This window comes from Mesocricetus auratus, unplaced genomic scaffold, assembly GCF_017639785.1.
Source record: "Mesocricetus auratus isolate SY011 unplaced genomic scaffold, BCM_Maur_2.0 Super-Scaffold_100015, whole genome shotgun sequence".
Classification (NCBI taxonomy): Eukaryota; Metazoa; Chordata; class Mammalia; order Rodentia; family Cricetidae; genus Mesocricetus; species Mesocricetus auratus.
In genome coordinates this window covers 28,461,391-28,605,569 of record NW_024429198.1, presented here as the reverse complement: position 1 = coordinate 28,605,569, position 144,179 = coordinate 28,461,391, and the positions used below count along the sequence as shown (strand labels likewise).

The window sequence follows — 144,179 nt, the reverse complement described above, 5'->3', positions numbered from 1 at the left end:
GAATGCAATGTGAGTTTATGAACTTTCTTTGTTCCAGTTTTCCCTTGCTACCCACCCCCAGTCCCTCTCTTTTGAATAGGAATGTATACTCTCTGCTATTCTATGCTGGAAGCATGAAACTTGGGTTTTATTATTTAGGGGAAGGTGTGGGATCTTTAGAGCTGCTGGAAGAAGTTCACTAAGCGAACACCTCTGAAGGTGACCCAGACCCTGCTTCCAGAATATTCTCTGCTTCCTGAACTGTTGAATTGTGAGAAGTGTCCTCATCAAACTCCACTACTGTCAAAGAAGCTGCTATGGTAATACCTTTCCAATGATGACAAGCCAAAGCAGACCTTTCTTCCCTTCAGTTCAGTCAGCTGTTTGGTGACAGCAACACAAAAGTAACCGTTAATTTATTTAATTATGCCGTGTTTATTTTAAATGCACAACTGCCTGTGTAGATACACCTAAACCTGGGCATATACAGAGGCTGGAGGCTGACTCCAGGTGTCCTGTCTATCTTTCTGTCTTATTGTCTTGAGACAGGGTCTCTCACTGAGCCTGGAGATAGGCTGGTGGCTTGTGAGACCCAGTGATCCTCTCGTCTTCATGCTTTACAACAACGGGGTTATACATGGGCATGGAGCATGCAGGACCTTTCCTGTGTGTTGTGGGGATTTGAACCCAAGTTCTTATACTTGTCCTCAAACCCTCTTAACCACTGAGCCAACACCATGAGCCAACACTCCCCCCGCCCTGCTCCTGACAGTGTGTCTAAGTGATCTGAAGTACTCAATGGAATTTTTGTCTAATGTACTGTAGAACACAATGGTTTCCGAAATAATATGGAAGATGCTTGTGCATCCTTGGATTCATGAAATCTTAAGTAGAGAGAAAGCTAAGATGTTTGAGTATCCCTTCCCATTTACATCTGGAAAGCAGGGAGCCAACTGTTGCCCTCAGCAGGAGAGTGTTCATGACCACAGTGTTCAGAGGAATTCTGTCTGCCAGGGGCTGTTCAAAACTATAGCCCCCACCACCATGAGGAGATGATACTTACTAATGTTTCCGCACGGCTACTCTGGAGCACAGACTGCCATGACAGACCCGGCCCCTGCCACATGCAGTGTGGTAGCCAGGGGTTGAAAGGTTAAAATTTTAGCACTTAATTCTAAATATTTAATCATAGAAAGTAGAAAAGCACAATGTACTATTGACACCATAATGTTTAACTATAATTTTGACACATTAAAACTACTCTTGGGAAAATAGCCCTGAGTTATTACGGAGTGATTCATTTCCCATGAACAAAAATTCCATTTAAATTCTGAACCCGGCTAACTGTTACAGAGAAAAGGCTCCCGATTGTGGGTGAGCCGCGCCAGTGAACAGCATGTCATGGTTTGAGTGAGAAAAACCCCTCATGGGCTCTCATATTTGAACACTTGGTTCCTAGAGGAAGTCTCATTTTGTGTGTATGTGTGGGAGATTATGGAACCTTTGGGAAGTTATGTTAGTTGCTTTTCTTTTGCTGTGATAAAACGCCATTACCAAAGCAATGTATAGAAAGATGATTTATTTAGCCTCATGGTTACAGAGAGATACGAGTCCATCACCATTACGGTGGGGGTGGGGAGAAGGCAGCAGGCACTTGTAGGGGCAGGAGGAGGAAGCTGATGGTTCACACCTTGTACCTCAACAGAAATTAAACTGCAGATGATGAGAGTCTTTAAATGCTCGAAACCTGTCTCTGGCGACGTGCTTCCTTCAGTAAGGCCGTAGCACCCAAATTCTCCCAAGCGGCACCGCCAACTAGGCATTAGGTGTTCAACTATATGAGCCTATGGGAGGCACTCTCATTCAAACCTCCTCAGAAGGAGAGCTTCTCTAGAGGAAGTGTGTCACTGAGAGCGGGCTTAGAGAATCCATAGCTTTCCTTGGCCCACTTGCTGTTCTCTCAATGCTTCCCAAGCATGGAACAAGTTGTGGTCTTGCCAGGCAGTGGTGGCACACTCCTTTAGTCCCAGCACTCTGGAGGCAGAGAGAGGTAGATCTCTGTGAGATCATCCTGGTCTACAAGAGCTAGTTCCAGGACAGCCTCCAAAACCACAGAGAAACCCTGTCTGGAAAACACACACACACACACACACACACACACACACACACAGAAGATGTGGTCTTGCATATTTCTGCCCTGGCCATGCACTCACTACCCAGCCTCCCTCACCATATGGACTTTACTTATGGATATGTAAACCTCCACAACTCTTCCTTCTGGAAATTACTGTTGGTCATAGTGTTTTATCACAGCAACAAAAAGTGGCCAACACACACCTCATCCCTTGTCTGTGTTGCATACCATGTCCCAATGGTCACATATAACTCACACACAAAAAGAAACAAAGCCCATATGGGCGATGCCACGATGCTTGTTAGAAATCGGTAGATAAAGATCACACGTCATGAGGAATTTCACATTGTTCATAAAGCAGGTGTCTGAAGCCCCTGACCTTGACCCTTAGGAGAGGCAAAGGCACTTCTTCCATCTTTGCCTTCAGATGATTTTGGGGACTTGCTCCGTGAAGGCTGCTGGTGCTCCGTCATAGCACCTACTACACACTGCCTTTGGAGTGAAAAGGCAGCCTTACAAAGATTACAAAGGAACAAGTGTGCCCATCTTAGAGTGATCTGTCCATTAAACACATTGACAATGATAATATCAAGTATCTTGTTTGCAAGGGCAGAAAGAAATGGCTCTGGCTACTGCCTAAGGTTTCTGATCTTTCGGTTAGCACCCGTCCCTGAGGATAGGTGCCATCAGTTGTGAAGTGTTCATCACGTGACGCTGTAAATATATCCTGCACACATGGATAAGCGCAGCACACGGATCAGGATATTATCTGTGTCTAGACACCCTGCATTAAGCACTGAGTATGAATGCATAGCTGTCATTCCCTTAAGCCTCATACTTTATGGAATATTTTTCATTTATTTGAGCACCTCCCAGCCCTACTCACCTCAGGAGATTCTCAGTGTCTTAGTTTCCGAGGCAATCTCTTTTGACATTCAGAGGAACTCTCTATGCTGAGCACTTACTGGATATTGCAGGAAGATGTAGGCTAACACCAAACACTGCAGCTATATAAGGAGACAAGAAGCCTGGTACAGAGTTACAGAAAGTGCCCCAGAACCTGACAGTGACTCAGGGAAGTAACACAAAGGAACAAGAGGGACACTGGAATTTCAACACTTCTTAATAAAGGTACCTTAAGGGTGGGTGAAGGGGACAGAGAAGCCTTAGAAGGTCAGCTATACATAAGGATGGGGCAGCTTCTGGAATTCCCTTCATTCCATTCAACAGAATCCATCTTTTGTCTCCCCAGGTGAAGGTCCAGGTGAAAATAGTTCTGTGTCTGAAATGAAACTCATGAGTAAAAACATCACCATATTAAGCACTTTAAAGCACACCAGTGAGTGGGTTTTAATGCATTCATAGTGTCATGTAGACACTGGTTGCAGAAGCCTGCCCTGTAGCTCCTGGTTGTTAGTATTCCGGCATCTGTACTGGCCTGCCCTTAGAGTTCTGACAGGATGTGTCCTCAGCTCCAACCACTAAGAGCACCACCTGTGCTACATTCCCCTTTAAAAGGGCCCTGCCCACCTCTCATCTCTCTCTCCCTCCCTTTACCCCTTCCCCTCCCCCTCCCCCTCCCTCTCCCTCTCATGCACCAGGCATAGATCCTGGTTCCACTGCCAGGGGCCCCAGGGGCCCCACAGATAGACCTAGCTACACAACTGTCTCTCACATGCAGAGGGCCTAGTTCAGTCCCATGGAGGCTCTACGTCTGTTGGTCTGCACGAGTTGGGTTCAGCTGCCTCTGCAGATTGCCCCTTCATGATCTTAATCCATCTTGCTCGTATATTTCCCCCTCCCTCTTTCCCACTGGACTCCCAGAGCTCAGCCTGGTACTTGGGTGTGGATCTTTGAGTCTGGTTCCATCAATTACTGGATGAAGGCTCTATGATGACAGTTGGGATATTTGCCACTCTGATTACAGGGGAAGACCAGTTTAGACACCCTCTCCACTATTGCTAGGAGTTTTAGCTAGGGTCATCCTTGTGAATTCCTGGGAATTTCCCTTGCACCAGGTTTTCCCCTAATGACTCTCCCTATCAAGTTATCTCTTTCATTGCTCTTCCCCTCTGTCCCTCCCCCAACTTGACTTTTTTGATCCCCAATCTCCTCTATTGGTTAGGATTCCTGATTTTCACTCAGGGGGCCTGGTTTGACTCCTGGTGTGGGAATGCCAATGCTTTTCCCTGGTGGTCTAGTGGTTAGGATTTGGCACTCTCACCACCAAGGCTCAGATTTAATTCCCTGGTCAGGGAGGCACTCTCTTCCTCTCTGCACCTTGGCTGCTGCCCCTCTGTCGGTCTTGCTACATGTTTTTTAAAATGCACAGGTCACTGGTGACCCTGTCAGGCCCCAGTGGAAAGTTCTAATCCTGTAGTGATCACACAGATGGCCCTGGTTAAAAGTACATGTATTACAAACAAAACAAAAAGGGAAAGGGATTGCTGGCGAGACATTGTTAGGGATGGGAGAGAGAAGAGTGGATGGGCAAAGAGTAATCAGATTACATTGTATACATGTATGACACTGTCAAATGGCAAGCCTAACTAATAATAAATAATAAATGAAAGGATGTGGGAGGGGATCCAGGAGGAGTTGGAGGAGGATATAATTATACTTATATATTATATAAGTATAATGATTTGTATACATGTATGAAATTCTTAAATAATAAATAAAAATAAAAACCACACAGTCAACTCTTCTAAATGCATACTAACCTATTTTCTGTGTAGTCTCTTGTCCAGATGGCAGAATAGCTTTAATTTTATGGGTGTCTTCTCTAACCAGATCCTATCTCCACAGAAATTAGCCAGGAGGTGACAGGCTTCTACTCAGTCACACAGTAGGCCGGACAGAACCGAATGCGGCTTTCTGGATTCTCACCCTGAAGTTGGCTGGACCACTCTGCTGAGGTTCTCTGCCAGCTCTTCCTCTTGGGGTCTTTCTGCACCATCACTGTAATAATGGGTGACTTATTTAGAGGCGCCATTTTGAATGTTGGAACCCTGTACACCAGAGAAAGAAGACAGACCCCAGCTCTGTGCTGGAAAGTAATTCCTGATCAGTGGTGGCCCAGGCAGTCCCGATTCACTCACTAATCAAGACTTCTCAGTCTCCACTCAGCTGACACTTTGGCCCAGGCAATCATTCCCAGGCTCTCCTGTGTGTGGCAGGGCGGCTGCAGGACCAGCCTTATGTTCTACATACTAATAACACTTCTCTGCTCTTCCCGGGCAGAAAAGAAAATCTCTGCACACATTGTCCATGTCCTCTGGAGAGGCAAACATCACCCCTGCCCAAGGTCCTGGGTCAGACAGAAAGAGGCCAGCTTATTATTCTCCGGCACTCTCTGCCCCGTGCTCCATGAGACTGCGACATTGCAGGTAGGAGACAGTTATCTGCCAGAGTATACACATGTTTGTTTAGGCCCCACACTGTCTTATCTAAGCAGTGAGTGGCTGTTTACAGGCTCAGGGCTCCTCATTCAAAATTGCCCATCTGCCAGTGCTCATTAGACAAACTCTTGTTTGGAGCCTGTTTCTGGTTTTTGTCCTTTTTGAGGAGAGGAGTGGATAAGGTCACGAGGACTAATGGCTACTAAAAGCCACTTTGTCCCAGTGTTTTTTGGAGGAAAACTAATCACCATGCTCTCTGAAGGAGGGGCCCTGAGACAGGAAGGCTAGTGTAGCAGGTAATCTCTAATTGGATAGTCATGATAAACCTTTCCAGTAGCCTTTAAGTCTCCCTTCAAATTATCTGTGGCAAATTAAGGTGTATAAACAGTATTTTAAGGCACATATCATGTTTTATTTGTCTTTAAAACTTGAAATTGTGTGTATGTGTGGGTTTGCACACATGTTAGAGCAGATGTCTGTGGGCTTTAGAAGAAGGGTATCTGTCCTCCTGACCGAGAGTGGCAGTCAGGAGGCACCCTGAGGAGTATGGCAATTGAACTTGCATTTTCTGCAAGCGTGTCATCCTTGTCTGCTGTGCCCTCTCTGGCTTCTGTGTTGGAAGTGGAAGTCAATCCTGTTGGAACTTCCTTCTGTGTTGTGTTTTTCATACTCATCTGACAGGGCATGCCTGTATCCTTTGTGTAAGTTCCCCCAATGACCAGTTTGAAAGTTTCTCTACTACCTGCTAAGTTCTCTGCTTCCTTTAGACTTTTCACTTCTAGGTTTTGAGCCAGCTCATTCTTTATGACATCCCCTTCCTCAGAGCCTGTGTTGTTAACTTGGTAAACATGCCCTGTTCTCCCATCCTAACCATGGCTTCTCTTCATCTCCTCAGAAAGATTTCCTACAGCATGCCTCCTACAGAGATGTCTGAAGTTCATATCTACCCTGAAGCACTCTGCCAGCCTTCACTGTCTCCTTGTGCTCTTGTGTTTTATGCCCCAGCCAGTGAGCAAATAGGAGTTGGTAGATCTGGAACAAGTTCATCTACTAGTGATGAGCAGCTGGCCCTTGCTTGGCCCACTAGCTGCTCGCTTCCTAACTGCCTCATCAGAAGGGAGCCAGTGCCAACTGAAGACCTGTTAGAAGGTTATGGGTTATAGGAAGTTATATGCATTTGCTGCACTTCTCTAAGCTTTGTGAATTGAAGCTTGGCTATATTTCTTGCTATCTATTCACCATAGATTTCTCGGTCAGTCTTGTATATTTTCTTTATCTTGTCCAGTTGCAGAACCTTCTACATTTCCTCTTTTATTTTTTTCCCTGTGTTCTGTTGATCCATAATATGGAATGTATGCAAGTCCCTGATTCTTTCCCTCTAAATACTCCTGGTGCTAATGACTTATTTAGGTCCAATGCCTCTTGGGCAACCATGTCTGTTTGATGAGAAGAATCCAGTCCTTCTGGGGAAAGAAGTCCCTAATAATCCTATCCTATTTCTCTCCCCAAAGGAGTCATCCTGCTGAAAAGGGAAAAAAATACCAGCATGCCCTATCTCTTAGACTCTTCCCTCCCTCCACTCCTCCCCATTCTCCTTCTCTCACCTTTCTGCTTGGAGAAAGCATGAGAAACAAAGAAGGCAAAGAGCTGTTCCTCTCCAACCTGCAGAGGGCAGCAGTGGCCAAGGCAGGCAGGGCCACTCTTGTCACCACTGAGAAAGCAGTGGCTTCATGGGAAGCAGTGTGAAAAACAGAAACCACTGGACTGTTTTGGTAAATAGGCGCATGTCCGCAAATTGGTGACATCTACACAGGGGTTGAGTGGTGGGTTGGGAAGTACGCAGAATCCCAGCGTCCATGCTCAACCTCACTCTAATTGGTTTCTTCTTTGGGATCATGCTGTGAGTCAACTACCTGACCAGTTTCCTGGTACTTTTTATGACTCTGCTTTGACGCTAAGAGAGAAATATTTCAAGTTCTCTTGCCAGTAAACAGAATGTGATAAGGGCCCCTGCTGGAGCCCTGAGCTGCAGCCTGTGTCTCGGACTCAGAGACCCTCAAGGCTGGGGAGTTTTACTGCTTTTTCCCAAGCTGCAACCCTGCTGTCCTTCCTTTACCCTAAGTGCTGCTCATCACCAGTCACTCTGAGTTCCTTGGCAAAGGGAGCTGTCCCCACTGAAACTCTACAGACCTTGCAGTTTGATGATGTGTTACCCACAGTGGAGGCCTTCCAGAATCACTTCCTCTCAGAGATGCTGTTCCTGAGGGCAGCATAATTCCCAGCCAGAGGCCCCAAGAGGGCAGGCTGAGGAGCCTCACTAAGTTTGAAATGGGTAATTTTATTCACAGTAGATCCACCATTCTGTACTCCTGCACAGTGTTTGTTCTTAAGGTAATAATGGATATTTTACCCCCGTAAGGGATGCTCAGTAGAACTAACAGCCAGGAGGCCACATAATCTGCTGTTTTAGTCTTTGATGGATGGTTCCATTGGGATGAGTGTCTTCTGGCCTTTTCAAAAAATCTGACTTTTAAATTTGTAGACAAATGAAGGAAATAAGGAGTATTGCATTTCATAACTTGCGAGGAATTTTAAAACAGTGAAGAACAGATGGTGCCCCCAAAGGTGATTTTTAGATATCCATTTTTTATGTCCTTGGGATCTAATTGCCATGAAGAACATGCAGGCTCTGGGTAGGCTTTCCAGTCAGGAGAGGAAACACTAGTGGATTGTGTGTGGAAAGACACTTGGCAATGGCTACCATAAACAGGAAATTTTACATATTCTAGCACCCAATGATACCAATTCTAGAAAGTTGCCTTGACAGACACTTATAAATCAACTCATTCATCCATCTGTAAATGTGTTTATGACAATACACCTGGCAAGAAACAGTGATAATTTAAACACAAAATTTTTATTTTTTGGTTGAGTCATAAAAATTATTCCATCTATTGTATAAAAGTAAAATTTTAAAAATCAGTTAACAGAGTAAATGAAAGCTATGAAATGCTGGCATAAATGTAGGCATATGGATCAATGGAATAAGATTAACAGTTTAGAAGCAAATCTACACATTACAGTGAAATGTTTTCATTTGTTTATTTATTCTTCTCTCATACAATACATCTTGCCCACAGTTTCCCCTCCACTCTCAGTTCCTTCCCTGTTAACATCCCCTCTCCACTGTATCCAGTCCTCTGTTTCCCTTCAGAAAAGAGCAGGCCTCCCAAGGGTATCAGCCATGGACTAACAACTTACAGTGAGTTTGGGCACAAAGCCATATATCACGGCTGGACAACACAACCCAGTAGGAGGAAAAGGTTCCCAAAAGCAGGCAGAAGAGTTAGAGACACCTCCACCCCCACTGTTAGCTATATAACACCGAGCTGTATAACCATGACACAAACACAGAGAACCTAGCTCACACCCTTGTAGGCTCCGTAATTGTTGCTTCAGTCTCTGTGAGGTCCCATGAGCCCTGCTTAGTTGTTCTGTGGGTCATGTTCTCCTGGTGTCCTTGACTCCTCTGGCTCCTCCAATCCTTGCATCCTGTCTTCCTGGAGGTTTCCCCTGAGCTCTACCTAATGTTGGCTTTGGGTCTCTGTATCTACTCTCTTCAGTTTCTGGATGAAGCCTCTCTGATGATGATCAGGCTAGGTACTGATCTGTGAGTATAGCAGAGTATCATCAGAAATCATTTCATTGACTTTTTTATGCCAACAGTGTTGCTGGCACTATGTGCAAAAGAATGAAACTGGACTTTCATCCCATACAAAAACTAAATAAAAATGGATCAATAGCCTAAGTTAAAAAAGAAAAATAACTAAAAGTATGAAGAACTCTTAGAAGAAAATATAGGTGTCAATCTTCAAGATCAAGGATTTGACACCAGATTCCTTGATATGAAACCAAAAATATGAGTAACAATAGAAAACAAGATAGCTAATATTTACTTAAAATAGGAAACTCTCATTACAGATGGCTATGAGCCACCATGTGGTTGCTGGGAACTGAACTCAGGACCTCTGGAAGAGCAGTCAGTGCTCTTAACCTCTAAGCCATCTCTCTAGCCATACTTCAAAAGTCAGTTAATGGCCTAGGACCCCAAATACATGAAGAAACCTGTAAGCTCAGCAACAGAAAGACAGCCCACTGGAAACCAGCTGGTACACCTGCACAAGTTTATGAGAGACAGTATCTCTAGTTGCCATGGAAATGCAAACTATCCATGGCACAACACTTCCCGTTCTTTGGAGTGATTGTTGTGTTTTATTTTTAAAAGGCAAATAACCACTTTTGGTGCAGTTGTAGAAAATTTGGAACACTTCTATACTGCTCATAAAAATATAAAATGCCTCAGTTTCTGTGGGAATCAATGTGACTGTTCCTCAAAAAGTTACACATAGAAGTACATGTAAGCCAATAGTTCTCCTCCTAGACACATGCTAGGAATTGCAGGATAATTACCTGGAATACTCAGCATATGTGCACTTATAGCTCAGAGCATGTACACCATGTCTAAGAGGTAACATATCCCAAACATACACCTCAGAAGGACAGATAGATGGACATCTGTCTGTCTGTTAATGACATAGTATACAGACTAAAAACAGTACAATTTACTGGTCAGTCCTACAATGTAACTAGGAAGTGCAGTGCTAGGTGAAAGAAATCAAATACAAAAGATTTTATGATGGTCATGATTCTCTGACGTGAGAGACCCAGAGCACAGAAGGCCTTGGAAACACTGTGGAAGATTCAGAGATGAGGACGAAGGAACCGGCAAGAAGGTTAGATGATTTCCTTGGGAACAAAAGTAATAATTTGGAACTATAATGGAAACACGATTCCAGGATACTGTGAATATATTAAATACCACTGGGTTCTTCACCTCAAATGATTACATTTATGCTATGCAAACATCTCCTTAAGCATTATTGGTAGAACAATAGTGAGATGCCAAATGCCTCTATGAGTTGGTATTTAACATGCTCAGATGAGATGCGGCCTCAGAGAGGAAGGGTTCAGTTCGGTACAGATGAGGTATTTTAAGGCTTCTTAAAAGGCCATTGGCATTTGTAGAGTTGAATCCAGTCTCAGTAAACAGACGGTAATGAGTGATGGTTTTCAGCAACAGATTGTAGCAAGCAATAGTTTCAGACCTTCTATTATAGTGTTATAACATCTGTGTGGTGGGCTGTGACAGGCTATAGTGTTGTGCCAATCCACCAGGAGATGGAATTTCTTTGCATGCCTAAGACATCTTGTTTGATGAGTTCCATGTCTTGGGGCCTAGGCAAGTCTTAATTTTTGGTCTTTTGACTGTTGTGTACTTATGTTTCTGATTTGAGCTCAGTAAGATGGGCTTCATGTGCATGGCTCTGCATGTCAGTGGCTCTGTAGAGACGTCTGAGGTGTGCACCATGAAGAAACTATGGGAGTGTTGCAACAGGGTCTTGTGAAATGGCCATGTGGCCTCAGCCACCACCAAACTTACCTGAAGAAAAGAAACTTTCCTAAAGAGGATAGAGAAGGAAGTTGAAGACTCCCCTGACCCCCAAACCCTGATTACTATGCATCAGTCATTAGCATGGACTCAGTGAGCTCAACCCTTGTTTAAAGGTGATGGTAGGATAGATGCCAAGCCCCTCTGAGTCAGTGCCTGCCTGGACCCTATTGGAAGCTGACTTCGCTGTGTTGGTTTTCTTAAGGCACATAAGTTGTTTTAACGAATCTGTGTTGATAGTCATGTCCTACTTCTTCTTTGGTTACAGAAAAGAAACCACCAAATTAAGGATGTATGTTTAAAATTATGCAGGTCTCTGAGGCATTGGATCTTGCAGGTCCCCTTTCTAGAATGTTTATCTTCCCTCATCTCCCAGGTTTTTTTGTCCTGCACAGGGCTTGCCCATGGCTTTATCTATCGCTTCCATGCCTCTATCACTCAGCCGAAGACCCAGGACCCACATCTGCTCGGTCTTTCTTCATCCATAACACCTCCTAGTCAAACATTCCTGTGCTGCTGTCACCTCCCTCATGGCCCTTTGCTCTTTTCATAGTTGTCTCTCCCTGGTGCTGCTCCCTACTTATGTTCTCCTCCTAATCCCCCTTTTATTCCAGAGTCCTTGTCCCCATAGCTGACCTCTGCTTTCCTAGCTTTGGAGTTTGTCATTTCCTTTATGGCTCCTGAGAACACTATTTTCTCAGCACAGAGGTGTTAGATTACAGATAAGGAGCCATGACAGTATGAATATGCAGGTGGGTAACCCTGGATCTTCCCTCCACACGGAATGGAACCCTTTTCCGGCCATCCATGAAAGGCAAAGAAGCACCCTTTCTCTTGACTAACCCTCTAAGTTGAGTTTTGATAGGGAAATAATTAACCCCCTACTTGGTTGAATACAACCAAGTATGCGCTGGGATGAAATCCCTGAAATGCTAAGCTCTGAAAGGTCATTTGTGTTGTAATTTAAAAGAGTGGTGCAGGCAAGAAAGATGCCATACAACAGAGCTTGGATGGAGGGATGGGGGAAGTGAATGGGAAAAGGGGGAGGGGAGGGGGGACACTGGCCTCTAAAGACAAGAGCAGCAGAAGGGGGAGGAGACAGATAGGCAGAGAAGCAGAGAGAGAGAAAGGAACAGACTCACACACACGGGGGGGGGGGGCGCGTAAGCAGAGCCCTTTTAAAATGTGCACAGTGGCTGCAGCTGAGGAAGTATCCTGTCAGAACCCCAAGGGCAGGCCAGTATGGATGCCTGAATTCTAACAATCTGATACCCCATTAGGTACAAATACCACACCTTGAGATGCTTGGTTGGCATTGGTAAAGTCAAGTGGAGAATGTCCATTCTGGGTGGGGCCTGGGTTTTACTTCTTAATAAGCTGCACAAATTCTATAGGAGGTCTCACTGGGTTTTATGGGGAACCAGTACAAAGAAGCTTAGGCGGTCGCCAGCTAGATGATGCCCAGGGACCCATGAATGAGGTCTCTAAGATAGAGTAACAACATGGATGATGAGCTGTTAGACAGAATCTATTCGATCCTCTTCTGAACAACTAGGCCTTTTTAAAGGCTTATGAGATCAGATGTGAGAACAAGACTCACAAATTCCCAGAACAGGTTAGTGGACTGGGGCTCAACCCTTCAATTCAGCCTCCTAACCTGCCCTGTCCCACCCTTCAGCCCAAGTGGCTCACCTGGCACAGCCCTGGAGGCTGTCGTATTTCTCTGGCCCTCCAGCTGTGGTTCTCACTGTGGTGGTGGGATGAACTAGGGTGGTGGAACCCTGGAGGAAAGCTGGGCACAGGGCTTTTGGGATAAGAGACTCTGGGAATGTTCTAGAAGCAGTGTACACTGGTCAGGGTAGGTGCACTCCTTTGACTACATAGAGTATTTGCTGTGGTAAACATTCGTGTACCTGGAAGAGAGTGAGGGTGGGCCTGAGAGTACACCTGAAAGACAAGATGGAGGAAATGGTTCGGTGAGTTGAGAGTGTGGATTAGTACAGGACACTGCCGGAGCATAAGGACATCTGTGATCACTACACATGTCCCTGGTAGGAAAATGCCTGAGGTCCAAAAAGGATTCCGGAGCTCTTATTATGGAGAACAGAGAATCCAGTTTTCCCTCCCAAGATATAAGCCACTGTCTCAGCTGCTGAAGAAGAAACACTGTCCCCTTCAGGACCCTGTTTCATGGAAGTTATAACTTAATTTACTCAGGTGCCAGACTAGTTAGAGAAGCTAAACAAATCCTTGGGTGCAGGGGCTTCACCAAGCTTTTGTGGACCCATCCAGTATAACGCCCCCATTCACCACAGAGGAATACCTAAAATGGTCTCTGTTAAGCCAGACAGATTTATCCATGAAAGCAAAGCAGCATCATGTTCATGAATTCTCCAGGGTCTGAACCTGAAGTCATCAGGAGACTCTAGGGAACAAGAGGAAGACTGTCCCTTGGAGCAAGGCCAGCATCCTAAGGACGGTGACTTAGCTTGAGAGGCCAACTGCCATAGTATCAGTGCACAAGTGTGAGAGAGACTTGCTCACATGCCTTCATCTGTCACAGTCTTGGCAGTGACATCTGGTGTCATGAGGACTCTGCTTTAATGTCCAAGGAGCCCATGGCCAGAAATGGATGGCTTCCATACTGGCTCTGGCTCTTGGTTGGTCAGAGTTCTCTATGAGACTTAGTGCCTCATTGTCTCATGGTCTCTGACTCCAAGGTCACTGGCAGGAGTTAGGACATGTGAAAGTACATCAGCCCACACAGAGTGGAGGAGGGGTTGAGGGCAATCCCTAAAATGAAAACGCACAGACTAAACGTAGCTTCTGATAGCTCTAAGGCCACTGATTCTATGCCAGTCTTTACCACACACAAGCCCATTTTCCCCATGTCTGTTAGCAAATGAAAAAGCATCTACCAAATGCCTTTATGCTACAAAGCCGATTCCTGGGAAAGCATAAACAAATGCTTTTGCACCCAGATAAGAAACCAAAGTTCAACTGGGTAAACAAATGAGTTTTATTAGGGTTGCATACAAGAATATGGATGAGGGGTAACTTATGGGTGCAGAAATGACACAAAAAGCAGCTGCACCACCAAAGCCCACAACAGCTCACAGATGTCAGAATCCTGGAATGGACTGCCCAGGCTACAGATAACACAACGGGTTCAGGAGTTTCCTTTCCTGGTGATGCAGATTGTCTGAGCCGCCTCCAGGTAGCTCTGCCACTTCGTGCTTCTTCCAGGCAGTTAGTTGGGCTTGGCTGGGAGTGTCTCAGCTCACCCAGGGCATGGGGGGGAGGGGCTAGTGACTTACATCAGCTTCGGGAACTTCCTGCAGCTGTTGAGTTGTTTACTTCCTGAATTTAAACTTCTCTTAAAGAGATTGCTGCACAACACCAACGTAGGCAAGGATTTACTTGGCTCTTCCTCTCACTGTCTGCTGCGTACACTGCCTCAGCACCTCACCACCTGCCTCTGTTTTCACCCCTACTTCCGACTTCTCTTTTATCTTGGTTGCCCCTCCAGCATCTGTTTTGGATACCTCGCACATGGCATTTCTCTTAACAGCATAGCATCAAGAGTGTGCTTACTACACACTGGCATTTAATATCCACAGATGGCGGCTGGAGTACATGAGAGGGGAGGGCAGTCAGATGTTCAATTTGCACTGGGCCCCGTTCAGAGCATGAAGTTCAGAGAGAAGCATGAAGGGCAGTGTGTACTCTGAACAAAGAGACAGGCATGTGTCCGATGAGGGGTTGTTTATTGCCTTCAAACTGAGACACATATGCTGTAGTCCATGCCAGTCTCTGTCAGGACCATTTAAGAAGAACCAAGATGGCTGTTGTGCTTGTGAAAATTCCAGTCCCCTACCCTCTTGAGGACAGACCTTAGATAGCAGCCATGAACAGACTTTCCTACTGACACTTTGCATTTCTTGCCTAAATGGGCTTCAATTCAGTTTAGCTGAGTAGAAAAAAAATACCACTTCCCGGCTGGAATTTTAAGCAATGATTCATTTTGGTGAAAGTGCTTATAATTAAAAACAGCCACAACAAAAATGAGGCGCTGGAACATATGAGTCCCGGACAGTTCCAGAGCCCAGGAGGCCCTGAGGTAATGACAGCAGATGCGAGAGCAAATTAAATTTACAGATCGCTTGTGCCCCTTTCCAGGGAGGAGCTCCCCAAATGGGTCGGTTGATGAAAGCGATTATAAAGTGTGGAATGCCTCTCGGAAATGATTATGCATATTTAAAGTCATTAAAATGTTAAGAATTCATAGGTGTAAATACCAGGGAGGAGGAATAAATGCTTCCTCGGAGTGAGTCATCCCCTTCTGTGGGACATAAAGGAGAGTGACTTTCTTGTCTGGGTGCAGTGTCAAGGTCACCTCAGGGTGGGCATGTTGGGATAGCATCACAGTGACATTGGCCCCTATGAAATGGAGGAAGGGAGGTCATTTCTGTGTCTCACAGCTCCTCCTGTTCTAGCTCAGGTCGGGAGGGAAAGATGGGAAGCCCTGCTTGGGCTGGGGCAGCAGAGGGAGCTAGACTGATCCATGGTGAGGGAGGAGGAGTCTCCTTGAAGGTTCCCTCAGATCTCCTGGGCTCCTGATTAGCTGTATTAGGGATCCCTCAGGGCAGGATCCTTGGAGTACCCCTGTGACTACTCATAGGCTACAGGTCTCTGTGCAGTCAACACCTCCATCCCTCTGCAACATTTTTCCTTCCTAAGTTATGCAAGGGTGGCGTTGGTACAGGTCCCAAGGTGTGGCTGTCTCCCAAGGATGTCTTACTATTACACAATATCAGAGGCTCATTTTAGTTGTGACTCTGAGCCAGGAAACCAGGTTAGTCCTAGGCAAGGAGGGGGCTGCAAGGACATCCTTATCTCTCACAATTTAGCTCTCTCTCCCTTACTGTTTCAGCCTGACACTGGAGCCTCTTAATCTATAGAGAGCACAGTCCTACAGCCTCACATGCTGTTCTTCTGGTCCAAGAGGAAGGAGAAGATCCTGAGAGAGGTTGAGCAGGGGATGTTGTTGAGACAGGGGTGGGTAGACAAAAAACTAGCTTGGGTGGGAACAAAGGACCAACTGATAGCCTTCCCTTCTTGCCTGGGTTCTGTCTGAGGCTCTGTGTCTAAAGTTAGTCCTCTACCACACATCCTGCCTAGGACATGTTCCGTAGGAAAAATCCAGCTTAGGAATGTCTCAGGAAAGACCGCAGCAGCTTGCTGGGGTGACTGCCATGGTGCACCGTCTGGTGGTTAAACACAAAATGTTACTCTGTCTCCCAGTAGCAGACACTGATCTCTGATGTCATGGTCCCGTCAAGAATATGGAGGAGCTGGGAGGAGTTGGGGGGAGGGAAACCATGACCAGAATCTGTTTTCAACAAAAAAAATTATAAGACAGAATGCTCCTTCTGAGGTTGGGAGTGTGCCTGCTCCAGACAGAGCTCTCCCAGACCTTTGCACGGCACACCAGCATTGCTTGTGAGTGACAAAGTGCTTCCTGGTCATTGCCATCTCCCTACATCTGTCTGCAGTTCCCCTTCCCTTTGCTGGATTTGCCTCATACTGCTCCAGCATGACCTCATCATAACCTGTCCAGTCACACATGCAAGGGCCCCTTGTGCACACAGAACCAAGGCTAAGGTAGGCCTCCGTATGTGGATCTCCAGAATAAAAACACTCAAGATAAGCAGGCATCTGTGTACCATTCCAGGATGCCCAGAATGTGATGCAGCTGCACGAGGACCTGTGGAGGGGAAGGACTTCATCTCCCTTTTATGACATCAGGGACTCTGACTTGCAGAAGAGCACAGAGGGAGGAACTTGGCTTTTGGACTATCTCTGGAAGGACCCTGGGACCATTGGTTGTTTCCAAATCAGATAACAGCACTTGAGAAGCAGACAAGGGTGTCCAGGCAGCATCACTGGGGAAACTGGACTTCACACAGACTCGCACAGGAAACAAGTTTTTTGTTGTTCTTGTTTTTTACTTTTTGTTTTTCTCAGCCTCATCTCTCCCTGCCCTAGGTGACAGAGGGATGGCTGGTAGTCAAAGGCTTTGGGTACAGATAGGAACCATCCCATCCAATGGCAGGAGGTGAAGGGGACTGGAAAATGAGGTTCTCAATTGCTTTAGTGTTTTTTTTCCATTTTGGGCATTTCCCCCATCAGAAAGCCAAAACCATCAAAATCCTTGATGCATAGGCTCTGCCTATAGTCAGACTTAAATTATACTTTTCAGTAACCCAAACTCAGTTTTCCATGTTCCAGGGTGAGTGAAAGTAAGGTCGCGGGTGTCATTGTGGTGGAATGGCATGTAGCTCCGTCATATCTCCTGGATGCAGAGCAGTGGTTTCCATGGCAGTCACCATGGACTTTTATCTGAGTCACGAGTCCCTTGGTAAACACTGGGTGCCTTTCCTGTGGGTGAGGAAGTCAGTGTTTTTCTCTGTGGCAGTAATAGTGGATGTTGAGAATCTTTAGCAGGAGCAGGTAAACGCTGTCTTGGGGCACTTCACTTGAGCTTGTGACAACTCCTTGGTGAGTGCTCTCTTTTGCCTTCTGGATAGATGGGGGAGGGCTCCAACTATGCAGCTGCCTCATCCTGCCCCCTGCCTCCTGGTGAGGGTGACTTTTCAGGCATCTTGCAGGGATGATTAACCATCAAGGTAATAGGGGCAAGTGCATTTAATCACTTTCTAATTAATGCATTTGTTGCAGCCCCTCGCTGCTTTTCAGGCTGAGAATAATGAGCCAGAAGGAAGTGTCACAGGGATCCCACATTTTTACCCAAAGGTTAATTAATCTGGAGGTAATCTGTGAGATAGTGCCCACCCCTTCCTGGTGAAGAAAAAGCAGAGTAGATACCAAGTGCATGCCGTGCCCGAGCCTGGCACACTGCCATTGGAAGTGAGGACTTGGGAAGGGGCCTCAGCCTTTGAGAGAAGGTTGAGGTGGGTATTGAAGTGACTCAGCACAGCCTGCATTGTTCTTAGACTTTTCCAACAAACTGAAAAGGAAAGAAAGAGGCACTGGCCGGGGCTGTCAGTTGCAAAGATGCCTCTGTGTGGCATTGTGAGGAGAGATAGAATTAGCTGTTTACATATTGACCTGGGTCCCATCTTGCTTCGGTATCTGCACTGAGGCATGATGCTAATCTTGAGGTAAAGCCCTAGACTGTGCAAATGTGTGTTGCACACAGTTTTGGGAAAGGCCCAGCTTTCCCGATTCTGGTGCCAGGGTCACAGTACCCTAGTCCCACAATACACCCTGCACTGCTAGCTGGAAGCTTAGCTCACCCAGAGAAGCTCCAGGAGAGAAATATCTGGGCAGTACATCCAGGCAGGAGCTCCTGTTGTCTGAAAATGACTTACCTCCATGTGTGGTAGAATTTATAAAATAACTGGATGAACAAATGAATGGATAAATGAATGAATGAATTTTTCCAACCCCAATCAATCTGCAAAATGAAAAACTGGGAAGGAGAACAATTTGGAAACTGTACATTGAAAGTCTTCAAAACCCAGTAATTTCAAGCACAAATTGCTGTTTAGATAAATGGGAACAGAAGTTCAGGCACATTTGGTCATGAAGATGTCCAGTGTGTCATTTTTAGCAAAAGCTAGTGGGAGGTAGTCTAACGTCTTTTATCTATGAAACACCAGGCAGGTTGACAATGGGCTTCAGTTTCCCCACATGCAACCCCACCGGATTGGCTAAAGATTTGAATGGCAGTGCGGCTCACATCTCACACTGCGTGCGTCTTGCCACTGCCGAGACTGGGTATAAAGATGGCGGTGTAAGGTGAGTGGGGCTTATGCTGGCTATTAAATAATGCTAGCTACTGGCTGAAGGAAAAGAGTTCACAGGGAGTAGAAATGGAAGTACTTCAGTGTCACTTGATCAGACATGTGCTATCAAACTGCACATAAAATACGGACATCAGAAGACTGAATGATGATGGGGGATGTCCTTCTGTGTAGATGTTTCTCTTATTGGTTGATGAATAAAAGAGTGATTGGCCAATAGCCAGGCAGGTATATAGGCGGGGCTAGGAGACTAGGAGAATGCTGGGGAGAGGATGCAGAGAGAAGCTACTAGTGAGATGCCATGCTGCAGAAGGAATAACATGAAGGATTACGGGTGAGCCACAATCTCGTGGCAATACATAGATTAAGAGAAATGGGTTAATAGTTAAGACAGTTAACCAATAAGAAGCCTGAGCCATTAGCCAAACATTTTATACTTAATATAAGTCTTTGTGTGTTTATTTGGGGCAAAGCAGCTGTGAGATCAGGCAGGACGGAAACCTCCATCTACAGAACAAAGTTAGTGAGGACTTTCTTTGGATTCAGGGATAACATTGGCTTGGAATGCGGTCCTTGCATTTTACCTTATCTCCTAAATTTTCTTCTGTGAAAACATATATTCACTTCTCAGTTGTAAAAACATTTTTAGAAATAATATCTACTGGACTCTTTACCAGACTCTGACTGTGCTTGGGGTTGAAATATGAACATCTTGTGAGACGCAGGAATGTGCACAGCTGATGTGCTAGCCTTACCCCTATCTGAGGATGTCATCATGGTGGAGACAGGAGAAACACATTTAAATGTCAAGCATGCTGGATCCTGTGGTACAAATGAATGTCAGGACTAAGGACACAGAACCTTCCAGTTGTCCTGCAGGCTCAGAGGTCAGCAGAGCAGGTCTAAGGTGAAGTGTCAGCCTGGATAAGAAGGGTCAGAGGTTGCCTGGGCCACATGGTTGTGATATTGGTTTCTGTCAATGACTCCCTGATCTCATGAGGACCAAACAACATAGAAGGACAGGATGAGGATATCAATCTGTTTAGCAACACCTGTGGAATTACTCATTAAGCACCAATGGGATTCTCAAATTCCAGCTGGTGACACCATTTTTCTTAGGCTTCTATCTAAAGTGTCTAAGCTTGTAACTTCATGTCAAAGCCTGGAATGGATACATGACATAGAGCAAGAAGGAGGGACCATTTTGGGGGAATGAGAAGACCACCAGTGAGGTGGCCTGTGTGTGAGGGGGATAGATGGATCCTAGAATTTAGAAACACTAGTTGCTAGTTTGTATTCTCTAAGATGATCACACAGGGCCACATTAATATTCTATTACTTCCACAATTGAGTGATCAGATATGCGAGTGGCCGTGAGCCGAATAAGGAGCAGGGAATAGGAGCACAGATAGGACTTTTGCAAATTCTTCCCCTCTGGTTTAATCTCCATTAGATATGGCCCTTAAAGGAGATAATGAAGTAAGAGTAGATTTTTCTCTTTTTCACTTCTGCTGAATTATTGTGTCCTTCGCTAGTGGTCCCATGAACAAGACAGAAATGCTTACACAGGGAAAAGAATCAGAGTCTGGGGAGACATATTTTATGAGGACTTCTCTGTGCTGGCCATCTTAAAGATAACACCCCACTTCTAGTCTACAGGACAGGTGCACAGGCACCAAGGCCCCGAGTGCCCACCCTGTCCTACTGAACAGGTTCCCTCAGCCTTGTAAGGATCCTATTCTGGCTAGGTTCAGGAATTTCTAGTGTACCAAGCTTTTTGTTTTCTAGACTAATTTGCAGAGATTGGCAATTATATAAATATCTCACATTTCTATGTTGTTACACATGTTTATTTTAATTTTGCTCTTTATAGAAGTGGCAAATACTTCAAGATTCTCCTTTGGGAGAATCCTTTAGGTTAGTCCAAGTGGAGACCTGTGGCTTCCTGTCAGCTAATGTGGGCTGGCACTTTGTGTGACATTTGAGAAGCCACTGCACCTTTTCATGGGGCAGTTCATCATTCTTTTCCTTCTTTTTTTTAAAGCACCTAGATTGTGTTCTTTATTATGTCATGCTTTGTATTTCATTTTTATCATTCTTAAGTTTTTCACACAAGTTTCTCTTCAAGGACTCAAGCCTCTTAAGAGTCACAGTTAGCTGCTTTGTTGTGTGCACTTTAATCTTGCTCTCACACCTTTGTTTTCCTGAACAGATTAGCCAATTTTCTTTCATTCAACTTAACTCTGGGTTTCAGGACATGTACAGAAGAAGGTCAGCTTCTTGGACAAAATCACACAAATGAACCATAGCACATTTCCTGAGAGAGTCCCTCCCTACTGTAGCCTCTGGGAGTTTTTCTGAGCACTACTGTTCCTATTAGAATATACCACTATGTTCAAGGGCTTTTCTATACAAACACTTCAAATTCTTCCAAATCATAGTCCCATTTGGGAACAGTTTCTAAAGCCTTATACCCCCAGTGTTCAAGGTTACCACAGCCACAGGCCAACTTCTCAGAGGTAGTTTCTGTCTCCTTTTCATTTCCTGTCACCGTCATAAAATGCTCTGTCCAAATCAACTTAAAGGAGACAGGCCTATTCTGTCTCATGATTTAAGAGAACAATCCATAATCGTGGAGAAGCCAACATAGCAGGAGTGTGAAGCAACTAGGCATGTCTCCGTCACAATCAGGATACAAAGAATAAACGCACAGTTGCTCTTCTCCCTTTCTTCATGTACACTGTCCAGGACCCCAGCCAGGGCATGGTGCCACCCACGTGGCTGGATCTTCCTATACCAATGAACTCAATCAAGATAGTCTCCCATAGGCATGCCCAGGGGTCTGTCTCCCAGGCAATTATGGGTTCAAGGCTACAATCAACACTGACACAGCATCTTCCCCACCTCAAATTCTTCATCATGACCTTAATTTCTTAACAACTTCTCATAGAGTCCTTCACCAATCATGACAGACGCCTTCTTGTCAATGCAACTACTCTCTAGCCCTCCAGATGGCTACTAACTACAGGGGTCATTGTGGTGCCTTTACTTGAATGCATCCAGTGATGCTAGGCTTGGTGTGAGGTGTTATTGCCTCCAAGGTCTGTGCTCACACATGACATTGTAAGAATTTCTTACTAAGAAGCTTCTCCTACATCAGATTCATGTTTGTTAGTTCATGGTTTAAAGTCTCACTTTTCACTGTTTGCTAATAAACCACAGATACCTTGACATTGGGTGCCGAGTCCTGTATCAGCTCTCCTATTTTTTGCCCCTTTGGTCACTTATAACACCGAGTCTTTGGAAGCCTCAGAAAATGAGTTATCTGTACAGGTCTTAGGAAACTTACCCTCATATACTCAGGAGTAAGTTGCTCAAAGAAAGAGTCTAATTTGACTCCTGTTTGCACCACTGAAGAGAGGCATCACTGACCCAAACATGGCCTCCATGAACAACAGGAAGAAACACTTGGGTCAAGGTGGAATCCATGCCTCCAAGCCTACTAAGGAAGCATAGCTAGGTTCCTGAGATCATATGCTGGACCACACAGAACAGTAACAGCTTAATGTACAATTTGATGGCATGTATTCTACTTGTGAGAGGGATTTTTTTTGTTAAGATGTGGTGTGTGTAGTTGGGATGGGATCTAACATTGATATCTTTTATCCACTCCCTCTTTGGTATCCAAAATTAGAATAAAAAAACCCACTGGCATTATAATCGGTATTGAAGTCTTTTGCTTAGAAGTCAACATCCTCTCAGTGGCCTTGGCATTCTGTCTTGGTATTCTTGGCTGTTCCTAATCTCTGCCCTTGACATTATGTAACAATGCCCAGAGTTGATGGAGACCATGGCCCGAGGACCTTCCTTAGTGCACACCTGATTAACAAGGCAGATAGGAAGCTGCAGATCTCTCATAGGCTGTTATCTGACAGACCCCTTAATGATGAGATGTGAGGGTCTTGAGGGGATTTAGCATTAAAAAGACAAAAATCTTGACCTGGTGATCTAACGGGCTTAGTAAAATTGCTATTCTGACCACAGTTTGAACTGGGGTGCAGAGTCTGTAGCTAACCTGGGTCCATTAAATCCAATGAAACCCAGTGTAGGCACATGGGCAGCTGAGCTGTTGATACATGTGGGCATACGGTAATACATGTTGTAGTTAGAACCACAGCCAAGGAGTCAGATTATGAGACTGGCTGCAGATCTCCTACTTACACTTCATTCTCATCTGAAATTAGAACATTGGCATCAACTTTCGTAGTTGTTCCAAACATAATGAGGTAGCAAATGGCCATCACTTAACCTAGGGCTTAGCACATAAGAAGTACTGTAGAAATGAAAGAAGGAAGGAAGAAAGATAAAAAGAAATAATTAAGAATAGTAGGTTCCCTAGTGTATCACTTTGGTAAGTAGCATCCTTTCCAAACTATGATAGATGTCATCTGTGGATGCCTAGCAGGAGCTACCCCTGCAGAACAGGGTGTCAAGGTGAGTACTTTCATGATGACATAATGAAGTGACCAGCCCCCCCAATTTTAGCAGCCATGGCAGGCTAACATGTGCTTGCACGACCTTGCCACTCTTGTCCTGGTCACTAGGAAGTCAGATGCCCTCTTCGTGGCAAGGAACCAATCAGAAGTTAGCTGATGGGGCTGTGCTTTACTACTCTGGGTGTGCTTTACAGAAAAATGCACAACAGTGATGTGCAGAGCATAGCAACCACCCTGGGAGGGCCTATGGGTCATAATAACCACCTGACAGGTCGTCCAAACCTGGAAGCACACCAATCCTGAGACTGTTGCATACCCGAGACACTCCCCATATGCTGCCCTTAAGGTCCCTGCCTTGCAGTTTCTTGGGGTCTTTCTCCAGCCATCCACCATGGTGAGTGGTTGAAAGGCACAGGCTAATGGGGTTAGCTCATTAAACAACTACAATTAAAGACTCTGCTTTTGCATTGAAATGGGCCTCTTGGTGATTTTGGGGTTCAGAATTTGGGCACAACAATAAACACAAACTTCAACAAAAGGATGAATGCAGTCAGGGAGTAACCACAACCAGATACATGAAATAAATATGATAGTTGAATAGAAACCAGATTTAGTTAGAATAAAAACAGCTGACTGTGGTGGCATGTGCCTGTGATCCCGGCCCTTGGCAGGTGCAGGCCGGATGATCACAGGTTCCTTCCTCCACTACTCACAGATTTTTCAGTAGAAGTAAATAGGACTTTAAGGATAAATTACAGGATGTGTCTTTTCGAGGAATCAGTTGAGTCCACAGAACCTAAGATTCAGTCGGTGATTGAACCTCAGTAAAGGGTTTATTTAGCACATGTGGAACCCCTATACCTGGTCTCTTTTCCCAAGCAGACAAATTCCATCTATCATCATATGCAAGTCTCCTCATCAGCTCTGCTTCCCTCCACTCCCCTTCATGCTTGATGGCCAGTAGGGCTCTCATCATAGTTTCTTCAGGTGTTGGATTTACTAGACCATTTCAACTGTGTCTTTGAAGAATGGCTAAATATCATCCATCCTCATACGATCTATGGAGGTGAGAGAAGCTACAGAACACTGAAGAACCCTCCTCTCCTGATGCATTATGGTACTCTTCTCTACCATATCTGAGGCCTGGTAGGAGAGTGATCCTGGCCAACCTCTGTATGTTGATCAATGATCAAACACAATGTAGTAGTTGAAGTCTATGACATTCAGATCCCACAGGCTGAGAAAACCTGGGAGCAATGAACCATGGGGGCAGCTAGTTTCTTACAGACCAGTTCTGAGATCTCCATCAGGTGTCTTTTGGGGGGTGATGTACTCTTGCCTGTTGAAATTGGTGGGAGAGACCCTGGAAAAGGCACACATCTGAAGGGGTCCTGTGCAGCCTGTTCACTTGCTAAGTGATAGGTTAAGATTCTGTTTTGCTTAGGCTACTTAGAAAAGAAAGACTGTGAAGCTGGTGATGGCACCCATGACATTACAGAAGCCACACATTCAGACATGGGGAGAGAAGACCAAGGGCTAGCAAGTGGAGTCCCTTTGTGTTACTCAGTAGGATCCTGGACATGGGGCCAAAACATTGCCAGCCTTGAGTCATATTATCCAAGACAGGATTTGCTGCTAGCTAAATGGAAATTTCCAAGTGTCTATTTTACTGGCTTGTCACCAAGGGACAAATAGGTCACCAAGCTGTATCTGCATTCATCCCATGCCTATAACATTCTCTTGCCTATCCTTATGTGAGGACTGTGAAAAGACCCAGACAGTGTCTTGGACAGCTGAACTGTGTCCTCTAAACTTCCCTGTGTTGTGCTTTATGCCATGTGCTGAAGGAACACCTTCTATTGCAAGTGACATCATCCCTGAGCACATCTTTTAAAGACCTAAAGGTAGAATGATTGCTTCGCTGAGGACAAGACAGGAGGGTGGCACCATGAGTCGCCCCACATGGAGCATCAGTTTTAGATGGAGGCATAGGGCAGTGTGCAGGTGGTGGCTGGAACATTAGGGATCAGCCAAGTCACATGCAGGTGGCATGTCATGGCCATCAGCCCCGTCTTGGGTGTTGTCTGAAAACTCAACAGTGCTGAAAGCAGGCAATCAGAGCCATCTGTTTGGCACCTGCTTTCAGCAGCCTACAAGGATGGGGGCAGCTTGTGGGACAGGGATGAGTCACCCTCCACACCTGGTAAGAGCAAAAGCATGGATATTCGATTAGATAGATGTTAGGTACAGCTTGGGGAAGACTTGTTATCTAAGCTAGCTTTTCTTGCTAGGGCTTTGCCCCCTGCCTATTCCTTTGTTGAGAGACCCTGGCTTGCAGAAAGACTGAAGGATGCCAGCTGGACACATGTTTGGGCACAGGCTTTCGCCCAGCTTTCCTCACATCCCTGAGCTGGGCAGAAGTACAGTGTCCTCAGCCCAGGGTTTGGAAATTCAGCTTTGCCTCTGTCGTCCCTTCTTATTTGTGATACCATGAACACATTATTTAACCTTTCAAGGTTTCTACTCCCTTGCATGCTTCTACGAGACAAAATTAGCATATCTGTATCATCATGGCAAGGAAGGGTAAATGGGATTGGCCAAGGAGAGGAGTCCACGCATGTGCAACCTGACACTACATCAGTGTTCTATCTTGTCACTCACAATCCAGCCACTGCCATGCAGTGGGAAGTAGGTTTGTTGGTTTATTTTAGCTCCTGTAATGAATCCTCTGCTCTCTGGTGTTTAACCCTACTAAATACTGGTCTTTTCCCTTTCAATGCTTAGCTCCCACATATCATACTTTAACCATTTAGGGCTATCATTGAAATGTAAATGAATCTGCTATTTGTAACTTTTAACTATAAATTGAGTACATTTTCCATCCATTTATTTCAAGGCATATAAAAAATCAACATATATTAAACCATTCAGGATAGCATTCTATGCAATACATGAGGGTAAGAGAGGAGGAGAAGCAGAGAGATAGACAGAAAGAGACAGAGAAATAGAGGGAGATGCCTAACAATCTAAGGAGGACCTCCCGGAGGTCCTGCGCTATGATCTGGTAGCAGTTAGACTCAAAAGTACCTCTGGGCCCTTGTACCCAAGCTGTCCCTGAGAGCTGTAAAATAAGAGTCCTAAAGGCCTGTGCTGCTAGTTGCCCTGTCCTGTGTGAACCAATGTCCTGCTCAGTTATTTTCTCCATCTGGTTGGGCTACGACAGAAACTCTCATGGGCAGGAAGCTTAGAGACAGCAGACAGCCATGCGACACACAAGATCACATGATCAGGCCCTTCAAGGTTGATTAAGTCTTCCTCAGGAGGAAGAGGGACAGTAGGCTCTCTGGCTTCTTTCTATAAAATCATCGATCCTATTCATGAGGGCTCCAACCAGTTAATGGGCTGCCTTCCACAGGCCTGCTTTCAAATGCCTCTACACTAGAACAAAGACTTCCACGTGTGACACTTCTATATAAGACGCACAGCTAGACCATCATAGTAAACTATATACTATCAAGAGACGGGAGGGAGAGGGCTCCAGTCTGGACTCGGAATGAGACACAGAACCTGCCCAGCCCTCAGTCTCACCCTCCTGGCTCCAGCCAATGAGTGCCATGTGAACATGTGTGCCCAGAATTACTAGATAAGTTACGAAGAAAAGATGGGGTTTGTGTATGTGGCTTTAGATATGGTATAATGATTTGAAGATTTAAAGCCCAGGACAACATGACGCACCTGCAGCTATGGTGGCGGCTGGTGATTGCTGAGCTTAAGGCATGGCAGCCCTCTCAGAAGCTGGGCCTGCTGTGGAGGGGAGGCTTTGAGATATGGGGAGGTGGAAGGGGTAGATGCTAGGTGGAAGTAATGCCTCCCCTTTGCTGTACCCTGTTCTTAAAGGGCTCTTGTTAAGGAAAGGCTATTTTAAAGCAAAACAAGTTCTGGCAATAGGCAGAAAAACTGTGCTTGGAGGGCTCAGTTGCCTGACACTGCATGATCGAGTGGAGGGGGTGGGAAGCCAATTTTCTCAAAACATCCTCCCCCAAGAAGAGAGTTGTAGCCTAGTATTTACACCCAAGAGACTACACTGAGAAATTCTGAGCCAGCCTGGAGGCCATGTGGCATCATGCCCTAGGAATGAGAGTTTGAAGGGGCAGTGGGTCAGCCCCGAGAGGTACCTGGTGCTTGGAGTAAAGCTTAGATGTTCAGGTGTGGAGCATGGTCAGGGCCACAGCATGGTCTGTGGGCCTTGCAGTTTCCTCAGTGCCAGCTCTGCTTGGGAAGCCATCACGCAACCACACATCCATCTGTCCACGGTCAGTGCTGGTTCTCACCGACACACATGAGAAGAGTGAATACTGTCACCGGGACTCTGCACAAAAGAGTTATTGAAGGTGGACAGTGTTTGCCACTGTGCTGGCAAAACATGGAGAAAGTCACAGCTGGTCAGGACTGACACTTTCCATCAGCTGCCCTGTCCCTGCAGAGCCTCCCTGCATTGCCAAGCCAATGCAGGGAGGAGCATCCAGGCAGCAGGTAGTTAAAGCTGTCCCACAGAGGCATGCTTGTGGGCCGTACTGACAACACGCTGCACGTGAGTGGGGATGTAGGAGCAAACAGGACAGATGTGTGAAGGACACATCCTTGACAGAGCATGTCCTTCATTATCGGACTGGTCTCCTTGGAAACCCATAGAGAAGGGAAACTAAAACCTGCTTTCTTACTACTCTGGCTGTCAGCCAATAAAAGATATTGGCTAATGCTCTGTCTTAGTGCCTGCCTTCCTACAAATGATGGGCAAACACTGAAGAAGGTATTGATTCTGCAGCAAAGGATTCCATTAGTTGCCTGAGCTTTGTACACAGAATGGAGGGTCTGACCTCTGACAGTTGGAGGAAGGCTGCTGAGGAGTCAACTGCATGGGGAGGGCTATAAAGAGACCAGATGGCAGGGCTCTGGGATGCAGGGGTGTGGACTAGGGTTGCGTGAGTTTTTATGTAGCAGGAATGTCACCTTCCCATTCAGGTCACTAATCAGAGACTACTGTAGATGTAACAGCATTCACATTTAATTGTCAAGAGGGGTCACCCCCAACCCTAGTCTAGTCACCCCCTCTGGGTCCCACTAGTACAGCACAGAGCCTCCTTGTCTTCTTGAGCTGACTTCAGCTCAGCTAAAACAAAGTGGCAGATTAATGTGCCGCTGAGTATGCTGACACTCATAATTCACTAATTCTGTCTCTTCTAATTTAGAGTGAGAGAATCCGCATGTTTCAGAGTTGGGTTATTGTGACTCAGACTTACCAGGTCACTCAAGGACTCTGGCCAGAGCACCCAACTCTTGGCTTCTCTTTTCCAAAGAGTCTATGAACAGACTTCATGCAGTGCTCGCCACCTCCAAGTGCCAGGCAGAAGTCAATTTGCAGAAAGAGTGGAGGCCGTTGTGTGGTCCAAGCGCTGCAAGAGGAGGCAGGCTATACCAGAGCCCAGGTCAATGAAAGGAGCATCTATCCATGTGTGTTTTCTGAAACCCAAGATGTATCTACACGTGGCATCACTCCAGAGGATGGTGGAGAAAGCTCGGGACTCAAGCGTGAATGCTGTCTAGGGTGAGGTGGTACAAGGCACAGTATGGGTAGCAAGGTGTCTTGGTTCCTAATGATCCTCAAACAGATGAACACAGTGGCTTCAGGTAATATTTCCTAAAAGTTCTGGAGCCGGAAGGGCAATATCAAGGCACCAGCAGGCTTATTTCTTTGTGATAGCTCTGAGGGAGAATCTCTCTCCCCACCGTTTCCTACCCTGACTTGGTTGTTGGTGATTTTTTTTTTTGCTTTTGCATTTATTGCCTTCACCATCATCACACAGTTCCCTCTTTGTATCTTCTCACTTTTCTGTCTTTTTGTAATTGATAATGGAATTCGACAGGAATCATATTGTGCCCCGGCCCTCAGGGTCAGTAAATGGGGACCCTAGGGGAGGGAGTGAGAATGGGGAGACAAGAGACGCAAGAGACGGAGACAAGACAGTGTTCTGATCAAGTCTCATTTATTGAAAGTACCAAGAGGGCTTAAGTAAGGCAGGTAGCAGAAGGGTGGGGGAGCAGAAGTTCTCCTTGGCAGGGTATGTTCCAAGGACACAAGTCTGCAGCTGGGGGAGTCTGGACTGCAGGCCAGGTGGCAGAAGGGTGGGAGAGCCTGGACTGCAGGCCTTGAAAATGTGCGGTACAGGAAGATAAGCAGACACAGAGAAATAGAAACTTAACTAAGTGTTAGTCTCTAACATACAGTAGGAATATTAAGATGGCTTCTATTATGCTATCCTTATGTAGGGCCCTCCACAATATTGAATCACGTATTAGTTGCTCTAACTCATGAACATGGGAACACTCCATTTACATGTGTCAGGTATAACTGCCTTGTGAGTGTTTTATAGTATTAAGGATGGCTGTCCATAAAGACAAAAGGTAAGTGTTGGCAAGTGTGCAGAGGAAAAGGAATCATTACTCAGTGTTATGAGAAGGTAGAGTAATGCTGGCATCTGAAATGCAAACTGGAAAAGTATATGGCCAGCCATCCCATCTCCGTGTTATTCACATCCCAAAGAGCTGAAAACAAAAGTCCTACATTAACCATCATTTTAGCCTTATTCATAGGCACTGGATTTGGTAATAACTGCCCACAGATTGAATGGATGGAAAAAGTGGGATGGAGTATTTATTCAGCTTTAACGAAGGAGATACACCCTCTTGAAGTGGCAAGCAAAAAGAACTTGAAGAAATAAATGTTCTGTGTAAAATAAGCCAGGCTCAGAATGATAAATTGCATACTCAAATGGACAGGCAGGTCATAAAAAGGAAAGAATAAGTAAAGTAATTCAGCTACCAGCAGCAGACTACTGGTGACAAGTGGCTGAGATGGAGAATGGAGGGAGCCAGTGGTCCAAGGCTTAAAGTGGTAGTAATGACATGAATTTGTTAAAAAGGTTTGCATTTCATGGTGACTGTAGCAACACTTCATTTGCATGCTGACTGTAGCAACACTTCATTTGCATGATGTTTGTAATAGAAACTCTTCCTCAGCATGGTGACTGTAGTAGCAATAGTACCTAAGCATGGTGACTGTAGTAACAACACTGCTTCTGTATGGTGACTATAGTAATAACAATGTCTCTGCATGGTGACTATAGTAACAACAATGTCTCAGCATGGTGACTGTAGTAACAACACTGCCTCTGTATGGTGACTATAGTAATAACAATGTCTCTGTATGGTGACTATAGTAACAACAATGTCTCAGCATGGTGACTGTAGTAACAACACTGCCTCTGCATTGTGATTATAGTAACAACAATGTCTCAGCATGGTGACTGTAGTAACAACACTGCCTCTGTATGGTGACTGTAGTAACAACACTGCCTCTGTATGGTGACTGTAGTAACAACACTGCCTCTGCATTGTGATTATAGTAACAACAATGTTTCAGCATGGTGACTATAGTAACAACAATGTCTTAGCATGGTGACTGTAGTAACAACACTGCCTCTGTATGGTGACTGTAGTAACAACACTGCCTCTGCATTGTGATTATAGTAACAACAATGTCTCAGCATGGTGACTGTAGTAACAACACTGCCTCTGTATGGTGACTATAGTAATAACAATGTCTCAGCATGGTGACTGTAGTAACAACACTGCCTCTGTATGGTGACTGTAGTAACAACACTGCCTCTGTATGGTGACTATAGTAATAACAATGTCTCTGCATGGTGACTATAGTAACAACAATGTTTCAGCATGGTGACTGTAGTAACAACACTGCCTCTGTATGGTGACTGTAGTAACAACACTGCCTCTGCATTGTGATTATAGTAACAACAATGTCTCAGCATGGTGACTGTAGTAACAACACTGCCTCTGTATGGTGACTATAGTAATAACAATGTCTCTGCATGGTGACTATAGTAACAACAATGTTTCAGCATGGTGACTGTAGTAACAACACTGTCCCAGCATGGTGACTGTCCTAGCAACCTTACAAGAGGATAGCAACTATAGTAGCAATGCTGCTTCATACACTAGGAATGTTCCTAGAGTTTCTCTAGTGGGTTCTTATTGAAAATGGGAATTTGAATATAATAGGTTTTGTTTTTCCCCTAAAGGGAGAACTCTGAGGTTCTGTAGGATGCCACTCTCCTGGCTGTTCCCAGGCCCTTGGTCCTGTGGCTTGTCATCACTGCCATTTGACAACGGTGTTTCTGTGAAAGCTCCACTGACTTGCTAGAAAACTCCAGTGTCATCTGCATAATTCAAGGTCTGTGATAATTAATGTGATTTTTTAGTTGTAATTTTCTAGACTGGGAAGCCACCTAACTGTAGAATGTACATTCTGTAGCTGCCATTGATGTAATAACTAGTTGTCAATAAATAATACCCAGGGAAAATTAGCATGCATTGAAGACTTATTTAAAATGTTTTTGTATGTTTCATAAGACAAAAAGAAAATCATGATGAAACCGAGGAGATTTGGAATCATTTCACAACGGGAATGTTATACACTTAAACCCTTCAGACTCATTTAAAGAAATTTCCATGGGAAACTTTAGTTAGTGCTTCACGAATCAGTCACAGTTCAGCCGTGCTGCCATCTGGGAGCAAATTTCAACACACGAGCCTCTGGGGGGACGCTCAGCATCTAAACCACGAGGAAAAGTTGGATGGAAAGTTAATGAGCCAAGAGCTGAGTTCAAACGAGAATGAAAACAAACCCGTGAAGCCGTGTTAGCAATAACACGAGAAATAAAAACAAGTCAAGAAATTAATGAAACTTGCAGTCAGTGCTCCCCAAAAGACGAACAACTACACAGAGTCTGAGTTTGTAAAAGAGCACTTAAATATTGACTAATCTTGGGAAAAAAATGAATCAAAGGCAGACATGTCAAAACTAAGGGAGAACAAAAGCTCAAAGGGGAAACAAGGCCTCAACTGTAAACCAATGACAAGAGAAAAACGCACAGTGGCTAGTTTTCAAAGAGAATCACCAACACTGACAGAGATGAAAATGGACACTTCCCACTGTGCCTCACTCTGAGAAAAGCCTGCAGAGGTACCTAATACAGAAGATTTACTGCCAACATCGACAAATATTCCCAGATGGGAAGGTGGGCAACTTGTCCTTTTCATTCAAGAAGCTGAAGGAGCAGGAAGACATCTCAACTCCCTGTGAAGACTGTATGAGTCTGAATCAGGTAGGTGAAGGCTGCACAGGTAGGGAAGGTACAGCCAGCTTCACATGAGCCTCAGACTTGCAACCGTTAATATGTGAGCTCGATCAAGAATAAAAGTGATATGAATATATAGGAATACCTGTGTGTGCATGCTCATGCATATGTGTATTACTTGACAAAAATATACAATACGTATATGTGACACAGACTAATATAATAAGCAGGGACACACAAGGAACAAACAGGTATTCCTCACTAGTGCATATAAGTGACAGAAAAAAATGCTGGAAAATGTTAATCACACGTGAAAATTTTGACTCCAAACAAGCCCAGTTTCCATCAGTAGGGGAAGGGTCAATGAAATCTGGATTTGCCCGTGTGATGAAGTTTTGTTGGAGCAGTGGAAACAAAAAAAATCACATCCATGTCTGGACTTAGATGATATAATCAATGAAAAAGTACTTTTCCTATATTAGAATGGGAAAACATTCTAGAAAGCATATAGAATAATTTACCACAGTGTAACTCTAGCACCGCACAAATATCCTCTATTACTTATATACAAGAACATATAAAGTATGACAAGCCAAATGGTAGGAATGGTAGACATATGTTTCAGAGAAGTTGTGACTTTTTTAAATGGACAGAGAGCTGTCATAGAACCTAGTAAAACATACACAGTAATTCTGAAGGCCTGATAAATGTGGTAACTTTCAATATTTCAGTGTCCTATCACAGGGCAATTTATAAACTGTTATTCCCTTGTGTGCTTGGGAAATTTTATAATATCATGAGGGATATTAATAGCTCAAATACACAGCAACTAATTTCCTCTTTTTTTGTAGCCAGATGATAGGCTGCTTGGAATATAGCATATGGTCTTCGGCTATGCTGGTTATTTTCATTGGGGTCTACAGACATCAAAAAGTTCTTGGTTCAGGCTTTGAGCAGAAGTCTCAATTCCACACTGCACACTCTCCCCAGCCATTAGTGGAGAAGAAACACTGTAGTGGACTCTGGGAAGTGGTTCTCATGGCGTGGCTGGCTTGGGTAGAAATGCCTGCAGTTTGGATGGGAAGTGTACGTAGTTCATGCAATATATACCCTTTGTCTTCTTCCTGCACCCTGATGAGCTTGGTGTGGTGTCTGACCAGAGACAAACATATTTAAACACTCAGTCCCCAGTTGGTGGCACTGTTTGGGGAGGTTACAGAACCTGTGGGAGGTGGAGCCTTGCTGGAGCAGGTATGCAGATGAAAATGTAACTAGCCAGCTTCCCACTTCTGCCAACATCCCATGCTTCTCCCTGCCACTGTGGACCCTGGAACCCTAAGATAAACTGACCTTTCTAAAGTTTATTTTGGCCATAGTATTTCTTATCACAGTGACATAAGAGTAGCTAATATGCTTGGGAAAGTCCTATAAGTTTTCTCCAGACCTACATCATTTTTATAACTTGGAATCTCAACCCTACATCTGGGCATGGTCTTCCAGTTATCTATTGGTGGTCTCAGATGAGTGCAAGACTGTACAGGGCTGAGGCTGACACATGCGCTTGGCTGCAGGACTGTCTAAGTGATCCATCTGACAATCATCCCATTTTTTCTTATTTATTTAGGCATGCATATGCATATGTATGTTTGTGGCCACATGTGACCCATGGCACATGTTCGAAGGTCTGGGGTCAACTTTCAGGAGTCTGCTCTCTCTATCTACCATGTGGGATGGAGCTCAGGTTGCCAGGCTTAGGAGTAAATGTCTTTGCCTGCTGAGACACCCACTCCTTTGCTGCCATTCCCCTTGATCATGGCCTGTGTTCCATGGCTTACATGAAAACTGAAAACAGCTCTGTGAATACACATACTCTACAGAGACCTGGCTTTCTGGTAGAATCTTTGCTATGCTTTTTGCATTGCCTGTAATTTACACTACACTACACACACACACACATGCATGTACACACTTGCACATTCAGACACATGAACACACTCCTATGTACACACTCACAGACACATACAATCATAAACACACACACATTTACAGACATACATAAACATATATATATATATATATACACACGATCACATGCACACAGACATATATACACATGCACACAGGCAAACACACACACCTTTTAAAAGATTGGGTCAGGATATGTCAATCCAGAAATGGGAAACTGGGTGGCCACCACCTGATCTACAATAATCTTCCCTGTGTAATTCTCACAGCCAGTAGTTCCTCATGGAAGCATCTCTCCAATCATGATTCCATGATTACAGTTTTGAGAAACTCTCTGATGTATTGTTGGCAGAGTTTCCTCCTCATGGCTGCAGGAGAATCTTAACCGACAATGTTCACTCCTCCTGCCCCACTTGAGTTACCCTCATGGTTAACTTGTTAGCCTGGAAGGATTGCTTAGTGGATCAGTTGACCCAACTCTTATCCTTAATAGGTCTGAAAACTCAGTCACTTAATCCTTTTCTGGCTGGGGTTTACTTAGCTATTATTTTTCACTAAGAGAATTCCTCCTATTGCCTGAAAACCTGGTTCCATATGCATTTTGACCGCATAGTGGCCAAACTAATTTTCTCTCATATATGATGCCCACTTTTGTGTCTGCTGGTTTCCTGGCATGCAGAGCCCAAAGCAATCAGGCACGGGATGTGGCTTCAGGTTTAGATGGATTGTTACTATGTCCTATTAATGGCCTCAACCCTTTTGCTCATAGGACCTCTAGACTCATAGATTGGTAGCAGAGCCAAAAATTGCAGGGTTAGGAAACACAAACTTCCTGATGTTGTCATGGGGCTGGGCAGAGTGGGGCTGACCCTAATTGTCACCCTGCTATACAGACCTAGTCACTGTACCTTTGGGGTACACATGTTGGCCATGATCTTCATGATACCGTCCCACCCTGAAGGGCAGTGTCCTCTCCTCTCAGGGCCTTGTGTCTGACAAGGAACTTCTTCCAAGAAGCCATTCCATTCTTTTCTAGTTTAGCAGTTTCCAGGTTGTGGTCTATGGTGTGTGCTGACAACGCCACAACCATGTTCTCACTACCACATGGGCTGCCGTGGACTTGGGTGATGTTGTTCACGATTCGATGACACCCAGTCCACTCCCTTGAGTCCCCACACATATCTCTTACTGGCATCTTGATTCCAGTCCTTGATCAGTTTTGTCTAGAGGTGCTCAACAGTTAATTAGTTAAGCCATTTGTCTCTGCCCGTGAATTTATGTCTACCTTAATGTGGGCAACTCTTGCCGTCAAACCCTATTCCTCCTCTCAGCCATAGAAGGCTTCAAGCTGCCCCTCCCATTTTCACACAGAGCTTCTCTTTAAGTGACTGGTGATTTTGGTCATTCTCTCTCTTTAAGGTATCTGTGGCACTGAGTAAGAGTGTCTGAATTCTGCAGTTTTCATGATTAAAATCTCTCTATCTCTTCAGTGCCAAAGATGCCACGCAAGTGAGAACTCCCAAGCCCACCTGCTTCCTATCTCACACCACCCCAAAGAAGGTCTTAGTCCTTTGACACATTTCAGTGCTTCTCTATGCTGAAACTCCCTCACCTACTGATGGTGACCGGCTTATTACTCACTACACACTAGGTGAAGAGTGATCACACCACAGAATCTGGCTCTTGAGTCTGTTTCTCGATTCAGCCCTAGCACCAAAGGTTGAGTTTCCAAGAGATAGAGCCTGAGACGGTGTTTTGGGTGTACATGACTACCAAGGCCACTTAGAGGCCTCTGTAAAGGAGGAAGTAACTCAAACCAGGAAGGGGAAAGCTGATCAAGGGTTAGCACAGGGAAGCATTTCCTCGGTTTTAGTTTGTTTGAGTTCTATAGCAAAATGCCATGATCTAGCAGGCTGATGAACAAGGGAAGTTTATTTTCTGGAGACTTGGAATCAAGGTGCTGACAGACTCGGTGTCTGGTGAGGCCCTGCTTCCTGGCTCACCAGCAGTATGTTTTCACTACGTCTTCACATGGAGGGAGAGCTGAGGGAGCTCTCTGGGGTGTCCAATGTGTGAGGGTGCTAGTCCAATGATTTAATAACAGATAGGTCCTGGATCCATTGTGGGTCAGGTCTTTGCCCATGAATTGGGGATATGGAATGAGATTGTCTGCATTGTGGTTCATATAGACAGCAAATGAGTTAATTCTACCCATTTAAGACCTCTTCCATGCCAAGGGCTGCCTCATTGGTTCTCAGTGAGGTAGTACTAACACTCCTTGCTTACAGCAGCTGATGGGAGGACGCCGGAGTTAGAGCTTCTTAGTGACATTCAATAGCACCTACTACCACACCCACACAGCCTGAGTCAAATTCCATTCCCACTATTTTCTGGCTGTGTGAATTGGGCAAATCTGCAAACTGTGACATAAGGAACTCTGTTAAGTTAGCTTCTATTATTTGCTTTCATAGGCATTATTACTACCCATTATTCACTGAGTGGAGATTTCTGAAATTTCAAATACGAACCAATCTTTTGAGATAAAACAAAACATAAACTTTCATTGTGTACTGCCATGCAGTTAAAGACACGATAGCAGCAATGCCAGTGCTCAAATGGCCCATGTCCATCTGCTCTTATAAAATGATGTCACTTCTCAGTACACTGAATAAAGTTACAGTAGGAGGCAGAAGGGTTCACCACCCAGTTAAGAGACCTGGTCCTACACTCATTCCCTGTGGGTTTTCTGAAAGGTTCCAGCAACCTCTACTGTCTGTAAATCTATAAAATACTAGCTGGCACCCGACAGTATTCAATGCAGGAAATGAAGCTGACTCAATAAAAAATAATTATTTTAATTTCACTAAATTCTTCAGATATGAAGAATTGCTTAAAGTAACCCTTGGGAGTTAAGAATTGGGTTGACTTCACCATCAGTAACTTCTATTATTCTTTCTTGGGGATTAAACTCAAGTTCCAGCACTCTCATCCTGTGTCTCTTCCAATCCTCAAGACACAGAATATGATTGGCAGCAGATAAATGTGTGGTTTCCACCATTGAAATGTCAGCAGATGCATCCAGAAGTGTGCTTCCATCTTGCACAGCCTAGTAACTCAATCGGTGTAGAGATGGGAGTCTGAACAGATATAGGATGATAAACTAGAGTATGTTGGATGTGGGGAATCATACCTGGAGTCCCAGAATCTGTGAAGATAGCAGCGGGGGACTTCAAGGGTGATGCCTTCATCTTACAGATGAAGAAATTGAGAGATTAAACTGATACATTTCTGCACACTCTGCGGGCTAGAGTGCTCTTGTCTAGTGCTCTCTAACATGATGTTTTGTTTTGTTTGAAAGGGACAAAAATGATTCATCTCCCTGACTGTGAGAAGTTCTTTTCAGAAGAATATGCTGAGTCAGCACCCTGCACCTTACCTGAGTGCTTGTGTGTTCTGAGATGAACTCTGATGGAGGCAGAGGTTCCCGTGTGTGATGAGCTGGTGAACTGGAGGCAGAGGTCCCCATGTGCTCTGAGATGCTTGGAAGAAGACATTCCGAAAGGCAATGTGCATCCCTGAGATGTGCAGGAACGAACCTGTCTCTTGTGTGGCTGCTCTGTGTGGACTCTCTCCCGTATGTGCTGAATTCCACCTAGGGTTCTGTACATGCTAAGCAAGCTACCGCCAGGCTGCATCAAGAGCCTCAAGGTTCAGTGTGCATTTTAAAGGCCTCTTCCTGGCAGACTGATCCAACTTCCCTCTTACTCTTTATAGTTTATCTGTTGCAGTGCTCAGCTTTTGCATTTGGTCAGCACTTTCCTTAACCCTTACATTCTCTGAAAACTTGCCACAGAATTCTGATGTTTTGCCAGACCAAAACTCGCTATCAGGCAGAATAATGGACCTCCAAAAATGTCCACATCAAAATCCCCAGGCCCCTTGCGTATGTCACCTCCCATGGAAAGGGATTGCACAGATGTGCTTACACATATTAAGGGCCTAGGACTTGCAAGCCTGCTGTGAATTACTCGGATGAACCCAAATGACCACAAGGTCCTTCTGTTGTACCCTAGAGGCAAGAATCAGGGTCAGAGGAGACATGGAGGTGTAAGCAGACGTAAGAGTGTGAGCCAGGTCCTGCAGGAAGCGAGCGGGAGCTGGGAAAGAAAGGAAAAAATCTGTTGCTCAGAATCTTCAAAGAGGCAAGGCGCTTTGCTGCCACCTGTTTGAGTCCCATGTCCATTTCATAGTTCTTTTTTCATTTATACCCCCCTCATGTGTGTGTGTTTTGAGCTTATGTGAGTGTGAGAGTGCGCATGTGTGTGAGTGTATATGTGTATGTGAGTTTGTGCATGCACATATGTGTGAGTGTGTACCAGTGTGAGTGTGCCTGAGCATGTATGTGTGTATGCACATGTGTGTGCATGAGTGTGTATGTGTGTGCGTTTGCATGTGAGTGTGTTTGTGTGAGACAGAGTGCATGTGTGTGTGTGTATGTATGTGTGTGTGCATGTGTGAGTGTGTATGTGTGTATGAGTTGTGCATGCGTGTGTGTGTGTGTGTGTGTGTGTGTACACTCCCAGTTGTTTGTGTGTGGAGATGAGAGGACAGATTGTGGCATCCAGTTCTCTGCTCTACTACTCTACTACATGAGTTCCAGGAATCAGACTCAGGTTGCTGGTCTCTCCAGCATGTGCTTTTGCCTGCTGAGACATCTTGTGGTCCCCATTATTTTAAGATACAGGTTTACAGCAATTTGTTACCACACCAATAAAAGAATCCCCTTTGGGGTCAGAAGTAGGTACTTCTGTTCCTGGCAGGTGTAGAGAGATATCTAGGCTTCAACTGTTGACCGAAACTCTAACCGAGTTCATGGACCTGAATCACTGGGCTCCATAGGCACTGTCTACTCTTCTTCGTTTCTGCACGTTTGATCATAGCTGGTCTGTAAGGAGACACTGTCCTGTATATTCTAATCTTAAGAAGGTGAATGGGTTTCTCAGCCTCTGAAGGTGCCCCAGTCAGGTTTTTCATAGACAGGGCTTATGGGATGTCCAGTCCATTTCAAGCACTGATACACAAGCATTTCCATCCTTGGTCAATAGGAGGCTGTCAGGTTGGCTTTTGTGTCCCTGTAACATGGTCTGCCTGGCATCTCTGATGGCAAAACTGGATTTCCACAGTGATATGAGGTTCCCCTCCATCTAGCGTACTGTGTACCAAAAATGTGGGTTGGGATTTATCTGAGAATTCTTGGTTTCTTATAGCTGTAAATGAGATTTTAAACTAAATTTGAATTCTAAGTGATGACTTTATTTCGGAATCTGTTGTATTTGTCCATGGTTTAACTGATTCCATATAAAAAGTGGGATTTTTTCTTCAAAATTTTAATTCTTACAAAAGTGGTGATTGTAAATTCTTTAACTAGGAACAAAATAGCATCATTTTTTTAACCTGGAGAATGGCATTGATACGTTTATCTTCCTTGAGTTTAATAAAACTTTGAGTTCTAACAGTGCAATTGGCTGCCCAGTGCATAGTTCTGGGTTTTCTGAGAAAGCTGTCATAATCCCAGCTTTGTGCGGGCTCTTCACCAGGATTTCTGTCTCATTAGAGAGCTTTGCCCACAGATGAGCACTATTTATCCATAGAAATCCCCGCTCCAACACCTGAGCTTCCTGGTTTCATGCCAGGGAAGGTCTAAACTCCTTCATCTGCCACAGACAATGCCTGTTCTTCGGATTTTAGTTTTAGACTTTGTTCCCCATCTTTCATACTAAGACACAGTCCAGACCTCAAAGAACCTCCCCTGGCTGTCTTCTATCCCTGTGATGGAGAACCAACAGATGGGAACTTACATGTTATCTTGGTAAATGGTCAGATTTTTATCATGTGTGAACCCCATTATTCTGGGGACAACATTTCTCCTGTAAGGACGAAGCTGGTAATCTGCATCAGACACAGACTTGGAAGTGTCCTCACTAACACCAACACCACTCTTCCCCAAGTGCAGTAGCCCCTTGCTGCTTCAAGAGGTGAACACTGGTCTGCATCTTGACTCTGCACCTTCATCCTGCCCTGTGTCTATTGGTTGGGTGGGAACATGAGCAGTCCTGAAATGAACGGCATTAACCTCAAGTTCCCTGGGTACACCCTGGCTCACATCCTCTCATCTCTCTGCTTCTTACTTCCCTTTAAAGACCACACACACAGCTGCCAAGTCCAACTTAGTCTTGTGTTATACAGCACTCATTTCCCCAGATCCTCCCATCTCTCTGAACAGACATCACCACTCACTTTAGTGACAGCTTATAGGCAAGCTAGGTGGTGCAATTGGAGTGAGAGATAGAAGGATTCCCTGCGAGTAGAGACTGTTCATTGTCCAAGGATAATGTGGGAATCTGTAGGACTGAGGTCCCAATGGATGGGTCTCTCCTTAGGAATTTTCTCCCCACTGCCTCTTCACAGTTGCTGTCTCAGAACCACAGGGAAGACCCACCACCCTCCGTCTTCTAATAAAGAAGAGTTCTGTGTCTTCTAGTAAATCTAGACCCCATGCTCCTATTTGTGCCATTGGCCAAAGGAAGCTTCACAGGTGGAGAGAGAGAGACAGAGAGACAGACAGAGAGAGAGAGACAGACAGACACACACACACACACACACACACACACACACACAGAGAGAGAGAGAGAGAGAGAGAGAGAGAGAGAGAGAGAGAGAGAGAGAGAGAGAGAGCTCCCTCTATTCCAATCCATCCTTTTTTAACGGGAGTTACAAAAATTAACTTTCTTACAGACAAAACTGAGATTAACCAACTTGAAAACTCATTGGATTTAGTGATGTAGGGATGAAGGAGGACAGTGGGATATGCAAAGTTTTCTGTTCATCCACACAACACCCTGCCAATGTTATTCATTCTGTGCTGCAAGTGTGAATGTCTAAAACTGATGTGTGACTATGATCTCTGGGGGAACTGGGCATTTTAATCATGAACTACTCGTTTAATGTGACTTTGCCTGCATTTTGGAGTATTATAAATATTTGTATAATTTACATCTTGTCTCAGGAATGTGACACTTAAATGGCCTCTGGTATGAAATTCTCACGAGAAAACATTAACAGTGACATTTCATTCGCACTCTACAAGTTGCTGTGGAAATAATTAGGATCCCGAAGTGTTGGCTAATCATACACTAGGTGAGAAAATGACTAATTGTTCCAAATAATTAACTTGTATTCTGACGACTGATTTTTTTTCCTCTTCAAGTTAAGTTATGGATACCAGACAGATGGAACTAGCTAGAGGGGTCGTTCACAATGACTAAAGGACATTTCTGCCTATCTGGTCTTCCTTTGGTTCAGGAGTCAGAATAGCTCTGTACCACCCTTTTTCACTATTATTCTACCTATTGTCCTGTTGATTGTGGGAGAATCGGCCATTGTCCCAGGCTGCCTGGGCTCCTCAGTCAACTGTGACTCAATGATGTTCTTGAAGACACCCGGTCTCTGCATTTCTGGCCCCCTGGAGAGCTTGTTTCATGAGAACTGCCTGGACAGATCTTGCCAAGGTATCTCCTCGACTCCTGACCCTCATCATGACTGTGCGAGCACAAAGTTCCACATCCAGTGTCTTTTCTGTGCACATGTGGACTCAGCTTTCCTTGTTACTCCGTGGCCACTTTCCATTGTGTCCTTATCCCTTCACTCCAACTGGCTTTCAGAACGTGGATGGGTCCACAGCTCTGCAGAAAGCCTCCCCTAAGACAGCTGTGGCCTAGTGCCTGGTCAGCCCAGAGGTGACCCTTTGACATACAGCCCCTGGCAATGGACACACTTGAATTTGTTGATGGGAGTCAAGCGTGCTTGTGCCCTCTCTCTCATGAAGATGTTCCTACCTGCTGTTCTCAATCCATACACTTGTAAAGTCTGTGAGGTCACACTATCACTCCCAGGAGAGTAATACTAATGTCTTATATCTGAGTAGCATTTCAGCTTACCTGATGCTCCTGGTTGCCTTGTTTAGTATAAAACACTTCCTTGCTATCCAGTCAATATCTTTCTCTGTGATGACTGGCAATTTTGGTCTGAAAGTACATAGTCCGTGTGTAGAAAGGACCTAGACAATGTTTAATGAAGCAGGATACTTTGAAAATGCAATAGGTTTTGATTGTTTGTGATGGATAAACAGGACCCATATCATTTGTAACCGGGTGTTCTTTTTATTCACATCTAATTGTGCATGAAGAACCAACCTTGTGAAAAGGTGCAGGGAGAGATGCTTTACGGCCAGGGCTGTTTGTGTACTTCTGATGTTTTCCTTTGTGAGGATAATCCATCATTTCTTCTATTCTTCATGTGCACAGAATTTTGTTAAATGTCAATTTGGTAAATTGCTGACCTCAAACAATTGTTCTGAATTGAACAAGACAAATACCTTTTCTTGAACCGAAGGAAGATTTATGATGAAGCAGAAGTTACCACTGACAAAACTATTGCTAATGTAAGTTGCTGGCCATGCCTTGGCTCTGGGCTTAAGATCATCAGGAAGATGGATGGCTTGTTCATCTCCATGCCTTCATACCAATTAAATGTTTGTGAAGACTACAGAGCTAAGGAAGGTAGAGCTCAGAAAGACACAGACAGGCTAAAGACAGTCTTGTCTCCTCAGGGAGTGTCAAGGTCTGGACAGTGATATCCACAGAGTGCTCCCCCCAGTCCATAGAAACCTTTACACACTCTGGGTGCTGTTGGTCTCTCACACACACAAGAGCTCAGTTGTCTGTTGCACTCTTCTGTGGGAACACCAGACCTTGAGCAGAGACCCACTTCCCCTTCTGCCTGGGAGTAGGCAGCTGTAAGACATGTTTCTAAAAACAATACAATGCCTGGGGGCATTAAGTTCCTGGAAAAGGCCTGCCCACAGAAACCACCCTGACCTCGACCTTGTCCAGAGACTAACCGCCCCTTCTGCCACGCCCAGATCAGTTTCTGGGGTCAGAGAGCAGAACCAGCCAGGGGTGAGGAGAGCAGAAGCTTCTCTGGTGGGAGCCTTTCTTGGGAAGTTTTCTTGAACCTTTTTGGGGCCTGCTTAAAGTTTTCTTTACATCGTTGAACGAGTCTCTGTGTTGTCAATCCCCGACACCCTCCCCACGTTCTCGGACATAGGCCGCGCAGCAGACGCGACACTCTTCTGTGTCCAGGATCAATGAAGCATGGTAGCATCTGGGAGAAATATATAGTCATTTGCTTCTTCTGCATTCCCCTTAAACTGAGCACAGTTGAATGATGCAACTAGATGACATTAAGTCCCTGTGTGAATGAGAAATATAGTCTCCTTGAATAGTAGAGCTAAGGTATTTTGCAAGCACAGGGCTACACAATTATAGGCACTAGCTCCAAGGAAGACAGGTAGATGTTGAAATACAGTCACAAAGTTACTTTCTTGTGGGAATTCTTTGTTTTCCTTGTAGGCCGTTGGCTACCAGTCCATGAGGACAAGGGGCAGAAGCAATGGCAGAGAGCTTTGTATGGCCATGAGCACGATGCAGATAGCTCTCCTGGGAAATGACTTCTGTGAGTCAGTTCAGCTCTATTCCAGAGCGATGGGAGATATAAAGGATGAGGACAGTGGCTGGGGCATCACCTAATTTGTATTAAACAGCGTGCTCCTATCACAAAGCTCCTAATACAAGTCTTAGTTATCATATGTGGAAGCATGGTCCTACAGTAATGCTCCTACCACAATGTCTAATTACCATATGGGCAGCAAGGGGGAAGCTTCTAAACGGAACTGAGTCAAGGGTCACACTAGAGGTGTGTCTGGCATCTGGGCCTAAAGACAGTCTCCAAATAAGGTCAGAGAGAGAGCAGAGTGCCTTCCATGAGAATCAGGGGTGTCCATGTTGCTGGAGCGAGCTTTCAGACATGGCAGACTGCAACTTTTGAGCAGCAGCAGGGCCTTCTGGCACTTTCTACCATGAAGGACCTTTTCCACAGATGTTGGGATGCAATGCTCGGAGACATCTTTCAGCGTGAAGGATTTTCTCCCCTTAAACTCTGGGACTGCAGCCAGGGTGATTCCTCATCTGCCAACCTCTGGGAGGATGGCTTCAGCCTGAGGGAATTCTCCTTCTTTTTGTGGTGACCTACCTTCAAGGCCTGGCAGGAGTCCTCACTGGGAGCAACTCTGAGGTATCTCCTAGTGTTATGACTCCCCCACCTCTGGTCTGTGGCTTCTGCAGACACCACCTCAGAGATGCTTGTTTCACTACCCAATCTCTTGGCAGGCAGTGATGGCAGAAGTACTCAGTCAACCCATCTGAACGTATGAATCCTTAGCTTTATCTTAAAGTCACTTCCTGGGACAAATGGGCCGTCCTGGGTTCTCCAACCCAAAGCTGTCTGTGCCCAGGCACATCTGATGTCCTCTTCTTTCAGGTGTCAAGTTTACACAGCGATTGTTCATCCCTGTACATCGTCTCTCTCCTGGAAGACGTCCTCACAGAGTCACCAAGTGGCTTGATAATCTAGTCTGTCACCCAATCCAGGGAAGGAATGGATGAACGAGAAGAAATTAAAAAAATTAAAACCATGATTGCATTTTTAAATGGTTATTTTCTGAATGATAAGTTGATTTCATTGCATTGACAATGCAGTCCTGTAAAATAATTCCATGGAAATCTCCCCACAAGGAGATGGAGAGACGGCTCACCAGTAAAGAGTGAATATACGCTGCTTATCCTGAAAATCTGAGGTCATATTCTCACAGTAGGCAGCTCTCAGTCACCTGGAACTCTGCTCCATGGGAATCTGATGCCTCTGCTTCCCAGGACACAGAGCTCACATAGGTGCATGTTCCCACACCTGCATGTACACATGCACACACTTAAACTTTTTTAACGACCTAAAAATGTTCCTGTCCAAAGCATGAGAATAATATATACACTGAAGCAACATTCTATCATCTTGCTGAACATTAACTTAAGCACAAAAATCATTTTGCCACATTTTTTTTCTTTTGGTTTTTCAAGACAGGGTTTCTCTGTAGCTGTGGAACCTGTCCTGGAACTCACTCTATAGACCAGGCTGGCCTCCAACTCACAGAGAACCATCTACCTCTGCTTCCTGAGTGCTGGGATTAAAGGCAAGGGCCACCACCTCCCCGTTTTGCCAGATATTTATAAGATGGATCATTTAGCTCATTTAGCTAGCATCTTTATCTCCATTATTGGGTAACTCTTGTTTTTCACAGCATTATTTAAAGATAGCTATAATATAACTAAAAAACGTGAAGTTACACATATCTTCAACTGAGTCCTCTCCATAGTGGTAGCATATTTAATTGGGAGAATCTGCCAGGCACAGCATACCCAAGGAATGGGGCAAATGCATCTCAGCAAATGAAAATTCCATTTCTAATTTTTGTATTAAAATGCAAAAGTATTTCAAAAGAAGCATCTAGAGACTTGCCATTTGGTAAATGTTAGATAAATAGCCTCTATTTATGGATTTTTTCAATGTTGCTCTAAGTGCTGATGCTGGGAATCTCAGGCCACACAGTGTTATCTCAGTCAGGTTCTATACAATCTTATGCAGCTGAACGTCAGAATCCCATCAAAACTCTGCCTAAAGGATGAGATGGAAAATTTCACAACAGTCTAGGTACCAAACAAATGCTTGTGCTTTAGATTCTTCAGTCACATAATTGTTCTTTGTGACTAAAGTGGCCATGCACCTTCCTAGCTTTGTTTTTTTTGGGGGGGGGGTGTATTTTTTTATTTAGAAAGTCTTATTTTGCATATCAATTCCTCTGATCCCTCTCCCTCCCATGTCCCCCACCAGCCCCCCCAACCCACCCGCTCCCCAAGGATGGTGAGGCCTTCCATGGGGGATCGTCAAAGTCTGCCACATCATTTGGGGAAGGACCTAAGCCCTCCTCCATGTATCTTGGCTGAAATAGTATCCCTCCATAGGGAATGGGCTCCCAAAGTCCATTTGTGCACTAGGGATAAACACTGGTTCCACTCTTAGAGGTCCCATAGATTGCCCAGGCCTCCTAGCTGGCACCCACATTCAGAGGGCTTGGTTCAGTTCAATGCTAGTTCCCCAGTTTTACCACTAGGGGTCCATGTGCTCTACTAGGACAGGTAGGCTGGTTCTGTAGGTTTCTCCAGCATGGTCTTGGCTCCTTTCCTCATCTCTCCTCCCTCTCTACAACTGGATTCCAAGAGTATAGCTAGTGCTTAGCTATGGGTGCCTGCTTCTCTTCAATCAGCTACTGGATGAAGGCTCTAGGATGGCAATTAAGGTAGTCATTAATCTTGTTATAGGGGAAGGGTATCAAAGGTGGCCTCTCCACTACTGCCTAGATTCTTAGTTGGGGTCTTCCTTGTGGATATCTGAACATTTCCCTAATGGCAGATTTCTCTTTAAACCTATACTGGCTCCCTCTATTAAGGTATCTCTTTTCTTGCTCTCCTCTATTCTTCCCCTGACTCAGTCTTCCTGATACCTCTTGTTCTCCTTCCCCTTCCTCTTCTCCCCTTCTCTTTTTCCTCCCTCCCTCCCCTCTTCCCCCATGCTCACAACTTGCTTAGGAGTTCTTGCCCCTTTCCCCTTCTTCAGGGGACCCTGTATTTCTCTCTTAGGGTTCTCTTTGTTTCTTAGTTTCTCTGGTGGTGTGGATTGTAGGCTGGCAATCCTTTGCTTTATGTCTAAAATCCATGCTTGTCTTTCTGTGACTGGGTTACCTCACTCAGTTTGCCTGTGAATTTCAAGATTTCATTGTTTTGTTTTATTTTCTGCTGAGTAATACTTCATTGGGTAATTAGACAACATTTTTTTCTATCCATTCTTCAATTGAGGGGCATGTAGGCTGCTTCCAGGTTCTGGCTATTACAAACAATGCTGTTATGAACATAGTTGAACATATGTCCTTGTTGTATGAATGTGCATCCTTTGTGTACATTCCCAAGAGTAGAATTGCTGGATCTTGAGGTAGACTGATTCCTATTTTCCTGAGAAACCACCTACTGATTTCCAAAGTGGCCGCACAAGTTTGCACTCTCACCAGCAATGGAGGGAGTGTTTTCCCTGAAATTTACTAAAAGCTTTCAAAGCAGAGGGTTTTTTTTGTTCTATATCCCTGAATGCTTGGTTTAAAAATCCCCACTTTGTGCAGAGAATGTCAGAACATCCACTCTGTTCTTGGAGTGCCTCTGCAAACACAGTGGCAACAAGTGTGAGAACGTTGCAGGCTTAGTACTGACATGGGCTGTACTGACATAGGTTGTAAGCACACTTCATAAAGTTTCATATAGACAGCTTGATCCTGATAGAGATTAACATATGTAAGTAGCCACAGCACAAGTCAATATTTGGAGCGTTTTTATCCTTTCTCCATCTGCCTTTCCCAGCAAAGCAACCCACCAGAGTCCCAGGTTGAACACTACCTTAACTTGTGGCAGAGTAACATCTCCCAAGCATGTCTGGTTCTAATCTCTGTGACTTTCAGTGTTATTGAAAGGACGATGGAGACTGGATGTGACAGGTAGAAATGGGGCTGTTTTTCAGGTATCTTTAAAAGGCTCTGCTAATGTCCTGGTTTAACTGAGCATGGCTCAGGTAGTCACCAAGGCCTTTAGAAACAGGAAGCTAAGGAGAATCATAGATGGGGTGTCACCATATGAGAAATGCTCTGTTGGACACAACTGGCTTGGAAGACAGAAAAAGGACTGCGAACTAAGAAATATAGAAATTTCTTATAATTTTGGAAGGTTTTCTGTGTAAGAAAATACATTATATCCTAGTCCTACAATGGGGAAGACAGACAGTCCTGACTTTTAGCTAAGGACACACATGGTAGACTAGTGACATTCAGCACTGTGCAAGGATGCACCTTTGTTATTCCTCATCACTAAATTTGTGATAATTGGTTAGAGTAATAGTACAAAATGAAGATATATATATGCATTAACTGGTCTGTTTGTACTTTCATGTTGAGAGATAAAGCATACAATATATGTGAATTCATAAGCCTGTTGGTTTTGTTGAGCTTTAGTAAATATATAGACCTCCTGTGACCAACATCCCAATCTGGTATAGACTCACAGCCCAGTCTAAACATGTTGCCTTGAATTGCTTTCCCTGCAATCTAGCTCCTGTCTTCAGAGAGAATCCCCCTTTTTTGCTATCTGTCATCATGAGTTAGTGAGTTTTGCTTGCTATTGAACTTCATATAAATGGAATCATAAATCACAAGGTTGTATTCTTTCATGTCTGGCTTCCTTGGCTTAGCATAATGCTTTATCCAATCTCCTCTTAGTGGGCATTGGCTGGTTTCCAGTTTGAACGTATAACAAACGAGACACCTGTGCATATTACTTTGCAAGCCATTTTCTGGTCACATCTTTTCATTTCTCTTTGATATTTTGCCTCATAGTAGGGTTGCTGCATTGCATGGTAAAGTGAGGCTAAACCTTGTAAGAAACTGTAGTATTGCTTTCAAAGGGCCCGTGCTGTGGCACATTCTCTCCAGCAATGCATGGAAAAACCATGCTCTCTCTCTCTCTCTCTCTCTCTCTCTCTCTCTCTCTCTCTCTCTCTCTCTCTCCTTCCCTCCCTCCCTCTTTCCCTTTCTCTGTCGTGTGTGTGTGTGTGTGTGTGTGTGTGTGTGTGTGTGTGTGTGGTGGCTAGTGCCATTGAGCTCCTCCAATTCGATTAGCCTCCATGTTTCCATTTGTGAGCTGTCTTTGAAACATTTGCCTCCTTGTCATGTTAATTTTTGTTACTGCTCTGTTGGAATTAAATAGTGTGTTCTGCATTGTGTCTTCTGTCAAGTTCTGCATAGGTACTGTGGACATTTGTTCTGTCTGTCCCTTCTCCATTTCTCTTTGTGCCTTCTGCAAAGTGCAAGATAAACTTTGCTGGAGTTTATCTGGTGTTCATTTTGTTTTTTCTTCATCCTCTGGTTAGTGTTTTCATGCCTCACGAGTTGGTGTGAAGATGAAAACTTACATTGTATCCCCCAATCTTCATGGCTTTAGCTTCCCATTCAGCTCTCTAAGCTCCCTTGAACTAATTTATACAATTAAGAGGCCAAGGCTATTTTCTTTTTCAGATGCATTTTACTGTACTCTTTGTTCTGTCAGAGATAATTTTGTATTTATTATCATTTTTAATAAAAATCACATGGTTTAGTTGTCTGTTCTGCACCTGTAAAAACTATGTACATCTAACAACAAAGCTCCTATTTGAAAATCTCAGTTGTTGGGAATGAAATTGCTAGTTATGGTTGCTCCTTCATTGTTGCAAGTCAAACCTGATTCACAGATGGTGATTCAGTAACTGTAACACTTTCACAATGTTTGTTCCATCACCGAAATGTATGTTCATATGAAATACACAATACTTTATTCATTGCTGAACTTTTAGCTGCACAGAGAAGAAAATCAAAAGTGATTTTTGTTGTTGTTGTTGTTTTGCCTTCACCAAAAGAAAACTCTGAGATGACTTTTCTTTAACTTGAGGGGTCACAGCGCCCAGCCATTGTAATTATCTGCTGTCCACCCAAAGCGTCTCAGCTACTGGTCAAAGATTGCGTAATCTGTTAGCTTGTATAGCTTTTTCTGTCACAAAGCCAATTTATGAATAGCTATTTTTCATTTATTTGTATGCATGCAAGAAAACTTGGAATAGAAAGTGAGTGAGATTAGTTTAGAAGGCAGATATTCGATTTAAGGTCAAGCCACTTAGAGTAAAGACTAACTTCCCCTTCCACATAGGCTGGAGTTGCATCATCACCTCAGGACTTCATCTCATTAAAGTCACCCATACTTTCACAGCAACTTGTGTCCCAAGTTCATTGGCTATGAGATACCACCATGGTCCGTGTGGGCACAATGCATTGTAAATATTGACCTATACCTTGCTTATGTTCTACACATTTAACCACCAATTCTTGATAAATACAAATAATTTTCATTAAACTTCCACATATGCTTTATAGCTCATTGCTGTTTGAGCATGTTTAATAGAAAAGATGTCAAATAAAGTAATTTTCACAGTGTAATATGTTAGCAAGATACGGTAGCAAGAGCAGCAGAGGCTCTGGCTCACACAAATCTCCCTGTGAATTCTGTAATCTAACCTATGATTTCCCCTGTTTACCACTAACCTTGCTCGATGTAGCAAGATGTCACGCAGCAGATCAGCACAATGTGAGCTTAGGTGATCTGTGTGACAAATGGGCTGCTCAACAAATGGCAGCAGGGGCGGCAGCAGACTGTGTGCACCTTCTCTTGTGGCTGGGGAGGGGAAGGTCTGAGCTCCTCCTAGCTGCTGCATCTCACCACAGGCTGCCCTTGACAAGAAGGCTGTGCAAACCTCACCGGCTGCTGAGTCTGGTTCCACTGTAGCTGGGACTGAGGAGCAGTACTTACCGAAACTAATTTGTCTTATTCTTGTGCAATATGCAAAAATACTTTATTTAGCATGTGTAAGTATGAAGCAGATAATAAATCACAAAGGAATATAGGTCAGAGGTCATAAGCAGGACCTGCCTTCCCCATTTGGGTATAGATCAGTCAGTGTGTGAGGTTCTCTAGAGTCCGCTGCTTCCTCCTCCAGCCTCACAAGCAAGTGTGTAGGACCTTCATGTAGACATTGGACCCTGGTTTGTCCCCATTCCAGGACTGTGTGGATTTGAGTCACCACAGGCCCCTACCTCACTACAGGCTGCTTGTTGCATGCAGGCCACATAACACACCCTTGTTGAGTACACCAGATCACATGTGAGCATTGACTCTCTAGGACTCAGGGTAAAGAGAACCTTTTTGGGAGCTTGAGTGACACTTGTCTGGGGTGGATTAAGCCAGAAGCTACATGGTGAGCATGGATGGCATGGGCAAGTCTTCCTCATTGTAGGTGTAGTCTGCACAGTGTTAAGACACTGCAGGCAGACAGAAAATCATGAATTTGGAGCAGTTCTGTAACTAAAATTTTGAATATTTACTTGAGAGAAAACATGAGGGGGACCCTAGTAAACTGATGGGGACTTTCCTTTGAGTGTCCAGAGATGTCACCAATAGGAGTATATATGCTAATTCATATTTGAAAGTGAGGGACATTTCTGGCTTAAGAGCCTGGAGGCCAGGGTGATTAGAGCCAGGAAGAGCATGGGAGAAGTGGCCTGTGATGGTTAGCCTTAACTGTCACCTTGACACAAGCTAGAATTGCCTGGGAAGAAAGCCTCAGTGAAAGATTGTCTACAGTGGGTTGGCCTGTGGACATACAGTGTGACCTGTCCTAATTAGGAAGTTGATGGAAATTGGGAGCGTGGGGCAGCTGGGAGGGTGAAAGCAGAGAGGGGAGGAGGGAAGGGAAATGGGGGAAAATGTATAGCTCAATAAAAATATGGCAAAAAAGAAAGAAATTGATGGGGACCATCCAGTCCACTATGGATGGAACCATTCCCTGGGTTTGGGTTCTGAGGATGAATAAGAGGGGAACACTAGCAGGCAAGCTAGCGAATATGCACTCATTTCTCTCTGTTCTTCATTGAAGATGTGATATGACCACCTGCATTAAGTTCTTGCCTCTCTGACTTCCTACTGTGATAGACCGTATCATGGAAGCAGGAGGTAAAACAAACCCTTTGGGTTTGCGATCTCCCTTAAATAGCATGTTTTTATCATAGCAACAGAAATCAAAATAAGACACAGGGGGTCACATACTCCTTGGTATGTGAAAAGGCATATGTATATATGCATATATATAGTGGTGAAATGACAGATATCATTTATTAAAAGTCATTTCTTAACTCATCCCTGTAATTCCAACAGCATGGAAACTGAGGCAAGAGGGCAGTTGTAAGGTCAGAGGCAGCCTGGGCCACAGAGTGAGTTCCAGACCAGCTTGGGCTACAGTGTGAGATCCTATTTCAAAAATGAGAAAAAAATCACGTTGAAGCATCCAAAATATTCTTCACTGAGTGGACAAACTGGGATACCAGACAGTGGGCATTAGTGCTGACACAAAGGAGGCATCAATACATGGAAAGACAAGAAAGAACGTCTGCACACCACCTACCAAAGGGAGCCCATGTGCATGGGGCATGTATGCAGTGCATGATACCAGTAACATGACTCTCTGATGAAAGCAAAGCTATAGGCATGGAAGGAGCAGCAGGTGAAGAGGTCTGGACAGTGAGGGGTGAACAGGTAGACCACAGAGTGTATTCAGGGCTGCAGAACTGCTTTGAGTGACACCGCAATGGAAGGTGCACGTCCTTGCGAATCTGTCCACATGCATGGCATGCCTGACACTGAAGTGAACCCTCATGCAGACTGTGAACTCTGGAGAATGCTGTGCCGGTGCAAGTTCGGTTGTGATAAAGATACCACTGTGCTGGAGGATTTTGACCTTGGGGGAGGCAGGGGCTGTGTGTGGAAAACTGTTGCGCTTCCCTTTCAATTTCCCACTGAACCTAAAACTGCTGTAACGTCTATACAAAAGTAAATGAAAGCAATAAAGAATTTTTGGATGCTTAGTAGAGAGTGCAGAAGTAAAGGAGCTCATGTTGGCTTGTGAGATTTCTGCAGATGGTCCACCAGGGGCTGCTACCTGCAAGGACTTAGTACCTGCTTTGAGTCTACTGTTATCTGGAATTACATTCCCTGTGTCCAAGAGTTCTTTAGACTATACTCTTGAATAGAAGGGGAGAAGGACTTGGAGAGGAGGAAGTATAGATGACTGTATGGACATTCTCAGACCTTTAGAAGACTGCAATGAATGTTGATGCTGGCAGTATTGTGGGAAACTGTCTTTGCGTGGCTGTAGTTGGATCCAGCTGACTTGCCCAGTTCGTACCTGAGAAGGGGAGTGTGGATTGAGAAAGGACAGACGAAGACATTAAGAGAAAGACAGAGTCAGAATGGCAATCCAGTGAACACTGAACTCCCCGACTTCTTAAGTATCCAACCAAAAGTGGGGACTTGGCAGATGACTTCTATTATCATGTATTACTTCCCTTAATCCTCCAGGCATTTAATAGCCACACCTGTTGGCCTGTCTTCAGGGTCAAGAACAAATACACCTGAACCCAAGTCTATTGTTATTTAGATAAGACATCCCCTAACAAGACCAAAACATCCTCCAGTAGCCAAGCCTTAGACCTTTAGGTCTTTTGACTTATTAAAGACAGTTTTGAGCTCACTGACCTTGTGGATGGATGGAGAGCAGCCATCTTTATGGGTCCTGATACAGTATCAAGTACCTTTGTCTCTCCAGAATCAAAAAAGAAAAAAAAGATTCCCCTTCCTTCCTCCCTCCCTCCCTCCCTCCCTCCCTTCGTCCCTCCCTCCCTCCCTCCCTTCGTCCCTCCCTCCCTCCCTCCCTCCCTCCCTCCCTCTCTCTCTCTCTCTCTCTCTCTCTCGCTCTCTCTCTCTCTCTCGCTCTCGCTCTCTCATACAAGTATGAGTGTATGAGTGTAGGTACCCACAGAGACAAGACTAACGTGTCAGACCCCTGAAGCTGAAGTTGCAGGTGATTATTATCCACTAGGAATGGACCTCAGATCCCCTGCATGAACACTATATGCTCTTAACCATGGAGCTGCCTTTCCAACCACCCGATCATATTTTTATTTCTACAAGTCCAAACTGCATCATTTGTGTGATTGCTTTCAAAACAGGACACTGTTGGTAAATGCAGAGACAGGATCTGAGCCCACTCACATCAACCAGGGTGGTCCTAGGAGACCAGGGTTGAGTGACAGCTAGGTCTAAGGTCAGGCCAAACATACTTCCTTCCTGTTGTCTGTCTCACTGGTCACTTGGTACTTTCAGCTTTTCCTTCCTTCTTCTTGCCCTTCCATCCTCCCCTTCCCCCTGATTGGTCCACATGATAAATACGGTGGCTGTTCTACAGGGGTCATGGGAGGACCCGCCTGACCATGTACAGTTTCTGAACTCTTGTAGGATTAGCCAGTGTCCTTGCCTCGTCACCTAGAACAGTGGCAAATACAGGGTGCTGTGCCAGGCTGGGCAGAGGAATGAGAGCCTGGGAGAGAACGTGTCCCTGCCTCTCCATTTTGCCGTGTGCTGGCTCCAAGCTGTCGGATCCAGTGTGTAACTCACTTCAGTTCCTATTGCTACCATCGAATTACCACCACAATTTCCATGCCCCAGGCTTTTCCCTAGATATCAAGTCTGTTCCTTCATCGCTTCATCCATTCATATTTTTTCATGCTCACACACTCAAAGCTAGAGCACTACACAGACCTGAGGCCATTTGGGAATGCCCCTGGGTTTGAGCTTTGGAGTCTAGCAGCAACGAGGCCCAGCCATCTATTGCTAAAATGCACTCACTGCAGCATCTTACCATAAACAGACATACAAATGTGCACAAGAGACCCAGCTCAGAGCTCTTTAGTCTCTTCCTGAATATTTATTGAATGGTACCAGTTTAATGTATTCTTATTATGGGGAAATTTAATCTGGGGCTTGTGATAAGTCTTGGTGATGACAACAACATAGAATATTCTAGTGTTTTTATTTCTAATGAGGTTTTGTCTGTCCCAAGCAGCAGGAATACATTTGCTGAAAGGCTCCTTCCTCCTTCTGTTGTCGGCTCCTAACTAGCCATAGGAAGGACTGGAGGTGGTAGCTATGTCTGCCAAGAGGGATGGATAAAGTAAACATGAAGCCGAGTCAAGCATCCCAAGCGGGAGCTTGGAGGTTGATGTGCCAGGTTGGTGCGGGTGCGGACCAGCAATAGAAGGGTTGTCACTTAGCCCTTGATTAAAAGCAGCTAGGGCCTTGCCAAAGACTTTCTCAAGCCTCCAGGAACACCCAGCAAATGCAAATGTTCCAGCATAGGAAGGGTGGGTGAGATCATTGATTGTCCTTGGCTGACCTCTGCTCTAGTGCAGGCAGGAGTGGGCTTGGATTTCTTTTCCTTTCTTCCTTTATTCAGGGCCAGGGATGATCTGTTTTATTTCAGTTGCATCTCTAAGATCCCATCAGGCATTTGGCATCCTCAGCATCCAAGCAGCCCAGACAAGCTAAATAAATCTGCACTATGGCAGTGCACACTGAGAAATAAACAAGACCATCTAAAGCCACTCGGGGCTGGGAAGGAACCTGCAGTGACTGCACCTGACCTGCCAGCAAGGCTTGGAGGCATTAACTATTAGGCTTCTCCCTGCCTCCCAAATAAAGCGGGATTGCCGTCTAATTGGACCCAGAGAATTGCCCTTTCTAGGCTATAGAAAACACTGAGACCAAGACAGCTCTCTAAGCTCTAGAATCACACAGGCTGCCTTTCAAATTGCTGCATTGTGAGCCCTGAGCAATTGCAGCCTCCTGCTCAGTGCTGCTTGAAGCTGCTGAGTTAATTTTGTATCTGATATGCTGAGAAAGAAGTGGTACCCATGTGGTTAGTGATGCTAACCTCAGAAAGGGGTCCTTAGCATGCAGTAGCTCTACAACCAGGACCTGAACTGGGGGTTCTTGTGCATCATTTTTCCCTGAACCAAGTAGCCACTGTCTTCACGAATTCAGTTAAGCCCACTTGCAAGACCATCATAGCTGGACTTGTTGACACTCCCTTGTAGAAGGGATAGGAGGGCCATGAGATCCTCATCTGAGTAGCTAGCTAGCCACTCTTCCCAACTATTTGTATGTAATTCTGATCCAACTGAAAGTGACCTTTGAGTCTCAGGGTGGGGCTAGTTTATACAGACTAGAGAAGGCATGAAGAAGGGAGTTCCAGCTACATGGCCATGGAGAAGCCATCATCCTTGCTAGATACAGGTCACATTCCTGTCAGTAGAGCCTCAATCATGTACTGTAATTAAACCCAATAAATTCATTTGATTCCCAAGGGGCGCTTTGCAGAAATTGAACATTCATTTGTTATCAGGCCCTTATGAAGAGGGTACTAGATGCTACTACCCCAGAGATAACGTTCCGTAGACAAGGGTGCCAAAGGAAACTTAGCCCCTGCCCTCCAGTGCCAACAGACTTCCCAGGAAGCTGGTCTGCAAGGAGCTGCATACAGACACATGGCAAAGATGGGCGAAGACCTGCAGAGTTGCTCAGGAGCCGGGAACGGAAGTGGAGATGCCTCTGCCTTCCAGACATTTAACCACTGACACCTCAAGTGTGGCTATGCACACGTGAGCACTTGGCATGTGGAATGTGTGTGCGTACATGTTCAATGTGCATGTGTGTGACTGCATATGTGCATTGTGAAAATTTGGGGATGTGTGTCTCTGAGTGTGCATGGAGTTCTGCTTATTTGTTGAGTGGTGAGCATCTCTCTCTCCTCTCTCTCTGAGGACAGATGATGACAGATGTCAGGCATTGGCAGGCCACTCAGAACTGCTCTGATATAATCATTGCATGGTGACATTGATCTCCAAGGGCCTCATATCATAGCAAATTGTCACAGAACTTTCCCTCATTTTCTGAGCCAATCTTGGGTTAATGTGGCATAGTTCGTTATATCTGCCCAAACAGGTTTCAGTTTAAGAAGTCCAGCTTTCTTACCTTGTGGAGCTCTGTGCCGTATCACTCTGCCTTCTCCAAGCCCTGCTTGTTAATGCATGGCTTGCAAGCTGCTGCAGAGCTGAGTCTTAGGCCTAACAACTCCATCAAGTGACTCATTGTAATTTGTTAGAGTGGAAGCAGGAGCTGGAGTTGAGACCAGGCTTGAAGAGGACTGTGAGAGGAACCAGTATGCCACCCCAAGCAAGGATGTCACCCCAAGTCAGGATGTCACCCCAAGAAAGAATGTCATCACCCCAAACAAGGGTGTCACCCCAAGCCAGGCCTTGTTGAAGCTGGGCAGGCTGTGCTTACTGGAATATGGCTGTAGTGTTGGGAGCAAAGATTCCAGTTCCCTAGCTGGTATTCTGCAGCCATGCTGCCAGCATGCTCTCATTCCCAGGTACAATGTCTCTTCCTAATGAGACTGTCCAGCACCAGGAGATTTGGTGGTGGCCTGAGTTGCTTCCAGCAGACAGCCATGCTCATTCTTATGCGAGCTACTCCTATATTTCTCTTCTCAGTACCTCTCAGCACAAGAGTATAGCCCAGCCTTTCTTCTCACACACTGCTGCAGTTGTTGCTTCTGCTATTTGTGTTACTGCTCACTGAATTCCATATCCTCCGTTCTTACTGTTGAAATAATTGGCGTAGTTCTGTGTCCTTAACTGAACCCTGACTTTTACAGTGTCTTTTGTAGCTAAGTGGAAGGATTAAAAGTGACCACACTGTGTCATCTGACTGAGCAACAGCTTCCCAGATAGTGATGCTACTCAGATAAAACTGCAGAACTGCAAAAGGATAGAGACTTGAAGATGAAGCAGACTCCCACACGGAGGTAGCCAATTATAAAGAGGAGAGAGAAAAAATCCCAAAGGTGGAACATAACTGGATTACGTTCTACAGATGAGGCAGAGGAGAGAGGAGGGAGGTAGAGCAGGGAGAATGAGAACCCAATGCACCCACGAGTGCAGGGCAGTGAGAGAATTCCTACCCATGTTTTTATCTATCTCCATGTGCTTGAGACCCAAGGCATGGGTGGGACCCAAGTGGACTAGGAGTGAGGAGACAGCAGAGTATGTTCCTGAAGCTCAGTACTTGAAGGTCCAGGGATGCTGGGCAGCACAGGGACTGCAGTGATCTGTGCATGTGATGAAACGAAAATGAGGGACAGAAAAGCCTGACACTAGGAAGGAAGCATTAGACATCAGAGAGATGATGCTGATGATGCAGGGTTACATCACATTTTCTGCTTAACCTTGTCTTGCATCTAGGATCTCCTTGTGCCATCTTGTCAACAACTTGTCTCCGTGATATTGAAGTTCAAGGCTTGTGTGGTCTTTGCAATTTGCACTGAGTGATGAGTGAGCCAATGGAGCACGTTGAGTGCAGTTTGTTTCCTCACCCAGTGTGGGTCAGGACTGCCTGGGGATTGTGGGAACATCTGCATCTACTGAAGCCTAGGGGACCCAAGGGCTTCACTTCACAGCAGAGAAAATCTAAAATTGGAGGTGCTTCGGTGATGAGTGTACAAATGGAAGTCTTCCTAAATTAAACCATGATGTATTTCCAACTTATAGTCTATTTTTGTCACTTTGTTTTTAAATTCCCTTTCTGTTTCATCACAGTCCGCCTCTGCCACCCTGGCTTTTGTATTACTCATAAGTGAACTAGCAATGTAAGCAAGAACTTACCTTTGTTCTTTAGTGTATAATTAGAAAATTATAGGCGCAAGCATCCCAAAATCCTCATTTGAACCTTAGAATTAGGGTCAAGGTGATTCTTATCAAGATGCTTATAGACCTGATCTTTGATCCTTGCATCTGTTGTTTATGCTGGTATTTAAATAATCAGAGGGTTTTTATTTGTTTTCTTTTGATGAGCTCTTAGAAGAATCAGTGAGGGTGAGTCCAAATGCATACTTACTACAGAGTATTTCTTCTTCCCTGGGGTTCATCATCTCCCTCCCAGTGGAGGCTGAGGTCCTGGATTGTCTTATGGTTTTTAAAATCCTGTATGTCTCTTTGGTTCTTGACTCTTGATTTTCCCAGTACTGTATATCTTGGTATATGACATCTATGCCTATTTTGTTCTATAGTCATTCTGACTCAAAGTTCCATGTATATGTGTGCCTGGGGGAGAGGAGAATAGTCACCTTGAATAATATTAAAGTGGAAAGTTATGGGTGAATCTAAATCATCAAAGGGCTCTGCTGCCATCCAATTGAGGGTGACCACAGTTGTGGTCACCCAGCTCTTTGACAGTATCCTCTGGGCTCCTAGACCATTGATCTCCCCTCTCAGCAAATGGTCAAAGAAAGCTCATCAGCCCTTCCCAGAATGAAAAATGTGCACCCACACACAGTCATTTTTCTCTGTGCACAGAGGTGAGAGCTGCCTCCCTCCATTGTTTATGTTTTTGTTTTGTTTTTAAATGTTGGGAAAATAACATGGCTGGAATGAGACCAAGGCTACAAGATTAATGATTGCCAACCTGCAGGAAAACACTTCTCGGGTTCATGGAGGCTACTGTGTCCAGCTGGCACTGAGTCTTGCCCTCAGAGGTGCCCAAGAATGGGGTGTATTTGTCAAATTACTGCAGAGAGTGATGGGCTCATGCCATGGGTTCCCAGAGTCAGACATGGGATTGCTGCACAGAATTACATGCATACATAGTTTAGCAACTAGGAAAACGTGTGTTGAGGAGAGATGGGGCAGGACCAAGCAGATCCTAAAGCCAAGCCAGTCTGCTCATGGGCAACAGAAGTCAAAGTCCCAGAGAGGCCATGGAGACTCAAGGAGGTCATGGAGTCCCAGGGAGCCTCAGGGAGGTCATGGAGACCCAACAATGTGAGCTGTAAACCCCGTGGGGGGGAGTAACTTGCTAAAGCTCTGTGCTGTTTGCACCCTCCCTAATGGCCACAGTAATAGGGCTATGACCAGTTAGTAGTCATGAACACTATGTTGCTGAATTAAACAGAAATCAGTGACCTGGCACTCTGGTTCTCACTGTCGTCCTGTTCCGGGCAAGAGTGATCCTTGCTGGATCCTCTCTACATTGTCTTCCTGGGAGGAGAAAGCACGCATGACTGCTGAAGCACAAATGAACATAACACTCACCAACGTGTGTGAGTCTCCAGGCCGGAGCACAAAACCACAGTAGCGTGTGCTTAGTAATTGACAGTGTTTCCCTCAGGAACTCAGATATGCTGTTTCATCCATTTCTACCTTCTTCTTGTAGAACAAAGTGTTAAATCTTTGCTTTTGAGCTTGGAAAGGGAGAGAAAACAAGTAGGAAACCAGCCCCTACTTGTTTGTTGTAATTCAAAAAGCGGTGCAAGAGAGAAAGATACCATGTGACAGAGCTCACATGGAGGAGTTTTTTATTAATGGAAAGGGAATGGGAAAAGGAGGGAGGGGAGAGGGAGACTGGCCTCTGGGTACTGGGCAAGAAAAAAGAGAGGCAGAGGGAGGTGAGACAGAAAGACAGACAGAGAGTGGGGGACACAGGGGGAGAGAGAGGGGAACTGAGAGAGAGCAGGAAATGGAGAGAGAAGGATGGGAGATGGGCAGGGTCCTTTAAAAGAGAAACAGTGAATGTGCACAGGTGGTACTCTTAGTCGCTGCAGCTGAGGGTGTGTCCTGTCAGAACCCCAAGGCCAGGCCGGTACAGATGACTGAATACTGACATGAGTTATTCTGTGTAACACAGCAATAAGTTCAGAAGCCTGAATGGAGTGTTATCGCCCTCCCATCATCTGGGGACATGAGAAAAGGAGCTGGACTCCCCATTTCCATCACCTTCCAGAATCAGAATAAAAGTAAACCATCACTTTCTATGAACACTGGTTTAAGAAAATTGCTTCAAAATCAGGGGTTATTTAACAACAGCAAAAAAAAGTTTATTTGCCACGTCAGGGGTTGCTACTGGCCTCTGGAAGGTAGAGATGAGAGGTGTGATAAACATCCCACAGTTATGCGCCCCCCTGATAACTTAGTATTGTCAGTACAGGTGAGTCAATGAAATGTGTGTGTGTGTGTGTGTGTGTGTGTGTGTTTATTCAGCTTCATACTGCTGCAGTGACATATCTCATGCAATTAACTTTTACAGCACAAAGGCTGACTAAGCTCATGGCTTCAGCTACTGAAGACATGGTTCATAATACTCTGGGGAGGGTGGCAGATATAAGCATGCATGGCAAGAGAGAGTGTAGAAGCAACACTCTCATTGGTAGGGGAGGGACTGAGATCCAACAATCCCTTTGGAGTCGTGCCCCAGTGACATAAGAAACTCCCATTGGGCGGTGGTGGCGCACGCCTTTAATCCCAGCACTCGGGAGGCAGAAGCAGGCGGATCTCCGAGAGTTCGAGGCTGGGCTGGACTGACAGCCTCCAAAACAATACAGAGAAACCCTGCCCCCCCAAAAAAAAGAAAAGAAAAGAAAGAAAAAGAAACTCCCATAAAGCCCTGGTTCCCACAACCTACAGTATTTAATAGAAACTGTTATCCTGGGAACCTCATATATTATGATATGCAACTAGTAGCCAAACCATAGTCATATGTTAAAGCCACATGTCCGAGACTAGAACAGAAACATCTTTAAAAAGTTTAGAGACTTATTCGTGGTTCCTGGTGACCCTGCTCAGACACCCTTGGGGGAGGGGGTGAGAAGATACAGCACCAATGACTCAGGCACTCTGAGTCAGTGAGTAGCAGAGCGTGCTGCAGGCTCGCTTATTAAGGAAGTAAGACCTGCCTTTATACCCCCTCCCAAGGTCCCATTGGCTCAGGTGACTGACTCTGTTGTGTTGTCCTTTCCTCATTGGTGTCTCTGGGTCAGGTGTCTCTCTCAGCATCTCTGGGCATAGAGGCAGACTTGGCAGCTTGGCTCAGGGAGGAAGTGCCTGCTGCGCACGTGCATGCTCATGTGGGCTGGCCTGGGCACTGGGGGCAGGGTGACTGGCCACAGTTTCTCCTACAATTCTTGACTTGTGTAAAAAAAAAAAACAAGAAGATAGACCTTTCTCCAGATACAAAACACATTTCCTTTATTAGATTTTTATGCAAAGTATGAAAAATGGTCATGTGTGACAGATGATAGAATCTCAACCAACTGTGTCATTTGTTTCAAAGACAAAATGATTTTGCAAAAAGAAATAATCTTATATTTAGTTTAAAGATTCCCCCACTTAAGCCTCTGTTTTCTAAGAATAAATGTTGTTCTTTGACAATTTCATACAGGTATATAATGCATTGGGTAATTCCCCCCCCCCCACACACACACTCTTATCTTCTTCTTCTTGTCCCTCTCAGCCCCATTTCTTACCTACACATCTTTTTCCCAGATAATGTTGTTTTGTAATCCACTGAATTTAACCTGGACCATCTCTGTGCCCATGGGTTTGGAATGGTTTGCATTCAAACAACTACACACTATATCTCCCATCTTCTAACTCCTACATTCTCTGAGCCCTCTCTCCTGCAACATTATTTGAGCCTTAAGGTGGTGGTAATGAATGTCTCTTTTGGGCTAGGCCCTTAGCTTTCATTTATTCTCAACAACTTGTACAGCCATGGGTCTCTGAATTCACCTTTTTGCTTTACAAGGTGAGGTATCTCTGATTAAAGCTGAGAGAAGCCTCTGTCTGTGAGCATAAATGTAGATATTTAGAGGGAAATCTGATGTTATGCCTCAGTAGTAAGTTCCTCTGTAGGTCCCAAAACCTCCTCAGACAGGATTGTTGGCCAGTAAACTCTCAGCTTTAATCTGATTTTATTTTCTACCTCACTATATACTTATTTTTTTATTAAAATTAAAAGATGTTAGTTAGATGTACTCTATGCTATCTTCCCTCTTCTCTTGTCTTGAGACTTAGTAATAATTAAGCTTTATCCAGATGGAAGGATAGCTATCTGCTAACAGAAGTGCCCACAGGTGCCACATAAAGTCCATCTGGCCAGGGAAGCAGGGCGCATAGCTGTTCTGTAGGTAAAACACAGTTTGCCATGGATACAAAAGAAATCTGAGAAGTGCTCAGGTTAATAAATCAGAATGCCTGGGTTCCTCATTTCCCCCACCCATTCCAGTATATTCCATACTTAGTAAATATTTAGGTCACTTAAGAAAGACAGCCAGGCATATCAACAGCCTATATGCTGCTGGCCACTTAGTGTTGATTTTTAACATTCAGAGGATGAAGAATTTGAACTGGCAAGAATTCAAGGATACAGGGATCTTAAACCGAACAGACTTGTGTTGTGTCTAGACATACCCTCTGTCAAAAGCAGGTGGACTCGCTGGGATCCAGAGAACATATTAGAGCCTGCCCACCCCCAGGAGAGGACCACCTGATATATTCCAGAGAGTACAGAGGTCTGTTCTCTGCGTGGTTACCGTATTCCAGTGTCATTCTCATCTTGTCCCTCTCATCTTTGTCACTTTCCTACATGCACGACTTTGAATAATTCATCTAACCTCTCGGGCTTCTATCTCTCTCACCTAAGGGGGTGAAACCAGATGGTAAATAACCAGTAATTATTTCCATATCCCTGTTTATGACGTACTGCATGTCTTCTGGTGATGGTGACCTCAAGGAGATACTTACCTTGAGGGTCCCTGAATACAGCACGCCTGGTGAACAGGCATAGTCCAACCTCTGGTGTCCTGGGCTATTTAGTCAGTGCTTGGTTTGACTGGACCATGTCCCTGCCATTGGCTTTAGAGACAGATCACACCCTAAGGACTGACAACCTGAGCACACAGTGATATGATGAGCTGGACTGATATTGTACATTTTATGTAATTATGCTGAAATTTAATTAAAGATTTCTTGGTAGTCTATAAATAGTCTAACATTCATTATTTTTATCCTCCTAATATGGCAGCCAAGGTTTGGCTTGGTGTTAAAACTAGTATACCTGAGTGGGATTAATTATAGTACCGAGTAGTGACAAAAAGCCGCACTGCTAACATTGCTAGTTAATTACGTACAGACAGTGCTTGCTGCCAGATTTTTACAGCTAAAATTGGGACCAAGTTGAACTGTAGAACAGTAAAATGTTCAGCGCTGCTGTATCCACCAGGAATGCACCTACAGTGCAAGTAGGTTCACACAAAGTCTGGGAGAAGACAGGCTGCCCTTGCAGCTCCCTGAGGTGGAGCCAAGTGTCCCTTTCCTTCAGAGGGTGTCGTGACCTCATCTGTATTGGGATGTGTATTGGGACATCTAGAAGAAGGTCTGACCATTGATTCCACTCACTGATGTTTAATAAAACAGTGTAGGTAGTTAGGTATGGATTTTGTTTGAATCCCAGAAGGAAATTATGATGTTTTGTCAGAGACGAAGGAGCGATCCAAGTTGACACTGTGATTTAATGGAAGGTAATTTGAGCTTTGAACACAGGTGTTAAGATGACTAACCTAAGAAGTGTGTACAGTTGAAGCCATGGGCAAAATGAGTGAATTCACAGATGTTTGTGATCTGCTGCACAAACTCATTGAAGCAACTTGAGTGTGAGCTCCTGTCATCTTTCTGAAGGGTCCTGGATGAATGACAAGTGGACTTTTCATTAAGTATTAAAGGAAGAAGCTCCCCGAGTTGATGAAGACAACGTTCCTGTCTTTCCCCATCACAACATAGTGGCCTTATCTCTAAAGACAACTGGTTTTAGGAGCCATTACAGTATTACTAAGATATCCCACCTAGCTTACAATGCATGTGTGTGTGGGAAAGTTAATTGATCAAGTCTTATGCTAAAAGTGATTGAAGGCAGGGTGGGTTATGAGTGTGCAGGCCTCATAAAGGACTTAAGCTGTTAATATATTAGTAGATTAGTGAGTCATTTAGGATCAACTTCATCATAAATGTTGGCTGCGTCGGACGGACGAGTCCCTCTGTCTCCATGTGCAATGATGCCCTTAGTGTTGCAGCAAGGACCTCCTCATCAAGTGCTCCACATACACAATCCATGGTCTCAGAGTTTCTAGTACAAGAACTCTAAGGCACTGACTTCTTTTTTAAAAAATTGGTCATATACATTCTGTTACAGCAACAGGAAATGCAACCATTGTCTTCCAGTCCCAGTGATTAAACAAATGCTTAGCATTTAAATGTACCTGCAGGGAAATGTGAATTTGGAGTACAACACCCTAACCTCACACATCTATCTGCATTTCCCTATTGATCATCTAGGAACAGTAAAACATTGATTTTCATTTGAAAACAACTGAGGAAATAAGGGAAAGGTGATGGGGGATGTCCTTCAGTATATATGCTTATCTAATTGGTTAGTGAATAAAACAGTTAGGCCAAAGAGGCAGGAAGATAGGCGGGACTAGGAGACAAGGAGAATTCTGGAAAGGTAGGCCAGAGAGGGCCAGCCAGAACGGTAACCATGCAAGGACCGGGAAGAAAGTAAGCACCAGGTGTTCTCTGGTAAGATAAGAACACGTGGAAATACATAGCTAAATAGAAATGGGTTAATAATTAAGATAGAACTAGCCAATAAGAAGCCCTAGCCACCGGTCAACAGTTTTTATAACTAATATAGCATCTGTATGCTCATTTGGGGCTAAGCGGCAGTGGGACCAGCTGAGACAAAGAACCTCTCACAATGGAAAGGGGCATAGAAAATACAGAAAAAGCCACAAAAGAGCTGCAATCAAAATAAAAATGCTACCAACGTCATAGTTGAGATCTCCACAAAGATCAGAGATTATAAACAGGGCAGAAAGCTTGTTTGAAAAGACCCTTGCCAGAAGTCTGCAAAAATGAATGAACTACAGCAAGAGGTCTGTCCAGGAGTCTCTCAAAATGCAAACAAGAGAAGAAAAGGCTTGAGATATATTGCAGATGACCTCAAGATCTAACCATCCCAAGAGAAAACCCAAAGCAAATACCCAGGCACGCCAACGTGCGGTAAACAAAGGACAGGTAGGTTTTGCCAAGCAGCCAATGGGAAAGCAAAGAGTCCTCTGAGGTGGGACTAACTGAAACAGAAAGACAGGAGAACTAAGCCAGTCTTATCCACCAATCCATTATATTTTAAAAGTGAGACAAAACAAATGTACGTTCAGAGAAGAAAAGTGAAGAGACATAATTACATACAGATGTCCCATGAAATAAATCCCCAGGCAGGGCGTCAATGGGTGAATACTCACTAATAAGGGGTTCCCTGGAGCATAGAAAGTCATGCAGGGAGAAGAGGGCGAGTTCTGAGTCAACACATATGAATGTTAGGTTCCACACAATAACGATAATCACATGTTGGATTTTAAGTATCTGTAGAGTCAACTGCAGAGCAACAACACTACTATGCGGGTGGGGTGGAGGGAGCACTGATTGAATAGCATTAGTTATCAGACAAACTGTACTTGAGTGGCTGGTGTCAAATTGTAGCATCAAGCACACATATTCTAGTCTTTGGGTTACTGGCAAAACCGTGTAGGTATGAAACAATGGAGAAAAACAAAATGTGTTATCTTTAGAAGGAGGAAAACACAGAAGGGAAATAAGTTAGCTACTGCCTACCGTCAATTAATATTGACTTCAACATTACACAGCCAAGGGCATTACACAGTGAGACAGAGAAACTTGCCTATCATAGCTAGACTTCATAACAAAGCTAATCCTAAAATGACTCACTAATCCACGAATCTACAAATGGCCTAAGTCCTTTAAGAGGATTGCACAGACCATGTTTCTTATTTTCTTTCCAAGATCTTATACTACTGGGCTGTTACATGTTTTTCTTGTGCATATGTGACAAAGACCACCATATATTGCACTTACTTTCACTTAATCAGTAATATTTTTTAAATACTCTATTATTTTTTGAGAATTTCATACAGTGGTATTTTGATTATATTCACTCAAAGCCCTGCTCTTAACTCCTCCAGATCCATTAGGAGAATCAGCAGTTTTTTCTGTTTGCTTGTTGTTTTCATTTTGTTTGGTCTTTTTGGTTGTTGTTGTTTTTGAGAAATGTAGATAATAGACAAGGACAAGGAAGCCTCCATTTCCCCGCATAACTACTGTTCTGCTGCTCTTCACTCCTCGGCGAAGTCTCGGGGTTCCCTCTGGAGTCGGTTTTGCTTCACTTCAAGGACATCTCTCATGTGTGCTGTGTGTTTGCTGGTGATGGATTCTGTCAGTTCTTGCAGTCTGAAAGCATCTTCCTTGCTTTCTTTCCTTTAAATGATTTTTTTGGGGGGGGGGAGTGAAGAATTCCAAGTCGGTGATTTTTCTATCAGTACTTCAAATTTCTTCTTCTTGAAAAGATTTAACTTATATCCCTGTCTCTCACTCTGTCTCCACCCTCTCTTTCTGTGTGTTTCTGAGTACATGTGTCCCTGGAGTCCAGAAAAGGGGGGGCAGATCCCCTGGAGCTGGAATTATACGTGGTTCTGAGTGACTTTACACATGTGCTGGGAAACGGAACAGATCCTCTGCAAGAACAAGTGCTCTTAATCATTCACACATCTCTCCAGTCACCTGGAAGTATCCTCCTGTCCTTAGAAAGGCCATCACTACCTTCTTCTTTGTGTTACTAAGTGTAATGCTTCTTTTTGACTACAGCTTAGATTTTTATCAGGGGAGTTAAAAAATTTGATGTGATATTTCTTGTCATTATTTTCTGATTCTTGCCCTTGATAACTATTGATTTATAGCTCTCATCGGGAAAATATTTGCCCTTCGGTTATTTAAATAATGATTCTCCTGACACTTTCTGTTCTACCTGGCTGTCTTCCCTGGGGATTCTAGTTAGATCTTTGCTGTTTCACACTGACACAGCATCTGTTTCAGGATTTCCTTTTTCTCTTTGGGTTTTGGTTTTACAACACTCTGTTTTTATATTTTCTATGTACTTCTGCAACATTTAATCTTTTATTAAAGCTGGGTATTCCATTTCAAGGCTATACAGTACAATTTTTAAAGGCAGGAGCCATAGGCTTGATAACCAATTTTTTTTGTTTTGTTTTGTTTTGTTTTTTAGATTCACAGAACCCAGAACATCCTGTGACCCACCCGCAGAAGCACAGCACTTCTGGTGTGTGAGGTCTCACTTAGGTGATCTTCACACCTTCCACATCTCTGTATAACTTGTCAGTCACTTCTTCAGATTCTCAAGCAAACAGAAGTCAGCCATTCTCAACTGTGCCCAAAGCTGCGGACTCTTTTCTTTGCATCCCTTTCCATGTGTGGCCTTTTCTCTTTGCCGTTGTTTGGGTTTTCCTTTCTGCAGATGCCCATGTGCTCTGAGTATCTCCTCTTCCATGGATTCTAAGATCTAGGAACTGGAGTCACCTCTGTATCCATTTGCTTTGTGTTGCTGTGGCAAGATGCTCTGACCAAAAGCAACTTGGAGAGGAGAGGGTTCATTTGGCTTTCACTTCTAGGAAAAGTCAGGGCAGGAATTTGAGACAGGAACCTGGAGACGGGAACTGAAGCAGAGACAGAGAAGAAGCCCTGCTACCAGCTTGCCTACCATGTCTTGCTCAGCTTACGTTTTCATGTAACCCAGGACCACCTGTCCAGAGGCAGCTGTGTCCACAGTGGGACAGGCCCTCTTACAACAGTCGTTAATCAAGAAAATGTCTTGCAGACATTCCCACAGGCCAGTCTGGTGGAGGAACTTCTCGGATTAGGTTCCCTCTTCCCAGAGTGACTCCAGTTTGTGAAAAGTTGACAACAACTCACCAGAACACTGTAATTTTTGTGTCTTGGCTTTTCTCCCTAACTCGGGCCCCTAAGCCTTCCTGCCCGCTGGTACAGCCCAGGGGCTGCTCCGATCCACAGGCAGGACTTACCTTGTGTGTTTGCAGTCTCCCTGCAGTCCTTTGTGTCCCGATGTCCAATGTTTTGAAAACTATTGTTTAATGTGTTCTGTCAGCTTTAAAAATGTCTCTGTTATTGATGTCAACTGCAAGCAGAAGGAAATAATGTGGGGGAAAAAACGAAAATCCCAGGCAGCATTTGTAATGTTCCAACCTAGGTTTTGGAACTGGCTTCGTTCTCATCAAATACTTAATATTAAAATCAATTTCCACAAAAAAGAACCTATTTAGACGAAGAACACAGGCAAAACTTGTAAGTGGTCATTTGAGGAAGTTAAAATTCAAATGGCCAAAGGGCATAGAAAAATGTTCCACCCTCAATCACAGCCAAGTAGATACTCAAGATGTTCCTTTTGCTCCACCTCAGACAGGCACTTACTTAGAGCATTGTAATGCCATACGTACATGTGCTCAGCATGAGATACACTCCTGTGCTGAGCATGAGGAAAGATGTGACCACACATGTAGGGCAGGGTGACCTACAGATGCACATGAGTTGTTTAAAGTTTTAGGATGTGCTTTCTCATCTGATTATTCCTGGCAGAATTTCTCCTGATGAAAAAGCCAAGATTTCAGAGAAGATGTATGGTGCACATTAAAATTTTATTTATCAAAATCAACTCTGAATAGAGTCCCATATCAGAAGCAGATGATTGCATACAAAGTTGTTGCACCACAGACACATGTAAGAGACACTGTTGTTACAAAGAAGGATATCTAAATATGCTTCAAAAATGAAATAACTGTGTATATAATAACTTATAGAAGACCAGTATCCAAACAGGATTATGATATCATATATAAGTAGTTATCAGTGTGTGAGGATATGTATGGGTATGTAGCAGAGTGTTTGTATACATCACTGTTTGAGGAGATAGACAATGTGGGCACTTACCTGTTGGTCATCTGTCACCTATATATTCTATAATCTATCTATTCTATAATTTATCATCTATCCATCTATCACCTATCTATCTATTCTATAATCTATTCTCTATCCATCTATACCTATCTATTCTATAATCTATCTCATCTATCAATCTTCTGTCAATCTTCTATCTATCATCTATCTACGTATTTATCATCTATCTATGAAGCTATCTATTTCTATTATAGGTCATTGTGTTTATATATAAATTTATATATGAATGTATATGTGTCTCAGTATGTAGTGTAGGTGTATATACATACTGTATGTAATGTGTTTATGAGTGTGACCGTGTGATACAATATATAGTGTGCTTGTGAGTGTGACTGTGTGATACTGTGATGTTTATTGCCTGTAATTTGAGTGTGTTAGGCATGTGTCTGCTTTATTTTATTTGTGCATTACCTGTATTTTCTACAATGTTTTTTATAATAAGCATTTATTAATTTCTCCTTGTCAGAAACAGCCATAAAGTTTTATTCCTGAGAGAAAATATAATATTCACAAACCCCTAAGCATTCATAAAGATTTCTACTCCATAATTTAGTAGGAATATAACCTTGGAGAGGGACAGAACAGTCTTGAGACCTAATTATATGAACAGGCTGTCAAGTTGAGAGTTAGAAATGTAAAATGTAAACAAAGCCCAGGAAGACAGTTAGACTGAAAATAAAAATTCAGGAAACAACCATAGCTCTTGACCTATTAGGTAGGGGGCAAGCCCATACCTACCTCATCAAACTGGAGGCACCCAGAAAGGGCACATATTTCCTAACCACAAAGACCTAACTCAAAACTTTTACTTAAGAATATCAGTGCACATATTCCCACTTGTCTGGATCTCAGTGAGGCAAGCAAGAGACAGTGTGATTTGCACACTCAGTGTAGCACTCAACCTTGAAAAGGTACCCAGTAATTACATATCATCATGATTAGATGCCACTAGACATGAGTAAATGCTCGAACTAGCTGGCTTCTTGTACCAGGGTTTTGTATGTTTTGTAAGGTGGGAGTGTGCTGACTTTTAATTTCAGTGAGTAAGGCCTTATACAGTTGTAAACAGGGCATGCTGTTTATACACACCTGCCCAGTTCCTGATTTTCCAAAGGTGACAGAGCTTGTGACACACTGAGCACAAGACAGACTCTTCCTAGGGAGAGCTGGTTTACTTTTGGGAACTTCCTGTGAGATGAGGGTACCTTAATTCCCACTGCGCCTTCCTATATTCCTGTCCCTTGCAGTCATACTTTAAGGGATCTGTGGCAAATTTTAACTTCCACATTTCTGGATACTCCAAAAGTACAGGATGCTCTTTGTCCACTGAGAACTCCAACACATCTATACAGTGGAGGTTTCCACAGCCTCTCAGATCCCTCAGAGTCTTCATTCTCAGACACAGATCCTGACCTACCGTGCTGCCCTAGAGTGCACCATCCTTGCAGTTTGCCCTCATATTCTAGAGACTTCATAGACATTGAATCATTATGTCTCTTTCTCCTCTCTAGCTTCCATAGTTATTCTGACCACCGTCTCTGCATCCTCATCTGTTCCCTTTGTTCTATGCTTTTATGTGAAGGTCTTGCTTGATGAACAGACACTTTCCCTTCTTTTCCTCTGGCAAATTCTTCTGTAACATCTAAGATGGAGCAAAGGATGGTGTTTCTCTAGAAACTTTTCTTGATCCCTGGTAGCCTTAACATTCTATCATGTGCTCAGTAGCCACCCACAGGACTCCTGATGCCCACATGCTTAACCATGACAGAGAAAATCCAGTCTTCATCCTACATCAGCCTCCTCACTGCTCAAGACAAGGTTGTGTGGGCATTAAACTCCTAGTGTTGGCTCTGTCACAGCCCTGGACAGGTGTTCCATGCCCAGTGTGCGAAATTAAAAGCCAATCCCGGATGCCCACAACTGCAGATGCATGGGACCCGGTATTCTCAGCTTACAAACCTAGGTCATTATTTCTTCTTCTTTCCTATGTAATTGAGTGGGCTCTAAAGATCCTCAAGTGTAGACAGAAAGCCCCAGGACATTAAGTTCTTATCGAGACACTGAAAGACTTTAGGTGAATGGACCATGTTCCTTACCCATGTAAGGAGCAGCTGACATGGTGGTCCAGGTTGCAGATTCCGAAGCTTTCCTTGGAGGGTTCACTCTCTGTCTTGCCTACTATTGTTCTGTTCCTCAGACAGGATAACTTTTCTGTGGATGTGTCTATTTCTAGTGCTATAGTGAGAGGACTTATCTTTCAAGCCCGTGGTGCTTGCAGCCACAGAAGGCAGTACGCAGGAAAGTGGCTGATGTACAAAGCACTAAGAAGGTGTTTGCTGTCGCTGTTTGCGTTACTGTTGCTGCTACTTGGCTGTTAAGGGTGCACACAGCGAACCCCCAACCCTGCTGTTTTATTCTATCATGCCTGGGTCAAGTTACCCTTTGTGCTTCCTTCTCTGTGAGCTATGAATGACACCTCCATCTAAGGTGACATTCATGTTTGTGTTGACGTTCTTTCTCACGATGCCAGAAATGATGCTGGAGGGTGGCTCATGCTGAGCAACCTCTCTCTAGGGTTCTTGATCTAACAAAGCTCCCAGGGTGTGAGTCACTGCGGAAGCAGATTCAGGAGGCAGAGTGGAAGCTGAGCCCCAGCACAGATGCTGAACAGTATCCAGACAAAGAAGCCTGTTTACTTATGTTATCATTCACCATTCCAGTACAAAAGGCCCCCACGGTCCTCCTGACCTTCTCCAGGCAGGGCCAATGGAATCATTGTCCTCTCATTACCGCTTCATTCCATTATAAGCGTCTGATGTCTCATTACAGTCATTCTATTGCAAGTCCAGTCAATGGGGCTTTGGGGAGTGGAAAACGCAGAGGTCAGCAGTGCCTAGGACCTTTATCTCCACTTAATTACATCTCCTGTCTTCATGGCTGTACTTAATCTCATTTACAAATGAATGTTTTCTCCACTATTATGTTCCTCTTCTCGGGATGTCGCTGACCAAAGCAGTTTATTCAGAGTGTGTTAGCTTTCATTTCTCCTCCCTGACCTTGACATCCCATCTTTCTTCCTAGAGATAACCTCGCATGCCCATGTTTCCTCCTATCATGGATTGGGTAGGGCTGGGTCAGCACGTAGTAAATCACATAATTGCTTAAACAGGAAGCAATGAAGATGGATCATAAAATTTACAAAGAGCTAGAAGGACTCAGTAAATTGGAATTTATAACAATGCATCTTTCATCTCACTGGAACTAGCACTGTGGAGCAGAAGGAGAGTCTGAGAGCCCAGGGTCCCAGGAGTGGGATCCGATTCCATGGACTCTGACTACTTATTGGGCAAATGATTAGGGCAAGTCACATGACCTTTTCTGGGCTGAAACTCATCTATAAATGACAAATGAGGTACCCTCTGATACACTATAAGGATGTGGTTGGTGTTTGCTGAGTGTGGCACTAGAATGCTGCCACCAGCTAGCCACTCCTGGTGATTTCAGCGAAAACCACGTGTTTCCTCGTTCACTGACTCGTTATTGGATATAAGTGAAATGTTTCATTGTGGTCTGACAAATGCTTTGGGGAAATCAAATTAACTGTGACACCTTTGCTAATGCTTAGGAGGGCCACACTGGTTCTGTAGCATCAAAAGACTGGGATAGCTAGAGTGAATGGAGCTAATCACATGTGGCTCTTTTTAGAAGACTTGATGGTAGACAGTCACAGCCTTGAAGGTTTGAGTTGCAGGGTGCTTCCCTGGCTCCTCGCAGGCAGCTGATTGGTTGGTTGCTCAGCCACTCATGCACTGCTAAGTGTTTATTTACCGACAGCTCATTTGTGTCCAACTTCAAGGATGAAATGCCTCTTGGGAGCAGCCTGGGATGTCAACTCCAGGCTCCTTTAATTATGGTTTAAGAGGCTGTCCTGCAGAAACAAGTCAGGGCAGGTGCTTGCCGTCACTGACTATAACAAGCAACCTGACCCTTAGAAAGTCATGTTTCATAGCACGAGTGTTTACTCAGCTTAGAAGAAACTTAGAAGTGGGTTTGTCATCTTTAAAAATGTAGTAAACCAGACGTCCACCTTGTCAACTCTGGTGCTACCACCGACTTCCTCAAACGTTTGTCACTTTTGCATTCAGCCACTCAGTTCCTGTCCTGTATGTCACTGCACATGTGATGCATACAAATCACTGTACTAACTCTGAAAACATAAACGTGAATAAGGAATGGAATGGCATTCAAGTTCTGAAAGTCTGAGTTGGAGTAACACACAGTCCCAGAGCACAAGGTCTGTATATATGAAGCGGGGCTGTTTACAGTGTTGGGAGTTGGGTCTGTTTGCTATGACAACTAAAGAGGAGTAGGAGAATTAGACTCATTCAGTGTGGTGGTTTGATAGCAATGGTCCCCATTGACTCATTTTTAAATGCTTGGCCCATAGGGAGTAGCACTATTAGGAAGTGTAGTCTTGTTGGAGTAGGTGTGGTTTTATTGGATGAAGTGGGCTACTGGGGTCTTACTTTGAGGTCTCAGAAGCTCAAGCCCACCTAGTGTGACATGGTCTCATTCTGTTGTCAGTGGATCAAGGTGTAGAACTCTCAGCTCCTTCTCTAGCACCATGTCTGCCGGCATGCTGTCGTGCTTCCAGCCATGATGATAATGGACTAAGCGTCTGAAACTGTAAAGCAGCCTCAACTAAATGTTTTCCTTCATGAGAGTTGCTGTGGTCATGGTGTCTCTTCACAGCGATAAAACCCTAAGACACTCAGCATAATAAATAATATTATAAAACACATGTGCATATATAAATATGCACAAAACAGATGTAGACACACAGAGGCAAACATATACATACACAGACTTACACATGTACATACGTGCTGCCACACAATGTGAATGCTATGGTTAAATATGGCTTGTCCCATTTAAACTCACAGTTTGATCACATACAGCAATGTGTCTCTAAGAGTTGAGTACGTCTTTAGGGTGGGGTAGTGTCTTTAACCACAAAAGTGGGTGAATTCTGCATATTATCCAGTTGGAGTGAGTTTGTTCTGGCTACAGGGTATCATTATAACACAGGGTCCCCTCTTTGCCCCCCTTCTTCCACACACACACTCTGTTGAGCCTTTTCATCTTGTACCATGAAATGAGGTGTCACAAGTCTTTTATAGACACCATTGGGAGTCTAGTAAATTTTCTAGTCTTTCGTACCATGGGCTAAAATCGATATTTTTCTTTTTTAAAAATTTGTATTTTTATTTATTTTTAAGATTTCTAGATTTTTTCTTTGTTTATATAATATAGTCTTTTCCCTTCCCCAATTTCTCTCACATCCTAAATTTCATATTTACTCCCCCCTAAAATACCTAAAAATGAAAATCAAAACAAAGTGAAAGAACCAAGACAAAAAACACAAAAATTTTACACACACACACACACACACACACAGAGCAATAAAACCCATGAAGTCCATTTTGTGTTAGATATGATAGGAATTCTAGTTTCAAGCAAAATTCAAGTGATGTTTGGGACAATTGCAGTGTTGGGAATTGCATCTCTCCCTGAGCTCAAAGCAATTTTCTCAATAGGCAAACCTAAAGCTTGCTAATTAATTTGTCTCCATCCATCTGTTGCATGCTCTGTTGGTTTATCTGTGCCCAGTATTTCATGTAAACTGAATCATACTAGCTTTAGGCTTTTGTGTCTAGCTTGCTTCACTTAACTCAATATTCTGGAGGTCTCCTCCTGTAAAATGTGTCATTACTTCCTGACTTTCTGGGGTGGGGGTTTTCATTGTATTCCATATGCATCTGTTTCAAAGTATGCTACTGTAACAAAGGAGCTTACTCTAACATGTTAACTGACAGAATTGTGTTGTCATATGCTCCTGGGTTCCAGAATTTCATTATGGAAATGCTGCAGGGCTAGCTTCTAAGAGCAGCATTTCAGGTTTTTTTTCCCTTGGCTTCCGGGGAGCTGGAATGACTTGACATGTTGTAGCATAACTGCAGGTTCATACAACATTTTCCCCTGTGTTGGCCTCCATGTTGCCCTGTGTGTAAGACACCAGCCATATGATATCAGCAGTGCACTCTGCTCTAGTATACATGATAGGGAACAAGGACAGTAGAGAAAGTAAAATAAAAAAGCATGGTCTCTTTAGTGACCAAATCTACCTTAGAGAAAGAATTCTGACAGTTTGGGATCCTAGAAATGAAAGAACAGGTACAACATCTGGAAAAAGCCAAGCCCTTTCTTTTTCAGCCATTTTTTGTTGTTGTTGTTCATCTTAATTTCTGATGGGTCCATGATCCACAGTGGTCTGTGATGGTCGGCTTTTAACTCGCCCCTCTTGTTGATGTTCTGGACATACACTTGAGAGACTGACGGACAGATGACTGCCTTCTCATGATGTAAGCACTCCTTTCTAGTAGGGCAGCTTAAACCGTGTGCTGCAGTTGGGATCCGCAGCTGCCGATGTCAAGTCTGTCTCTCAGTGTCCACCATTCTTTTGTCCCCCCAGTGCCATGAACAATACTACCCAAAAGATCCCTACTCCACTCTCCCATTGCTGACCTGGATGCTGGCAGCACACCGGCTGAGGGTACTCCTAATAGAGGTGACACAAATCACTTGTGCTCCTTCAGATAACCTGAAACCTTAACTGAGAAGCTTCTAGAATGTTAGAGAAGAGGCCAGGCAGGAGCAGAGAGTCCCGTAAATGTAGCCAGATAAAAACACAGGAGTGGGCCTGGCCTTGGTGGCGCACACCTTTAATCCCAGCACTCGGGAGGCAGAGGCAGGTGGATCTCTGTGAGTTTGAGACTAGCTTGGTCTACAAGAGCTAGTTCTAGGACAGCCTCCAAAGCCACAGAGAAACCCTGTCTCAAAAAAACAAAACAAAAACAAACAAACAAACACGGGAGTGGATACAAAGATATGTCAAAGGACAACAGATCAATCCCTTTGACAAGACTCCAGGGGGCTTCAGAAACCCCAGCGACCTGAGATCCTGCAGCAGTGTGTCTGGGAGGCACCTCTTCTATGTGGAGGATAGTTCCTCCAGTAATGGCTAGACTGTGTCCTAAACATCCTATAGTGTTAGTCACTGTGAATTCAATTTCTCTATTGCCCTTTGTAATTGGCTCCTAGTTGTGAAAATGGGAGTGTGATTGATTTTTGTATGTTTTCATTTGCTATGCCCATCTTCCTAACATGATCAGACAAGAGCCACTGGGTCTGAAGGCGCTCTAAATGGGACCTTCTGTTTTTTCAGTGACTAACTGGCATTGATTTTTAAGCCACAGATATGTCTAACAATAGCTAGATGCTCATTATCGCACCCTGGATTTTGTCTTACCTGATAAACCACACAGTCAGATATGTGTGGCAATGTCCCCAGTGACTTTTCAGCAGTAAAACTAATTCTGTCACCCAGGAGAGTAAGGGGCCTGTCCTGAGTGATGTCCTAGTGTAGGAGAGTCCCTTCAGAGAAGTCTGTAGTTCCATGGTGACCGTCCTCACATGGCTAGAGTGAAGCAGAAACAGCCTCAGAGGGAGCTGTCATCTCTTGCATTCCAGCTGCTGCCAGGAGCTGAGGGTCAGGCAGAGAAGCTGAATGCAGATATGCAGGAATGGGAGAGCAATGGTGACAGAGATGCCACAAGCTCTACGCCTGGGCCGTTGCATCAGTCAGGATGTGGGTACAGGGGTGCAAGACTGCACGGAGCAGTTCAGACTTGGTCTTGACCCTCCAGCATTCATTCACAGAGCACTCGTGTCTCAAAAACAAAGAATCAACTAGGCTCTTTTCATAGCAGTCACTGTGATGTGAAAGCCTTTCAAATTAATAACACACAAGCATCTCAGTACTGTTAATCTTCTTGGCCACAGCTCTTGCAATACTTATTTATATTTTAAATCTACTAAAATCTGACAAACGGGTCATTATAAAGGTGGGCTGCTGTGTATTATTATCTTACAAACTGGCTTGTAGGATAGCACTCAGAGTAAGAAGTTCTATCACCCCTTCTTATACTCAATCCTTTAAGCTCTGTTCTCATTTGTGCTGTGGATTATCTGTATGGGAAAAGGAGCTGGTTTTCCCAGTGTGTTGAGAAAATCAGTTTGAGTTTATACTTTAATTGGTTAAAGTTGAGAATAACATTAATGATTTTTAAAAATATTCAACCTTCCTTCAATCCCTGCAATTAATACAATGCAGGCACACTAATTACACATCTAAATAAACTTAAGTTCAGTTTTCTAATATTTCAGTTTTCAGTATTTTCTAATTATTTATTTTAATACTTTAAAGTGTCTCTAATTTTTATTTAATATTTGAAAAGTTCACTCACAGATGCAGCGTATCTTGGCCAAATCCATCCCTGTGTTATTCAGGGTTCTGCAGAGTAACAGAAGTTATACAAAGATTATCTCTCTATATATAGAAAAGGGATTTATTAGAATGACTTACAGGCTGTAGTCCAGCTAATCAGACAACGAGTGTCTTTAAATGGAAAGTCCAAGAATCCAGTAGTTGCTCAGTTTACACGGCTGGACATCTTATCTGACCTTCAGTATACACAGGATTCCCAAAGAAGCAGGCTCTAATGCCAGTGAAGGAATGGACTTGCTAGCAGATTGAGAGCAAAAAAAAGTTTCCATTCTTCTGTATTCTAATATAGACTTCCAGCAGAAGATATGGCCCAAATCGGAACTGGATTAAGTACCTGGATTGTATGTCTTCCTATCTCAAAGGTTCAGATTACTAGTAGATCTTCCCACTTCAAAATAAGCAGAAATCCCTCAGAGGTATAATTTCCATTTTTAGGTAGTAGTTAATTCCAGATGTAGTCAAGTTTACAACCAAGTATAGCCATCACAAACACTTATCCCCCATTCCAGCTGTCCCTAGGAACCCAATCACATCCACCTCCCAGTTTCATTTATGTATATATGTATTTAATTATTTATATTCATTTATTCCTCTGAGGTGTTTTCCATATACTCCTGGGATCACCCACTGGGGATTGGGAAACCTACCAATGAAGAATAATGACTCCTCCTCCCTTAGCCAATAGCTACTCAGCAAGGGGTGGGGGCTTGGGAGTCCCTCCCCACTCCACGCTGGGGTTTTAAATTGGTTTGATCTTGTGAAGACCTTGTGTAGGTAACCAGAGCTACTGTGGGTTCATGTGTGCAATAGCCATATCATGTCCAGAGGATAGCATTTTTCTGACCCTTACATTTTACCATTCCTTTGTCCCTGATGTCCCGAGCTTTGGGTGTGGAGGTATTGATATCCCAGCTGTGACTGAACACCCACAGTTTCTTATTTTCATCTCTTAGAATGGTTCTGTGCCTCTGAATCATTCACTGAAATAAGAAGGCTCTCTAACAGCACAGATTGACATCCCACTTAAAGGAGTTTGCACTGAGGCTTTGCATGTTTGATATTTTCATTTTTCTTTTCCTATGGACTAATTTTGCTATGTATATCGCCCTATAGAAACTGGAGGAATAGCTGGGCGTGGAGATACAAGGTCTCAAAATAAAAAGGACTGGGATGAAGCTCAGACAAGACCTTGCCTAGCATGTGTGCGACTTTACGTATAATCTTCTTCACTAGTACAAAAGAGAGAGAGAAAGGAAGGGAGGCAGAGAGGGAGAGAGGGAGGAAGGGAGGGAGGGAGGGAGGGGGAGAAAAAGCAGAAAGGGAGGAAAAGGGAAGGGAGGAAGCAGAAACAGAAGAGGAGAAAGAGAGGGGAGAAAGATGAAGCAGAGGAGAGGAGAACGTTTGTAACTATGTCTCACCCACATTCCAGGGAACTTGGACAAGGTCGAGAAGGACTTATATAATCATGTTTTCATGATGTCTCTCTGTGAAGACTTTAATCATGTTTCCATTTGTTTGTTCTACTAGTAACCCCGCCCTTTCTCTCCGAGGTTCAGTTTCAGTGAGGTTTTTTTTTTCTGGAATTTCTCCATTTCCTTCCAGGATTGGAAATAGTTAGAAGGGCTTGCCCCCACTGCTTGGTCTGTAATGTTGACAGTTTCCTTGTCAGTGCTTCTTATTGTTGCCATGTTTTCTTGACCAGGTTGGTTCCCTTTTGTCTATCTCTCGAAACTCAGACTCTACCTTCCAGTGAGCCATCACTCCCACACCCTAACCAGAAATCCTCCCTCCACCCTTTACAACTGAAGCCCATCACTACCATTCAGAATCCTTTTACTATAAATCACCTAGGTCTCTTTCCTTGGATTGTAAATTTATTTGCAGCTTAAAAGTTTAATGAGGAATTCTGATTATCATTTATTTCTAAATCCCCATTTAGCTTCTTCCTTGACATTTGAGTGAATTTTAAGCAGGCCTTCTGCTTTTCAAGTCAAGCGAAGCCTATTTCATTTTCCCTCCATCTCCAGCATAGGTGCTTCCCACTTGGGCTAGACTGCCTTGACAAGTTATCTGAAGTGCGTTCACAGGGCTTATGTCTTCCCAGTCAGCCTTCTGTAACTGGCAAAGGACCCGGGATGAATAACGGTTAGAGAGGAAGGGTTTATTTTTTCTTCCCAGTTTTGGAGGACTCTCTCCACAATCATTGTTCAGAGCCCTGCACGTTGTGAGAGCATGTGGCAGAGGACATCCTGCCTGGTGGTATTGTCAAGTAAAGAGAGATAGAAGAGGGGCCCAGGGGCCCACTATCCATTCAAGTCATTCCTTCAAAGACCTAACTTCCTCCCTCCTGTACAACACCCCACCTCCCAATAGCGCCAACAGCAGGACACAGAGCCTTCCATATTTGTGTTGTGGAGAACATGTAAAAATGTTTAGAGGATATTTTGTGTGTGTGTGTGTGTGTGTGTATGTGTGTGTGTATGTGTTGTATGCGTGTGTGTACATACACAGGAAAGTTTGAGGACAACTTATATTTGTCAGTTCCTTTCTACCAAGTTGGTTCTGAGATCAAATTCAGGTCATTCAGGTCATCAGTTTTTGATCTTCTTACAAAGCGTCTTTGCCTACTGAGTCATCTCACCAGCCCTGGGGAGCATTTTACACCCTTCTGTTAGCATTTCCTATGGCTGATGCTTGTAGCTTTCCCATACATGCTTGAGATCAGTATAGTCTTTAAATTGCTAGACAAGAATTCTATGCTCACCTGTCCTTTATGCTGGGTGTTGTCCAAGCCATCTATGTCTTCAACAACTTTCCTATTTGATTGTGTTGTTATAGCACCAATTTCACCCCCAATAGGGCAACTCTCTTTAAATCAAATACGTAGCATCAGTTTAATAACGTCAAGGAGGTTTGCAGTCATTGTATAGAAGTGATTTAAAGAAATTGCATTGTAGGGATATTGTACTGAAAACTTTGTGCCTTGAGGGTTTTGTTTTGGTTTCATGTTTGTTTGTTTGTTTTGCTGATGACAACACAGTGGCCTTGGCTTTCCTTTGACTGGAACCTCCCTTGCCCATTTTCACATTTCTATCTTTTCATGTCTGTGCCTTCAGTGCATATATTTGCACTCAAATGCAGACATTTGCCTCGTGCAGCATCATTCGATTTTGAAAGTCAAATCGGACACTCGATAATTTTCGCTTTTTAGTTTTCTGTTGTTGCACCTCCATTTAGTCATTTGCACTTGTTCCTTTCCCGAATCTGATAAGGGGCCTCTGTGTCTTCATTTTGTGTTAGTCCCAGAGAATGTTTTAAATGGTTTATTTTAAAGTTTGTATTTGTTTGCATGTGTGCATGCCCTCCAGAATGTCAGCAGTCTCTGCATTGCTGCAAAGGGAGATCATCCCATGTGGAATTAGCACATGGATCCGAGGGTGTCATACCTTTCTTTCTATACATGTTCCTGTGAACTGCTAGGCCATGCATGGACATTTCGTCAACTCTTACTGTCCATAATGTGGACCTACCCATAAGTTATCGCTCTACTCAGCATCTGTGAGAATAAAAGTAATTGGTTTTTTTTTATTTTATTTTCCAGTTTAAATTTAGATAAGAAACAAGGTTGCTTCACAAGTCAGTTCCAGGACCCTCTCCCTTTCCTTCCCCTCCTCCCGTGTCCTCCCCCCAACCCCCCCCCCCGTTATTCCCTCATTCCCCCAGGGAGGGTGAGGCCCTCCATGGGGGTGTCCATAGTCTGTCATTTCATATAGGGCAGGGCCTAGACCCTTCCCCAAGAGTTCAGGGTGAGAGTGCACCTCACATTGTTCTATGGGAGTCCAAAGTCCGTGTGTATACTTGGGATGGGTACTGATCTGCTGCCCAAGGCTCAATAGATTCCCTAGGCCTCCTCACTGACACCCAGATTCAGGGGGTCTTGATCAGTCCCATGCTGGATTCCCAGGCTGATGCCTGGGATTCAAGAGTAACCTTTGTCTGGTCAGCTGTTTCTGGGGGTTAAACCAGCCCAGTCTTAATCCCTTTGATCATCAGTCCTCCCTCTCTGTTACTGGCTTTCTTGAGTTCAGCTCAGTACTTAACCGAGGGAGTCTGCCTCTTCTTCGATCAGCCACTAAATGAAGTTTCTGTTTCCCAGACCCTCTGGCCATAGGATTGTAGGCTGGCACTCCCCAGATCTATGTCTAAAATCCATATATGAGAGAGTACATGCCATGTTTCTCTTTTTGTGACTGGGTTACCTCACTCAGGATGGTTTCTTCTAGTGTCATCCATTTGCCTACGAATTTCATGATTCCATTGTTTTTTTCTGCTGAATAGTACTCCATTGTGTAAATGTACCACATTTTCTCTATCCACTCTTCGGTTGAGGGACATCTAGGTTGCTTCCAGGTTCTGGCTATTACAAATAAAGCTGCTATGAACATAGTGGAACAGACATCTTTGTTGTATGAATGGGCATCTTTTGGATATATGCCTAAGAGTGGAGTTGCTGGGTCTTGTGGTAGGTTTATTCCCATTTTTCTGAGGAATCTCCATACTGATTTCCAAAGTGGCTGAACCAGTTGGCACTCCCACCAGCAATGGAGGAGTGTCCCCCTTTTACCACATCCTCTCCAGCATAAATTGTCATTGGTGTTTTTGATTTTAGCCATTCTGGCAGGAGTGAGATGGTATCTCAGAGTTGTTTTGATTTGCATTTCCCGGATGGCTAAGGATGTTGAGCACTTTCTCAAGTGCCTCTCAGCCATTTTAGACTCCTCTATTGAAAACTCTCTATTTAGTTCTGCAGCCCACTTTTTAATTGGGTCCTGTGATGTTTTGGAGACTTGCTTCTTGAGTTCTTTGTAAATTTTGGAGATCAATCCTCTGTCAGATGTGGGATTAGTGAATATTTTTTCCCATTCTGTGGGCTGCCTTTTTGTCTTGCTGACTGTGTCCTTTGCCTTACAGAAGCTTCTCAGTTTCAGTAGGTCCCATTTATTAATTGTTGATCTCACTCTCTGTGCTACTGGTGTTATGTTCAGGAAGCTGTCTCCTGTACCAATTCGTTCAAGGGTACCACCCACTTTCTCTTCTAAGAGGTTCAGTGTGGCTAGATTTATGTTGAGGTCTTTGATCCATTTGGACTTAAGTTTTGTGCATGGCGATAAACATGGATCGATCCGCATTCTTCTACATGCAAGCCTCCAGTTATGCCAGCACCATTTGTTGAAGATGCTTTCTTTATTCCATTGTATATTTTTAGCTTCTTTGTCAAAGATCAGATGTTCGTACGTGTGTGGGTTAATACCCGGGTTTTCAATTCGATTCCATTGGTCTACCTGTCTATTTTTTGTGCCAATACCAAGCTGTTTTCAGGACTATAGCTCTGTAATAGAGCTTGAGGTCAGGGATGGTGATGCCTCCGGGCGTTGCCTTGTTGAACAGGGTTGTTTTGGCTATCCTGGGTCTTTTGTTTTTCCATACAAAATTGATTATTGTTCTTTCAAGGTCTGTGAAGAATTGTGCTGGGATTTTAATGGGGATTGCATTGAATCTGTAGATTGCTTTTGGCAGGATTGCTATTTTTACTACATTGATCCTACATAAAATTAATTGTTGAGTGTGGTTTCCTCTGCTTCTTTGTGAACCAGTGCTTTCTCAGTCTGCTTGAGTAGAGACTTAATTCTCTTGTGTTTTGAAGTTCTTTAGCATCCCCTACATTGGAATTCACCTGCCAATCCATCCAGGTCTGGTCTCTCACACTTTATCACCCTTGTTTCCCTGGGTTATCTCCGAATTTTTCCTTTTTCTTATTTTACAACCATGTTGCATTTGTACCTGCCAGAGACCCTGTGAGTAAGAATTCCTACTGATCCACCATGCCAGGACTGGTTAGATAACTCAGTGATATTCATGACTATGTTTCTTTTTAATCTCATTTTTTCATTTGCACCTTTTAACTATTTTTGATGGCTGTCTACACGCAGAGATATCGACCCACCTGGGAAGTGAGACCAAGTTCACACAACATTTGCTGAAGGGAACATTTGTTCTCTCCATGAATATGCAATGTGATTTAAGCATAAATTATAGACACCTTTAAAATATAGCATTATTTTAAATTGTAGTGGCTGATTTAGGTAGCTTTCTTTCAGATATTTAGAATCCTGTTGCTTTCTGTAGTATCCAACACAACTTTATAGTTTACTTACTTTGCGATTGCTTATTCTTTTTTATAGATGGACACTTTTATCTGAAGACTCTAGAATTGACATAGGGTTTGTTTGGCAAGGTCAAAATATTATTTGTATAGGCAGATGATGATTTTCTTTTATTTTGAAAATTAAATTCATCTGTGTGTATGGGTGTACACATGTGTTATGCTCATGATACAGTATGCATCTAGAGCACAGAAAATAAACTTAAACTAAAGCTAGTGATTCACACGACCTACATTAACAACCATAAAAAGTCACTTGGAGTTCAAATACAAACTGAGTTACTCAATATCATTCCCTCATCTCACTAAGACATACAAACGCCAATTATGAATGAGGGGCATAAATTTCTATCCTATGTGTGAGGTAGCACAGATCATGTCCTGCCGGAAGAGGGAGTGGCCCAAGCTAGCTGTTGCCATTACCAGATGGTGCTTGAAGGCGATGCTTCAAGTGTTTACTAAGAAAAACTATTGGCTGCCCAAACTCACACCAGATGAGGTCATCACACCAGCAGACCATGCCCAAGAGGGGATAGGACACTAGATACATAATAGGAATACCTTTAAAATTACTGGGTGATACTTGTCTTGCCCCTCAGTTTTTTTACTTTAAGAGGATTCTGCTGTTAAACAATAAGCGAGATCCTGCTTGACTCCACTCCCTGTTGCATCTGATTGTCTCTGGGTTCCAGAGAGGTTGCAGGATGAGAGACCAGCTCAGTCTACCTGCTCCTACCTCAACCCAGGGACCCCCAGAGACCCCAATAGCAATGAGAATGTATTTCACTTTTCACTTCCTGAGAAAGTGATAAACCTTCCTGAGTAAGGAGACTCAAGGAAGAAAAAGGTTATCTTGAGTTACAGTTCCAGAGCATACAAGACCATCTTGACAGGGAGGCATGGCAGCCAAGCAGCAAGCTGCATGCAGGCAGAGGACTAGAAGTTGTGTCAGGCTTTTCATCTCAAAGCCCATCCACTGGGATGTACTTCCTCCAGCAAGGCTAAAGCACCTGAACTCTTATCCCCCCCAAAGCACTACCAACTGGGGACCAAGTATTCAAATGCCCAAAAGCATGGGGGAAATTCTCATTCAAATCACCACAGTGAAGGGTAATTAAACCTTTTGTGTCAGTTTCGCAGACTAGCCAGGAAAAAGCAAAGCTTATAACAAAGGGAAAGACTTGAAGAAATAGCAGAGGGAGCAAGGCACTCTAGGCTGGCAGGCCTGATGTAGGGCTCTGTGGTAGGCATGTCCTTCTGCATATATATATTTCTCTTATTGGTTGATGGGGGATATCCTTCTGCATATGTGTTTCTCTTATTGGTTGATGAATAAAACACTCTTTAGCCAATAGAGGCAGGAAGATAGGCTGGGAACACTAAGAAGAGAGAGAGAGACTATGAAGAGATGCCATGCAGCCCTGGAAGAAGTAACAGGTCTGAACCCTTCTCTAAAGATAAGACCACATGGAATTACCTAGATTAATAGGAATGGGTTCATAATTAAGACAGAGCTAGCCAATACGAAGCCCTAGCCATCAGCTGACAGTTTATAAATTTATATATGTCTCTGTGTGTTTATTTGGGGCTGAAGCAGTAGTGGGACCTGGCAGGACAAGAAACTCCAGCAATAGCTCTGACTCCAAAGAGAAGGAGATATGGATTTGGAAAGGAGAATAACCCCCACCCCCCTTGCCCAAAGGAAGAAACAGACCCAAAGAGTAGCTACCCTTTTTTCTTCATGGATTATCCTTCAGGGAAGGGCAGTAGGTGCTGAGAAGACAACTGGAGCCTAACAGTAGTGAAGACAACCTTTATTCTGACCCTGTGATAGGGAGAAGGGCTTCAGAAAGCCAAGCTCAACTTCAGGTAATGTAAAGGCATCTGCAGCTTTGTGATCAAAGTGGGGGGTGGTCAGTAGACAGAAAGTCACTACAAGGAGGCTGGTATGTATGGTGCATTCTTACCAAGGGCACCTAGCATGTAGAGAACCAGGTCCATTGTGTTGGTCTGAATGAGAATGGCCCTCATAGGCTCATCCATTTGGATGTTTGGTCCCTAGTTGATAGAACTGTTTAGGAAGGATTAGGAGGTGTGGCCTTGTTGCAGAAGATGTGTCACTAAGGGCAGGCTTTGAGGTTTCAGAAGCCCTTGCCTTTCCCACTTAATGTTCTCTCTGCTTTGTGGTTGTGGCTCAGATGTGAGCTCTCAGCTGTTATTCCAATACTATGCCTGCTGTAATGTTCCCTTCCATGATGGTCCTGGACTCATTCTCTGCAATTCTTAGCTCCTCTTAAGTGCTTTCTTCTACCAGTTGACTTGGTCATGGTGCCTCTTTACATCAGTAGAAAAGTAACTGGGTGGTGATCACCAAGAATGGAAGAGCCATTCAAACTGGCTTAACAGCATCAATACTCAAACTGGATGAGGAAGCTCAAACTGGGAATATAGCTCAGAACAACCTGGCTTCTGACTGGTCAAGGATGGAGACCTTTGATTTCTTGCTGTGGTGACAGGTTTGAACAGAATCTGTGAGAGATGTGGGGCTTGGCTTGGCGCCTCTTCCTTGGTATACCCCATTGATGATGTAAATAAAACTCTGTCTTTCTTCCAGTAATTCTAGAACTATGTGTTCATTGCATGTTCTATAAGGTGTACCACATACCTTTCAGATGTCCCCAGTAGTGGATCTGTTTGTAATGCGCTCTTCCAGTAGTGGATCTGTTTGCATTGCACTGTCCCCAGTGATGTTGAGACAGAGTTAAAACTATTGATATATGTTTTATTTTTTAATTGAGATCAAGTACATCATTCCTGTTTTGTTCACAGATGGCTCGCAAGGACCCTCGAAGGGTTAATTGGCACTGGCTTCTCCCTCCACAACTCCATACTTCATCCTGTTTTCTATGGAGTCTCCCTGTCCTGAGCCCTTTCTTGCTGGGAAGCAGAGGGTGAATGGTCCCAATGTGCTTCATTAAGGTCCACGTGGGCCTGGGCTATACCTGTCCGTCCACTCCTTCACTGTCCTTCCTGGTTTCTCCCTCGCCTCTAACTGATCCCTCTGCAGAGCCTGTGCCTTGGAGGCTGTGCTTGCTTGCTCTTTGCTTTTCGTGGTTGGTAGAGGAATCCCAACATGAAGCTATGGGAACAGACTGGGCAACTTGGAATGTGATGATACATTTAAAAACCGAATAATCACTATCTTTCCTAATTGCCAAGTCCTGGGCCCTCAGCAACCAAACTCATGCTCTGCCTAGTGCAGAGAGAATATCTGGTCCAGATGTAGGGCATTGCACAGATGGCGTCCACATGAGAGGGACTTGGTGTATGCTGAGTCAGCATAATGAACACATTTGTGCCGCTGTAAGCTGCTAAACTGCGCCAATTTATTACCCGAGCAATACAAAAGTAGAACAGAATTAAATTCTTCATTTTATTCCATCCCTGAGTTCAAATGGGCAGAAGTACAACTCAGAAAGTGCAGTTTCCGTTCAATTACTTTGAGATATGAGTATCTGCAGCTCAGACTTGAACTGAAAAGGATAAAGTTGCGATCAAAGGTGCAGGCACAGAAATGCAGATGCAGTGTAAATTAGTATTTTTAAAGTTTGCCATCTTGTTTGAATGGACATGGGTAAGCTTCAGATACTCCTCCCGGATCCTCACTTTAACTGGGTGAGCTTCCTGGTTTTGCTTTGGTGGCATTTGAGTGGCTGTATCCTCAGTGCTGAGTTGGAGTTTCACGAGGAGGTTAACACTGGAGATCCTCCATGTGAGGGAGTCTAATGGAGCGATGGAGTGAATGGGGGTGAGGGAATGGGGCTTTGGAGGACAACTTCACATCTTTAAAGAGTTGTGGAGAGTCTGAAGAAGTACATGGATGCAGAAGCCACCTTTGCCTGAGGTCTGACCTTCTATGTCAGAGGCAAGACTCAGGTGTAAGCAGTAGGCCACTCTCTGGGGTGGTCTGTACCCACAACAAGGCACACTTCCATCTCTCTTAGCACAGAGTCCGTCTGATCACAGTTAGCCTCACATGTGACTTACACATACAAAGGGCGGTGCTACGTGAAATTCCAAGTATAGGTTCTGCTAAGGTAGAGCCATGAGCATGTCAATCAAAACGGAGCCAAGAGGCCGTGAAGGAAGGAGGGACTTTATGCCTATGCACTTGCAATCAGAACTGGACGAGGATCCCTGGTGACACAGAGCATTCCAGATGAGTTACTTCTATGACAAAACCTCAACAGTCATCACTGCTATCAAGAAGTAATCTCAGTATATTCCTGTGATATGGACTAGTGGATGGTGGGGTATAGGAAACAGATGCCAGAGTGGTTGGTTGTAGGGTAGGGGTGTAGACCCTAGTCTGATGGGCCATAGGGTAGGCGTGGACTGAGGCTGATGGACTGTAGGGGTGGGTTTGGACCCTAGGCTGGTAGACCATATAGCTCTGTGTAGACCCTCAGCTTGTGAGCAGTGAGAGAGATGCAGCAGTGCAGAGAAAGCGACACAACCCCAAGAGCCAGTTGACTTGTTAAATGTTTGGCAAGAAGGATGCAGAGGCATCCACACTGTCATACTATCACTAATGCTGTTACACACCCCTGGGTGGGTGGCATTTTTCAGTTGTTGACTCTTCTCTAAGAAGACTCCCATGAGTGTTATTGCTGAGGTTGGGTCCAAGAGATCCTACACATTCTTCCACTGGAATTCAGACTTACAAGAGTGACAAAGCCCAGGGAACAAGTAAGCAAGAGACACCAGTGCTACCTACTTGTTTCCAGGGAATCTCTGGTCTGTGTACACAGCAAGATGGATTTTTGCAGAGTTGCCCATGGAGTTAGAGGGCCCTACCTGATCACGGAGATGATCTTCATCAAGGCAATCTAGATCTAGAGGACTATGGCATCACACAAGATTTCCTGTGCAGTCTTGCTTCAACTGTATCTGGAGAAGGACCACACTGTAGTGACCCCACAGTAGCTGGAGAAGGATCATACTGTAGTGGTCCCCACAGTAGCTGAAGAAGGATTATACTGTAGTGACTCCACAGTAGCTGGAGAAGCACCACACTGTAGTGACTCCACAGTAGCTGAAGAAGGATCACACTGTAGTGGTCCCCACAGTATCTGAAGAAAGACCCCACTGTAGTGACCCAACAGTTGCTACATCACACTTGCCATGGGGAAGGGGAAGGAATGGATAGTAGAGTTTAAGTTCTTCGTAAAAGCCAGAACAGAGGTAGGAAGAAAGGCTTCAGTTTGTCAGGTTTTAAGGCAATTAAATGCTTTCTTTGCACCGCAGACTAAACAAAATATGTCCAATAAATTCCAAAAAGACATGAGCAAAGTAGTAGTAATTCGACAGTGGGAACAATACCTGCCTCACATCTACTGACCAAGTGGAAAAGGTAAAGAGGGCCGGTAGTGTCATGAAGACATCACCTACTCTCAGCATACCATAATGGCAAGGATATCTCACAGTACCAAACCCTTTCAGGGAATTCATTCCCTCAAAGTACTCATGCCAAACACTAGGCACTCCATGATGTACCCAGCCAGTACCGTCAAGACTTCCAGATCATGAGAGGCAAGGAAAGGTTAAGAAAAACTCTGAGACAAGAGAAGGTTTAGTCACCATGATGGGTTAAAGTAGTGTACACAGAATATAGTAGTGATGGGAAAACTGGCCCTGTCCACACAACATGAAGTTTACTCAACAGTAACACATGGCATTTGGTTTAGACAAATGTGCCTTGGTGATATATGGAACAAATGGCTGGGATTGCTGGCAGTGGGGAACACACCAACGCTGCACTCTATAGCCTTTCATTAATCTAAAATTACTCCAAACTAAAAGGCTTGGTTTTTAAGATGCATGAGATGTTTAAAGCACTCAGCATCAGCTCCACACAGTAAGTCTTGCTTTAAAGCACTTAGGTCTGTGCCTCCACAATGAATCTCATTTTAAAGCACTTACAATCACATCTACACAATAAATCTCAGTTGTCATTAGGAGAAAAATGAGAACAAATATAAGAAGTCTACTTGGCTGTGGTGACAACTTGCTCTGATTTTTGAGTTAGAGGCATGTTTGGACCCTGTGTTGGAGGAGTTCCAGGTCATGCTCCGGTGTGGAGAAAAGAATGGTATGAAATAGTTCCCCCTTTGAACAGCAGGTCCCATGTCTGTTTGTAAATAAGATCAGAGGTTGGGATCTGCTCAAGGACAGTGTAGTACTCAAAGCAGCATGCTCCGAGTACATTGTCATTAGATTACAGTAGTGATCACTCTACCAGCAGGATGCAAAGGGGAAGTTGGTGAGGACAGGAAATAGAGGAAAACTTTTGAAGGCCAGACACAGGAGAAAGAGGCACCTCATGCACTGGAGTAGACTGAGTCAGAACTTGGAGGAAGAGAAGAAATGGTACCTTGTGGGGGCCAGAATAGGATTCTGTGTTGATGGGATTGGAGTGCCTTTAGGGGAAGCTCTTGTCTGTAGGAATGGAGGTTCCTTGTTACAGGTTGGCAGGGAGCTTAGGCAAGACTCAAGAGAGAAAGATCCCTGAAAGAGGGATGGAGAGGAACTGGTGGGAAGAAGTGACAACTGGAGGAAGCAGGATGGCAGAAAGAGCAAGGACTGCAAGAGGGAAGGGTCTCTCCCTAGTCACACTGCTGGCTGCCGAAGTTCTCCAGCTGTCATGCAAGGGCATTCACCAGCCCTTGGCTATGTTTACAGTCAGTTCCCAGAGGGGCCTAGAAAAGTGAGCTGGGGCATACCCTTTCCATGGTATTGTTTATTTTAGTGTGTTTACCTTAACCTGACACCAAAGACACCAAATTCACTTGCTCTTCCCAAGGCTGTATTTCTTCAGGCTCCCTGACACCCTGGAGTTAAATACCGTCTTCTGAGTTTAACAACAATGATACTCACCAGTGTTTACATGGGGAGAGAGGAAAGAGCCAGGGATGACAGCAAAGAAGCTAGAGCCTCTTGGTTGACTAGCCTGTAGAAGGCAGGAGAGTCGTTGTCATGGAGATGATAGAAACAATGGCTCCAGGCAGTCCTATCCTATAGTGAGACCTGGATTAAGGGGCTGGAAGTAGGGTGAGGCTGGAAAGACATGGCATCTGCTAGTGGATGGGGCTCAGGGGAGAGTTGTGAGCCCTGGGGCTCCACATGGCCAGGAGAACAACACTATAAAGCATCAAGATATAGAACCTATGTGACTGCTGGGCCAGGGGAGCAATGAGCACTCTGGTGGATTTCAGTGTCATTCCTGAGATAAATTCTATCAGAAGACAATCCAGTTGAAAGCCTAGATACAGGGGCTGAGCCTGCTGATTTATTTATCATCTCATAGTGACTGGCTAGTGGGAGAGGAGACATTAGGGTTATGGTTAAGCCCCAGCTGTTAGGAGCTGAGGAAGAGGTATGGGGGAGTCACAGCAGTTTCCAAGGCAATGGTGATAATCACTACTTCAATTTCACTATTGGTCTTGCATCTGCAGCTAACATTGTAGTTAATGAGTGTTCAACTGTGGTGATGGGAAGTCATCTAGGTCAAGTGTGGGAATCTGGGCTCCAGCTCTTCCAGAGTGCACAAGGTCAGCTCGTATTTCTCTTAGTAACACAAGCGGGGTTTCTAGGAAGTCAACGGCAGCTGATGGAGCTTACACACCCAAGGGCAGCCTCTGACCTACTTTCTTCCACTTGACTGTGGCTATGCTTTCATTGCGTTGTATAAATAAGGAGCTGGGCAGTTTCCCACATCCAAGTTGTGGAATGCATCTTTGTTCCTTGTCTTTGCAGACATGAGGTCGCTCTCTGCTGCTGTGTTTGGAGTTTGTCTGAAGTTATCCCCTGTTGTCATCTCAGAGCTTATACCCTGGTGATAGTCCCCAGGCCCAGGGATGAATTTCTACATGGCTTTTCAAGTGTAAATTTAGAAAACCCTGATTCAGGACTACGGCAGTTGCATAAGTATCCTGTCTAATTCGCCTTCAGGTGGAACAGTTAAATGAGCTCATCCAGAAAAAAAAATTGTGAAGCGAAAGAGCCCATGGTTCTTTCTGAGCTCCCAACATAAAGCTAAACCCACAGCTTGAAGGCACCAGCTAACAGGGTTGTTTTCTTCTGTTGAATTGCACAGGGCATCCTGCATTTGCAGTCACTGTCTACACCGATTGCGGCTATGAGGTGAAACTATGTCTATGCTACAAACCTGATGTCTGTCTCTAGAGGCTGTCATATCTGAGTCCAGCCAGAGAGAATGCAGAAACTCTGCTGTACCTTCTTCTTTGATGGCAAAGTGCAAAAAGGATGCTGCTACCTGCTCTAAATACACTCAATGGACCAGTGATGCCATCTTCCTGTCAGGCAGGTTGACCCTGCTGATGAAACTTGATGGTGTACTGGAGGCTGGGACACTTGCAGAATCCTACCAGCTCCAAAACTGATCTTCACATTCACTCTCTATATCCCAAAGATAAAGCAGGGTGAGCCCATCTTATTCCCCTAGGGTGGGTTTGGAGTTTTCCTTCTGCTGCAGAAGCCCTGAGTGTATCCTCCTCCCCTACCCTGTTGCCTCCTGCTGTGACTCAGCTGCAGACAATCTGTTGGAGAGCAGAAAGAATGTGTGCATTCTGCATGAAGGGACTGTGCTGTGATTTCTGATTGTGCGTGATGAAATACCACAATTCCTGCTCAGATGTTCTCATACTGGTGATGGCTCTTAGAGGTGAGGAACTCATGGGGGACAAAACCTAGCTAGAATGGGGATGGGAAGCTCCAGGAGGATGCCAGGTAGTAAACAGAGCCATTGTGCAAGCCTCCGCCAAGACCCTGCTGGGCAGGTATTCCTGGATGGTCCTCTCTCCCCTGAGGACTCTTTCACACAGGCGATGAGCAAAGGCAAGATGGAGCAGGTGCCTGTGCTGGGTCCACTCACTCTCAGCCTCTCCCTCTGTCTATCAGAGTAGACCCTCGTAATTACAGCTAAGTGCATCTACTTAGGACTGTAGGGCCACCTCCTTCCTGGTGGCAGGTACATTGCTAGAGCAATCGTAAAAAGCCCCCATAAGGTAGGGTCGGGTCTAAGTGGTGAAGTTTTGAAGGAACGGTCAGAGTTAGTTAGCAGCTTTGCAGGTATTTCTGACATTGATTTATGTGTATGCTCCCTCACTGTCTCTTTGTACAGCCTGAAGAATTAGTTACCACCTTGGCCTGGTCTGAGGACAGTCACAGAATGAAGCCAATGAAGAATGAAGTGACTGTCCCCACACACTGGTCAGCAGACATCTTTAACAAAAGCCACACAAACAAAACAGTAATCTTAGTATTTTTTACAGGCTTCAGGAGAAAAGCCATAGGAAAAAAACTACAGTTGAAAATTCTTTTGATTTGTATGAAAAGCAATGTAAAATGGTGGATGATATCAAAGTGCCACCTTGATGTCCATTAAATAGGAAAGAAATCCCAGTTGAGCCTTTCCTGGTTTATAAAGTGAATTTCTGATTTTCCTTGGATGTGTCTGTCGCTAAATATGTATAAAAGGGTGGAAATATGTCGATGTCTAATCATGAAAACTCAATTTCGTTAAAATAACTCAACCAGAAATTTGTAACCAATTTAAAAAGACTTAAAACATACACACACACACACACATGTTTAGATCAAAAACTTGTTTCCTCCAGAACATAAAATAAATGTAATAATTTAATCTAGAAGGTAACCACACATATTCTGAATTGTATACACACAAGTTTTGGTTATAGCATTCTTGAAAAAGTGAAACAAGAAGCAATGTCCAGATCTAACAAGATGGCAGAATACACAGTGACACACCGTTTCTAAGTTGCCCTGTGGAAAACAACATGGTACAAGGCTCAGCTTAGTTCACTATCATAATAAAGTGTTCCTCATCTAAAGGTGATGTAACTTTAACCACCTTCTGGTCTATAACCTTCAGGAAAAAAATGTGTATACAATCAAAGAAAAGATAACATTGCATATGCATTTAAAACACAATTATTTGGAGTGATTAATGATCATATTTGACTTTCCTTTCTTGTGCTTTCTTAATTTTCCCAGGTTTATAGTATGCATGCATTGTGGATCAGTAATCCATGTGTCAAAAACCAAGCTTTATGTGTCATGTTTACCTAGTATTTGCTGATGTTTGGCAGCTTTCCAAGTGATTGTGGAGTTAAATTATATCAGACACTTAGAGGCTACAATTATTATTCTTTTTTAACAGAGGCATTTACCTTACAACTATCAAGATAGCAGAGCAGCTGTCACTGCAGGAAGTGTCATCCTGTCCCTGGTAGGCTCCTCCTCACCACCACCCCACAGCTCTGCCATCACCACCCCCCAGGTATGCCACACCTCCGTATCTAAGCAACCACTGATCTTTCATCACTCTTCCACCGCAACTGAGTGTGCATTTTCTACAGCTTTATATAAATAGAATCACTTCTATTGACTGGCATCTACCATGCAGTCCAAATGATTTTTAGATTATTCTACCATCTGAAACGATCCAAGAGACCACTGCCTTTTGTCACTCATAGTACTTCATGGTATAGATGAGGGAGTTTGCCCCTCTATCCTCCTGTGGATGGTATTTGGACTGCTTCTAGTTTTTTTTTTAATCTAGGCCAATAACAACATATGACGATGTATAGTTGTAACTCTTTCAGAAAATAATGTCTAAGAGTGGAATGATGGGATCCTATGGAAATTTCTTTATCCTTTACAGAACATTGCAACTTTGGCTCTAAAGGTCCCAAACTATATTGTGCTGCTAACAGAACTCGAATTTCACCATAGATAGTACAAGAAATCCCCAGGCTTCAAATTTCAGTCATTCTAATGTAAGTGTCATGATCCTGGCCCCTTTCTCTATCAGAATTGGACCCTAGGCCTTGAAAACCACATGCCAGATCTCTCACACTGGTTTGAATTTGAATTTAACTAATGGCTAAATTAAGTGGAAAAACGATTTACCATCCATATATATTTCCGAAGTGCCTTCTAGATAGAAAGCAGGCACTTCTTAAAAATATGTTAAATTGAACTAGAATTCCCTCACGTTTCCCCTTACCTTTCCTTAATCCGGTCTTTTCTAGCTACCCTTCCCACAAACTCCTTCTGTGTCAACCCGCACACACTCTCAGGTTGATAGCTTATTTTCTGATTATTATTATCACATACATTACATACATACATACATACATACATGTGCATGCTTGTGTGTGCACACACGCACACACACCACATACATACACACACAAACTGGTGAGTCTGTTTTGTTGTACGGTTTCAGGACTCTGCCTGAGAACACCCCTAAGGGGGTTCACCCATGAGCTAGGCAAATTCTCCTTCTCCCCACAGTCATTATCTGCCTGTTCAGGGCTAGGAACTTGTGAAATTTTCCCCTTCGAGTCTAACCTATCCACTATCAATATTGCTATGGTTCTGGTCTTGTTTATGTAGCTACTTCTAGGAGAGACTGTTTTACAGCTAACATACAGGTACTCTGGCTTTTACGATCATTCTTCGTGGCTTTTGAAATGTTTCCTGAGCCATAAAAATCCAATGTTTATTTAAAACCAGTGTTGTTATGCAACTGAGAAACAAAGACTATGTGACAGAAAAGATCACTAGGAAAACCCCGCCATTTATTTATCTCAAAAGCCCTCGGGGAATAATGGGTAAACTAAGGTTGATAAAGCTGATTCTGCCAAGTCACCTACTAAGGCACCCTGTTTCCTAGAGGGCTCTTCTGCGTCCTCACATGGAGGGGAGAGGCTGGTGTACTCTGCTGCTACTCAGCGCTGTGCTGGAGGCTGTAGACCTTGCAACAAGGCAAGAATAGGAAATAAAGTGTGACAAGAGGAAGTACAACCCCCTTCATCTGTGAGTGTCCGGTATTTGTAGAAAAGGGAAAGCTGGAAAATGTACCAGAAAACTTGTAAAATGATCAAATTTAATGAAAACCTGTACACAAAAGCTTCATGATAGCCCACGTAGTTTCTCTAGAGTAACCAAAAGCAGTCATGATTTAGGATAAAAACACTTATTTGTAAATAACAGTGCCAAAATGAAAAAGAAAATAAGATGCATAAGTCCCTACAAGATGGAAACTATGGACCTCTGATGAAGTTTTGAAGTTTTAATATCTAGATAAATGATAGATAGCTGAATCATACTTTTAGATCAAAATTCTTGAGTTATTAATTCTTCCTATACTGTTCAACAGATTTTATTTAATTCTAAGTCACCTTCCAATTGGTAGACATTGACATGATGATTCTAAATATCTGGAACTCACAACGATCCAGAAGTACAAACACACCTCGTTTTAAAAATCAAAACTGACTAGGTGTGGTGGCACACAGCTTTTGTAATGATCAGTCCCCCATTTTAGCAGCCATGACAGGCTAACATGTGCTTGCATGACCTTGCCGCTCCTGTCCTGGTCACTAGGAGGTCAGATGCCCTCCTCGTGGCAAGGAACCAATCAGAAGTTAGCTGGCAGGGCTGTGCCTTATGGCTCTGGGTGTGCTTTAAGGACAGTGCACAACAGTGATGTGCAGAGCATAGCAACTGCCCTGGGAGGGCCTATGGGCCATAACAACCAGTTGACCAATCAGCACAGGGCGGGTCACCCAAACCTAGAAGCACACCAATCCTGAGACTGTCTCATACCCCTAGACACTCCCCTTACACTGCCCTTTAAGATTCCCTGCCTCGAGGTTGCTTGGGGTCTTTTCTCCAGCCATCCTCCATGGTGGTGGGGTGAAGGGCCCAAGCTAATAGGGTTAGCTCATTAAATATCTTCAATAAAAGACTCTGCTTTTGCATCGAAATGAGCCTCTTGGTGATTTTGGGGTTCAGAATTTGGGCACAACACTTTGATTCCAGCACTCAGGATGGAGAAGTAGAACATTTCTGAGTTTAAGGCTAACCTTGCCTGCACAGTGAGTGGCAGGACAGCAAAGGCTATCCAGTGAGACCGTCTCAAAAATCCAAAAGAACAAAGTTGGAGGAGTAAAGCTAGGTTATGACAAATCAGGACACAACCTTGTCGTGAAGTTACATTTATAGATCAATGGAACAGGATACAACCCAGAAGTGAACACACGTGTATGTGGATGCCCTGATCCCAACACAGGTACAGTGCTGCCTCAGCAGAGAATGGGTAGGGTGCTCTCAAACATTTTGAGACAGTGTCATGTAAAATGAACATAAGTTATTTCATATGTTGCACCAAGCCAAAAACTGAACCCGAGTGAATCATCCCCTTATCCCCAACCTCTTATCCTTCCCCACTTTCTGCTTGTTGCTCCAGGTAACACTAATAATATTGTCTATATTATGCATTTAAATATAGGCAGATTTTCTTAGCTATGACCTCAGCAGCTTAACTCACAAGGACAAATTCATAGACTGAATTTCATAAAATCAAACCATCATGGTTTGAAAGGCGAGAGAAGGAAAAGTCATGACCCAGCCTGGGAGAAACTGTTTACCAACATCATATCAAATTAAGTTCTCACACACAGACAGGTAAAGTTCAGCAACAAAGTTATCCAATTCTTGAAAAGCGGGGCATTTATATTTTAAATCAACAATTTAACAAGTATAAAGGATTACTTTCTCACTTTCTTGATAGTCTACTATATAGTTTGGGATCTGAAGAGCCTGCATGTATCCTTAATGCTTGAGAAGTTAGATATAGGACATTTGCTAAAAATTCTCTCCTTAAATCTTGTGAAAATGTCAGAATGTAAACCAGACATCCTGTGCTTCAGCTCTGACTCACTGATAGGTTTCCTTAGTTTAAGAATGTATACCTGATCCAAACAAAATATAATTTAATTCCTAAAGGCAGTCCTTCTGCACCACACACTCATAAACAAAGATTACAGAGGAGAGTAAGGCCATAGTAGAGGGATGTGACCAATGACCTCATCATGAGGTGATTAAGATGATGGCAACCCTGAAGGACCGTAAAGGGTTCTGAGGTCAATGCAGGGGAGAGGTAAGCTGAGGGGCCTTCTACTTGACTATAGCATTGTCTCCATTAACTAGATAACATTGATTTCTACTGACTGATGTAACAGCTTGGAGAAGGCCAGAGGGGGCAGTGGGGATGCAGGGCTCTGTGTGAGGACAGTGGGGGTGCAGGGCAGTGTGAGAGGGGGCAGTGGGGATACAGGGCAGTGTGAGAGGGGCAGTGGGATGCAGGACAGTGGGGGTGCAGGGCAGTGTGAGAGGGGGCAGTGAGGATGCAGGGCAGTGTGAGAGGGGTCAGTGGGGATGCAGGGCAGTGTGAGAGGGGTCAGTGGGGATGCAGAGCAGTGTGAGAGGGGCAGTGGGGATGCAGGGCAGTGTGAGAGGGGCAACGGGGATGCAGGGCAGTGTGAGAGGGGTCAGTGGGGATGCAGGGCAGTGTGAGGGGGGCAGTGGGGATGCAGGGCAGTGTGAGAGGGGCAGTGGGGATGCAGGGCAGTGTGAGAGGGGCAGTGGGGATGCAGGGGAGTGTGAGAGGGGGCAGTGGGGATGCAGGGCAGTGTGAGAGGAGCAGTGGGAATGCAGGGCAGTGTGAGAGGGGCAGTGGGGATGCAGGGCAGTGTGAGAGGGGTCAGTGGGGATGCAGGGCAGTGTGAGAAGGGCAGTGGGGATGCAGGGCACTGTGAGAGGGGTCAGTGGGGATGCAGGGCAGTGTGAGAGGGCAGTAGGGATGCAGGGCAGTGTGAGGGGGGCAGTGGGGATGCAGGGCAGTGTGAGAGGGTAGTAGGGATGCAGGACACTGTGAGAAGGGACACCATGGATGCCAGGTTCCATATGTATCCTTCAGAAGAGCAACAGAGCTTTAATTCCGTATGTTCTTGCTTAGCCCTGCCCAGTGCATGTCCTTGCATAGGGTACTGTGTATTTTCATATAGTAATTCTGTGTCTATAATAAAATGCAATAGATGAAATCTGTAAGTATGAATATATAGGAGATACAAATACCGGTGTATAAAATGCAATGCAAGCAATATATCCACATATATCTGTACATATGTATATATTATATGTGTATATGCATATATGCATATGTTATGTGTAAGTACAAACAGGTAAAACTTATGGCACAGGCATTTCATGCCATATCCTCACTGGGTGGCATGTATGGAAGGCAGAGCGTCGTGCCGTGCCTGAATGGCCCATTTGACGTCTCATGGCTGCATGCTGCACTCCACGCTTACTTCAGGATCCTGCACCATGTTTTGGGATTTTTATTAGCACATGTTGGGTTGAGTGGCATCTGAGACTAATGCTGGCAGGAGCTAGTATTCATCATGTTCCCTCTTCCTGGCATGGGGATATCCTGGAAAACAAGCAGGCTTGACCTCTAAAGACATCAGATTAGTTGCTACAGAGACAATTCTTAATTCTAGTGTGTAGGAGATGTAGATGCAGGAGCCAGACAGAATCGGGAGGGGGTGCTTGCTGAAGGATAAGGGAGCAAAGAAAGCTGGGGAGAAGGTGCTGGCTTCTTCTACACAGTAAGCTCACATAGAAGACCGTACCAAAGTAAAGAAACTTAATGTGACCAATCCTGAAAGCATGTGTGCCGACAGGTAAGTATCCTAAAGGATTAGTCCAGTTTCACACCACACCACACCATACACACACACACACACACACACACACACACACACACACACACACACACACAGAGGAAACAGAAAGGGACCATTTCCCACAGGCTCTCAGTCATGCTAAGGAGTTTGATGTGTATATGTTTTTCCTGTGTTGCTTAAAGTTCATTCTCCTTACTTCATGTTTATGCTAAAGATTTGCTCTTTCCGTATTCTGTTCCTGATGTCATGCCTGCCACTGTGTCTTCCCTTGCCATGATGGAACCCTAAGCCAAAATAAACTCTCACACTTCCTTCAATGCCTTTGGTCATGGGGTTTTTGTCACACTAAGTGAAAGGTAACTAATACACCCTCCTCCCTGTCGTTTATCATGGAAGACACTTCCGTTCCCTTTCCATATTTCCTTTAGTTTGTTTAACACCTGAGAAGCCTCTGGAGCCCCGCCCCCTTTCATTCCCTCTCCCCCACCTGATTGAGATCTTGTATGAGGTTTGTTTGGGTCCCTTAAATTACACACTGATGTATCCAAGTGGTCCACTCCCACGTTGAAGGAGTGTTGCTATATGTGACGGCTAATCTTGACTGTCAACTTGATCGGCTTGACAGCTATCAGGGAGATGAGCAAGCACACCTCGGGGTGCTTGCTTCCTAAGTGTGTTTTCAGAGAAGATTGACATAGAAGATAAAACATGATGGGGAGAACCTGTGTGTGGGTGGAAATATCCTGTAGGCGGAGTGTCTCCACAGAATAACAGCAAGTAAAGGAGGAAGTCCAGAGTGTAGATGCTTCCTCATTCCACTTCCTGGATGCCGTGTGAGCTGCTTGTTCTTGCATAGTCTACCCAATATGATGGATGAAAACCTTTGAAACTGTGAGGTCATATCTTCTTTCTTTCTTCCTTCCTTCCTTTCTTTCTTTCCTTCCTTCCTTCCTTCCTTCCTTCCTTCCTTCCTTCCTTCCTTCTTTCTTTCTTTCTTTCTTTCTTTCTTTTCGAGACAGAGTCTCTCTGTGGCTTTGGAGGCTGTCCTGGAACTAACTCTTGTAGACCAGGCTGGTCTCGAACTCATAGAGATCCGCCTGCCTCTGCCTCTCAAGTGCTGGGATTAAAGGCTTGTGCCACCACCGCCAGGCATCATATCTTCTTTCTTAAATTGTCTCACTCAAACATCCTGTCACAGCGATGAAGGTTTTGTTGACACATTGCGTGACTGAGGGCAGCCGGTATTTTGTGATCAAGGTTGATGACACAGGTGTCTGCTTGGTGAGTCCTTACTGGCACTTGCCTCTTAGAGCTCTCCTTGAGTTCAGAGGCTGTGCTGGAGGAAGCCGGAGCAGCAATGGGGAAGAGTACCAATACCTCTCTTGACAGAACTGAGACTAACATCAGGTAAGTGTGCCAGCTTGAGTGAAGTTTGCAAATTCCTGCAATGCAGCTAATGTTACACAAGACAGAACTTCCAAGCTAGGATTCCTTAATTACACAGTATGAGAAAGGTTTCTGTGTGTTAAGTCATTCATTTGCAGTAGTTTGTGACATGGTGTTGATAATAGAAATATCTGACTTCCTACACTTATGATCCTTCTGTTTTCCTGGGTTCCCAGTCTTGGCAATCAGCGTTCAAGTGTCTTCTGCACTCCTGCCCTTGCCCTCTGCTTCCCTCTCACCGAGATGATCACTGTTCTCCAAACTTTTATTTATAAGCTTGCAGCGGCTTCTCCATGAATCTTCAGTTACCACCCTAGGCCTGTCCATCCTCCAAATATCCCCAAATGCTAGGTATCCTGCTCCCCATGGACTCCTTCATGACTACATTCGTTGTTTGTGCTTGGCTGTCTTTTAACCTGTTTCTCTGTAGGTTAGATCGACAACCCCAGTGTTCCCCTTCATGTCCTACACTAAGCCCTCCATATGTCCTAGGCATGTGCTTCCTGATGTGAGATCTCTGCAGCTGGGATCGCAGCATTCTCATAAGTACAAGCATCATATCAAGGACAAATGAGCAGTGTGACACACAGAAAATCACAGGGCTGAATTAGATATATCTAACTAGAACACAGTGAGCAAAGGAACGAGGCAGAAGTAACCTCTGTGTATTGTAGAAACCTAAAAACACGATTGGCAACCAACTTAAGGGGCAATAAGCTTTGTTTTCTGTAGTAATATTGTGCACGTGTCTGTTATTGTGAAGACAGGATCCAGTTCGGCAAAGTGTGTCCAAAGGACAAGGGGAAATGTTTAGGCAGATAGGAAGAGATGATTGGAAAATGGGTAGATTTAGACAGATGTTAAATAGGTATATATTGATAGATAAATAGATAATAATACATAGATGGGTAGATGATATGTAGATATAGATAAATAATAGATGATAGAAGATGATAGATGATAGATAAATTATAGAAAGATAAATGATAGATAGATGCTAGATAGATGTTATATAGGTAAATAGACAGATGCTATATATATGTGCATGTATATACATATGTATATATATTTCTATTATATATATATATATATACTTTTAAATATATTATATATACTTGTTGGGCCCCAGCCCCACGGGGTCTCTGTGAGTTGCTGGTCAGCCTAAAAGTGCAACTTGTTTTCCAGTCCAAGTGCTTCCTGTTTTCTAGTCCTGGCTTATTGCCCTGGCCTTGACCCTTTGACATCAACATTCAGCAGTAGGAAAACACACTCTCTTCTACCTGGGGTTTTTCCACTGTGCTGTAAGCCTGCATAAAAAGCTCCTCCCTCCTACAAGAGAGAGACCTCTTAGCACTTGCAATGAAGACACACACACACACACACACACACACACACACATTCTCCTGGCAATAAAGGCAGCACATGCATTCTCTTAGTACAAACAAGTGGACATCTTGTCTTTCTTTTCCTGATACCTTGGAGTTGCTTGTGGCGCGGGCACATTATATTTAGTGTAATGAACTGAATGCTATTTAGAGAAATACACTTTAAGGTTAAATGGAAAGCAAATTAATCCTCATATATTATCACATTGGGATGGGGCCAGGAAGGTCAGAACTTGATTTTCCTATGAAGTACGTTGATATGGGATGTCCTTATGTATGCTGCAAATATGAGTTGGCATGCCAACGTGTGGAATTCTCAAGTTTCCACATAAGACCTGAGAGAACTTATTTTTAAAAAGGGGGTGGTGGTTCTGAGACACATATACAGAGCTGAGGACAGCTTCCTGGTTTTATCTCTCATGCAGGCCTCAGTGCAACAACGCCATGACACTCAGGCTTGAGCACAGCATGGCAGATTCCTGCTGTGGTACACAAAGGTGTTTCCAGGCCACACAGTGCATGGCAGATTTAGCTTTTACTCCTACTGACAAAGAAGGTTTACGGGCCTTGTGCTCCACAATGCTTCTCCGAGTTGAGGTGGTGAGTACGGCTGTGCCCTTCCGTTCTTCTGTGTCCAGCTTGTACTGTGGCATACTGGCCGCCTATGTTCATGCCCCTCTTCTCACTCCTGCAGTAGTAATTCGAGCTTTTTTTTTCTGTCCTTACTCCTGAATAGGATTTCAGTTTCACCTGGGTCTTCAGTTTCGTTAGAAAATAAAATTCGGAAATGCCAACTGCTCTTAAAACTAATTATATTCATATGGATTTTAAACTCAGACTTTAGCTGCTGCCTTTTGTCAGTATGATTTAACGAGACCATGTGACCCAGAAATACGCCGAGTGGCTTTGAGTTCTATTCAGAATCATAATGAAATGAATAGATGTTCTCCTGATGGCAATGGTAATTCTTTTGCATCATTTAAGAGATAAAGTACACTTCAGTGATTTAAAAAAGTGGCAGGGATTCATGAGTAGGTGGTGGAGATTTTGTCAATAGGATTTTGAAGTCAAATTTTATCACAACCATCAAGAGAAAGCTACCATGCCCCCCTGCCGTGATGAACTCTTATCTTATGAAACTGTAAAGCAAACAAATTCTTCCATAAGTTGCTTTTGGACCTGGTATTTTATCACAGCGCAAAAAGAAACTAATATTGACCCAAAGTGGGTTGCTTCTCTTTTACTCCCTGCCTTGCTCCATAGTGTACACGGGATGCTTTCCACTTTTCTTAGTTGGCATATACTTTTGATATATGTTAAAATCAGCAGACCTCAATGGCCTTGGAAACTGCTCACAAGGCCTTCCCCATTTTGGAGGCTGAAGAGCCGTTTATACTTCATTTTGAATGATCATTGATGAAATTATAACTAAATATCTCTGGGACAGTCATGTTACAATGCAGTGTGTGTTAATGTTCACTGTGCTCTCAGGGACAGCTGGCATTATAAACAACATCTTCAAGCAGAGAAAATTATTGTTGTACAGAACTAGTTATCCACTACTTTGGAGGAGTCATTTTTAAGATATCTGTTAGGGCAGGCAAGGAGACTCAGCTGGTGAAGGTGTCTCCCCCCAAGTCTGATGGTCAGAGTTCAATCATTCAATCTCTGGTGGAATAACTGAGTCCTACAAATTGTCTCCTCACCTCTACATGCAGTCCCCCCCCCACTCTTGTATACACACAAGCATATAGATACATACAGACCTACACACAAGCACATAGACATATACAGATACACACACAGATATGCACACACTGAGACACATTCACACATAGGCACACACGAAATAAATGAATGGCATTTGTTAAGGTAACTAGAAGTGCATTAGAAATTTCTGATTATGATTCTGGACGCCGTGTGGCCATGTTCAGCATCTGCCACTTTCTAACCTGACTTCTGAGTAGCTGGTTCAGAGACCCCAGCTCAGATTTTCTTCCTGGGACAGACTCTAGGATTTGACAATATTTGTCCAAGGCCTTGAGCTCTGCAATGTTGATGTTAGAGTTGACATGGTAGTCCACTAGGCTTAGTCATCAGTGCTCGTAGACTTGTGTGAGGTGTGGAATAACTGTTTGAAGATCACACACCTGTCTGATCTCTCTTGCATCTTCCCCTCTGCCTGCCCATTTGTTATTCCACGGCAGTCTTCAGGGAAGCTCATCACAAATCTCCATGAACTTGACCAGACTCCTGCCTATGTCTGCCCTGTCGTCAGTAATCATTGTACTCTTCAGGTCAGTAGCTTCTCCTCCCGTTATGGCAATCACAAGAGAGCCTTGCTAGTGGATAACAAGTTTCCCATCGAGAATTGTGTCTTCCTACTTTCCTAATATGCTATAGCAATCACAGGAGAACCTTGTGATTCCCAATTGTGAAGGTTAGTTTTACGTCACAACTGGGAAGAGGGAACCTCAATTGAAAAACTGTCCCGACTGTATTGACCTGTGGGAAAGGCTTTGTGCATTCTTTTTTGATTGGCAATTGATTTGGGAGAGCCCAGCTCAGTGAAGATGGTGCCAACCCTGGGCAGGTGGCCCTGAGCTGTATAGATCAGGCTGAGCAAGCCATGACAAGCAAGCCCTGAATCACACCCCCTGTGTTCTCTACATCAGCCTCCAAATTCCTGCCCTGACTTCCCTCAGTGCTGAGTGTGAGCTGAGAGTTGTAAGATAAGATAAATCTTCCTCTCCAAGTTGCTTTGGGTATAGTGTTTTATCAGTGCAGCAGAAACCCCAAGACAGCAGTGGACCTCTAGTTACATATGGCCATGGTGACCTTGAGACAGGATTGTTCATCAAATATGTCCATTTTCTACTGAATTAAAACATGCCTGACAAACTAAATATGAGATCTGGAAGCCCCAAAATAGAAATAAGTATACACAATATGGATAATATATTTATCATGCGGCAAAATGATATTTTTAGATATATAATGTTAAATAAAACATGTTATTGTAAATAATTTCACTTGTTTTTACTTTGAACTTTTATAATGTGACTACCAAAATGTTTAGAATTACATATGTGGTTGGCATTGGCATTGTATTTATCTGTATACACTAATTTAGCAGATGCAAAACACTTCAAAAATACCAGACACATGATTAGCTTGCTGGGTTGTTTTTGTTTGTTTGTTTGTTTTTCATACCTGGTCCTGTAAACCCAATCAAAATCCCATGTTGGGGAAGGTCACAGGCCTTGGGGAGCAATTTAATTCCATTGCTAGCTAAATTGACATACCATTAAGCTGTCTTCTAAATATTTGATGTATATCCACATAAATAATTGCCACAGTCAGGCTTAGCAGAAAAATCCCATTCCAGTAAGTGGCAGTGAATGTAGAGAATCATGACTGCAAGGCTCAGCCTGAAATAGGATGGGGTTCACATGCCCTCCACAGCTTGGGGAACACGTTGCGGAAAGGGAATGGAAGCAGTAAGAAATGGAAGACAGAGGAAGAGCTGTGAAATGCTGTCTTTTGTACAGGTTGTAGCCATTGCAGTCATGAGAACTCAGATCTGTCCATCAGCAGCCAAGAGTAGACAGATGGGGAACTCAGGGAGCTGTGCCTGCCTGTGCCAAAACACTTTCTATTGATTTTCAGGGAGGAAGAGTCATCACCTTCAGTTGTGTAACTATTGGTGACTCCATTTAGCTCCAAAGAGCAGCTGGTGGTCACGCAGATGACCCTGATAGAGCTAAGTGGGCCACAAAGCAAAACTGGTGGTCATGGATCTGGGAAAGGATTGATGGACAGGGGTGGGAGGGCTGAGAGAGATGGGGGAGACAGTAACCACATGTGTGACACATGTAAAATTGCCAAGCAGCTACTTAATCACACACACACACACACACACACACACACACACACACACACACACACACACACGAACAAAATAACAAACGGGAATTGGGCCAGGTGGTGGTGGTACACACCTTTAATCCCAGCATTTGGGATGCAGAGGCAGGCAGATCTCTGTGAGTTTGAGACCAGCCTGGTCTAAAAAGTGAGTTCCAGGACAGGCTCCAAAGCTACACTGAGAAAACCTGTCTCAAGACAAACAAAAAAGAGAAGAAGAAGAAGAAGAAGAAGAGGAGGAGGAGGAGGAGGAGGAGGAGGAGGAGGAAGGAGGAAAGGAAGGAAGGAAAGGAAGGAAGGAAGGAAGGAAGGAAGGAAGAGTTGGAGGAGATATGGTAGCTAAACCCTCCTGTGGAGACCTCCTCCCTCCTGTCTCTAGCATGCCTAAAGAAGGAGACTTCAATAGATTGAGAATGTGCATTGTATTCTTAAGTGCTTAGATTACACTGAAGACAAAGACATATCCCCAGGGCATTCATGCCAGGGATCCTGGCAGGAAGGAAGAGGCAATTTTTTAATTGCTCTGGTTCTCTCTGGGAATAAAAGACTGCCCCAAGGCTTTTAGGAACCCCATTGCTTGGCAACACTGGATATAAAGTTTCAGTGAGGTGCTACCTGGAAGTGTTTCCAGGCTGGGAAGGTGGCCCAGGTGATAAAAAGCTATGCAGTACGCCAGGGGCCATACCACCAGATTTATGTGCTGGTTATGTGTTTTGTCAACTTGACACAGGCTATGGTACCCAGGGAAGAGGAAACCTCAACTGAGAAATACCCTCAACAGACTGACCTGTTGGCAAGTTTCTAGGGATATTTTCCTGATTGATTGTTGATTATTTTCTTGATTCATGGCCAGCTCACTGTGGGCTGTGCCATCCTTGGGCAAGAAAGAGGTCCTGCCTGGTTGTATGAAAAAGCAAATGAGCAGCCATGGGGAGCAAACCAGTAAGTGGTCCTCCACCATGGTGTGTACTTCGGTTCCTCCCTGAGTTCCTGCCCTGCCTCCCTCACTGCTGGAGCTTGAGTGGCATGTAAGCAAACAAACCTTTTCCTCCTCAAGTTACTTTTGTTCACGGGTTTTTATCACAACATGGTAGAAGCAAACTAGAATACCTCATAAAGCCAGCTGCGGTGGCACACCCTTGAATTCCACACTCCTTCTGGTGGCAAAGGCATAAGGGTTATTGATTCATTGAAGAAAATTAATTATGATATGGAGTTGAACAGAAATATGTGGCTTACTCCTGGTGAAACTGCCTCTAATCCTTGAGGGGAGCAGGGTGCTATGTTTTGGTACTTTGATGAGAGACACAGTCTGTGCTGTTCCCATTGTTGTGAATAAGGAGGCAAGTGCTTCCTCTGTAGGGCCCCATGTGATTTTAAAGCCTCCTTTCTCATGAGATTCGGTGGACACCAGGATCAGGACAGGTGGGGGTCATGGGCTTCTTCACGGTTAGACCTTCCCCACTGAAACTCAGACTCCCCAACTCACAACAACATCAGCGGGTGACATTATCCCCTGTCCACAACTGCATTTTCTAGGGTTTTCTCCAGGCAGCATAGTGTCTTTTCTGGTTTCCAATGTGAAACTCAGTGCAGGTGGCCCTTCCTGGAAGGGCACTTGCTCTTACAGCCTTCTTTACCAGGGCAGCTGACCAGTTGGCATTGCCTCCAAGCAGGACTCATCGTACAATCACTTCCTTCTAGTCCTTTATCCTCCTGCTTTGCTAAGGTTCATTTTCTGCTCAGCTCACACACTCAGGGCTTACACATGAACTACGCTGCCCCCAGGAATGCAGGAAGAACTTTCAGAGGCTTTGGTCATTGGGCCCAACTGATTGGATCATAAAAAGGGAGTGGCTTGGACATGTCTTCCTCCTATACCTCATTGTTGTCATCAGCCCTCATTAGGTAGCTACTTCCTTCTGTCAATTCCTGGGGTCACCAGGAGGACCCTCTGGGAATCTCCAGGGAAAGTTCATTTTCCCACAAGTCTTTCGAGTCTTGGAGTGGACATCATTTCTTGTTGCCAGGTTATGAGATCCTCACACCTCCTGTTAGTTTGTTTATCCCGTCACTGTTTTGTAAGGAGTATTTTCACTGAAGTCTCCTCAATGCAGGCAGAGTCCAGACTTTCTGTCCAGACTGAGTTCCATAGACTCAGTAGTCAGGGAAAAACTGAGTGACTAAAAATCCTAGGTGGTTTAGATTGTGTCAAGCTGACAATAAAAACCAACAAGGACATGAGGTAATAAAGACGTATAAAAACGCAAAGTAGCTCCATCATGCCATTCACCATTGCAATTTGGGAAAGTACTGTTATTTTAAGAGAAATGTGTCATTTATATTGATTCTCATTGTTTTACATTGTAATTTTTGAAGAGTATTAGTGTGTGTAAGTGAAATAAATTTCAAGTGCCATGGTTTTGATTATTGGTCATTAAATACGTACTAAATATGAATTATTAGCAGTAGCAGTGAAAACCCAAGTCAGTTCTGGGCATGAGCATTTTACTGCAAAGGTTAGCTCAGTTTTATACACATACCCGGGATTCTGTCAGCACATTGGAGAAACAGGTTCTTAAAGCTGATGTCTGTAACTCTCCACACTCATGGTTTGTCACACAGGGCATGAAAACTGCCTGCAGCACTGTCCAACTCCTGCCAGCATTGGCAGTGTGATTTCTGGGAGGAAACCAGGCTGCACTCATTTGCTTATGATTGGCTGGAGATATGGGTATTTGTGTCCCCTGGTTCATGAAAGATGGTGAGAGTTGTAGGTAAGTTGTACTGAGCACTGGAGGAAAAAAATTGCAAAAACTAAAGTAAATGCCTGGTGCTCATTGACTAAACAATAAATCAGTCTAGAAGCCTGACAGGAGGTGAGTACACATGACAGAATATTATCCAGCCACAAAGAAGGAAGAGATACCATCATTCCCAGCAAAATGGATAGAACTGGAAGACACTTGTTAAGTGGGAAAAGCCAGATGTTGAAAGACAAATGCTTCATGTAGGGTCTAAAATGTGGCAGCCAAATAAGTTCAGCTGGCCATAGAATATGCATTACAAAAGGCTGAGTGCGGGTGGTGGTGGAAGTATAAAGACACAATTTTGAAAACAGGTGAAAGATTATATGATCTGAAGAGAATGGGCTGGAGAGACGGCTCAGAGGTTAAGCGTACTGATTGCTATTCCAGAGGACTGGGGTTCAATTCCCAGTAACCACATAGTGACTCACAACCATCTACAATGAGACTTGGTGTTTTCTTCTGGTGTGCAGAACATTTTATACAAAATAAATAAATATTAAAAAGAAAAAGAAAACAGGAACTAAAAAACAGAAGGAAGATATAGTGATGGACTACAGTTTGCAACAACCTGTGTTGGATCATGGAGATCTTGTACAGTTATCAGATATATACGAAACTGTTAAATATTTAGGGAAATACATATATCAACTGCTTTGGCTTGAACATAATACATTGTATACACCCACTGAAGGACACTACAGCACACAGTGCCACACAAACGCCTACCCTTAAAATATTACTTAATTTAAAATTCTAAAATAGTGAAGCTTGTCTGCTAATCCTATGTGTATGCAGATTTCTCTCCCCTCACAGATCGTTGCTTTCCTCAGGGAATTAGATACTGCTACATTTTCAAACTGGAGTGTGTTCCGAAGGCTCATGTTCCTGAAGTCTGGGCCTTGACGGGTGGCACTCTTGGGAGGAAATGAGGTTGCTAGGAGTTTGGCCCAGTTGGAGGAAGTCAGTCAGTAGCAACTTTGTCCAGGGGTCACCTGTTTCTTGCCTCTCCCTGTCTCCTCCCTGCCTCCCCTCCTCATCTTTCCTCAGCTTTCTGGTCACCCCCCCCTGTGCAGCTTTGCACTGCCGCATGTATCCTACACTCACACCCTGCTTGTTCACAGGCCTACGGTAGGACAGCCAGGAGTGTGACCCCCCAACCTTGGACTGTTGTCTTTCCTCCCGTTTCCTCCCTGGGTGGTTTATCTCCACAACGCTGCGCTTGGGAACACAGTTTCTCTTTTCTTCTCTGCACAACATCTGCAGCCTTTACAAGCAACAGATGTAGTCCCTAGGTGTTTGTGAATCCACTGTCACCATGCCCCAAGTGCCCACAGCAGTCCCTTGCACACAACAGATTATAGAACTTGCCTGGGGGGATGAATTGGAATGTAGTTATATGTCAGTCCCAGCATTACCCAGTTGGAAGCCATATTATAGAAGATTTCCAAGGATGCCTATCTCAACACTTTCTGATATTCAGTATTAAACAGGGACACACTTGAAACGATTTACCTAAAAGGGTTTCATGAGGAAACCTCCTTAATAAAGAGACAAGAGTAATTTTCAATTAGCATGTCAAGTGTTTACAAGGAAATAGAGGCCTCTAGACACTTGAAGGTACTTGAAAACAGTGTGTTCATATAAGTAGTTTTAGTATTTGCCTAAAATATTATTTCTCAAACAAATTGATTTAATATACTCTCCTCACGTGAAGTGTGAGACTAGATACAAGTTTTAGCTGTGACCCTCACAAGAAGTTCCTAAAAATACTGAGACTCACACAGAAGAAACATGACACAAACACCACTCTATACTACTTACACGCCATGCACAGACATCAATTTATAAGCAGCACAGAACATTCCCAGAGAGCTCTTAGTTGCTAACACTTATTTCATACTGAACGAAGAGCCCTGTTTCTCATTCTACTCAGAATAAGACCTTCTGTTGCCCTTCACAAGGAACTAACAGACAGAACCACGGGCTACCGTTTCCATTCATTTATTCAGCTCTGCAAATAACACAGGCTAGACTGCCCAGAAAAGGTTGGATATTGAAATATATTTGGTTTCCAAGGACAACAATTTGGGATGGCTTATGAATATGCTCCTGCTATCATAGCAAATTTGCTGAGACTCTTTAATGCTAGAAAGAGCCGACAAAAATAAATCGTGGCCTGAACATGCATTAATACAAATTGCTTTCATTTACCACACATTAACTCCTAAATGAAAAGATATCTAAGAAAGCAAAAATATTTTCAAGACTATCTATGAATGCAATTATCTGGCCCGCTTTGATGGCACTGTAGTAATGAATGCCTAGCTACCACAGATACGGTCCCATTAAAGAGCCGGCTGGCATGCTTGTACACGATGCTGGCGCCAACTGATTTTCAGAGACATCCTGCCTATTTTCTTCAAAAGCAATTTCGGACCCTTCAGATCTGTTTTTACCACACTTGTTTAGTGCTTTCTCCTCTGTTTGTTGGAATGTCATGCCTAAATGTTTCCTCACAGAAGGATATTTGTTTTTAAGTCTGGCTGTCTCACATGCTTTCTGTGTCGATGCACGGTCTGACTGAGGCCGATGTTGCAGGATCTTGCCACAGTAGATGGTACTATGGCTACTGAAGTCGTGATTGTCCTAAGCGTCCCTGCTTCCTGGTGCAGGCTGCCCTTCTGAGCTCATTACCATGAAGAGCTTTGCAAGGTGCTTTCCACACAGTTGCTCCAGCCCCCCCATTGCTCAAGGATGCTAAATCTTCCACAAAGACACCTGTCTCTCCTCTGATGTTTGTCACCACAACCTGCTATTCTGAGATAGACACCTGCTCATATCCTTTTTCAGAGCTGAGGTTATTCTTGCACACAGGGCAAGGGTATACAGTCACCGAGGCTTGTGCATGGCTGCTCTTGCCCACAAACTGCCCAGCCCCACTTTCTCCAGGCATTCTAGTCATGCCTGATGGTGCTATGCTGTGAGCGAAGTTCTCTTGTTTCCTACAGTTGTTAACCGAAGGCAACTCTGAGCATCTTGCCTAATTACAACTTCTGATTTTTGTTAGTTTGCTTCCAAGGCTCCACTCAATATTTTCGACCTCCACCAGATTGTTTGTCGTCTCTTTTTGCTTCATCTTGGTCCTTTGGAATAACATTCCACAAGCCCTGTAGCTGTTTTCTTTTAATGCCAAGCTTCCCTAGACTAAAGTGATGGGGGATTGAGACTCTTAATCTCAGTATTGTGGGTTCAAGCCCTGTCATGACCACCTCAACCAGCAAGGAAGACGCGACTCAGGAATCCTTCTCACAAGCAGTTTATTCAGGACCTTGAACAAATCTTCTGACCCCAGGGAGTGCCTGCCCACAGCTTAAAAAGGCCCTTGGGCGGCCAACCCTGATAAGCCATGTGGCGACAGCAGATAGGTCCACATACGAGGAAGCAAGCCTGATATCCAGCCTTGACCAAATAAGGAGTTGTTTATCACAGAGAGCACTTGCTATCGGGCTAGCAGAGGCAAAAGCCAGCACCATTTTAAGGGTGCGGCACTTCGCAGCTCTCTACAGTTCCCCCTTTTTTGTTTAAAATGCAACAGGCAAGAGTAGAGGTCTGATCTCTGACAATGACAGGGACATTGTACTGATTTTTGTTTGGCATCATCCACCCAACAAACATCAGACCTGTCCGATACCCTTTTTTCCAGAGGCGGGACTCTTGGGTACCAACCCGCATGCAATCAGACATGCTCTTCTCTGGGTCATTATTAGCTGACTCAGAGTGCAGTGCTCTGCCTCGCATCCTGAGCGTATTTAATTAGTTTTTAAGGCTAACCATGCCTGTGGGGGACTGTCCTGCTTCAATAGCGGTAAAGGCCTGAATGATTATGGCTGCATTGTGTCTTTTGTGTGACTCTAATCTTACATAGAAACCACAAGCAAACCAGGGAGACCAACACCAAGAGACCTGTTAATGCTCCTACACCCGCCCACTCCTTAAGATGGTTCATTGTAGAAGTCAGCCAGGACAATAATCCCGATGCAAAGGAAAGGTCCACTCTGGTGGAATTCACATGGACCACTGCCAGCCTCAACTCCTTCAAAGTATCTTCAAATTTAAGTGACCAATTCTGTAAAAGAAAACTGGACAAATACTTGGACAAATTTGTAGCTTTTGTAAAATTGGCATAATCCTTGCATTTTTCACTCAGAGCCTCCAGGTGCCAAGATTGCCACTCACTTCTCCTTAATTTGGCAGTGATTTTCTAAGCCTTAATGGCTATCTGATCCACCTGTTCAAACACCTGTCCTGGATATCCTGTCTACATGTATGCAAATCTACCTTTTCATTGCTGTCTACATGTTTGCAAATCTACCTTTTCATTGCTGGAAGGGGGCATTGTTCATACCATGGGGATCATGACAATAGTTTGGAGTTCCTCCTCATTCTCCTTGGAGTCCATAGACTCTGAGTCTTTTAGAGCTGAGTACATCTTTTTTTTTGTTTTCCTCCCTTTTCACCGTTTGTCTGTTCTGATCTCTCCTCTTGTAATTGTTCTAAAGCATTTCTCCCCTTTTTAACTGCTTCACTACATTTCTGATCCTCAAGGGAACTTTTTACTAGTCTCCAGACAGGCCGAACACCACCTCTGAGCGTTTGAAATAATTCAGCAGCATTTATCATCAAGTGTACTTTAGCAGTTGTTCCTTCCTGAGCAATCAAAAAAAAAAAAACTGAAAAACACAATAGTATACAGTATCCAGAATTTCTGTGTATTTTCCATATTGTTTCTCAGTCCCATGTAAAATCAAGATCTCTCCCTAACTTCCAAAAATCTTAGATTCTTAGAACGAAGCAGCTCATTCAGAGCCAAAAAATTGGGTGCAACTGAGAAGCGCCCATAGCCAAACTAACAATGTTTTTACTTTCGGTTCCTGCTAGCCAAACTAACAATGTTTCTTTTAAGCTTCTAATGTTTCTTTTAGCTTTTACTTTGGGTTCCCTGCTAGCCAAGCTAACAATGTTTTTACTTTTGGTTCGCTGCTCCACGAACCATTTGTCCTGCTCTCTCTTTACCTACAGAGAGGAGCAAACCAACTGCTCTTATCCCAGTCCTTTTTTTGCCCCGCTCTTGTCGTGGTCCCTTTTTTAGTCTAAGATTTTTTGATTGCAGCAACTCGTTGAGTGCCAGAAAAATTGGGCGGGATGTGCAATTACCCATGTTTTAATAACAAACAGTGAAAAGAAAACCCAAAAAATAAAATTGAATACCACCCAAAGGGCCAAGAAAAAAATAATAATACCCTTTGTTTCACTTTTACTCCGTCCGCTTTGACGCGGCTCTGCTGCTTTGCTTTCCCGTCTGCTTTGACGCGGCTCTGCTGACCGTTCTCCCCTTCTCTATGGGTGAGAACAATAATCCCGCTCTTTTCACGGATCCCCGCCTTACCTGGGGACTTACCGGTGCACCCCCTGACCGCTGTGAGTTCTGAATTCCTTTCTTCGTACGAGCGTCCCCGTACGGGCCACCAACTGCCACGACCACCTCGACCAGCAAGGAAGACTCGACTCAGGAATCCTACTCACAAGCAGTTTATTCAGGATCTTGAACAAATCTTCTGACCCCAGGGAGTGCCTGCCCACAGCTTAAAAAGGCCCTTGGGCGGCCAACCCCGGTAAGCCATGTGGCGACAGCAGATAGGTCCACATACGAGGAAGCAAGCCTGATATCCAGCCTTGACCAAATAAGGAGTTGTTTATCACAGAGAGCACTTGCTATCGGGCTAGCAGAGGCGAAAGCCAGCACCATTTTAAGGGTGCGGCACTTCGCAGCTCTCTACAAAGCCCCAAGTTGGGTGCCAATATGTAAAAGAGTTCTTAATTGGTCTGTATAAGAAAAAGCAGGAGTTAGCTATAGAGGGAAATGCTGAGAGATCAGAGAGAAGGAGCAAACCACAGCACACCTTACCTCCTAAGTGTCTCAGCAGAGAAGAGAGCGATTTCCTGTTTCCTACTGCTCAGTTCCTGTTTCTGCCCAGCTACATCACTTCCTGACTGTCTGTACAGATTTCCAGACCTCTATGGTTAGCTAGTGACAAGCTTCACTCTCTGACCCCAGACAGACTTTATTGTGTAAGATATCAGCATAATAAAGTAAGAATAAGTTTCCTCAAACACCTGCCACATCTGCATTATATGACATATTCTGTATATTCATAAGCAATATACATTGAGGGTATGTATCTCAGCCTGTGTGGGTGCTATCACAAAATGTGACAGGCTGGGTGGCTTATAAATGACATAGGTTATCCCTTACTTGCTTAAGACTGAGACATTCAACAAGCTAGAGGGGCCGGTAGCCTCACTGTTTGGGGAGGAACACTTGCTTCACTAGTTTATTGACAGAGAATTCTAGCTGGGTATCTACAGGATGGGTAGGGCAAAGCCTTTTTATTTGACCACTGTCCTCCACTGGCACTAGCCATTAGTCTGTGCCCTTGAAAGACCCCTGGCCCAGTCTAAACAGGCAGCTGAGACTTATGGAAAATTCCGTTTCCCCCATAGCTGAATAGTCATTGTTATCAGAAGGGAGCTCAGCTCAAGGTCCTCATGGCTGAATAGTCATTGCTATCAGAAGGGAACTCTGCCCAGGGACACAGGTGTCTGCATAGCCAGCCCAGCAGGGCTGAGCAAGGACAGAGACCAATTGTTCTTCAGATAGGGCCAAGGCCGAAACTTGAGTTCCAAGAAAAATCTCTATTTGCCCGCGCTCTGAGCCCTAGCCTCATTTAAATCGCCCAATCAGGGTCCTGTTACTAGGCTTCTCGCTTCTGTACTGCGCTTTTTGCTATAAAAGGACCCCTGAGTCCCCAGCTCGGGGCGCTCAGCCCCCCGAGACTGAGACGCCCGGGTACCCGTGTGTAAATAAAGCCTCTTGCTGTTGCATCCAAGCTCGTGGTCTCGTTGTTCCTTGGGTTCGGGTCTCCCTCCCGTGAAAGTACCCCGCCTGGGGTCTTTCACCCTGACCTCATGTCCAATTCACTCTCCAAGTGTTTCACACTGTAATACCTTCAGCATGGATGTCTTGTAATTCCAGGACTGAGGAGAGAGAAGCAGAAACATGAGGACTGCAAGTTCAAGACCAACCTAGGACACCCAGAGAGTTTGAGCTCAGCCTGGGTTATAAAACCAACCAACTAAACCAAAACCCAAAGCTCTTCTTTTAGAAAACACCATGTATATGAATTTCTCCCTCTATATTCTCCAAAATCCATGAATATTTTAATGTAGTATTTTCAAATTATAATTCAGATTATAGTGGAGAGAAGAGATGGAGACCGAGCTGGACAGGGACTGGAAAGCGGCGAGCATGTGGCAGAGTGTTTGCTGGGAATCCTGTGAGAAATGAAAAGAGATAATGAATACCACTCTCTGGCTGTTTGCTCTTTCAAAGTGGACCTGCAGCTCATCTTCCTTTTATTTGCTTTGTGCAGGTATTACTTATCATAGCAGACACAAAGCAATTTTTTTTCTGGGAGGTCTTCAATTCCTCAGTCCACTCCTTGCCTCTTAATTAAATTCACTGCAACCAATACTTATCGATTATCTGCTCTGTAGCTCTCACTGCAGTCAAAGCCCAATGCTGAATAAGACATGGTGTCTATTCCTCGGCGATTTAGAGACCAGAGGGGACTTGGAATACTGGGGAGTCGGGACTCACAGAAATGAGGTGCTGTGATGAGGCTGCTAATGCTTGTGTCCCGTCAAGGAGCCACTCATTATAAACCCGGCCCCCATGCGAGAGGTCCTAGGACAGAAGGGTGTGGGAAGCAGTTATTACAGCATCCGATCACTAAGCCATCATAAGCGAGAGTAGCGCCTTTATCATTGTATTTTTACATTTTATTGGTTCTTGGAGAGTTCCATACAATGTGTTTTGGTCATATTCACTCCCTCTGCCAGCTCTTCCCAAACCCACATACTCCTTCCTTCCCACCCGACTTTGTGTCATTTCCTCCTCATTAAGACCAGTTTGTGCTATCTAAATATTCCTAGATGTATGATCTTGGTGTAGCTGGTTTATAAGGGGGCTACATTAAGAGAAAAACCAACCCTTCCTCTGCAAGCAGCTAACAGTTGCCAATACCTTGAGGCCCCAGAGGGCTCCACTATCCTCTCCCTCATGTGAGGACACAATTGGAAGGCACCCTCTTGGCATGGGAATGTCTCTTACCAAAGAGTGAATCTGACAGCTTCTTGACATCCAGCCTCAAGAAGACTGAGAAATGCCTGTTGTTTGCATGCCTCTTGGTCTCAGCTGCATTAACAAGCTAACATGGCTTGGATGGGTGCCCTTCAAATCACTGTGATAAAAGTTCCTCCTCGTTGTGGCCATCTTGGGACATGGCAGAAACTGTGGTAGGCAGAGCCTAGTGTGAAGTATCGGTGTCACTGGGCCTCTCAAGGGATGTTTTAGGCTCTAGCCAATTTGGTTGCTTTGATTTGCTCTCTGGTTCACAAGGTGAGTGATTTGTCCCACCAGTCACTCACATTTCGAAATGTGATTTTCACCAGAGAACAGTGCACAGGGGTTTGCAGACCAAAATCATGAGCCATATGATCATGAGCCATATGAACCCTTTTGATAAGTCAGTTGTCTCAGGTTTGGTTATAATGATGAGATCTAGAAGCTGTAGGACTTTGACAATCTGCCACTGGGTCATATGTAGAAGGAAAAGTAGTGTCTGGGCTAACGTGTAAAGCAGTGGCCTTAGCTCTTTAGGGGGTACTACTTCTTATTGTCTTACAGTTTGGGAGGTCAAAAGTTTCACTGAGCTAAGACAAAAATATTGATGGGCTGGCTTCCTTCTGGAGGCCAATGGGACACCTGGCTCTGGCATTTTGAAGCCTCTGGATGCTATCTGCCTTCCTTGGCTGGAGGTCTTCTTTCCTTTGAAGCCGATAGTGCCACATCACGTCTGTAACCACCCTTCTGGCTCTGAGTTCTTTCCGGTCTCCTCTCCCACTCACGAAGACATTTAGATTTCAGTGTACCCACTGAATAATGCACAAGAAACTCACATTGTAATGTCAGCTCAAAGCAAGCTCCAAGTCCATCTTTAATCTTAACTCTACTTGGCATTACACACACAAGTGGTGGGGTTTAGGGTGTGGGCAGCTTGAGATGAAGTGTAAGTTTGCCTCCCATTACGCTTAACACCCTTCTGTACTTGCACATACAAATCTCAAATGCATGTACCGTATAAAAACTTAATAGGTTCTGCTTCTGGGTGTAGCAGATCCTTACTCCCTGATACCAAGAGAAATTCTTGAAAAAAATCCCTTCAGATATGCACAAGTGCTCCCGAAGAACTGCCCAAGCTGACAGCATCCCTGAGGACCTCATTCATGTCAGATCGACATTCTGTGCCATGCTAGTCTTCTGATTCCATTGTTTCACAGACGCTGCAGGATTTGAAGGAGCAGGGTGGCTGGCGGGAAACATCCACTAAGCTTCAGAAGCCCGAGCCAAGCTCTGATGCTTACACAAAAGGGCCAGGGAGAAGGTGTTGCTTGGAGGTGAGCCTGTATCCCTCAGCCATCTTGACTTTAATCATCTCTGGGCAGAGGCATGGTGGGGGTGGCATGAGGGAACTAAACGAAGCTCCAGGTTCAGTAAAGGAAGGTTCTTTGCAATCTCTGGCTGTAGAAAGAGCCTTGGAACCTGACACAGCACTGTCCTTAGTGCAGACGAGAGCCCAGGGTCCATTTTTAACCCCAATCTGTACCCATGTGACTGCACATAACCCAGGTGCCTCCTGGATAAAGGGGAAGAATCTTGCTGTCTTGAGCTAAAATTTATACATAGTGAGAAGAATGAAGGACTACTTCCTTAGGGTGAAGACTTGATTTAGCCATTACATTATTTGAAACTATGCATATACAAACACACAAAATGCATACACATACATACAAACATACAGAAAACGTACAAACACACACAAAACATACAAGCACACACATACAAGCACAAAACACACAAATGCACACATACACATGCTGCACAGTTTAAGCATAAAAAGTTTCCATTGCTGTTGTTGGATGTAAGTTGTTCCATGAAGGCTCATGTGTTGAAGGTTTAGTTCTCAGATGAGGTATTGAGAAGTGACTGGACCGCGAGGATGTCAGTCACTGTGGGTTAGTCCACTGATGATGGACTAGTCTATTAGACCTTGTGGGACAGAGCAGGCCAATGTGGTATGCCCTTGGGGTACATCATGCCTCTGCTCTTTCTTTGTGCCTTTGTCTCTGCCTCTCAGTTCCCCATCTGTCATCAGCTGAACCTCTTTGGTTTTCCACATGTTCTGTATGACACCCAGCTTCACCATACACATTCCCAAATGAGGTGCAAGCAAGTGACCGTGAACTGACACTTGTGAAACAATGAGCCCAAGTCAGCCCTTCATTCCCTATGCTGTTCATGTGAGATATTTTAACACTTGGACAGGAGCTGACACACGCCTGTCAACCTAAAAGATAAACCAGACTTTAAAAAATAGGAAGGGTATAGCTGAGTGAGAGAGAACTCTGATCTCTAGGTTCTATCTCCAGCACCACAAAAATACCAATTAGAGGAAAGTGAGACTCTGGCTATCCCTGGACCTCAATCACTCTCAGCATCCAGCACTTGATGCACAGGACTTCGTGATGCACGGTGACCAGGCATGGTGGGCAGCTGAAACAAGGCACTAAAACCGAGACACAGAATTGAGAGCAGAAACGTATGCTCAAGAAATTCTGGCGGTGAACTCTGTGCTCTGCAGAGGCAGCTCTCAGGATGCTTGGGCGGCTTCGGGCAGAGCCCAGTGTCCAGTCCACAAAAGGAGAAGTTCTACAGACATGAGAGCTATAACATCAGTCCTGGTTATTTCTGACCAAGGTCACAGGAGGGAACACAAGCACAACTGACTCCTGGGTGCTTTGAGAACTGCAGGCCAACTGGGACCTTGAAAGAACAAGAGGTGATAACTTCTGGTTGTGTAAAACATATTTGCAAGATGTTTGGGGTTCTTAAAAAATACATATAGCCTTAGATAATTAATACTACACTCAGCAAGCACCTGTGTGGGGACACTGAAGGACACATACCACAATGTTAACAGCTGTGATAGAGCTTGTGGTGTAGCTCAGTAGCATAGCAATATTTAGGAGACATAAGACCCTGACTTTAATCACCAGCATTGAGAAAGGATGATGACATAATAACACCACATAAAACTGTTGATTTCATTACCTGTAAGCCATAAAAAGAAAACAACCAATGAACTATGATATATAGATATGAGTGAATACTGCAAATAAATTAAAATTGATAAGATATTTGCTGTGTTTGAAATTGTACCATAAGAGAGAAACATACCCCAGAAAGCTGTTTTTATGACTTAGCTGTAGACCCTCATGTCCTGACCCCAAATGTCCATGAGAGCCACAAGTTTCCCAGGAGCCTAAAGATTAACATTGGTTATTGGAGCCTTAGATTAGAAACTAGGATTGCTGTTATAGGACAGACCAGAACAAAGAGGAGATTGGACACTTCCAATTACAACCAACCACAAGCTACATCCCCCCTTCTGCAGGACAGCTGAGTTCTGCATCTATTGCTAATTAGAAAGAGATCTGAGTACACGACTCATTATAGTCAAACAAACTTAGAGTAAAGCTTTTCCTTTTCCCAAATGAGGATTGTGTGTGAGCACTGACTCCTATGTGCTTCGGGAAGCAATAATGATATGCATGGATTTCAGCACAAACAACATTGATCAGAGAGGCCATATTGAACTCAATTTACATACTAGATGATTCTATTTCTAGAATGCTCAAAACCAAGCAAAGGTCTAGTTTGCCAATAAATGTGAAGGTAGTAGGCTTCTTCGGGGGGGGGGGGGCGGGGAAGAGCTCCAAAAGAGGGAAGAGAAGCATTTTGAGAAGTTAAGACAACCTTGTCCTCTCACTATCGTGGTGCCTTGAAGTAACTCTGTTACTAGGCCAACTTACCACACTCAACACTTTATTCTTAGATATACTGTCAGTGTTTCTCTGTATTCATGTAAAGCTATCACAATCCACATGAGCAAACACCTCAGAATATTCCGGAATGTTCTAGGGACACCTGACTTTTAAACCAGTACACGTTACCTTGAAGACGCAAACCTGTCTTGATCAGAGAGATTGAGTAATGAATGAGAACAACAAACCTGTATGTAGTGGGCTTACAGACAGCTGGAGACTGCACTAGAGGACAACGGAGAAGTTGTTCCCTTCACGTTCTGTGTGGCACAGTGCAGCATAGCAATGTCCCATTGGTGGCACACTTTTTTTAACTGCTCTAGTGTGATTCTGTTTATATGCAGTGTGGCTGAAAAGCAAAGCCAGCTGGTGATGAGGAGTCAGCTGTGAGGTTAGCGGACATCACAGCGGCTAGTGTGGTGGCTGTGGAAATGAACCATGTCCTGATAATCTGTCTTTGGAAAAGTGTTTTCAGACTGGACCTTGAGAGACATCAAGCAAGTTCAATTTGTACTGCATGGGAACCAAAATTGCGTCAGACCCTGGCAAGCACCGTCAAATCCCTGGCCTTGACTTTGAAAACCACAGGATGACAACTCTAACATTTGGCTAATGGCAGAAACACCTCAAGATCACTGTGTCGGTTTTAGGGATAAATTCATTGTTTGAGGTTCATTATACACTGTTTTCACAAATTAAATAGTTCTTCGTCTCCTTTTTGCTCTTGAAAATTGTGCAACAACAGCTTTTGTCCTCTGAGAGGCTAATGTGATGGCTAATCAAGCAATGGTCCCTTTAGGAACACACACAGCCCTGTAAGCTGCAGTAAACTATATGGCCATTAACTAATGGCTGTTTCTTCCAACAAAACCAATGCAATACACAATTCTTGGGGAAATTGATTTTATCAATTACAATGTGTTTCCTTTTATCACAGCTAAGAAGAGCAATTAGAGCCTTTGTGGACTTGGGGATTGGGGTGGTGAGGGTAGCAAGGGGTTACAGAAGTTTCTATCAGCACCGATGGTCTTTGGGATGGGAAGACTGATGCTTTGGGTGTCTTTTTAAATCCCCTATTTTACGGACTTGCACTGGGAATATAATTCTCACCTGTCTCAGATGTGTCCCCTTTAAAGGCAGTCACAGTTATTCAGGAAGGTTTTTTTCTTCAAACCAGAGAGGCAGGGAAGATGAACCCTCTCCCTCGAATAATGCAAACAGTGAGGGTTTTTACAGTTCTGCAAAGTCATTCTAGGGTTTTCTGTGTGCCAAGTAGGCCCTCTATCTCAGCCTCTCTTGTCTTTTTATTTTGAGACAGGATTTGGACTCCCAATGCTCTTACCTCCCTTTCCCAAGGTACTTGAATCACAGGCCTCTGTCTCCAGCCCAAGGCTGACCTCAAACTGGGATATTTTCTTCAACCATCAGAGTAGGGTTTCACAGGTGTTCCATCATGTCAACAGAAAAACACTTCTGAAAAAGTTTATTGACTTTTGCTGTCTGTGAAAGTGAATTCTTAAAACAGACAGCCATCCTCCTAAGGGAAAAAAACAGGTTGGAAGTAAGAAATGAAGGAAGGAAAAAATGGGAGGAAGGAGGAAGGAGGAAACAGATAGACATACAGACACACACAGCAAACACCTTCCTTCCAGCTAGAACAAAAGAGTGACAGTGCAGTTCTTAAGAGCAGTGACTGTGGACACAAGAGAGCGGGAGAGATGCTGAATCCAATGGGATAAAGAGAGTCTCCACCGAGGCTCTAGTATTGAAACGCCATTTAAACCATCAGTTCTCAACCTGGGGGTCCTGACCCCTTGGAGGGGGTTCAAATATCAGATATTTACATAATGGCTCATAACAGCAAAATCACAGTCGGTGGGGGTCACTACAGCATGAGGAACTGTATTAAAGGGTCACAGTATTAGGAAGGCTGAGAAACACTGATTTAAGAGAAGGTATAGGAATTAAGAATGGACATGCTTTCTTTAAGTGAAGCTCTCTTTCTGTCTCTGTCAATGTATCTCTGCCTGTCTGCCTGTATGTCTCCCATATATGTGTGTGTGTGTGTGTGTGTGTGCGCGTGCGCGCGCGTGCATGCATGTGTTTGTCCCTCTGTCAGGCAAAAACACTGTAAATTTTTTTACAATGTAAATTAAAAGCTAATTTAATTTTCTTTGCTCTTTAAAGGGGGAATAGAATAATCTATCTATTTGCTTTTCAAGTTAGTAATGGGAAATTAGTTCTAGTTCAATTAACTCAATAGCTGGCACAAGCATATTTCCATTGCATATTGTCTAAGTGAAGGAGACTCCCAAGAAGGCTATCTGTCTGGATGGGAAGAAGACAAACACTGGAAGTCAGGGGCAATGTCAGTGCAGGGGACAATGGTTTCTCCTTCTCTGAGACTACTTGTCAGTGTGGAGCTTGTATCATGCTAGGCACTGCTGGACTCCATCAGGGTAGAGCAATGTAGCTTTTGACATGTTACCATGAAAGAGATCCTCGGACTGTTTTAGATCTGACTTAGTCAGAACTCAATTCTCACCTCCCTTTCTCTGCAGCTTACCAGCAAAAGCCAGCACTGCACCAGAGGCATTGTGAGTGAAACTCACCCACACTGGTGTTGGTGTGCCACTGTCTAGTGCAGCATTGGTTGTAATGCTGTTCTGGGCATATGTGTTGACGATGACCATCTGGTATCCAAGATCTAAGAGTATATGAACCAGTCCAAGGAACACGAGGGACAGATCCAGTTTAGTGAACTTTCTATAATCTCTTTGCTGGGTCCCAAATCCTATAACCTTCCAGGAGAGCTAAGAACTTGAAACCCTGAGATGAGTCAACATGACATCTAAGTATTACTCATGGTGTGTGGACAAGTTATCTAGTGACTTGCTCCAGTCTAAGTAGCATCGTTGTTAATACAAGAACAAATTCTTTATGCTTTCTCATATGAAGTCATCATATCATTGCTACGTAGACTTTCTCAAACTTATACATACCTACACATACATGTGTATCCATACTCAGGAGCACACATGAGTATGTGAATACCTTTTGTCTTGGTTTGCTGTTTATTGCTGTGATAAACACCATGACCAAAGACAACTTGTGAAGGAATGCATTTATTTGGATGATACTTCCACATCACAGTCTACCATGAAGGAAGTTGGGGCGGGAACTCAAGGCAGGAACTCGGAGCCAGTAAGAGATGCAAATACAGAGGAGCGCACTGCTGACTGCCTTGTTCTTCATGGCTTGTTCAACCCAAGAACACCTGCCCAGGGGTAGCACCACCTAGAGTGAGTTGTTCTCTCTAGCATCAATCATCAGTCATAAAAATGACCTGTTATGGGCAGCTTTTTCTTTGCTAGCTGCTTTGGTTTATCCCCCGCCAGCCGCCTGGGCTCAGCTGCATTGTAGTCCCCAAATAAACACACAAGATGCTGTATTAATTATGAAGCTGTTGGCCTTGCTTGTTTCTTACTGGCTAGCTCTGACTTAAGTAATTACCCCATAATTGTTAATCTAAGTATGTCTCTTACCGGAGAGGTTTCCGGGCTTCCTACCCCAATGGCGTTACATCTCGAACTCTTGTGTTTCTCCTTCCCAGAATCCTCCTGGACTCCTAGCCCCACCTATCTAGATTCCTCTTGGCCAGCAGTAACTTATTGACATATACACAGGACTTCCCCAACAATGACCCCAGTTGGTTTTTGGCTTAGCTAATGGAGTCACTTTCTCAATTGAGGTTCCCTCTTTCCAGATGACTCTAGCATCTTTCATAGTCATAAACAAACAAAGCAGAGATAGAAACCTTCCTAATCAGCGCACAAGCTTATACCACTAATAAAGAATCAGAATCCATGCAGATAATGGTTAAGGATTCTGTTAAGATTGAAAGTGACACTTAGGTGTAACACGAGGCCTCTAATACTACCCTCTTCCATCCAAGCAGGGCATCCTCGGAGACAATGAAGTGAGTGGGAAAAGGTTTGTGCAACAAAACTGAGACCCTGCATTCACATCTGTGCAAATACGTTTCCAGGAAGGAAAACAAGCCTTCGGGATTTTTATCCCTAGTTCTAAAATACTGTAGGATCTGTAAAGCCTCATTAGCATCAGAAAGTAAGTTGCTTCACAGTCACCCTGAGCAGACATTCAAGTTGGCTCTATTGTGATAGAACAGCTTGGAGTACCTTACCACAGAGAGAAACATCCTGGCTCCCACTTCTGATAGTTGGGAAGTCCAGGGCTGAGGTATTGATGTCTCATGAGGCCATCTCGAAGTGTCATCACATGGTGGATACAGAAAAGAAGGTGACTCTGAGTAAAGGAGGTGAACTTATTCAGTAATGAGAACACTCCTAATATCACAAGCCGATTCCCACAGTAACACCATGAAGTCAATCTCTCTGCTATTAAAACCTGATTTGCTCTCTTCAGACTCAACCTTCCACCTCCAAGAGCTCTGGCCCCTCAGCCTTCACTCTTTAAGCCCCCGTTCACACATCCTCTTGGAGATGCTCCAGGCTGACTGATGTTCACTGTGTGAGCTACTGCGAAAAAGGCCACAAGCTTAGTGAGAAGATGGGCAAGGACAGGGACCAGCAACTCACAGAAAAGGAAATTGTAACCATCAGTTAATATCTTCCTCTCAGCAAGATTTAATAAGCACGACAAACCCCCCTGTGAGCTAGGACAAGAAACAAGACTATATTCCTGAAAATGCTGAGTGTTCAAACTTTTGCTCCTGTAGTCACAGCTATTTTTATTATAATTATGAGACTGGGGCACATGGCACAGCCTGTGTGTAGAAGTCAGAGTACTGTGAAGACCATTTTCTCCATGCAACTTCATGTGGATGCTGGGAACAGAACTGCCTTTACCTGCTGGATCTCACCAGCTCTGTGTTTTTAGAGAACCTCTGTACCACAGTAAAACCATCCCAGATTTAAAATATTAGCAAAGTGATATTTTAAAAGGGAATCTAAGATTCATAAGTATTCCAATCCCCTCTCTCTTTTTCTCTTCTCTCATATAAGCATTCATTATTTGTTCATCAGGTAACCAAGTATGGGCATCTATCTTGTTTCCACATCTTGGTTTTGCGAACAATGTTTCGGTGAGCATGGGTATATGTTAACACACTCCAAGGTGCATGCTCATTTGCATGTCTTGCTTAAGATTATTCCCTCTGATGGACATGGGAACCAAAGTGAGCAATCATGTAGCATTGTTTTTAAAGAAACATTAAAATGAGGGAAATGAGCCCCACTGGCAATCATTTCATAATTTTAAGTATTTGAACCGTCTTACTGTATATCCCACATACATAAAGTTTGCTACTTTAAATAATATGTGAGGCTATCAAGGGGCCTAGTAATGAATTTCTTACTGAGTGGGGTCTCCATCCAGGACTTGAGATATGTAGAAGGAATTAGGCCTTGGACAGACAGACCGACACATGTGCCCTTGGCCAGGCTTCTCTGGGGGGGTCACAGAGAGGAGACTGTTAGATTGCCACCTGTGATGGAAGTGACAGTGGCGGGAAGACACACAGGATGTCTGTCTCTGGCTCTTCTGACTACTTTTGGGACCCTTTTCCTTGTACTGGGCAGCCTCGTCAAGCCTTGATATGTGGGGTTGAGCCTGGTCTTACTGCATCTTGTTATGCCATGTTTGGTCTGTACCCCTGGGTGGCCTGCTCTTTTCTGAAGGGAAATGGAGAAGTAGTGATCTGAGAGAGAGGGGAGGTGGAGGAGGGCTGGAAGGAGGGGCGGGAGGGGGGTTGTGGTTGGGATGTAATGAATGAGAGAAGAATGAAGGAAAAATGAAACTGGAATTTGCCTTCCTTTTGTTGTTTTTTCCAGATAAGCTCAAATATTATATTTAAATTAAAAACAAATAACACAGACATTTGTATGAAGTACTCCCATCCACGTTTTCAAAACTAGGACTCAGTGTATTTTGAAAATTTATTTGTGTTTGGGAAAAAAAATAAAAGACTTGGAAAGAGTAAAGAACATTCCAGAGAAACCAAGAATAAGTGTAAATGTACGACCCAAGAAAAGAAAATAGATAGGGAAAAAAAATCTAAGAAACTTGTGTTGCTGTGAAACGATGTTGAATTTATCATGTTTATTTTTGAGAGACTGAATACAAATTCTTTTCACTAATCCTGCCTCTTAAGGCTTCAGATGAACATCTGAATATGCAATCAGGGACTAATTTATATAAACATAAGACTCTTTATTAAAAAGTATTCAGACCAAAAAGATCAGATGATTTTGAATGCGTATGACAGGAGCCCAGGAGCTGGACAGCATTTCCAGAGAGCTGGTGCACAGGGCAGGGCGCTACCCAAATGAGAAGGGAACAAGTATGCTGTAGCAACTGCAAACAGGCTCTGTTTCAGAGGGACATGCTTGGGTGCCCAGCAATTGTTCTGCTTTTGTAAATGTTGTGAAAAGGCGACTCCACAGAGAAAGACACTGTTTGACAGGGTTCAAGTCGAGGTGGTCTTTATTAAGGGAAAAACATTGTAAAAAGTGAATGAGGAGGGAAGACCGACCTCTGGGAACATGAGCAGAGGGAGAGAGGAAAGAGAGGCAGAGAGACAGACAGACAGAGACAGAGAGACAGAGAGAGAAATGGGAGGGGGCAGGGCCCTTGTAAAAGGGATCATGGTGAATATGCACAGGTGGTGCTGTTAGTGGCTGCAGCTGAGGGCATATCCTGTCAGAACCTCAAGGACAGGACAGTACAGATGCCAGAATAATGACAGTAAATATAATTTTAACATTTTGTATTATTATCTCAAAATTTCTTAAGAAAACAAGCACACTATGTGTAAGCCAGTGGCACGCAAATAGGGTACACTGAATGTCTTGCAGAATTAATTTTAACCACCATTCCAACTCTATTCTTTTCTCTAACTGCTTATTCCAGCGATCAGGCACAATCTCATTTGCATGTCTGTCAGTTCTTGGCATGAATTTCTTTATTTCCTAATTGGGACTCTGTAGTCACAGGTTTAAGATTATTTTCTTTTGATGCATGTGGAAACGAAACCCAGCAATCATGAAGCCTTGTTCCTATGCTCCCCTTTATACTTTTTAAGAAGCATTAAAATGAGGGAAATGGGGGACAAGGGTTAAATATATTCCAAGAGGATAAGAGCAGATCACACTGTTCAGGGTGTGGGTGTTCTCCCCAGCAGGGCGTCAGGGCTTCGTGTTCCTGTCAGGTCTGTTTCGGCTTTGGAGAAAATAAAAACAAAAGCAGAAACAACTTCTCTCTCGGGTTCTTCCCACCTCCCCCTTCTCCCCTCCTGACTTATCTCCTTTCATTTTCATCTTCCTTGTCCTTAGCTGGCACACTGCGATGTGTCCACAAGTCAAAAAAAATCCTTCTTCCAACTCTGTCCCTTCTGGTGTCAATGGCCCCTTCAGATTGCCGTCACACATCATTTGCTGGTAAACCCGCCTTTTCCTTAGACAGGGCTCATTTTGGAATACTGTTTGTTATTGAAAGTCTAATCACAGGGTTTGGCTTTTGGAAGTCTCCTAAAATGATCTTGCACGTTTATGAACCTTCCACCACAATACCTACTGTGTGAGACTTGGGAATTCTCAGTAAGACATGAATGTAAGCACAGGAGCCCTTAGGAACTCATGGGAGAGGTGGTGATGGCCAATAAGGTAGCTAGGCAACAAGAAATGCAGGTGGTATCTGGAGCTTGAAGAGGCCAAGACTGACTGTCCTTGTGCATCTCCAAAAGGAAGCTTAATTTTGGCCTCTTGAGGGTTAGTGTTAGCTTTTGACATCTGAAAGTCAAAGATAAAAAGTTGGTGTTGTTTTGAGCCACCAAATGTAGGGTGATTTGGCTTTAGGAAACTTGTCAGGAAGTAGAAGTTGCTGGTTCAAAGATGCCCAGGTTTGCACTATTGGATGTGCCCTGAGCAGGCACTTGTGGCTTCATAACGTGGATTCTGCTGCAAGGCCTGATCTCCACTCTGTGAGACCCTCGTGTTTCATTGCTTAGATTGCTTGTCTTCCACTCAATACCACCTTTCTAGTTGAGTTCTTCCTTCATAGGCCTTTTATATACCCAACATTTTCTACCCCATAGTCCTGATCAACCCACTAAATATAAAACCTCCTCATCTTTCTTTCAGCCACCTGTCAGTCATCTCTATGACATTAACCAAACAATCAACTACAGTGCCACCTTGTTTCACAGCCCAAGTTGTCTGATCATTTCCTCAAAGCCAGGCTTGTATGCTGGGAATAAAAACGTAGTGGAACAGGGAAGATGGCTCAGAAAGCAAAGTGCTTGCCTTGCAAGCAAAACAACTGGAGTTTGATCCCTAGAAACCATGTAGAAAGCAGGATTTAACTTTATGTGCCAGCAATCTTTGAGCTGAGGAGGGTAAGATAGAAGGAAGCCTGGGGACCACTGATCAGTCACCTTAGTGGTATTGGCAAACCACAGCGCAAGGAGAGACCCTTTCAAAAATGAGGTTAAGGATGTTCCTGAAGATGAATCAGGACAAGACTTATGTGCATGAGTATGCACGCACGCACACACGCACACACACACGTGTTCATGCATATGTTTATACTCTTGCACGTATGCATCCATACACACTCATTACAACTAAGCACAGTGGCAGTAATCATGGAGGTAGCAATGCCCAAAAACCTATTCTGCAGGGAAGCCACACTGTCTTCTCTCTTCTCCTGGCTTGTCTTCAGTGATGTCTCCAGTCAGGCTTGTGGAACCTGTCCATGTGGCAAGCATGTCACATGGGTGATGTGAGGCTGGACCTTGTCCATCCTGAGGAGACTCAGGTGTGCATATGTGTGGTGCAGGGAAGGTGTTTGCTCATGTGTTCTGATGTATCGTCTATAGTGGATGAGAAGGAAAAAGAGGCCTAGGGTAGAGGAATGGTCAGGGCTCACATAGTTTGTTCAATTATCCAGCTCAGGAGAACCTGCAATGAGGTCTCATTTTCTGGTCTCACAAAAGCAAACTCCAAAACATCCTCATCAAAAGAAAGACATACAAATGCAGGTTTCTCTTGAAACCCTGGTTCTTAGCATCTTTCTTTGTTGAGGATTCGTGATTCTTCTGTAATACATTTGAAAGTCTTCTTTGCATTTCCTATTCCATATTCTTATCTAGATGACATGGGGAAGTCATGAGTTCCTCTTAGGTTTGGCTGTAACCTTTACTGGTATAGCTATGCTTCCTATAAGCTAGAAGCGCACAGGCAATCAGCAACAGTTTTATTCTTGCCCTCTCTGATGTTGACAAAACATTTCAGAACACAATAATCCTTGTTCTTGATTTTTTTGGTCATTGTTGTTGTCCTGAGCCAGCTGTAATTGAGAATAAAAAACATGTTGAAGATCTGTGATCTAAATAGTAACACCAGGTTTTCCTCCATCCTATAAATGGTGCATTTATGAGTGGTCTGTAGTTGGGAAGTGGGAATTTGATCATCCCTTTTATTTCTGTTGATTTAAATAATAGAATTGGAAATGGGCATCAACTCATAGCATCTGGGGTTACCCGAAAAAGATCAAACCAGTATAAGATCAAACCAGTCAAATTCCTCCATGAATGGGGGAGGGGCTTTGGAAGTTCCACCTCCACTTGAAGGCTGCTGAAGAACATCTCCTTTGGAGATGTGTCTGAATAGATTCCTCATGCCCGAGGGTCTGGCCACACACCCATGTGCATATGGGCAACACTCATTGGATCAAGGGGGACACATTATTAACAAAAAGCAAAAAAAAAAAAAAACACAAGACATGAAGTTGGGAGGGACATAGTATGATGGGCATTTCAGGGAATTGGAGGGAGGAAGTGGTGGATAGATATGATCAATATACATGAGTAAATGAATTAAACTTTCAAAAACTACAAAGTCTACTTTTCAACCCTCTAGACCTGCTAGCCAGAATTCTGAATACTACAACGGTTTAACAGTTTCCTAGCCTGGTCTATGGAGAAATCCTTGGAGTGGCAATAAAAGAGCATTGAGGATGGACTTGTTTCGGGAAGTTTGTAGTTTTTGAAAGGTTGGGTTGAGAAAAAGGATGCTGTCACTGGTTAAAGAATGATGTGTTGGCAAGAGAGTTGAGACTCCAGCCTTTGTGAGTGGAAAGCAAGGGCAGGGGAGATGGCTCAGTGGTCACAGAGAGTGGAACACAGGTATAAGAATTTTGACAAAGCTGTATATCTGTAGCACATGTTCATCACACTTCATTGGGAGGAGTGACAGGTACAACAGTGAGTCCTAGAGAATGTCTGTGTGGGGGTCTGTGGAGCCAATACTTCTCTGTGTCTTAAATGGGGAAAGAATTACAATGATCAACCTTAAGGTGCAGAAGTTGTATTGAATAATCTGGTGGGATCAATACAATCAATTGGACCATTAAAAGTGGAGTCAGGACAAGTAATTGTTACACAGATGTCACAGAGACAGGAGAGGGGTAAGACCCTGAAGGATGAAAAAAGACTATGTCTTTGGCTTTGAAGATAGACAAAATGTTGACAGTCAATAAATGCCAATTGCCTCCGGGACCCAGGGTTAGCTCTCATCTCGCAGTCACTAAGGACATGGAGAGCTCAACTATAACCCAGGGAATGGGATTCTGTTAAACATCCTGCTAAGGTGGAGATGAATGGAACACCCTTCCCTAGAGCTTCTAGGATTCTGACACCACGCATGACCTTGTGAAACCCACACCAGACTCCTGACCTGAAATGCTACTATAACTAGAATCACAATATCCTACATCACTGAATGATTTAGTCGTACAAGGTGTGTCCAGCACTCTGTGTCTTACAGTAAGGCACCTTGTTTGTGATGACTGCATGCAGGTGATGAAGGTAGAAGAAAAGGACTACATGCATGTACAATTTTATGGTCCAGGGTGTTCTAACAGTTAGGATTCATGGACTTTGTCACAGCTGTTTGCTAACACTAAATTGAAGTTGCTGGAAATCGAATCTTTGGGTAAACAAAGCATTGCCACAGCTAAGTGACCATACAGTGAGGAATAATATCCACTTGGGCTCAGAATTAATAGCGTGTTGGTGTTATCGCTTTCCTTTGTTATTTTGCTATCTGTTACTTTTGTCCAATAACATGGCGTTTAGAATAACAACACAGCAATTGTTCCTAGCTTGACCTTTATTTTGCAGCAAAGGATACGAATCTCAAAACCACTTTCCTCTGTTTTGCAGCGACAGGTCTCTGAATTGGTGAGCTGGTTCCGCTTTTCACAACCACTATGATTCCGCATCTTACTGAGTGAAGCCACAGATCCTGATTCCCTGTGTCTCCAACCTGAGTGCTTGTTTCTCCCCCTTTACCTCGTGTCTGACATGTGGCCTGATAACTTATTCCATAGAGACTGACATTTCTCTGTCCATAGACAGCCATTATTTCCTGAGGTAACTAGGAAGAGTCCCACAGAGTCCCTTAAGGAAGCGCTAGGGAAAGATTTTGATCTCCAAGACCAGAGCCTGGCAGAATTTGTTGCTTGTCATTATATTCCGATTCCCTCTTTTCCTTCTATGTTTGGACACCCAGCCCTTTCTTTTGGACCTTACCTTTGTGATCCTCACCTTGTGTTTTTGGGAAGGTCATGAACCTTTGAACCCAGACTTTGCCTATGCAATTGCTATGATGTATTAAAAACTGTTGATGTCAACAATTTACAAATATAAATTTCTTACTGAAAGATGATCAGAGAGAGGCATTTTGGCCCTATTCATTTCTTTCCATATTAACCCATATGAAACATGTATCTTTTTATTCTTGGTGGTTTTTCCTTATACTGAGCATTGTTTATTTAGAGTCACACAGCTTATAACCTTGAGCTACAGTCTTTCACTCAGAAATACACATCAAAAACTTTTCCATACATTTTTTTGCTAAACAATATTGAATTTATGTTATTTTTATGTCATTGGTAGACAAAATACAGTTTTTAATAATTATATTTTAGTTTTATGTTGATTTTTTATTTCATAATTTTAATCATTCTGATTTTACACTATGGTTTGCTTAAAATTTTTTATAAAACTTTAAAATATAATTTTAAATTGATTTAATACAAATTTAAAATTTTAAATTTCATAAAATGTCATTTAAAAGACCTAGACTTTGGTTTCTCTCAAGGAGAGGGGAAGTGAACATACACAAGTGTGTGTGTGTGTGTGTGTGTGTGTGTGTGTGCGCGCGAGCGCGCGCGAGATAACAGCATATATGTGTTGATCAAAGGACAAATTTTGGGGCTCAGTTATCTCCTCCTACCACTTAGGCCCCAAAGATTGAACTTACGCTGTCATGTTGGAGGCAGTCCATTTTACCCCTTGAGCCACCTCAATATTCCTAAAGTACTTTTAGAAGTAAGACTTATAGTTATTTTTATGGTATCAGGTAGTTGGCAATGTTTGTTTCATCTGGGGAGGGGTTGTATATGAAAGCTTAAATGCAGGTGTTATTAACTCTTAGGAATTCCAAGGAGTAATGCTGTTCTGAGTTAGAAGTTAGAATCTTTGTATCTTTGAACAATGTCGATTACCCTCATAGCTGTAAACTTCGATGACTTCAAGGATTTCATAAGGTTCTGAAGAGCTTGATGCAACGAAATGTGCACACCATAAAGACAGCGGTGGGTCACATAGCCCCATCCAGCACTGAGCTGTGTGTAAGGCTGAAGGTTTCCATGATGCACCCACTGCGATGAATCTGTTCCCTTTATCCCACAAACTGAATTGCGTACAGAAATGGGAAGAGTGTGTCCCCAGGACCAAATCTGGTTGGCAATGCATCCACGTCGGGACTTGTAGGGCCAGGACCAGACAACAGAACAATTAGAGGCAGCAGATGGTGTCGGAGAGTCTCCAGGATCAGGCTAGTCATGCTGTATGGGCTTCTGGGGAGTCTCGCACCAGCCTTGTGGTCCTGGACGAAGAGAAACCTGGCACTCAGAAACCCTGACCCTCAGCTCCATTTTCCAGACCTTGAGAGTTGCTGAGACCCGGGACTGTCCAGCAGCGATCTCATTTTTCTGCAGTGGAAGCTGAGTCTGGTTTTGCTGACACAACTCCCTGTCATTTCCTAGACAGACACCAGAATTGCACATGACACCTGGTGGGAGGCTGTTACAATTTACCTGTACAATTCTGTCACGACCTATAACATTATTTTCTCTTCTGTCCTTGTGTGGGTAGACATGTCACATGCTTTCCGATCCTTGGGAACATCTCCCTCCTCGGAAGGAGGAAGGACTACCTGTATTTGGATAAGTTTCTTTTTTTTTTTAAGCAATTTTTTCCCAAGGATACTTGTCAGGCAGTTTGCTCAGATTTGTTTTTCTGTGGAAGAAATGTCACTTGAACTAGAACCTCAGGTCACAGAGTCTGAATTAACTCACTGGCCATCGTCATTAGGTGCATCAAGTTGAGAAGGGTCCTTGGGTTCAGGAGCCTTGATGTAGGAATCTAATTTGTGGTAGGTCCCGGGAGCTTGAGCTCCACTTGGCTCCTTAAATGTGTAGGGCTATTCACTATGTTGAGTCTCTGTCTGTCTGTCTGTCTGTCTGTCTGTCTGTCTGTCTGTGTCTCTCTGTCTCTGTCTCTCTCTCTTTATATATTTTTTTCCAAGGCCCACCAGCGGGGGCATCTTCCCTGCAAGCTGATATCTTTTCTTCAGAAGTGCGAACCTTTGTTGCCCCGGTTTGCTCATAAATTCTGTGGTTTTCTGTCACCCTTGGCTCATCCTGCTCAGGTGTTATTAATTGCCCCCCCTCATCATTAGCCATGGGGTTCTTGTACTTCTCAGCAGCCAAGGACGATGCTTCAGGGTGAATATACTTCTATTTAGGGCTGGCGAAGAGCACTGCACTCCAAGCAGCCTGCAAATCCTTGCTTTCCCACACAGGGGAGGTGATACTTTTCCTTCACCCGCTGAACTCATTGAGCCCAGACCAGAAAAGAGTAACCACAAAAGCACTGACAGTGACGCACTGTGGGACATTGGGACATTATTAAGCACACCTTGAACTCTCATAAGACAAAGGGGGGCTACCTGGATGCTAGCAAATCTTGGAGACACCAGACCTCCAGAGCTCAGGCAGCAGCCCCAGAACTTAGTCCTGGAAGTTACCTGGCCAGAGCCCAGATCTGTAGCTGTCCTCTGCATTTCCCTCAGCCTAGTGTTTCAAGAAGCTGGGCTCAGGACTGAAGCGTGTTTTCCACCCTTTTGCCTTCTGATCTTCTGGTTTCGCCATTAATGCACCCTAACAGGAACTGAGTGAGAACGTATACGTGGGCTCGGGGCCAGAGCCCAGCCTCATGCTGTCCAGGAGCTGCAAAACAACAGCAAACAAACAGGCCAACAGTCTGAAAACGACAGCAAACAGGCCAACAGCCTATCTGCCTCCACACTGCCCTGCTCCCACTTTTGCCCTTCCATCCTTCCTGTCTTAGCAACTACAGGCTTTGGGCTTAGGAGATGCGGTTATCCCTTATGCAAATGAGGGTCTCCTATGAAGAGGGCTGACCCCCAAGTCCAGAAATCACTGATGCACTTTTGAATGGTGCTGGTTCCCTGCTTACTCACGGCACTGGGTGAACTTCCTTCCCAAAGACCACCACCAGCTCTTACTCTAGAAAACAGGAGAAAAAGGGGCACTAGTAATCTGTGGATGCAAGGGCATGCTGGGGCAGCCACCTGGGGATGCTGCAACCCCACTGCTTCAACGCTGATCTGTGCTTTTACCCCAAATGTTTTCCCATCGTGCACCCTCATGTGCTCCCTGTGTGTGCTTATGTGGTTCAGAATTCTTCTGGTGAGACAGGATGACTTAAATTCTCTGTCTCTATCTCTCTCTCTTTCTCTACCCACCCCCACAACACATATACACTCAGAGGGGGCATGAGAGAGGTGTGCACACACACACACACACTATTGGTTCAGTTTTCTTTGTGAAGCTGGGATCATGCAGACACTAAGGCAGAAGATTGGATTTATGGCTCATAAATGAAGCAGTAGCCTAAGGCACAAAATCTGAGAGGCATCAGAAAACTCTAATCAAGATAAATAACACCCTAGTGATAGATCGTAAAAGTGGAAAAAAAATCAATGCAAAAATTCATTTTGAAGGAATACTAAATTGCAAGTGAAGGGGAAATCTAACATAAGCCACACCACATTCCAGCCAGAAGAGAAAAGGCGTGCTTCCTTCTACACATCTCATGAGCTTAATTTTCATCGCTATTTCACCCACAATGTCAAAAGCAGTTGAAAAAGATATTGAGACATTGAAAGCAGGTGTATTGAAGCCTACAACATTTTAAAATGTTATCCTTTCAAAAATGTTGTGAGTGGGCTGGGGAGATGGCTCACTGGATAAGAACTTGCCACGTAATCGCTAGGACCAGAGCTCAGCTTTCCAACTCAATGTGAAATAGCAAGACAGGCATGGTACCTGCCTGTAATCCCAGCACTTAGGAGGCAGAGACTTGAGGCAAGCTGCCTACTTAGACTAGCCAATCAGTGAGCTCCAGGTTCAACTGAGAATGCCTGACCCATTAAGTTAAGTAGAGAATGAACAGGAAAGACATGTGTACACATGGACCTGTGTGTAACCCCATATATATAGATCCAGATACATGTGAACATACACATGCATAAACACTACACAAGAACATGTCTCATATACATGCTTTTCTCTTCTCTCTCTCTCTCTGTCTCTCTCTGTCTCTCTCTCTCTCTCACACACACACACACACATATCACGTCAATAGTGACATCCATTAACCATATAGCTTGGTGTCAACTTGACACAATCTTGAGTCACTTGGGAAGACAGCCTCAGTGGGGCCTCAGCCACATTGGGCTGGCCTGTGTGCACCTGTGGATGATTATCTTAATTGAGTTTCTTGATGTGGGAAGACCCAGCCTCCTGTGGTCTGCACCATTCTCTGGACAGAACCTTGAAGGGTTTGGGGATGGGAAAATAGAACTGAGCCCGAGAAAGCAAGGAAGCATGCATGCATTCATGTCCTTTGCTCTTGAATTTGATGTGATGAGCCAATATATGACCAGCTTCTTCAATCTCTTACCACTGTGACTTCCCTGCTACAATGTGCTGTAGCCTAGAACTGTGAGCTGAAACAAGCCACATTCTCGCTTTTAAGTTGCTTTTTTTTGAGGCAGGGTTTCTCTGTATTGTTTTGGGGCTGTCCTGGAACTCGCTCGGTAGACCAGGCTTGGTCTCGAACTCACAGAGATCCACCTGACTCTGATTTCCGAGTGCTGGGATTAAAGGCATGCACCACCAACACATGACTTAAGTTGCTTTTTGTTGGACATTTTATCACAGCAGTTACAAGGCAAGGACTTGGTGAATTCATATCTCCCCACCACAGTGAAGACTCAGGATCCTGTCTGCTGCTGTGGGCTCTGATGTTTTATTTATGCCAAAGGCAGATGCATGGCCATGCTACTTTGTCTCATGAAGGCAAACTCATCGATCACATTTCACAATTGAATGTCTTCCTCATTTCCTTTTCAAGTTAGAGAATTGCCATTTGACAGCGACTCTCCTCCAGTGTCAACCTGAGATAGTCTCATCAGCTTCAGTTTTACTTAATCTGACTTCATTAGAACTTTTGTTCCTTAGATATGTTTTGTCTTACTTCTGATATTTTCAAAAGAATTGAGTTAAATATTATCATGGAGAGTGAGTTTTGATGTTCTTTTCATTTTAAATTCAAAGCTAGGTCTTCTCTTACCTCTTTGCAAACCTGTTAAAACCCCTTAAGTGGAACTTAAATCAGGGAGAGAGGAAAACATTCAAAAGACAGGTCTTCAGTGCAGGGGAGTGTGCAATGAGCACACCGATGTTCGCCCATGTGCACACTCATGGAGGCGGGACAGTGGTATCTCCCTTGTATATAAAGGGAAGATAGTGGTGTCTGCTGTGTGCATATGGGCCAGGGACAGTGGTCTCTCATGTGTGTATATGGGGCAGGGACAGTGGTGTTTCCCATGTGTGTATGAGTCGGGGCAGTGGCCTCTCCTCTGTGTATGAGGTGTGTCGGCGTGGAAAAGTGTGAAGTGGGACAAAGGAAAAGGAAAAGCAACAAAGGAAGAGAAAGAGCAAGAGGAAGGAGAGAAGAGTCACGGTCATGCTGTATTCTCCCTAGACATGAATGAGAGTTCCTTTTGCTCACACCGTTGGCAATGCTCACACTGAGGCTAGTGCTGGAAGCATTGCTATTGCAGCTGCTCTCACAGATGTGGGGAAATACCACCGAGTTCCAAATGCAAGGGTTTTATTTCAATATGCAATGAAGAATTAATCCCATGTTGCAGTCAAAACTCCTTCATTGGTTCACTCCCCCCAAACTTGTGTGCATCTAGCTTGGTCCCCTGAATGATAGTACAGGCAGAAGGTGGATCTTTAATAAGGGATCTTTAAGAGGGAAGTCCAGTGGAAGCCAACTGGTTCTCAGGATATGTTATCCTCAGAAGAGATCAATGATATCCTCTTGTGAGAGTGAATCTAATCTCATGGTACTGGATTAGCTCTCACAAGAGTGAGTTGTGAAGGGGTTAACCTATCCTAACTTGCTCTCTGACTTCCTCAGCCATGCATCAGTGGCATACTCCTAGTCACCTTCCATGTTATGATGCATCTAGAGGTTCCCAGTGATGCACTCTGACTACATTGGTCGGATTTTCCAGCCATTAGTATCCAGAGCCAAATGATTGTTTTCTTTATGAAGTACTCAGCCTCATGTTGTGTTGTTGTTACAACCACACAAAATGCACCAGGACAGGAGATTTTTTTATTAACCACATTTGACATTTTTACAATGTCTTCACTCCATGGTCATGCAGAAAACCAGCTAAGTCTTTGCAAAATAAAAACACAAAATAATAAAACAGCAACGGGAGAGGACTTAGAGCATTGCATGACTAGACATAGAGAATTAAGTGATCTGTAGTCAGGAGGGCTAACTGTCCAGGACTCCCTCTCATGAGCCCTTGCTGGGAGCTGCATTGTCAGAATTGCGGTGAGGGCATACCACATTAGCTCAGTATACTGCACCACTTACCCGAGTGAGGTAATTACTGAGACTATGTATAGAGAATACTAACACATTAGCAATCTGGGGGAAGACTCCGGGTCACTGCTTTGGAATATATCCAAGCCTCCGATGCTCTGTTATCTGTGCTAGATTACGTAGCTGAGGTAAGGAGGCATGCTGCACCTGCACAGCAAATATTCATCAAAAGGCAAGCCTCCATGCTCTGTTCCTTTCACTCTGTTTACATGCGAAACTAGTCAATTCTTTCCTGAATCCTACCTTTCTTGTGGGATGGTGTCAAGTAGAAAAATGACAGTGAGTTTTCATCACAGCCATTCGCCTGGCACCCTCTTTATCCAGCATCACACTCTCAGTTCTTTGGAAAATTTCCTGCCTTGAGATGATGAGAGATAACAGTGTCACCAAATGTTTGCTACCACATAACACAGATAAGCGGTGGTCTAGACTCTGGTATCATCCAATGCTTGTCATCGGCCCTGAAGCTAGTGCTATGTAATTTTTGTATTTTCTGGGTAGTAAAGCTTTCTGTGGTAATGATCTCAGTGAATTTCCCCAGTTCTTCTGGTTTCTCCATTGGTTTGTGTGTTTCAAGTCCATAACACTGATTCTCTTTGGATTTGTAATATCATGTATAGCCCTGTAGCAGAAGAATATGCTAGCTTTGGTTTTTCAGGAGACCCTAAGCACATAATGGACCTGGTCTGCTGTGTCTTGTTGCCTCAAGGATAGGCCTGGGGTCAAAGATGGCATGAAAATTTTCTCTCATTTTAATCATAGTCATTTCCATTAAAAGCCAGTTTTTTTTTGCCTCCTAAGCACTTTTCCATGCGTGGTCTCACTGCACATAAAAATGCAATAAAGGAAAGAGTTTGGCCTCATGGAAGACCAGACTGATGAGCACTGTGGTCTCATGGGAAAGCCAACTGTGGTCACAAGGCTATAGGATGAATATGAACAAGGCAAACATATGAGCTGTCTATCTCCTGTCTGCCCCGTCGTCGTCTGTTTATAACAAAAGGCTTTGCTCTGTGTTTGTTGAATGGCACAGAAAAGAGGGTATGAAGAAGGTGGGAGGGACAGTTTTCTCAGAAGCCTTTAATAGTGTGGAAGGAGAAGAGGTTTATTTGCTGACAGTACTCAAAACCTCAGACAAATGTTATCAACCTGTATCCATGTGTTGCTTCCAACATTTACGGTGGATTTTCATTTACGTTTCTTTTCTTTGAGGTTGTTTCTAATCAGGGCTGCTTTCAGTGGGATTACTAACACATTCACTTACACTACTCTAGGTCTAGGAGTGTGAAGAGTGCACAGTGTGACACTAGGGCTACACATTTAGGTTGGGTTGTCAAAGCTGATTGCATGGGGAATCTAGAGTTTGGTGAGGTCAGCTACATGGTTTCCATAGTGGCAAGTTAATCTTGAACACATGGCTCTGCAGAGGAGAAAGAGATTGAGAACACAGTTTTAGATGCTCTCAAGTTGTATTAGTAATTTGGTTGGAAAATGCCTCAAAGGCTAAGTTACTGAAGGCAAAAAGCTATTCCTACAGATAGCTGATTCTCATGAGTCTTAGTGAGAGATTTGGTTGTCTACTTCCCATTCTATGAGAAGGGAGGATACTGGAGACCCTGCAGCAGAAGAGAAGTTTGGTCAGTTATATTCTTTGTTCAGGAGTTTTGGTGACAAACAACAGACACTTGTTTGACCTGGGTAAAGTGATTCCTGGCAGTCAGCTGTTTCCTAGAGCAAAGGAGGTTGAGGGACTCCTTTAGACTATGCAAATGTCCAGGACCACAGGGCTTGTGTAGTGGGTCAGCATTATCAAAGGCAGGTGCAGTAATAAACCTCAGATTGTTCCAGCTACAACAGAACCCAAGTCAGTTGGCCTGTAGGACTCACACCCTTTCAGTTCCTGACTTATGTGAACCGTATGCATGTTCCAGATGGGGAAGATGGAAAAGACACAGACCAAGAGGGGGTGGAGGAGGCAATGAATGAGAAAGGTCGTTCTAGGCCCACAGCACTGGACCCTGATGCCACTTACAATCTACACACACTGTAGGGAAGCTTTACAGGCAATATTGGACCAAAAATATTACAGAAAAGAGTGAACAATCTATTCTGACTGCGATTATAACGGAATTGCAAGCTATGCATGCCTCTAACTATCCAAATCTAAAACACTCGTAACTTCCCTTATTTTATATTGCAAAAATTATGTTTCAGTGCAGCAGAAATTCTCATTGATTTCTTCCAATATGAAGAAAACATATGGAAACTTTTAGTAAAACTCTGCCAAAGCATTGTGCACATTATAAAATTGTGATAAATGCATTTACATAATTAGGTCACACTCAGCATCCTAGTGAGGGTTTTACTTGCATGGCATACTATCACACACATCATTTAAAATAATTTTTTCTCAACCCTGAAGAAACACTGATGTTTCAGTGAGGAAAGAGTATCCCTGGCTTAGGCTGATTTGACTTTTGTTTTGGTTTTGCAGATGTAAAAGCCATATTCATTTGGGGGAAACTTTATCGATGTGGCAGGGTCCTCCTTGGTGATTCAGCTGATACAGGGCTGCAATCACTTCTCAGCCACAGGATCATCTGGGAATAAGTGGCTACCCCCCACCGTGTCTGTGCTGTTAATCCAGGGGGTGTTAACCCACGAGGGCCCATATTTCTACCCATTCAGTGCTGTCCCAACTATCAGCATTGCCAACTTTCAGGGGGTTTGTCAGGACACAGCTCCCTCAAAAGTTATTTCAGTACATATAGTGAGTGCAGGAAGCAGTCATGAAAAAAGAAAAAGAACATGGGTATAGGAGGGGAGTGGAAGGCTCGGATTGTCCAAAGCACACTGCACACATGTACGGAATTCTCAAGGAAGAAATAAAAACGTATTTTAGTATCAAGAAGAAAAGCGATGAAGAGGAGATAGTGTGCAGTTGTAGAGTGTCTTGGGTGGGGCTTAGAGGTAGGGGCAGTCACAGCTGCTGGGGAACAAAGGTAAGAGAGAAAGAAACCTGAGGACTGTCATCCTCAGAAGCAGGGAGGACAGGTGGACAAACAGAACTCAGGTCATCTTGCTATAAGACCCCGTGACTTCAGTGACGCAGAACTGACTGAGATCACACTGTCCAGGTAGGATCCTTGTACTTATACCACAAGTGATCATATCATCAGCATGAATTTAATCCTCTAATTTGTGTATTTAATTCTTTAATGGATTTCTCTAGTTGGTGGCTAATTTTGAAGTTAACCAGTCTTTGGGGTTTGCCATTTTTTAAAAAATTTTCTGCAAGTTTTTAAACACACCTTTTTGCCTTTTATGCTCTTTAGTTTTTGTTTTGATAAAAATAGATGCAGATCTGGACACGCATGCCGAAAACACATGTGAAATATAACTAACCTTACCATCTCCATCTTGCCTGTTCAGGGAATATCCTGTGTAACTCCTGCCCCAGGTGAGCAGTGGAACATGTCAACCCATCCTTTGTCTCTTTCAGGATGATTTCCACACCTGTTCCCTTCCAATTCTTCAGGGTGTTGGACTCAGCACTTTATCTTTCGGTTCTCTTGTCCCTTCTAATGAGCATGGCCTGTCTATTGTTTTTTCTTATTTGACTCTCCGACAGGCTTTCTTTTCAAACTGCTTGCTCAGTGGTTTATCATCTTGGCTGTGGCTCTTTCTTGGAGGCCATTCTTACTCTGGAAGATTCTTCCAGCAGACACATCTTCTAGGGAGTGAATTTGTCCTTCAGTGGAGGTCAGCCTTTCACTATCAGTGATACTTTTCTTATACACTCTGGAATTTTAGCTCTCACGTTCACCTCAAGGTAGGTGTGTGTGTGTGTGTGTGTGTGTGTGTGTGTGTGTGTGTGTGTGCGTGTGTGTGGGCTTGTGTATGTGTATATATGGTACTGTAGTGGCATCATGCTTAGCTAGTGGGCTGTGGTAGTGGCCACACTCTTTGGGCATGGTTTCAGGTGCAGATGTGACCCCTTATAAGGTAGAGGAGGGACTGGCTCATGCTCTCTTGGGTTGCAGTGAGACCATCTGAAGGGCAGAGACTGTATCTTCTGGAGCAGGAAGACCACAGCAATTATTTCCTCTTATCTGTGTAAGTGCTTTCCTAATAAATACCTAATTATCATTTATCTTGGAGTTGGTAGATTCATTTAAACCCCACCTTCATGGTACATGTGTGATGTATTTTTCTTGTGTGTATGTGATGTGGTATGTGCATGTCCTATATATGTATATGTGTATATATGCTATGAGT

The 144,179-nt window shown here is 44.0% G+C and overlaps 1 long non-coding RNA gene across 1 annotated transcript; it reads left to right on the top strand.

The window, feature by feature from the left end:
- Window positions 1–92,283: 92,283 nt before the first annotated feature.
- On the top strand, window positions 92,284–93,927 carry LOC121144246. Its single transcript, XR_005881561.1, has 3 exons — window positions 92,284–92,964; window positions 93,071–93,206; window positions 93,666–93,927. It is a non-coding gene; the product is annotated as an uncharacterized LOC121144246 (long non-coding RNA).
- The last annotated feature ends 50,252 nt before the right edge of the window (window positions 93,928–144,179 follow it).